The 140,526-nt window shown below is 38.2% G+C and overlaps 6 protein-coding genes across 9 annotated transcripts; 4 read left to right on the top strand and 2 right to left on the bottom strand.

The window, feature by feature from the left end:
• The first annotated feature begins 22,076 nt into the window (after window positions 1-22,076).
• On the top strand, window positions 22,077-32,521 carry LOC121320860 (cell surface A33 antigen-like). The gene is made up of 7 exons (XM_041259579.1): window positions 22,077-22,270; window positions 26,170-26,342; window positions 27,495-27,711; window positions 28,911-29,075; window positions 29,415-29,531; window positions 30,982-31,108; window positions 31,641-32,521. The coding sequence occupies exons 1-7, from the start codon at window positions 22,237-22,239 to the stop codon at window positions 31,831-31,833; spliced, it is 1,026 nt and encodes a 341-aa protein (XP_041115513.1). The 5' UTR covers window positions 22,077-22,236; the 3' UTR covers window positions 31,834-32,521.
• Window positions 32,522-39,346: 6,825 nt separating this feature from the next.
• Window positions 39,347-79,513, top strand: LOC121320858 (immunoglobulin-like domain-containing receptor 2). 3 transcript variants are annotated; one of them, XM_041259575.1, is made up of 10 exons: window positions 39,347-39,452; window positions 44,507-44,833; window positions 47,908-48,027; window positions 64,962-65,018; window positions 67,425-67,571; window positions 68,183-68,344; window positions 71,002-71,115; window positions 71,885-72,089; window positions 74,415-75,126; window positions 77,368-79,513. In XM_041259575.1, exons 1-10 carry the CDS (start codon window positions 39,395-39,397, stop codon window positions 77,401-77,403), a joined length of 1,938 nt encoding a protein of 645 aa, XP_041115509.1. In that variant the 5' UTR covers window positions 39,347-39,394; the 3' UTR covers window positions 77,404-79,513. The 3 variants fall into 3 exon arrangements, with proteins under 3 accessions (XP_041115509.1, XP_041115510.1, XP_041115511.1); XM_041259576.1 differs by lacking the exon at window positions 64,962-65,018; XM_041259577.1 differs by lacking the exon at window positions 71,002-71,115.
• On the bottom strand, window positions 53,044-62,881 carry LOC121320859 (cytochrome P450 2B4-like). The gene is made up of 8 exons (XM_041259578.1): window positions 62,557-62,881; window positions 61,298-61,460; window positions 59,071-59,223; window positions 58,443-58,777; window positions 56,609-56,750; window positions 55,844-56,031; window positions 55,247-55,388; window positions 53,044-54,488 (listed from the first exon to the last, which is right to left on the bottom strand). Exons 1-8 carry the CDS (start codon window positions 62,755-62,757, stop codon window positions 54,289-54,291), a joined length of 1,524 nt encoding a protein of 507 aa, XP_041115512.1. The 5' UTR covers window positions 62,758-62,881; the 3' UTR covers window positions 53,044-54,288.
• Window positions 79,514-84,727: 5,214 nt separating the features above from the next.
• On the top strand, window positions 84,728-98,404 carry LOC121320857 (immunoglobulin-like domain-containing receptor 1). Its single transcript, XM_041259574.1, has 8 exons — window positions 84,728-85,013; window positions 89,244-89,414; window positions 89,901-90,050; window positions 90,641-90,760; window positions 91,987-92,133; window positions 93,306-93,431; window positions 95,628-96,478; window positions 96,642-98,404. The coding sequence occupies exons 1-8, from the start codon at window positions 84,965-84,967 to the stop codon at window positions 96,678-96,680; spliced, it is 1,653 nt and encodes a 550-aa protein (XP_041115508.1). The 5' UTR covers window positions 84,728-84,964; the 3' UTR covers window positions 96,681-98,404.
• A 4,528-nt stretch (window positions 98,405-102,932) lies between these two features.
• Window positions 102,933-121,353, top strand: LOC121320856 (transmembrane protein 39A-like). 2 transcript variants are annotated; one of them, XM_041259572.1, is made up of 9 exons: window positions 102,933-103,022; window positions 107,580-107,773; window positions 111,253-111,475; window positions 113,030-113,113; window positions 113,675-113,829; window positions 114,842-115,169; window positions 116,685-116,872; window positions 118,778-118,898; window positions 119,990-121,353. In XM_041259572.1, the coding sequence occupies exons 2-9, from the start codon at window positions 107,661-107,663 to the stop codon at window positions 120,221-120,223; spliced, it is 1,446 nt and encodes a 481-aa protein (XP_041115506.1). In that variant the 5' UTR covers window positions 102,933-103,022; window positions 107,580-107,660; the 3' UTR covers window positions 120,224-121,353. The 2 variants fall into 2 exon arrangements, with proteins under 2 accessions (XP_041115506.1, XP_041115505.1); XM_041259571.1 differs by having other exon boundaries at window positions 102,968-103,247.
• Window positions 121,354-125,841: 4,488 nt separating this feature from the next.
• LOC121320855 (serine protease 23-like) lies at window positions 125,842-135,786 on the bottom strand. Its single transcript, XM_041259570.1, has 2 exons — window positions 135,381-135,786; window positions 125,842-127,062 (listed from the first exon to the last, which is right to left on the bottom strand). The coding sequence occupies exon 2, from the start codon at window positions 127,047-127,049 to the stop codon at window positions 125,925-125,927; it is 1,125 nt and encodes a 374-aa protein (XP_041115504.1). The 5' UTR covers window positions 127,050-127,062; window positions 135,381-135,786; the 3' UTR covers window positions 125,842-125,924.
• Window positions 135,787-140,526: the final 4,740 nt, after the last annotated feature.

Below are 140,526 nucleotides of genomic sequence, written 5' to 3'. Positions count from 1 at the left end.
CACACACACACATGTGTATATGTATATATATATATATATATATATATATATATATATATATATATATATATATATATATATATATATATATGTGTGTGTGTGTGTTTAGTGATCTTTATACTAGAAAAATCATTATGGAATATATGAGTAATATGCAGTCTTTTTTATTGTCTGTACTGTAAAATGTATTTCCAAGTTTCCAAGTAGATTACTGTGGAATTGGTCATTATTTAAAATCTTATTAATGCACAATAACTGTTTCCTTTTGGATGCAATTCTACATTCAGATCTAATGTGTTTGCATTGCAATGTTTGTTTTTTGCCCAATGTTCATATACCAATAAAATCCCATATTTATTCTGTAATTACAATCCTAGGAAGTTGAATTTTATCTTAAAAAAAGAAAAATACAGTTTTGATGGCAGTAGATAGTAATGCATAAATACAGTCTTCCGAAAGAGCAGGTGGCTGTGTGTATAGTGAGTGAAGAGAGTGGCTCTGATAATGCAGATTTCTAACTGAGTCCCTGGTATGCCAAGGGACTGCAAGGGTACATGTTCACATTGCAAGTCTTAGCTTGCGCAACGTTGGAAAGAACTGGCAAATTGTCAGGAGAGAATTAACTTTATTTGAATTGTCTTTATTGTTTAGACTTGTTTTCCTGTTAAGCTGGTAAGATTACTGTATATCGTGTGTCATTCTAGCTGGCGCAGTATTGTCACGTTTACATTTACTATATCTACACAGTGATGAACTCTGTACATTTTTTCTTCCTCTTCACAAGTGAAAATAGGTGGTGTGAACAGCTGTTCTGAGCAGTGAAGAAGGTATAGCTGCTAGGATGTTAAGACAGTAATAATAATTAAGGCTGTATTTAGTTTTTTCAATTATCACAATTTCCATGAAATGTAGTCATTGCCGTGAAAATCCCTGGTTCTGCAGGAGGTTGTTTCCCTTCTTGGGGCTGAAGTGACCAGAGACCGTCAGTGATTCAGCACTTGCTTGAGCAGCAGCCAGCCGGGTCATGCTTTCACTATGCTTTACTACACTTTGCTGTGCTTTTACTTTTATGGTAAACTTTTTTAAGGGTAGACACACTCTGAAATGTAGCTGCTCATCAAAAATAAACATTCTTGCATTTATTATTGAAAAGTTACCAAATCTTTTTAGTATTGATGCCCATGGCTTACAGTAACACTGAGAGGGCACAGTATATGCAGATCATATGACATCAAGAGCTATGTTTACAAAGACTTCTTATCAAGTCAAAGCAGTAGATGCTCTTCCCAGGATACACCCTGTTGCCAGACACTTTATTTGTTTGTTGAAGCTCATGATTAAAAGCTGTATGATCAGAAAAAAGGGGGTCAGTTTAATTTTAGCTCAAAAACTGTGTCACTTGCTGTGTCACACGCTAGGGACAACTTGCAAATCCTTCACAAACTCACCTGCTGATATTTAACACCCAACCAGGTCCACTTGCTATTGTTGTAAACTTAAATTATAGCCTATCAAAACACAGGTTAAAACAAGACATTTGTGCTATGACAACAACAAGTCAATGTTTTTAAAAGGGACAAGTGGAAGCCAGGGGCAATTTTATACAGGGAGCAGGACAAATAACTTCCTTGAGTTTCTCTGCTAGCCATTGTCATCTTCTAGGAACTCTGTTTAAAAAATAAACCCCACAACTGATATGAATTATGACATTGTCTCATTTGAAGACATGGGAGAGAGTTTTGGCAGCACCGGTCTGATAATATCCAAGTGATATTATTAAATATCTCACCCTTGGCAGGTATTAACTGCCATTATCAGTGGTACAGTATGTTCCAGGGCAGCTGGCTCAACATGAACAGGGATCATTTTCAAAGCCAGAGGGTGTACAGTCATCTTTCAAACATTTTTTGGTACAGGTACAAAAACAATTCTAGCTAAGTGGCAGGTGGCGTGGGAAGGAGGAGTAGTACAAAAGTGTCAGAAGTCTCAAGTCTCATTCTGAATAGGCTGGAACTGACACATATATAACAAAGTAGGAAGGAGAAGCAGTACCTGTGGCAAAGGGTCACTGCAGCAAGTTGTGTTTGGTTTTATAGTGACCTTTTCTCTTTATTGTATATTCAGTGTTTTGGTAAATAAAAGTGCACATCAGAGCACAGCCAGGGGAGCACAGGGATCCCCAATTTCCTCTCAAATTCACCTAATGCCCCCAGCATGCTGATAAGAGAATCTCCAGTAATATTAAAGGAGTGTCACTGGTAACTAATGCTTTCCAATGCATTACAATTCATTTGATCTATTATTATTATTAGCATTAGTAGCTGTATTACTAGCTCCGCACTGTTACGCTGAATACCTTTTGGGTCTTCATAGCTTGTTTTTTCTAATATGTAGACTTTTCAAATGCTTCCTTCTTTATCACTCCCTGTTCTATATGTCAAATGGTTTGGCTACAGTTAAACAGTGACCTGCAGCAATGTGACAGAAATACAATGATTGATTCTTGGTTGTAAATCTCTCTCCCGACCTGTGAGAACGCTAAGCAGCAAGAACAGAGTTCCACAGACGGGCTGATCTGATAGTGTCTGGTATTGAAAAGGGAACATGCAGGACACAGACTATAGAATGAGCTTTCTTTCCAATCATAACAGGAAACAATAAACCCTTATTAAATTTCCATCAGATATAATTAAACATGTGTTCCCCTTACAGGCCTTTTTGGCAAAACTGGAAATGTTACTTTGCTTCGAAAATAGTTCACAGTTCATTTTAAAGAAGTGCTAACTAATGTTTTAAACTCTATGTTTACCTCTAACAAGATGTTCCCTTATCCCTTGTTCTACCATTGAACATAATGAGTTATTTGCTTGGAATGTATTCTTTCATTTGGAAGATGCAGATAGACCACTTCCTGTGTCATCTCTCATTTTCACTCCCATGGTTTAGCTGCAGTCAAATCATATGACCTGCCAATCGGGAAGTGATTTGATGCAAACAGTTAGCTGCATCTCTCTCGGGAGGTGTTTTATTTTCTGGCTATAATTTGACCCACCTAGAAACTTGCTTTCCAACTTTAAATTGGGTTATGGATCTTGGATCTAACTAACTGGGCATTCCATGCAGTAGTGATTTTATTAAGTGAGCTGGGGACCCTAAAACCCATTAGTTTTTCCAAACTCTACAAGAAAGTGTAGTATGGATTTTTAAGCAGGATATATTTTTTGACCCTGATATTTTGTTATATATATAATATATTTATTCTCTTTGCAGCACAGTGTCTTCTGCTTTCTGTATTTGACCTCTGGAGCTTAAATTTTTGTTTTTTGGGTTTTTTTTGTTTTACACCAGCTGTTTTCTACTCCCTAATTGCGTTGTGTGCTTGTGATAAAGTGACTGAGTGGGAGCAGGTGCAGGAGTGATGCAGTGCGTGAAATAAGCAGACAGAGATAATTGTAATCTCGTTTGGAAATGTTTTAATTTGGAGATTTTAGGTCTGGCAACCAAACAATAATTCCCGGGCAATACACACCAATGTGTACAGCTCGGGGTATATAACATGAACAGACAGTCCCAAATAATAAAAAATATCTGCACCTGTAGTACTGTTTGAATTTCATTTTTCAATGTAGGATCATGATGTAATTCTTGATAAAAAGTCTCATCAGACAATTGCCTAATAATCTCTTCTCTATAAAAGTATGTCCTGAACTACAACAGAACCCCCTTTGTCTTCTGATTTAATTACTATATCGTTGCCATTCATGAGTCCCTTCAAAGCCAAAAATTCATCCTTTGAAAGGATTATGTACTTTGTACCCCCTAGAATTATGTCTATATTGATATTTCAGTAATACATCCACATCTCTTTCAACCAGTCAAAAAATGTATTAACATAAGCATTTGTTACTTGCGGTATGAATGTGCTTTTAGATCTAAAAACCGTTGTACTTCATGGTCAGTCTTGACAATCTGCCAATCCAAAATAACTTTTGAGTTTAACATTTCGAAAAAACTTAAGTTTGATTTTCATCATAAAAGGGTCAGTTTTTGTTGTTGGTACAAATATTAGTCCTTTAATTAACACCAAGGATTCATCTTTAGAAATTGTCTTACCAGATAAGTTGTGCACTGAAGTCTCTGTTGAGTGGGTACTTCTTAGTCTTTTTTTTGTGTACCTCCTCGTTTTCCTCTTCCTGTAACTGTTCTGTTATTTTTCAATGTGTGTACCGTAATGGAGCTCTTCTGCGTTCACTCAAGAATAACCACAACAGGATAAATTACAGAAAAAAAGGAGTACTATTGACAGACAAACCTCTGGAATTTATATCAAAAGAAATGTGAACCAGACAGTGCAGAGGATTTCTTGAAACACAAGCATAAGATACAACAATTTCTAGTTACCTCTATCTAGTTCTTTCTTTAGTTTTGTATCATTGTATAATTAGCTTTGATTAAAGTGTCTACATAAAAAATAAAAAAAATAAAAACTTCTATTTCAACACTTTTGATGCCTCCTCTTGGTGGAGGGCATTTCTGGCACTGAGCCTGCACACTAAAGCAAGACATACCTCAATACTGTCAATTTATACCCATCACGCACCAAGAGAAACAGCAGATGGAGGTAGACAAGTGCAAGTATGTAATGCATGCATGAAAAATCTGTGCTGGCTATGAGTGAATGGGTTACGTGGAAGCCTGACGAGTTAGTAATGTTTAACCCTAACTTCCCCTTGCCTTGTGGCAACAGCTATGTCCTCCATTGGCATAATAAACAACACAGAAATTGTTCAGGAATCCAAACCAAACAAGTGTTCAAAAACAACTGTAACTTTCCTAAATGCTCTCTGTGTTTACGTCACTGAAAGGACCTTGGCCATTTGCTATTAGGGGTGTGTAAGGGCCATGGTAATGTTAAAATTGAACTGTCCTTGGGAAAAGAATAATATAGTCTAGCTAATGTATAGATATTTTTGCCTGTGGATGTATGTAAATGTAAAACAGTTGATAAAGTTCTGTGAATACTGCCCTTTCATGTGTGTTTTATTTTTTTATCTCCAACAGAAGCAGAAGTTGATGATCAGTTGAGGATTTCTCAGTGAAAATAGCCTTGGACACATAGTACAGCCTGTGCTGGGATGTGGTTTTAGATGTAGATTAGTGCAGGGACAGGATCAAGGTTCCAGTATATTGCTATACCAGTGTGGCAGGGTGCCCTGCCCTGTGTGTATTTTTGTTTTTTGTGTTTTGTGTGGTGTGTATGTATTGGTGCATGGGGTATAATGTGTGCTATGTATCACAAGTGATTTAAAATGTGTATTTGTATTTAGGCACAGAGATTTCAAGTGCAGATAAAGTATGACTTTGTATATGGGCATGGGGATTACACAAATTAGTTCACATGCTGGGGTTGAAGGTAATGATTAATTAGCAATCGAATCCCAGCACAACTGTATATATAGTTGCACGCATCACTCGGGGTTGGGTGCTCAGAGTGGAGAATAGGAGAGATGAGGAGAAACGAAATTAATAACAATTGCACTCGTGCAGGAAGCATGAGCACGGTACTTGCCAAGTGTCAGTGTTTTGATTATTTTTGTGTAAACCTTTATTTTGCTCGGTGAGCTGTTTTGTGAAAGTATTTAGTTTTGTTTAAACTTTTTATTTATAATAAACTGACGCAACAGTGCATTCATTCGTTACCCCATTGCTGTCTATGTGCCCATCTCTTCCGGGCCTGACGATATAAAGTCCGAATTAGATATAAACTCCTACATAGGAGATACTTTTTATTTTATTTTTTTTAAAATGACACTAGAATGCTTCTGTATAAGCCTTATTTGACAAATTCTAAAACAAAATAGAATGAATGCAATGCATTCTGCAGCATCTCTTTATAAATAGTGACAGTTGTATTATACTGAGGGCTTCTGATTTTCGGTTTTAACCAATAAAACCCGATAAAACACCCCTGATACAAAAAAAAAAAAATGAAATCGGTGGATAGACACCGGAAAACACAGGAAAAAACTGTAGAAATGGTTGACGTTACCCTTCTCCCTTTAAAAAATAAAACCTACTACAAAAATAATAATAAACACATTTCCCAGTGCTGCTGGGCAATTTCCCGCATTCATGTCTTGTATCTATCGTTGATTTGTTCTGAATACTTTAAACTCACCCCAATTACTGAGTGACAGCACAGTCCTACATTTCTATTGGAGATTTCAAACGAAATTACAATCAGATATGTAAAAAAATGCCTACACACAAAAACCCCAGAAGAATGTGCCTGTGACCATAAGGATTTCATTGTGGAAGACAGCAAAGGAAAGAAGGTACAACTTAAGTGTACAAGTACTGTCGAGTTACTACTATACATATTGACAGAAAAAAAAAAAAAAAAACGCTCAAGCATTTTGGAAAGTAACCAAAAACATTAATTTCATACAGTGTATCAAAAACGAAAGCCCAGGAAAAAAGCAATTTATATAAAACTCGAAAATAGCTCAAATTACGCATCAAAAAATGAAATTTATAAAAACCGAAAAACAGAAGCCCTAATTATACTGCATTACTTTAGGTCTAATTATTAATGCGCTATACGGTTTTAACTACTTGCCTGTAACTGTAATGCAGTTTGAACTAAGGATTTTTCTGTCTGTTTAACATTTGTTAAAGTTGGTTAGTCATCACACTCTTAGTTTTGTTAAGGCAGTTTCCAACAGTAATTGCACATCTGTTTAGATTTGCCCAATATGTAACTTGAGGATTGCAAACTGCAAGTTCGATGTCTTTTCACAAAAATAGCGAATTGCAGCAATTATGCATTTGTAAATAATATGAAATAGATAAATACTTCCTGAAGCACACTTTACTCTCCATCCAACTGAAAACTGGCATGTTTTCAAAAGATATTGCATTGGTACGAATGATATTACAAAGAAGATAACATACAATTCTGAAAGGCATGAATAAATACAGTAGTCAGATTCATCCTTTACAAAAATGTTGTGAAATCAGCAGACCAGAAAAGAAGGACACTTAATCAGTTAAGCAAAATTCACAACAGAGGAAAGCCTTTAAACAGCACTGAGGAGCTCAAAGCAAGGCTTTAACAAATCAGTTGTGTTGATTGATGAGCACACACAGCATTATCATAGGTTGATTGATTGATCGACATTGATTTTAGCCTTGGTTAGCATCCCTTGAAACAGCATTCCCTCCTCAGTCTTCTATAGCAGATGTTCCCTATTAGGACATTTGCCTGTTCTGTATTAAGGTCCGGCTTTAGTCTGGTTTCAGTATTTATAAATCATACCCTGCAAATCATATGCTAACTGAACTCAGCCATTCAATACAACCCGCCCCAATACAAGTAAAAAGATATGTCTTAAACAACAGATGCTGGATACTCAAGCAATATCAGCAAAACAAATGATGCAATAGTGAAACATTTACTGTTAATATTTTTTTTTTTTTTAAAGAGCAATGATAACTTTACATAGGTAACTCGCATAATGTTATACCCAACCCGGTATATTGTAAATATGTTTAGAAATCCTTGTATAGTAACACTGCAAATAAAAAATTAGACAAATAAACTACAAAGTCTATGCAAAATGTTATTTTCATATATTTATTTACCTAAAGATGTCTTCTAAATAATGTGCTTTTTATTTGTGCCTGGGTATTAATTTTTGCTTTTGTATGCAATCTTGCCACCAACAAAGATGGAGCATCTATGTGAGGATTTTTTTTTATAGTTTTGAAGCCCAGTTTGTACCATTATATTACTCTGATAGTACTCAGACCATAATGATTTATAAGTGTTTGTACTTTTTTACTTGGCACACCCCTACTGTATATAGACTATGTATAAAGAGACTTCAGAGTCCAGAAAGATTAAATGCAAAGCAACAATGCAGAAACTTTTCAAATGTGTTGCTGTCTTTTTTATTTGTTTATGTCTTATAATTAAATAAAGACTTAGCTTGGCTTTTCAAACCAGTTTCTCTGGTCATACAAAAAATCCATAAGACTCGAGCAACAGTTCTACTAAAAATAATTGCAAATATCATACAGAGGTCATAAATAACAAAGCAGTGGTTTTAGGGTCTGTAAAATGAACCATTGATTTTCTTTGTTTTTCCAGTTGCACTGAGAGGTTATTTATCTTGATTCAATAGATCTGTGCTGAGCAGTATCGCAAGCGGTATGAGAAAGGACACTTGAGATCTCAGTCACTTAGGGATCCTTCAAAATAAAATAGACCAGACAAATTCCTTGAAACAGCTGTACCTTAGTTTTGTTCAGGAATATCATGAGACCCAGACACAATACAGAGAGCAAGGCTGGTTTAGGATATTCAGTTTGTTATCATTTTGGCTGTAAGGATTGCATTTCTGTGTACAAATTGGATTAGCCAAAGTCAATATGTAGTCACGGGAAAAGTCACAAACATGGCTTTGTTTAACAACCTTTGTCTGCAATGTTTAATGTATTTGCTTTAATTAGCGGAAAACGTTGCAACATGTTTGATGTACCTATGGTGAATATACAGGAATGCATTCTCTCCTGACATCTCCTACTGTAGATTCTGTTTCCCAGGTAATGATAGCAGACTGGTTTTCAAGGTCCTTAAGTAATCAAATGTTTTTGTCCTGATTTGCCCAGAAACCCATATATACACCTTACTATGCTAATCTTAGTGCAATAACCATTGCTATGTTTCCCTGATCAGCATTTTCCATTGCTAATCTTCTTGAGGCTAAGCCATATTTGGCTCACAAACTTTTTCTTTTCGAAATTAATTACACAAATGTTTACAAATGCACGTCACTGCTCTTAAAAATACAGCAAGAAAGATGTAATTATAAGATCTAGTGAAAATGAAGTGAGGATTGATCAACTTGTAGCACCTGGCTACCTAGTTGTTTGCCTCGTTTACACTGCCTGGAGGTACAGGTTTTGGCTGCCCACGGTTTCAGTGCCTGGCCAACTTCTGAAATTCTTGCCGTGCGCCAAAGTTCACTGGGAGACAGTGGAATCATATTGTGTTCCTTCTATCTGCAGGTTTTTAAAAGGGGAAAATGTAGTAGGCTCAGAGGTGGCAGTTGAAGGAGTAAGGCACTGTGTGCTTTGTTTGAACTGAACCATGACAGTCACGCCCAATTCAATAGCTATAACTGCATAGCCATATATGGCACATTTAGCATTACATGAACGTGGTTGGGACATATTTGTGCTCATAACTTTGTGTGTTGTATACATTTTAATATTAAATATGCTTATGGCACACTCAAGGATTATATAACAAGTGTGTAAGGACAAAGCCAGTATATTATACTGTTCTATACTATGTAAGTACTGTAGAACAGAACAGTGTATAACTCAGATATTAACATAGATTTGACTTGTTTCCCAGTACAGATTATTGTGCACCCCACTTCTGTTCGATTTCCATGCATCTAGTTATCATTAATCAGCTCGTGGGCTGATATCAGTGCTTTGTCAAAAAATGTGCTAATTATGGAAATATATTTTAATACTAAGTTAATGCTTTATATTGAACAAGTCTATTCAGTGCCACATCACAAATCTGAAGATAATGATTAAACATTAAAGTTTTACTTAAGAATGAATGTCCTCCAATTAATTGATACTCAAGATTTCATAGTTCTTCACCCATCCAACTACAAAATATATATTTTAATTATTTTATCAATATAATGTTATAGTTTTAATTTCTAACACTGGTCTTTGTTTAAATGACAAAAAGATGTAGCCATTCTTATCTTGAATTCCACACTCGTCTCTAATTCTTGGAAATGAAAGAACCACTCATATTCATGGATGTAAAACTGTATTGTAACAGGAAAATGTAAAGTGAACGGCTTCACATGAAAAGTTTAAGTTTAACCCATGTGTGGCAGGGCAGAAGCCATGCTGCTGTAAATAGTGTGTGTGTGGGAATGCAAGGTTGGCAAATACAGAAAAGGTTACATCTGTATAAAAGTGTAGGAGAAATCCTTTGTCTGGTGGAGGAGGTTTGGTTCCTTTTATACATCTGGCCACTCCCTAGTTGGGCAATGGCCACCCCTGTGATTGCTGGCAGGGGCAGATGTAACACCATCCATGTCAACCTTACATTCCCACACACACACTATCTACATCAACAGAGCTTCAGCCTGCCGCATCATGTTTTCACTTTGCAATTGGAAGGGGAGAAAATTCTGGTAGAACTTAGATTACTGGACATGAATAGCCCTGTGTTGTCAGATGTAGGTGGTGCAATGAATAAAAGGAATGCCCAGGCAGTATTTCTCCCAAAAACAGTCTGTGTATTTTAATATTAATAACAAAAGTAATGGTTGGTCCCGCGTCCTCCGTGTACGAAATAGTGCGTGCTCCGTTCCGAGGACCATGGTGCAGTGAAGTGCTCTGGGGTGATTGCTGGCTCGGTAGTCACAGCTCCGGGGTGCTCAATTCTCCTGAGGAACGATGTAACCAGAAGCAGTGATAATGAGGAAAGGATGTTAGATCAGAGGCAAGAGAGAAGACTGCCACGCTGTAGCTCTGAATTTGGTAAATATTACCTTTTCTGTATTTCTGTGACATCCTGTTAAAAAAGTCTTGTTTAACTAAACTGTTGTCATCATCTGATTATTTGGGTCTAATCCACAAATAACACTCACCTAAGTAAGACACAGTTATTAAAATGCCATTACATTTTTTTAATTTTTAATGAATGGAAAAATCATTACAATTACAGCATCAATTACAAACACAGTGGGAACGTAAATAGTTTTTTGTTTTGTTTTAAGAAAGAGATGGCAGCCTATAGATTCCTATGGTAATTACAATATATTTAAATGCATTTTTTTCTTACAGTTTGTTTAATCAAGATCTACTCTCATTTTTCAAATGTCAACAAATTTCAAGTGTATTTTGATAGATTTTTTTTTTCTTGAATAAATAAGTTCTGGACACTGGCATTTGCATTTCTATTGTGCAAGTGAATTACTGTATTATGACTTTTGGTAGGATGGAGATGCTTGTGACTCTAGTATTCTACCATGCTAACAAAACATCCAACTTATGGGTTTGTGATACAGAGTATTTGGTCCAGACCAGATGCCCAGATTGAAGAAGTAACATGAAAAGAGTCCAAATGGAAATGTTCACTGTGACACACAACGAAATGCAGTGGGAATCAAAATAAAACAGAAATAGCCGAGAGAAGAGTGTTTGCGGATCAACATTACAAGTTTTAAACCTACAAAATCCTGGTCCTGGAAACTACCGTACTTTAAATATTGGTAAGACAGATGATTAGTCCCACTGGTACTATTGTGAAATGTTTATACCAACTCATATTCCTATTAACATGTTGTTGTTATTTTCAGATTCAGTTGTTAACTGTCCTGGCAGTATCAAGAATAAAAGGAATGTTCCTGATGAATTATAAAAACTATCGGACAACAGCTGTCAATGTCAGCCTTCTTTTATTTAACACAGCAAAATGTATTCCTTTGTTCCTTTCAACTTGTCATGTAGTTACCATTATGTTAATAACGCTGTAAAAATACATTTCTTGTATGCTGTTTCCATTTTTCTGTGGTAATGTTCCATCTGACTGCATTTTAATGTAAAGCACACTGAAAGGCCCACCAGATTTCAAAGGAGTCTTTGGAGGCCTCTTGACATTTTGGATGTATAATTCAATCCTTCTTTACCCTTGTGGGGTAAACACAGATGTGATGTTGACAACATTGCTCAGGCGGGCAGGACTGTTTTGCAGGAAACAAATTGAAAACCAAGCCACGCTACCAACAGCAGTAGGTCATGGGCGAATATACAAAATGTACAAAACAGAAAACAAAACACTGAAAACAAATCTATGAATAAAAGCTGCCGTCAACACGTCGAGCACTGCTCCGCTGATCAAGGGAGGTCCTGCTGACATACCTCCTACACTTGTGGGGTATAGTTTATCTAAACTAGTGCCTGTTCCAGCAATAATACAAATAATAGCAATGTTAAAAACCCCGACCCCAATTACACACAAAGTGGTCAGTGGTTTTGGGGTCTTACCTTTCCCATTCTGATAAAACTTGGTTTCACCTTTTCTTAGCATAATAATCAAAGCTGAGATTACCAGATTCTGGGGCTACAGAGGAGTGTCTGTCTGTCCACACATCCACCCATTTGTATGTCCTGCTTACAATGTTTGCAGAAATCTGGAGAGCATCTTATCCAATGGTCATTAAACATGGTATTAACATTACTTAGCATAAGTTAATGTGAATTTCAGATTCTGGTGATATTGGGGTGGTGTCTGCCTATCTGACTATCCATCCATAGAGTTGTCCTTGAAATGTCGGCGTATTTCAAATTGAAATGCAAAACATAAGCAGAGAACCTTAAGATCTACAACAAAAGAAGTGGTTCCAGTAATAATATTCAAAAGCCTTGGTTCGCTCTCATTTATAAGCTCTAACAATTGAATCAGGAATGCAGTAGAATATATTAGGATACACTGCTGTTTTGCTTTTGTAATGATTATTCAGTATGCAGTATAAAGGATGTATGAAGATGAGACAAAGTGTTTTTCAAAACAGCAAAAAGCAGTGTTGAGTTTACATAGTATTTGATGTAAAATATTTAAACAAACTTTGAGTATGAAAAATGTCAGCTGCAAGGAAGAGCTGGTTTTGTGTTATTCATACAAGAGTACAAATAAATAAATAAATAAATAAATAGAACTTTGTCCTGACACATGACTGATATTATATTCCACTCATGAACAAATGGGTTTGCTGTAGACAGCAATGAGGCATATTAAAACTTTAAAACTACAATAAATTAAGGGGATTTGAATCTGCTCCAGCTGCAATACAGGTGTATTAAGAGGGTCTAATAATAGGGTATCCAATGGCAACCCACCTACAGATTTTTCCCTTTGCAGTTGGCATAAAAACCCCCTGAGGTACAGTAGCTTTGCAGTTTTCCAATGCTTTTCCCATGGGTACACTTGCCATGTTATTGTAATTTGCTTCCCATGCCTTACTTATAATGATTTAGAATGCGTAACTGTGCTTTACCATGCTTTCACAATATAAGGGAGTGGAAAACAGTGTAGTGGAAAACTAGTGTCCTTGAGGGGGACACAGTGTGTGACATACTGCTTTTATATTCAACGTCTCTCTACATGCTGATTCTGCTGCTGATTGAAATGAATGAGCCTGACATCAACCAGTCAATCCCAGTGGCAGATAGAAATGTACAGTAGTTTAAGGTTCAGGGGAGGTCCTAACACCTGTTGCACAGGAAATTAATTTATAGTGTGGTAACAAGAAAAATGGGTCTCACCAAATCTAAAAAAAAGTCTTGAAATGAAATTAGCATTGGAAATGTCTGGGTTCCAAGGTAAGGAGAGCAATCAAACTGAAAAGACAGCACTGGCCCTTTTTTTATAGTTCTGTGGAGTGTGTTGCCAGTAGTGAATAGCGTCAAAGAGCAAGGATCATCAAATGTAATTTGTATATATGCTTTCTCTATTAGACTGCAATTACTCAAATGTTGTGTCTCATGTCATGTAAAAAGGAACAACCACAATAACTGCAACATGAACATTGTATAAAGGGGCAGTAAAAACACATGCAAATGAAATGGGTGTCAATTGCTCTTTAACATTGAGATCACATTTCGTAAGCAGCAGTATTGACATGAACTACAGTAATGAGATCATTATTCTAATGTGCTTTTCTAAAGAAGAAAAAACAACCTGCTTTTTTATGTAGTTGAATGAAAAGCACTTCATTCAATTGTGTTAATATTGAGATCACTTTACATGGCCGATTTCATGAATCCGGCATTATTATAATGCCTTTTATTCTTACCATTATATTGCTTCAAGTACTGTGTGATAGGTCAGCTCATGCATTATCTACATACAGTAGAGATCTAGGTTAACTGAAGATCATTCTGATAAAATATTATATAAACAACTGAGAAATAAAACTACAGCCTTAACACGAACAGCAAAAGCTGAATATTGTTTAAATTATATAGATACAAATTTAAAAAATCCACATACCTTCTGGCAGGATATTAATACATTATTTAATAGAGGAAAAGGGTTTTCACCTTGTACTTAAACCTGCAAGGAAAAATGGTTACTGACCCAGTGCAGATCTCTAATGCTTTTAACCACTACTTTACAAATCTAAGTGAATACACAAGTAAACTAAAAACTCTTGATTGTGAAACTCTTACTGGCCGCAGTTCTGAATCTTGCTTTAAATTTAAACTGGTAAATCAGAGTGAAGTATATAAACTCTTAATGCAAATTGATGTTTCCAAAAAAGCAGATGCGGATGGATAAAAAAGACCACTCACTACATTAGAGAGCATTGATGCTTTTAAGTATTTAGGGGTTTACATTGACACAACTCTCAAATTTGAAAAACACATTAAAGATGTATTTAGTAAAATTGGTAGGAAGCTTGGAGTATTGTATGGTCAGTGTGACTGTATAAGCTTTACACAAGGTTTAAATTAGACCAAAAACGTTTGTTCCCTATTCTTGATTGTAATGATGTGATCTATAGGACTGTTAGTAAGGAATCACTGAAGAAGACAGGATCTGTAGGTTTGTACTAGAGTGTACTCCACTAGAGTATTACTGCAGCTTGTGTTCTAGATTCAATTTGCTGTCACCTGTTAACAGAAGGAATTGTCACTGGAATCTGATTATTTTTAAAGGGGCACATAACACATTACCAGGTTATTTAAACAGCTTGTTTCTTGCATTTACCTGTAAATACAACCTACCTATATTTCAATATACCATCTGTAAAAAGTGCTGCGGGAAGAAAATCTTCAGCTACAGACTGGAACCTGTTCCCTGGAGGACTTAGATCTGACATCTCTTTTGTAATTAAAAAAACAAAAACTGTTGTTCCAGTACTTAAATAGGCCTTGTGTATGTACTGTGTAAATGTAATGTGTTCTTTGAGTATTGTCTTGTCATGGTGTGTTTTTATTATTTTTATTTTTGAAACCTGTAACCTCCTGCTGTACTAGGACGCCTTTGAAAACAAGCTCATATGGCCTTCCTAGATAAATAATTTTATTATAATAAAATCTGTAAAAATACTCGACCGTATTTTTGTCACTTCTTCACCACCTTCTATTATAAGAGCAAAAAAACTGAAATGGCAGTGGGCCTGACATGTAGCAAGAAGAACAGACCGTCGCTGGACCAACGAGATTCTAGACTGGATCCCAAGAGATATAAAGTGACCAAGAAGAAGACCTCCAGGAAGACGGCAAGAGGAAATTAGGAAACATGCTGGAGCAAAGAGGATGAGGGACGCAGCAGACAGGCTTTTGTGGAAGAATCTTGGGGAGGTCTTCATCCAGCAATTGACTGAAAAAGGCTGAAGATGATTATGATATCTATATATATCTATATATATCTATATATCTATATATATATATATATATCTATCTATATATATATATATATATATATATATATATATATATATATATATATATATATATATATACTAAAACCTGTTCAAAACATCAATCACAATAATTCTTCACAAAGGATTATTGTATGCTCATCAGATTAATGCACTATGCTTTAATTTGAAATCTGCTGCTTGGTGAAAGAGCACAAACTATGGTTTCTTAGTGCCACCTAGTGTTGAGTTATAGAAAGGCTGAATATTAAAGAATAGGTGTGAGGATGCAGGTTTTTAAAGGACATTCCCTACTAAGTGGGATGCATACACAGTGTGAGGCCCCACAGTAATTGGGGTATGACTCTCATTACATCGCAGCTTACGCCATTAAGCCTAAGTAGATATAGCATTCTCCTTTTGTACAGGTAACCAAGAAATTTAGGCTCACGGGAATATAGAACGGCTCAGACCTCTAAGCAAAGGGAATCTGAAATGATTTCCATGAAAAAGGCATTCCAGTTACCGAGGCAGGGCTTTGTAATGAGCATCCAGATACTAACTTCAAAAGGGGTGCAGCAGTAGAGGCACCTGTGTCAGAAAGAAAAGTATCGTCAGCAATAGCTGCTAGGATTTCTTCAGCACGAAAGCAAATGAAGCTTGGTTTCTGTGCTCCAAAGGGGCACCTTTGAACTCACATCCCAGGAGATCTAACATGGTTCCCTTGTTCAGCACCCTGGAGAGCATCTGTGAAGGACACATGGATGTGCAGCTTCAGCACCACTGGTTGGGTGTCTTAGTGGAACAAAACCCAAATGTACAGTATTTTGGTCTTGTGACAGGCTGCCTAACTTTAGATTAAATAGGGAGCTCACAACAAGACAACTGGCTTGGATGTCTCATACTTGCACGTGATGAAACCAACTAGTTGCATTTCAGTGATGGAGATGTGGGTGACAGTATCATGGGTGACACATATGGGACACTTGGAAAACCATTGCTGGGATTGCTATGGATATTCTTCTGTAGCATTAAAACAGTTCCAGATAGTGCTTGGCCCCAATGATTGCACATTGGGTCAAAATCACCACCAGCTTAATGCCTGTGGCCAGACTGAAACACCAAACTGATTTGGGGAACGGAGCAATGACTGGGTGCATTCAAAGAGATCATTGTGTGCAGATTCTGTGCAGAATCTGACCAGTTTAGCCAATGATCTTCTAAGAATGATCTCCGTGAACGCACACATTGGCTAAATAGGTCAGATTCTACACAAAATCTGCCCAGAATTATTTCCGTGAATGCACCCACTCTTCCCCTATGTCAAATACGTTAGCTTCCCGTTTGAAGACCTGGGATGTACCTTTTGTCAGCATTGCTTCCCTGCACTGCCACCTCTGCCAATGTGTGATCACTCTGGGAACCAGTTGCCCTCACCACGCTGTCTCAAAGGCCTGGTTGTTATCTCTCTTTAATTCTCTGAGGCCAGCTGAGTGGTTTACAATATACACACACGACAGTGTCATTTTCAAGCCTGACTCTTGCTTTGTATAGCGTGATCATTATTTTATATTAGGGGCTTTGCCTGTTTATTTTAATTGTCACCAGTGACCCTAAAACCCGTCTTCCCTTGTACAAGCACCTGTTTTGAGTGAAAGGTGTATGTGGCAGAGATGGATGGCTCTTTGATAGAAACAGCTTAATTTATTTGAAGTCTTCCCACTGCTGATGGGAATGAGAATGTAGAGATGGGAGCCCAGATAACAAGATTTAAGTTTCTGCAGGTATCAGGCTTTTAAAGACTGTCACCCACATCTGTAGTGGCTTTGACAGACTCACTGGGAGCAGAAACTGACCCAAGACTGTCACCGCTACTGGAAGCAGGTTGATCTTTGGAACACAAATTGAACATTTGTGAAACTGCAACAAATACTGTAATGACCGTACTATATTTCAAAGAATATAAAGCCATTAGAAATATTAAACAAATTGTTAAAACACACTATTCAGCAGAATTTTTTTTATAATGTACTCTGTATTAGTCTATGAGAATGTTGTAGGAGTCTATGTTCTTGTTTATTCTAGCATAACAGTATAGAAATATTATTAGTGAATGTGTAAGGTCTGAAAAGAGAGCTGCTTGTACCAAAATGTCAGGCCGACCTTCTGAAAGTTTTAACCTTCCCTTATCAGGCAAAAGCATCTTTTTTAATTAGACTCAGAACTTCAAACATCCCTATCCAGCAAGAACAGACTGGCAAACTCTATGGAGCACAGTTAATATGCCGGGAACAATTAAACTAAAAATAGGTTTGTGGTTCTACTATAGTAAGAAAAAAAGTACCTCAATAAATAGAAAACTGTGATATTTTAAAATAAGAAACTTAATATAATAACATGAGATCATGTCCAATTAGTTTTAGAAAATGAGTCACCGGTACTTTTTAAATATATTATTCACTTAAAAGATAAGGGTTGCAAAACAAACCAAATTATTAGATTTAATTGGATCTTCTGACATATTAAATGGAGAAAAATCTCTGTAAAAGCTGAGCTGAGGTAAAACCCCAGTCAAGTATCACTCAACTTGTTAACTACAGGTTGTGTGGTCCATGCTCTGAGGATCTCTGAAAAAGCTGGTTGCTGTTTGGTTGTATTTAGAAGTCTGCCTTGGAAGACAGCTTTTGTTTTTATGTTGTATTCTACAACTACACTTCCATATAGTGGAAGGTAAGAAGAATTTTGAATGTATATCTCAGTTATATTGATGCATTTCTATAAGGTATAGGAATTATATTTTAGCTTTGGAGAGTGATATAGTGTATGTTTTAAGATTTAGTGGTGGACATTTCAACTTTTTGCATGGCTAGCTTAAAGGACTCAGCATATCATAATCATACTTGTTTTGCGTGTGTTGAAGTATTAATGCTGTAAACCGGTAAAAGCACTAGAAACACCCAGCCTGCCTATTAGCAAGGATCCAAAGTGGCCTGCAACCACCCAATCCATTATTAAGCATTTAATAAACGAAGGAGATCTAATACTGCTCTGATTCATTAAAGCTTCAAATTAAATGAGTCTGTGTGATTTTCTTGATTATTTAAAAGTTGTCTGGAAATGTTGCAAGCCCAGTGCACGAACAATCCACTACAGGAGTCAAAACATCTCTGTCCTCCTTAAACATTTCCCCTGAGTTTAAGAGTGTGCTCAGAGCAATAATAGAAGTATGTGCAATCTGACAAAATAAATAAATCATCAGGTATTGTATACACAATGAGGTATAAGACTTCAAAAATGTTGTGCATATTCTCTTTCTGGTTTCATTTATTATACACAAATGAGGTTTGATTTAAAAAAGGCTGGTCTTGAAATGAAAAAATGCTTCTTCACAATGCATGTATATTTACAAAGCTGTTTCTTCCTCAGTAGAACTACATTAAATGGGAATCTATAAACATAGTGACACGCGTGACATTCTTGGTGGACAGATTGGTTCTTTCATTCAGGACACATAGGTTTTTAGTACATAATGTTAACTGCATGCAGGCAGAAAGCAAAACTAGTAATATATGACTTTTCCACTTGGATGACGTTGCTCCGGGAAACAGGTCCACTTGGGATGGTTTTACAAATTGGTGCCTGTGAGTAATGAAAGTAATGTATATCTCCTGAAAATGTATAAAATATAGAAATAAAGAAATATAAAAGTTTATGAAACAGTTTCAGTAAAAATGAAAAAGAGGGTTACGTTTTAGAAATAACTTTGCTTTCGTGTGTACAGTAACTTATGTGACTCGTGGGGTTGGGACAAACCATCCTTCGAGCATTCTGCACACGTTCCAGTTCTAAAACACCACGTTTAGACTTTTTGAGTGATGTTGTTGTTTTGATGATGTGAAATTACTACAGTCAGTTTCATCTGGACACTCTACAAAGCCTCGGTCTCAATGGGTTTATACCTGGCTACAGAATGCAGTTACTGTGGTAAACGTGCATTGCTTTTAAGTTCTACAGTACAATTTAGAACGATACACACAGCAGAAGACATCAAATTGACTCGTGTAACACAGTGTAATTTTAATGTATTTTTATTTTCACGTGCACAATATGGTTTGTCAAACACGGCATAAAGTGATTGTGAATATTTAATTTGTTTGCACGTCCTTGAGTGAATGATCCTTCTGAATTTCAGAGCGTGCTGGAGTCGATTTCTAGTGATTGACAGCTGAACGGGAGTAACATCAGAATCGTTGATTGAATGAATTGAATGAATTTCTGCTTGCAGCTTACTTAAAAACCAACAAATCAGGTTGGAAGAGAGCAGAGAGCAGAAAGAAAAGCACTCCTGTGTCTTGTGTTCGCGGTCTGTCTGTTGTTATGCGAGACATGAGCTACCTTCGGTCTTTAATTTTTTGTTTTTGTAAATCGAACAGGTTGCAGACCACGTGTCGTCGATAACGAGAAAGCACGTTCAGTATTCTATTACCTGACCTTGTTACGTGAGCAAAGGAGTATTCTATGTAACTCTTACAATGTACATTATGAGCTGTAAAGGTTTGGTGTTATAGATAATTATTTGAAATTGTAATCATGCACGAACGATATGCTTGTTCTGCTTTGTACGGTGTAACTGAGGTTCGCACGTTATCTACTGAATAACGTAAAGGAATTTAGAATGTGTTAAAGAACTGGTGGTACTTGAATAAATTATACAATCGACTCGAAAACTATAATAAGAATGAAACTTAACAAAACATACTAGTTTTGAGAGTGCTCTATGTTTTACGTGTAGTCCTTTTTTTGTATATTATGTTACCGGTGTCTGTTTGTTCGTTTGTTTTTAATGAATGTTGTATGTAAACTGACAAGATGACCAGGGTCACATTGATTCAGGAGGGAGGTCGTTTGGGCTATTGTATTCCTGGTGTCCTAAGGTGTGTAATGAGTGCTGCTACCTGTAGAGGCGCGGGAGCTTTTCAATGTACCGTCCTCGGTACAACTTAAAGGGTTTGGTGGCGATTGGCTAGTCATGTAGGCAAAAATCTTAGCCAATGAAATGGCGCCATTAAGGTACGGGGGGACTGGTGGTGCTGTGCTTGGCTGCCTACTTTTTATTATTTAAAATGTCTAAAATGGAGATTATAAAATGCATTCCAAGTAACATTTCAATAATTGGGCTTGTTTGGGGATATGAAAGTCGTGAGAAGCAAGCGACGCACCTGAGTGAACAGTTTTGCAAGTTGAAAACAAAGTCTCTGATAAATATTCCTGTGAAACAGACAACTGCGTTTACTAACGCAACAGCCCGTCCATTTTAACATGTGTCAGAATACTACATGAGCTGAAGAACCAGTTATGCGGTTCACAAGGCACCAACACTTCCATCTTTTCATTCTAACCGCCCCTCATGTACACTTGAATGAAGCCCGGCATTAAGTTATGATTGGAATGCTTTGGAAAGGCTTGTCAGCACAGGCAATTCATTTCTGACAATGTACCTGCCTTACTGAGGAATGGTCGTTAGCTGTCAGCAGTGGCTTAGCAGAGATGTACCACAATTGTTCACTTCAGTTTGAATACAAGCTGTTTTGAGAACCCAGTAGCAGTAGAGGGGTGTGTATAATATTTATATTTGAAAGGATATATAACTGCAGTGTACAAAAGTGAAATTTTACACAGAAGGTTTAAATTATTAGAAAATGGTTTATTTTAATGGTTAATGGTGTTCTGAGACAAGTCCTTCTTCAGCTATGTAGAAAGGAAAGTAAACACAGTGCAGTAATCTTGATATTTTTCAAGATTGCTGTGGTCCATGATTGTCAGAATATAATGTTCATCACAAGAGGACTAATATGTGTCTATGCAGAGGAATTGTAATAATATTGCATTACAGATAATGCTTAGAATTAGCCTGCCTACAATGCAGGCCACAACCAGAACAGCTAAAGCACTTCTACTAACAGTCACTTCTGAAGGGTTTATCTTATGGGATTTTATAGGGTTATTTGACTTAGTATTGTAAATGAAGATAGGTCATAATTCACTTCCCATGTCTTTCAGTCACATTTTATTTGGTTTAAAATAAAACTTTTAAATACAGTTTTCAGGAATGTTATTCTTCTATCAAAACGTTCTTAAAACGTAAAAAATAAACATAAAATTAGGACTGACCAATTTAAGTTTAGAGAGTTGAATAAAGTGCCATGAAAACAATGAATAATGAAATGTAGTTTTGACTACATCTCTCTCCGACTGTATGTCGGTCTTATGTCTTCATGTGTGATTACGTCACGCTTAAAGATCACCCTAAAATCACCAAACTCTATATTAGATTGATTTATCTTAGACAGTCTATTGTAACTCCCAATTAAAAATACATTATTATTATTATTATTATTATTATTTATATTATTATTATTATTATTATTATTATTATTTCTCTAGTAGCGGCTGTTAAAAAAAATAGTTCTATACAGCTGGCGTTTCCCATATGGGCAAGGTAATTGCATGACACAGAAGCGAACTTCGGATATTGTGCAATTGCTTTATGGAGTTTCGTGACGTTCTTGTGCGGCCATCAAACACACAACAAAACGGTGGTTGATAAGAAAAGTGGAAGACAAGTAGCGACAGCTTCGCTTGGATGAGGAGGGCGTCAGACATCTTTTTTTTTTTAAATCGAAAGGAATGTTGCTCTGTTAACACATTTTAAACCATTGTTTTGTGTTTTAATGTTAGCGTTTATAAAGGAAAATAAACGACAATGGCGTTATGTTTTTTGGTCACAATATTTGCAGGTAAGTTGTGGTTTTTTTTATGTCTTAACTTCCTGCATTTTATTCGTGTTCCCCCACCTGAGCCAGGTAGCGGGGGAAAGACTAGCGACACACCCTGTGATGAATACTAAAATAAACTTGTGTAGTACTTGCATAGATGGCTCTGAACAATATCATGGTTGTGGATATAAAAATGGAAAAAAACAAAATAAATGTCTTCAGTTAATCAGTAAAATACTTGCCAAACTAACTGCTTAATTTGTAATCTTCGGAAATCTAATTAATGTATGTGTGTGTGTGTGTGTGTGTGTATATATATATATATATATATATATATATATATATATATATATATATATATATATATGTTATATGAAGAGAGAGTGTTTGAGCTACTCTACAGCTTTGACCAAAAGTTTTACCTCACCCCTTCCAATGAAACCTGCTGAATACTGAATTACATATCGCTTTGTAGTTTTCCATATACTTAACGAAAAACGGACAAAAAAATTAAAAATGTCACATTTCAAAATCCAACACTACTACTAATATGGCTTACAGGTGAGACTACCGATATGATTTTGCAGTTGCATTGATCACGTGACGTTAAATAAAACATCTAAATTATTCATATATATATATGTATAAATTTTAAAATTGTCTCAATCCAAAAAGTCAAGATGATGTAAAACTTTTGTCCTCAGCTGTAGATTCTTGTGAGCTGCCTTAGACACCACAACCTGTAACCTAAGCTGTTTACAAAACCTGGAATAGATCTAGTGGCAAGGCAAGGGAGAATTTCAATTTCTCAAAACTAAAATCCAATAACATCTTTATAAAGTAATTAAAAATGTGTCTTTTATATTAGTCTATTAATGGTACATGAAGGGAGCAGTGAAAAAATCCAGTGTCAAGTAAGCCATTTTGTGACACTGGCATGCTTTTCTAGAGTGCTTTTCATGATGTTTGAAGTACCCTTAAAGGTGTATACTGCTGATCTGGAATGAAGATAGCACTTGAATGATAAAATACTTACACAGCTCAATTTTATGAGTGTGTAGTGTGCTAATATGTAGAACAATGCATGTCAATGGGTAGATTTGGATACTGTTGGTATGCAAATTGAGGACTCTCGGGAGCCCAGTGTTTTATGTTGTGTGTTATGAAGGGATTAGCACACCCATACCTATTGAACCTATTGGTTAAAAATGCTTAAAAAAAAAAAAAAAAAAAAAAAACTTTTCATTGCAAAAGTTTTTTTTTGTGTGTTTTTGTTTTTCAGTTATTTTTTTTTTAATTTCTGAATTTAGCAGCCGGAGACGTGTGTGTGTGTGTGTGTGTATATCATTTGCATGACGTCGGGTGAAAAGCCCGGTTTACTGAAGTAAAAAAAACTAAGCGAATGGAAACCCCAAAAAAATTTTACACAAGATATTTTTCTTCTGTAAATGCCTTGAGTTAAAAAAAAAAAAAAAAAAAAAAAAAAAAAACTTGCATGGAAACCCCATGAATGTGGCAGGTGCCAAAGCGGATATGAGAGTGGCTGTGAAGAAGCCAGTTTGCATGAAAACAGTAAAAGCAGACTGGACATTTCCATCAGTGGATTTAAAGAAATCTGGCATTGTTATTTAAACAGTTGTAGCAACACGTGGGGACATGTAACACTATTTTTTTTCAGAACCTGGCCACTTACTCTTGATGCTGATTTTAAACTCCCCAAGTGGAAAGTAGACCTAGTTCACAAATGTTAACATCTACTAGATATCCTTGTGCATATCATATAGTTTATTCAGGAACAGTGTTAGTGGTCACTTAAGTGTACTTGCTTTCTTAATATCAACATGTATTAACTTAGAACACTTAAGTGAGCACAGACACTCAAGTGTTGTTTGTAAATTAAATTCCATGTTGATTAGTTTGTAAATACAAACTGCCATCACATGCAGCATAATAACATTGATATGTAAATATATGGTATATGCTGATAAAAGCCTTCTGAGATGTCTTATATGGACTTAACCACTTAACCAAAAGCTCTGCATTCAGTAAACATTTCATCATCCTGGGGTGAATGTTTGCTAAAAACAAGGAAAAGCTTAGCAATGGAATATTTTTATTTTGGGATTGTGACTTGCCTGTATGAAATTCTTACTCATAGATGACTTTTGGATACCATAATGGTGCCGCTGTCGTATGGGTCCACCCTTATAAAAGTTTACCATAATAAAAGCAAAGCAATGTCAAGAACAGGGAGGTATGGTATTTTATTATTATAGACCATTCCTCCATACAGAATCTTTCCAGATCCTTGATATCCTTTGGTCTGCGCTTATGGGCTCCCCTCTTCACTTCAAACCACAGGTTTTCAATGGGATTCAAGTCCAGAGACTGAGATGGCCATTGCAAAATGTTGATTTTGTGGTCAATTAACCATTTCTTTGTGTATATTGATGTGTGCTTGGGGTCATTGTCTTGCTGGAAAATCCACTTGCAGCCAAGTTTCAGCCTCCTGGCAGAGGCAACCAGGTTTTTGGCTAAAATGGCCTGGTACTTAATGTTCATAATGTCGCATAATGTCGTTGACCTTAGTAAGGGCCCCAGGACCAGTCGAAGCAAACAGCCCCACCACCACCATATTTTATGGTAGGTTTGAGGTTCTTTTCTGCAGACGCATCCTTCTTTCGATGCCACACCCACCGCCGGTGTGCGTGGCCAGAGAGCTCTATTTTCGTCTCATCTGATCATAGCACCCAGTTCCAATCCCACTGCCAATGCCGTTTAGCAAACTCCAGGCGCTTACATTTGTTGGATGCTCTCAATAAAGCCTTATTTTCTGGCAACCCTTCCAAATAGGCTATTGGCATGGAGGTGACGTCTAATTGTAGATTTGGAGACTTGGTGACCCCAAGATGCAACCAAGTTCTCCAACTGTGCCCCTTGGATTCTTCTTTGCCTCCTGAACCATCTTCCTCACTCTGCTTGGGGGCAAGATGCGTCCTCTACCAGGTAGAATTACCACTGTTCTACTGGTTTTGAACTTAATAATTATTACCCTAATAGTGGTAAGTGGTATATTTAGGTTTTTAGCTATTTTTTTTTTACCCATTGCCTGATTTATGAAGGTCAACAATCATTTGTCTGTTTGTCAGTTCATTTGTGAGTTTTTTGCCTTTGGATTTTACATGTGTGTTACCTCATTTTTATACCCCAGTGAAATGTACTTCCAAGTAGAATGTTAGTGCAGATTTAATTGTGTTTGATTTTATTTATAAGAATCTTTAGGGGTGCCAATAATTGAAACCTATCTTGTTAAAAATAAACATTTTCTCCTGAGCAATTGTATTAGTATAAAAAAATAGTTTTCTCATATTTTTGAGCATAAAATATACCTCATTACCTGTGTATTTTATACAGCCTTTTTTGCTCGTCTTTATCAAGGGTGCCAATAATTTTGGAGGTGCCTGTATGTGTGTGTGTGTGATTTTTATATATGTAATAAAAGAAGACCTGTGGGTAAAGAAAATGGCTTGCTACTAAGAGGTTCCCAATTCAGTCCCTGCTCCCCAACTAACTCACTGTGACCCTAAGCATGTCACTCCTTGTGCTCCGTCCCTCAGATGAGACGTGAAACTGAGGTCCTATTGTAAGTGACTCTGCAGCAGCAATTGTTAATGCAGAGTTCACACCTTAGTCTCTGTAAGTCTATTTGGATAAAAGTTTGCTAAATTACTAATTATATGTTGCACAGTACCGTTATCTTAGTCTTACAAAAAACTTCTGTACTTGTGAATTTCTATACAGACAACTCACTTGTGTCAGTTGGTTGACATCCTACATTTTTGTTTCAGTTATATTTCTCAAAGCATGTCTACCAAAAAAAAAAAAAAAAAAAAATTTTTTTTTTCCTTTTGTCACTCCAGTTTTATCTGCTGCTTTGGCCATATCTGTGAGCATACCTAAAGAAGTCTATGAGGTTGCAAGAGGAGACAATGTGACAATACCATGTAGCTTCAAATCAACTGTGGTTCTGAGCCAGATTAAAGCCATGAGCGTTCATTGGGCTCGACTTGCAAAAAACCCAGAGGATCCAGCGGTACGTCTTTATATGGAGAATATCTTTTCTACTTTTGCTTTTATTTTTTTAATCACATATTAATCTGTTTGTATTGAGCAATAGTCTGAATTTAAGGTAAAACATCTAGGGCTTGATTTCTGAAGTCGAAGGTGTCCTTACGCCCTGAATTAAAAGCCTCTGATTTGACGTTGTTTCTTGTATTAAACTCCAGGTAATGCACTCTGACACTGACAATCAGCAGTAACAAAGTGGTTAGTGAAGGACTGCAACAGGTTTACCTCTGGAGTAACCAAGTCAAGTCAAGAACCTGGCAGAGGCAGTGTCCATACATAGAGGAGGTTTCATTTGTCTCGCTACCAGAAGTAATCCAACAGACACTCAGGAGAAGCTCATATGCTTGCGTTGTTTAACCTTGGACTATAACGATAACACACAAGTCCTGCAATTATGTTCCACTTAATTTCTGAACACATAGCCTATAATATATTAACATGTAAATGCAGCAGAGTACTGATATGCTGGATTTCAGTGTATTCTTTGTAAAAGATGCTGGGCCGCTGAAAGGTAGCAGCTAGTTATGTCAACACCCGTTTAGGTTATTGTGGTGTTCTGTGTTATTGACAAGCATCCGAGCAGCACAGGATCAATCAGTGCTTCATTTGCATAGATTTGTGAGACAGTATAAAGGCTAAATGGGGCTCTGTTTTATTTCAAAACCTTTTTTTCATTCGGTAGTCTACATTTCTTTATTTTAAAGGACATAATTACAAATGCAAGATACTTTATACTTGCCTTTCTTCAACTTGTGCACATGCATATATCATTATTTTATAAAGACAGCACCCCCTACAGACCTCCCATGATTTTTCTTTCTACTTTTATTTTTTCGTAAATCCGCTTTCATTAGTTCAGGACAAACCCCCCAAAACACAGATTTTGAGAAAAGTGATATATGGAGTAACCCTGGATCTCTGTCAATCGAGTCCTTGGAAAGTAATGCTGTGATACATGATTTCAAAATGTTACCCTTCTAGTACATCATTTCTTATGTTGTGCATACTTAACAGTACAAAAATTCCTACTCTGCTGCTGTTGAACATAAAAGCAAACCTGCTTAATGGTCTGCCATGCATCTGTGTACAAATGTTTTGTTTCCTTTTTTTTTTTCAGTCAAAAATACTTGATTATTATTATCCAGCCAATGAGTTGGATATTAATGCAAAGTATGAAGGAAGAGTTGGTTTTGTGTCGAAACCTGAAACGGGTGATGTTTCTATCTACATCAGTAAAGTGACTCTAGAGGACAATGGCTTTGTGGAGTGTGCTGTCAACATTGCAAAAGACAAGGATGGGGTAAACACACGTGCAACAAATCTGCTTGTGTTGGGTAAGTGCATCCCCATTCAGCTGTGCGTATTTCATAAACTATTTCATGTTCTCAGTGGAAACTTCCAGGGCAGAGTGGACTTTTAGAGTTTCAGAATTATATAAACACAGCATGCTAAATGTCTCTGTTATATCAGCACCTAATATTAAGATTTAGGTGGAGGCAGCACTCTTGAGATATTAGCAATGTATTAGCTTGATCTGAACAGATGCCATTTCAATCCTTAATGTATGCAGCTTCAAATTACATTTTATTTTCTGGCCCCTTAATTTGGTTCTTACTGCAATGCCTGAAATACTGTTTTTTTTTAATATGTGAGCACTGAAGGGATTTAGTGAACTGAAACTGTGAATAGAGTTTTCTTTTTATACTGCTGTAAATACAGGTGTGCAGTAGATGGTGCTGCTGTGTACTAAGTTGCAGACTTACGTATGTCTGTGGCTGGCAACCAGAACTGAAGAGAAACTGAACTTGGGCCCAAGCACTTTAAACACAGTATTTGAGTACTTGCAATAAGAGCCACTCGTGATTACAAACCTCACAAAAAGGCAGCAATTCATTTAATTTTAAGCTACTTAAATTTTGAAACGGGTCCCCTCCCTGATGTTTAACAGCAGGAAATGCTCTCCAGAGGCTAGGATGTACTCTTAGATGTTTGTTTATCTAGACATTCGGAATATTGTACGTAATTGATATGCTACTGTGTTCTGTGATTCAATTTGTCAAGTTCCATTGTAGATTCTAGTAAAAAATGGCCATTTCACTTTTGATTTTGCCCATGTCAATGCTGGGGGTTGCTTGCTACTGTCCTAATTTTCATTCTGTTCTTGCTACTTTAAAACGGTAATCAAGGTCGATATTTGTTTTGTTGTTGAACTTCCTCTTTTGATTTTTTTATTTCTACTGGTGTGTTAAGTTTGTTTCCCTCAGTCCTTTTCAAGTTGAACTGTGCCCTGATTTCATTCTGCAATTTGCAAACACTAATGTTTCACATGGCAATTTGGCTGGCAGTTAACTCCTGTGCTGTACACTTCTGATTTTTGATTCTGTCCCTCAAAGGCTCCCAGGAGCCAAAAGCCCCTCCCATTTATTGTATCTGTAATGGAGGACTTCACACACTTACTTGTATACAGATTTCCTGTCGTTCTGTAGTTACAATAAGCCACAGATACAAAAATTGCCAACTTGCTGTTTCACAGTTGCTCCATCAACGCCGCTGTGCTCTTTGGAAGGAAAGGCAGAATATGGGCAGGACATCAGACTGAAATGTGTCTCAGAAGAAGGGTCCCCTCCACCAGTTTACAAGTGGACAAACTATGATGTACAAAACACTCTGAGGCCGGATCCACCAAAATCCAAACAGGGTAGGTGAAGCATTCATGTCAATATGTACAACAGGTTAAGTTTGAATTATAAATGCTTAAAACCTGGATGTGTGTGTTTGTGTGAAAGCTGTAAGGTTAGCATACTGAAGTTAACTGAACTGTACTGACAGAGACACTTATCTATTAGTGCTGATTGCAGTGTTCAACTTGTTTAGACCATTATCTTGGTACTGTGTGGAGATCTGGTTCAACCCTACTGTGCTCGAACCGCTTTAAACACACCACATAAGGGATTAATAAATAAATGTGTTGGTTAAATTAGCATTTGAAGTGGAAAATAATTTTTTGAAAACAATGTTTATGATTTTATCATACTAGAAAATGGAATGATGACCCTGGTGAATGTTTCCATGGACACCTCTGGATTCTTCATTTGCACCTCATCCAATAAAATCCGCTCCGCCTCCTGCAACATTACTGTTGCTGTCATGCCTCGTGAGTAATGGGGTATACGCATGGGGGATTGGAGATGATCAGAAGAAGCTCCTGATTAACTATGCCTCCCAATCTTTTGTCGTATTTAAGACAGATCACGTCAGTGATACCAAAAAAAAAAAAAAAAAAAAACATGCTTTGGGGAGTATTTTACTGAAAGTAACTTGGCTGTTTTCTGAATATCTGTGTCACAGGTTTCAATTACTTTTTTGACTCTAAAATCAGATTAGACTAAACATAGAAAAGCTCACCTTGCTTTGGCTGCAGGAGCCTTTTCTCTACCTTGGTCAGTAGAAAAAGGAATAGTGAGTGTCTTGCAATAGTGTAGTCATCACGTTACTATTGATATTTTCTGTTGTTGCTCTGCCGTTTATTTTTTATTTGAATCTCAGCCCTGTAGCAAAACCAAATAGATTAGATGGAACTTTTTTTTTTTTTTTTTTTTTTTTGGCAAAACACTTTTTCCTACTGCATGGAATATTTATGTTGGAAATTAGCAAACCACAACCTGTGTTAAGAATGCATCCGCAAGGTATGGTAAAGGTCAAACGGCCTTTAAATACTATAACTAAATAATGCTGAGGTGAATTTCTCTAGAAAAAGCTATCCTGGTAAAACTTGTATGAGGAGAACCAATGTTAATTATAAATGAAGACTTGACGATGATGATACTCACACACCACCCACAGCCTTAGGTTTCAAAGCATTGCTGCACGCTTAAGGTCTGGGCAAGTTTTCTGAAAAACACTACCAGTAAGAACTTGTTCATTAGCTGGTTTTGCCGCCACTCCCCCCCCCCCCCCCCCCCCCCCCCCCACACACACACACACACACACACACATTGTCTTGGAGACCCACTGTGAAAAGCAGCTTGTTTATTTTACCTCCTATTCATATTTAACTGTGCAATCTATACACGAGTCATCACAATTTCTTCTCATAATGATGATCAAGCTAGATGAGACTTTCTAGAATGATGCATTTTTTGAGTGTGGGTGTGCAAGTCTACACAAGGTTGTACAAGTTCCAAGCTGTCAGTTTTATACAGTGATATAATGAATGGTGAATATTTTTTATGCATAGATATCAAGAGGTAGAGCACATACAATTTTTTGTTGCTAAAGATTTCTCATGTATTCCAGACTAATGAACATTAGACACGCAGGCACAGCTCCAACATAATAGTATCCATTAAAAGATGTAATGTAAAGACACTAGTGATTTTAACAATGGACTATAACAAGGAAGTAACAAAGTACAGCAGAACACTACTTCCAAACCCTCTGGGAATAGAGAGTGTGTGAAATGTCTGCATTTCTGTGTAAGGAAAAAACCAAAAACAGACCACTCACATGTGACTTGTTTTGCTTTTCCCAAATAATGTGCAGATTGCTTTGGAAAAACAAAAGACAGACAGACAGACAATAAGCATGTTAATGTTGTCTTCCAGCCTCCATGAATATTGGTTTGACTGTCGGGATTATTGGAGGTGGCGTTGCTGCACTCGTTGTCATTGTAATAGCTGTTTACTGTTGCTGCTGCCGTAACACAGAGCCACCTGAGGAATATGAAATGGAGTAAGTACTAACTTTAGATTATAGAGCTGCAAGCAATCGGAACAAGAATATATCATTGAAGGGGGTTATGTTGAAAGAAAAGCAGTTTGCTCCTCTCTGCCTACTGTAGCCTTTGTCAAGGCTTAGAACGTAAAGGTACTGTTCTTGCTTGTGTTCTTTCAGTAATTAATTCATTTTAAATATCTAAAAACATATGAGATTATAAAGTTGCCCAGGCAGAGACGATCACAGGAACTTATTGATTTAATCTAAGTCTTCATCTCATGTCCCATTACATATCCAACAATAAATAACCCATCCACAAGACAATGATAAAAACCATTCTGTCCAGATGTGGGGTTCAACTTTACCATAAGGCACAGTCTGCTCTTCCTATAAAACCTGTACTTGCATAAAAAGGTTTGACAAGATACTTTATTCTGTATTGTTACCAGGACGTCTTGAATTCTGTGTGGGGTCTCAGCTCTTCCTCCCATTTAGTTACCATGTGGTTATTGTACTGTTTGTTAAGCCAATATTCATTTTCTTACAGGGTTCCGGGAGAGGATTATGACCCAAAACCCAAACCCCTTAAGAACACCGAAGAATATTATGATGAAAAGAACGAGTCCCGCCACAACGGAGTCACGTACTACGACGATGATGGTGAGGAAGAGAACGAACGCTCCAGGCCTCCCATGATTCCACCTAACAAGCCAATGCATATGGGCCATACTGATTCTTAAGTGTACTTGCTTGCTGTATTCTTTTTAGAAAGAGACTAAGTATTGGAGAAGGGATCACTTTATTTTGACAGATCGTGGACTACCTAATGTTATCTTAGCTAAGGTAGGGTGTGAATCCAGCGATCTTTTATTGCTTTCCTGTAATTTCCTCTGTTTATTTTTTTATAACGTAGAAATATCGTTTAGCAAAAATAAGTACTGTGGCAAGAATGCAGTCTCATGCATCTACTGTGTATTAGATCCTGCAGTGTGTGTGCGATTGCAGAACTGCCTGTACGCTTAGAAATGTGGTTTCTGCGGGTGTCAAACAGATTGCTTGCTGAAAACACACAATTTTTTTTTTTATACTTTAAAAGATTTTGTATTTGATTAAATGTCATGTTTTGCTTTTATAATCACGTTTAGTTACTATGCTTAACCATGCATTACCAAATGGATTTGCAGATGCTTGCTTTTTTTTTTTTTTTTTTTTTAATATAACCTTAACATGCCCCATAAGTTGGTTTTTGACTCACCTGGCAAGGTGTAGCAGTGGAGACAATTGCATATATATACAATGAATTTATATTTAATACATTTTATAAAATGAAGTTGTCTTTTCAGTAATATGGTAAATAATAAGGGTGTTGTAATTGCATAATAAAACATATTTTAAAACAGGTATTTTCTAAGCGTAATTGTACTTTGTTGTGAAAAGAGGAGACGGTCAGGTTTTTGTAAATAGAAATAGGTAATATAACCATACATACATACCTGCATACATACATACATACATGATGCAAGCTATGTTACATAGCTTTTATTGCTGTGGTCTGAAATCACTGTATAATGATGATACAGATAAGGGCAATTCCCTTTAACTGAGGTAGCTGACTTAAATGGAACATGAGTGTTTAATATGCAGTTACAGGCTCATACTAGGTTGAAGAAAAGATATTGGTTTGCATTCCTTACTTTTCATGTAGTTTGTTACACTTGTAAGGTCATTTCATCCCAGCAATGTCTTCAATGACAAAGTATGTCAGTCTCGGGGAAGCAGCTAATAGGTTAATAGCAGAAACAAAGGTGTCAAATGGGTTGGTTTTACACATGGAGAAATGAGCTAGTTAGTATAATAAACTAATCCAAATAAGTCATGCAAATCGGGGGAAAAAAACATTTAAAATGAACCACCAATACAGTCTTGTCAAAAAGGAATGTACCCAGTCAGCCTGGATTAGGTACTGAATCCTTATAAAGAACCAACAGACTGTCTTGCAGTTTCATTGCTGTCTAGGGAGAGATTGCAGGTAAATAAGTTACTAAATTACATACAATTTAAACAACACTTAAATACACACAGTCATATGAGTAACAATGCATAATTACCTTAAAAATGAAAGGTCTGCTTGTGACTCTCACAACATAGCAGGTTTATTCCATTCAGTATAAGCATAGCTCTATTTGTTTGTGGACAAACAAATAGTTTGTTTAGTTTTTTTGCTTTTTGTAATGGAGTAATTAGATTTTTTAAGAGCACTGATGTTAGTTATTTTAATCTACTTCATTGTACATTCCCTTAACAAGTGATCTGAAATGCCACTGCATTGGTTCAAGGGTCAGCAGTCTATAAAATAAATGAATGAAATCTCAATATTTGTACATTATGTATAATATCAAGTTTTAGATGACCAGCACCATACAAATGCCATGGTGAGAAGATATCTTCTGTTGTCACACAATTAGTCATGTGATGCTACTATTCTCTATTAACCTTCATAGACTTGAAGGTTGAAGTAATGTCTCTATACAACTGCAATGAGAACAATGAAAACAAATAGCTTGTTTTATTTTAAAAGAGCTAATTTTCCCCAGTGCCATATAATCCCAATAATATCTTCCACTTCAGGAATTTCAAAAGATTATGTATTGCAAATCATTACTGCACAAATTGTGTTAAGTTTTTTTTATACGGTCCCCTAACCTGTTTATATCATTTCCAATCTTCCAATTCTTTGTGGTGCTTATTTCAATTTCTCAAATATTGTGTTTTTTAAGTTATTTTGATAAATCGGTGTTAAGGTGCTTTGAGTATGAGGTCCGGAGTGGCTCTTCATTTTTAGTTGACTAGATCTAGAAAGCTAGATCACCCAACATGTCTATGTCAGTAAGCACCAGCGCCATCTAGTGCACAGCAGTGTATTGCCAGCAAAACAAAAGTGGCAGAAAGTGGCGCTGGCTTTTATTGGGATTATATGTCAACGGAGATGTGGAATGTGTATTTTAGGATTTTCATTGGGTGAAAATAGTTCCTTTAAAAGCATGATGAAACATATTACATTGTATTAGCACAGGTTCTTGAGTGTGGACTATACTCTCCATATTGAATTGTGCCATGAAATCTGCTGCTTGCATCCTTTATAATATACAATGGGTCTTATAAACACAGCAGATAAGGGGTTTGAAAATCTCATGTGCTCCACTAACAAAGTAAATACATTCATTAATAAATAACCTTGTGTGTAATTGATGAAGAGATTCAATGCGTTTTCTTTACATGTATTGCCTGTTTGCTTCTGGGAACCAATAGAGGGAGCTGTCTGAATGGTTATAATACATTTTTATAGTAGTCAGACGTGTGTGCTGGGCTAAAAACACGTACAGTGCCAAGAAAAAGTTTGTGAACCCCAGTGATAATTATGGAAATTCCAGTTATACCGTAATAGTCTTCTTGAATCAAAACCAGTCTTTTCTTAAATATCCAGTAGGGTTTATATTAACCAATTCCATGTCTTTTGAAACAAAATGATGTATGAATTAGACAAACAATGAGTAATTAAGATTCAGGGTATATGAAAAAGTAAGTGAACCCCTGGTTTTATCAGCTCATTTAAGGGGATAATTAGAATCAGGTGTTTAAATAATTAGGTAGATCTTCAGGGATGAGTTTGGCAGGCCCCACCCTATATAAAGATCAGAAACTTTGAGTTTGGTCATCACCATACAGGTGTGTGGAAACACGTCATGCCACGATCAAAAGAACTCTCTGAGGACCTCAGAAAAAGTTATTGATGCTCATCAGTCTAAAAAGGGTTACAAAACAATTTCTAAGGATATGGGGCTTCACAAATCCATTGTCAGACAGATAGTCTACAAATGGAGAAAGTTCAAGACCACAGTCACTCTACCCAGGAGCGGTCATCCTACCAAAATCTCTTCAAGAACAAACTGGAAAATCATCAAGGAAGTCACAAAGAACCCCAGAGTAACCTCCAAGGATCTGCAGGTCACGCTTGCCTTGGCTAATGTGAGTGTTCATGACTCAGCTATCAGAAAAATACTGAACAAGAATGGTATTCATGGAAGGATAGCCAGGAGGAAACCACTGCTCTCTGAAAAGAACATTGCTGCCCGTCTGAAGTTCGCCAAAGAGCACATAGATGATCCACAAGACTTCTCGAACAGTGTTATCTGGACAGACTAGTCAAAGGTAGAACTTTTTGGCCTCAATGAGAAAGTTGTTTGGTGAAAACCAAACACTGCGTTCGAACAGAAGAACCTCATCCCAACCATGAAGCGTGGTGGGAATGATGGCTTGGGGCTGCTTTGCTGCCTCAGGACCTGGACGGCTTGCCATCATTAATGCAACCATGAATTCTGCATTGTATCAGAAGGTTCTAGAGGAGAATGTCAGGCCATCCGTCTGTGAGCTGAAGCTGAACCGAAAGTGGGTCATGCAGCAAGACAATGATCCTAAACATACAAGCAGATCTACAAAAGAATGGCTGCAGAAGAAGAAATTCCGTGTTTTAGAATGGCCTAATCAAAGTCCGGACCTAAACCCCATCGAAATGTTGTGGCAGGACCTGAAGCGAGCTGTCCATGCAAGGAAGCCCTCAAATGTCATCAAGTTAAAGCAGTTCTGTAAGGAGGAATGGGCCAAAATTCCTCAAAACCGAAGTGAGATACTAACCAACAGTTATAGGAAACGCTTAGTTGAAGTCATTGCTGCTCAAGGGGTTGCCACCAGTTACTGAATCTAAAGGTTCACATACTTTTTCACACATGGATATTGAATGTTGAATCATTTGTGGATAAATAAATGTTGAAAAAGTATCATGTTTTTGTGTCATTTGTTTATCTTTATCTATTATTAGGACTTAGACAATTTTTGCTTCATAAAGTCAAATGAAGCCTGCTGTATAATGTTATGTTCCTATACCTGACAAAAATTGACATTTTGAGATATAACGTGAAATACTGCACTGTTATTATGGCTTCCAGTAGATTTTACAATATGATTTCATAGTTTCTTTGATTACATGTTGTTAAACAAGATCTAAGTTATGTTGATATAGTTTTATTATTATTTCTCAATCCTAATATGCAAAACCTTTGGCCATAGCTGTATATTGTTTTAAAAAAAGTATTTTTATTTATTTATTTTTAATGGTTTCCCTGGGATACCCATCAATATGGGATACACTGAAGTTTGAAGTGTTACATCAATCAGGCGTTACAATTTAAACATATTGTAATGTTTCAACGTGAAGGAGACCAGAAAGATGATGTTCAAGTTTCCAGTTCACAGTTTAGTTATTGTACAATTGCCGGGTGCCAACTGAACATGCTGTAGCAGCTGGCAGTCCCTTTTAAACTGATCATAGAAGCAGCTGCAATGAATGTTTTACAGGCTTCTCAATGCACTTGGTCGCTGTAGGCCTCGACCACGCAAAACAACTGTGTGCTGAACCAGTCACTTCATTTACTCCCAACACTCTCCTTATGGTGCTTTTAAAGCACCCCTAATCCCACCCCTCCAGACGTCAGCCCACCAGTCCCGACTGCCCTTTTCCTGATAGACTGTCTCTCCATTAACCATTCCCTGTAGCAGGGAGTGTGGTGACGTTTACCTCACAGACTGTCGACGTTACAATATTAATAAACAGTAAACTAAACGCATGGTAAAACTGAAAAAATATCAAGGTACTCTTTTATAAGGGCTTTTATACCAAAACATATTCTGTAGGAATGATCAGTTTAACAGAATAAAATAGTCTGTGATGAGTTTCATGTTGATATTACAAAACAAATACAGAATTATACCTTATGTCTTGTTTTTACAAGCGTTTTGGGTGCAATATAGTCCCCAATATTAACATGAATAATAATAATAAGAAGAAGAAGAAGAAGAAGAATAACAACATGTAAAATATTTGCTGCGTATCCATATAAGCTTGGAGCTCTAAGTGAGTAAAGGAGGCCCTTATCCTTAAGACATATTTATGCAAAAAAAAAAAGATTAAACCCCAAAGATTTGTAACAATAATAAAACATTTTTCTTTATGTTTTCTCTTCATATGTATTTAACCTAAAAAAAGACAAACCACTTAAATAACAAACAAGAATTAATTTCCTTTCACACACCCAAAACTGCATAATCATTTAAACACTTTGTTTTGTTATAATAATTAATTTATTTGTAGTGAAGAATTCTTCCAAGTGTTTTTAGACTGGGGGTAAAGAAATAGGACAATAGTTGGCTGTTAAAAATTAATCTCTTGAGGTAGAATACTGAGGTCAAATGATAACTAGGACAGACAGTTATACAAAGTGTTTATTATTATTATTATTATTATCATTATTATTATTATTATTATTATTATTGTAATATAGAGTGCCTTTCATGCTTTGGCACCTCAGTTAACTTCAACAGTCATTTGGATCCAGGTTTTTTATACAAGATGTCAGTGTTTTTGCTTTTTAAAAGTAGGAAAGTTTTTAATAAAGTACCTTTAAGGGAATGGGGAGGATATGAAGGCTAAAGTTCAACGACTGGGTTAAAAAAAAAAAAAAAAATCTCATTTCTGTTTCTCTCCACAGTCTCTGGCTAAAATCCTATGGCAAATACACACAGTACCACATGTTGGTATGGCAGTTTTAAACTGTTCCACAGGACCGCTAAACCACAAGAAGTCAGCAGCTATTCAGTGATGAGTGCTCTGTGAGTGGATGAAAGAGAGCTGGTCTGGTAATTAAAACAAACATGGGCTTGCTATTTAAACAAATAAACAGGAGACATGTTCACAATCCATGCGATATCAGCAGTATTGGTTTCTAATTAATGCAGATTTGTTTTACATTTTATAACGTGTTTTGAATTAGATGTACCCTTACTATAGTTTGTATATTCTTTTCGTTAAGCTTATTTTGTTTTAGATATTAGCCCTATTGACCCTTATTAAGCCTTGTGCTCCTGACAATTCATTTTTGTAGTTCTAAGATGTTCTAAATTAAAGTTTTAAGGAAGTTGTAATTTAAAAAAAAATTGAATGAAATAATAACACTGTGTAACAAATTTTTTTATTTTTTTTTGTTCCTGGGTAGTAAGTGTTATTTCCTAATTGCTTATGCCTCAAAAGTATAGAAAATGGCTGTTATTCCCCACAAACTTTGCTTTTGTGACCAGGACAGTGATATTTCAAAATATCACTATTTCCAATGGGAAAACGGGCAAATGTGTGTCTTTTCGTTCACATAAAGTCAGAAAAAAACAACACATGAATCCAAATTAACATGTATTTATACTAAAGTAATACAAAGATGACTACAAAAGATTTAGAAGTGAGTAGTTTTTCGAGATTCTTCTAAATCTTTTGTAGTCATTTTAATTTTAATTTGGATTCATATGCTGTTTTTTTCTGACTTTATGTGAACAAAAAGACACACATTTTCCCATTTTCCCATTGGAAATAGTGATATTTTGAAATATCACTGTCCTGGTCACAAAAACAAAGTTTGTGGGGAATAATAGCCATTTTCTATACTTTTGAGGCATAAGCAATTAGAAATAACACTTACTACCCAGGAACAAAAATTGTGCTACATAGTGTAATGAACTGTTAAATGAGACACGTATTTATACATGTCTGAAAATATGTATTTCCCTTTAATTGTAATTACTTTAAATATTTGTAACGGTAGCACCACAAAATATGCATTGTAGTTAGTTCATCCCTTCATTTAAACAACGGAAAAGAGATAACCCGTTTAAATAACATCATTGTTAAGTTATTTACACACACACACACACACACACACACACACACACACACACACACACACACACACACACACACACACACACACACACACACACACACACACACACACACACACACACACACAACCACCCCATCTGTATAATGATGTAAACTTTTCTCATTTGCACAAAACAGCTTCACAATGTAGGACATGTGATGGAAAATACCACAAAAATACATAGGGGTGTCTGTGTTACATACATGCTTATGTTTTATTCTCAAGTTCTTTTTTGGTTTAAAAACTAATCAAATTATAAAAAAATGGGCTTAAATATTATGTAAAGGAGTTAAATTATATTCCAAGGTTCCATATAGCACTGTATATAGCATGTCCTCACGCCGCTCCCATCCTTCGATAAAGTGGTGCATTCCTTTCTAAAACTGGATTGACAGTTTTGGTTTATTCCCGAAGAAGAGAGGAGAGAGGAGAACAGTTAAGCGAGGGAAATGATTTCCCATTCTTGATCAGTGCGGACGTTATGGGCTGGAAAATGGGAATATTACTCGCCTGGTGGCTTGCTTTTCTATACTTGACAGGTAGGTCGTTATTGCGTCGGTTTTCTTGTACAGATTGCACATATTTGGTTTAGTTGTTATTATGTGTGTATTATGTATAAATATAGCTAATGTTGTTTTGTGTTGCGTTATACGTAATTGTATTTGTTTTGATTAAGTTCATGTTCGTGGCTATTTTGTGTTCACCTGTTTCATCTTTTCAACAGCGTGTGGTGGTCTTTTGGAGTTTTTTGCTTGCGGGGTTCAGTGATTAATAATGATTCAGCCTAAAGTTTGAACACTTGCACTGTAGGCTAATGACTGTTTACGGAATTTAACGAAACGAGGTGAAACAAAACTGAAGTAGAACTGTATTATGTGCATTGTTATTATTATGATAGTTAAGAGCAAATAACGTCAGTATTCATTTGAATAACCTGTTGCGGTCGTGAAACAGCATTCATTTCTGCAGTCAGAAGTAGGTTGACAAAGGATCCGTTAAGTTTTGCACAGCCTTGTATTTGTGTGAAGTGGGGGAAATATTTTATAATGGAAGCGTCATTCCTCATTTTTAATTCCACAATAATGTAGTTTTTGCGCGCAAATTTAAAATGCAATCTTTTTTTTCAAAGACTCAAACCATTCCAGAATCCGTCGATCTGCTTAGAAGTGATCATTGGGTCCGGGAGAGGAAAATGTGTTTAACCATGCTATCAGTTATATATGCCCATAATTACATAACGCTATATGCCTAATGCTAGTTTTTTTTTTCCTTCCATAAAGGCATTTAACACTAACAAAAACAGTTTCTAAACAAATAATTGTTCTAAATTATGTAATTCCAGAAGTAATCTCAAATGATTTATCGCGCCCAGTGGCCGAAGTCTTTCCAATGTTTACACAGAACTCGGAGTTTTAATATAGCAAACGAACTAAAACAGACGTATCAAAAGTGTGAATACAGCGCAACAACAGTGAAGTTAATGTACAGTGTCAATGTTACTTCAAAGTATTGTGTACATTTTACCACTATAGCTCAACAAGAGGGCAACATTTTCAATAACAGCCAATCAAATTTGATAGTAGTGTCACATAATGATAAGGCGCGACCAAAACACCAGACACAGTGTATAATGATGCGTTCTGATTCCTGCATTCCATCCAGTTAGTTATATGTAGTCTATAGCTACGCAATAGTGTGTGAATAACAATAAGAGAATATTAATGTCCACGATTACAGTAACATATTTAATCTGTGAATACAATTCTACATTAATAAAATATACGTGTAGCGTATTTTTTAAAAATGTTTTATTTTAAATTAATTTGCCGTGTATGGCGTTATGGAGGATAATTTGTGACAAAATTAAAAAAAAAAAAAATACATAAATAAAAAATAGATTTATTTTGTTGATTTGTTTATTGATTTATTTCGTTATTTATGTATTTATTTATTTAGTTTGTTTATAATGGAATTAGTACAATTTTACATCGTAGTCTTCCTTCGCAGGATGTTTACGTCTCCTGACAAAAATTTACATTTGATTGGTTTGCATTACGTTGTTGTGACCTCGTCAAACTGCAAGGCAACACGCGGGCAACACAAAATGTGTTCCTCTTGTTGTAGTTGACAAATGTAGCCCGTGTGACACAGTTTACAGAGACGCTTAATAGGAAACGCAGGCAAATCAGGTTTGGTGCAACAAGCATAAACACCGACATGCTTGTGGAGTTAACAAGATTAAATAACAATTTCGGGACATCCTTTGTCTAGACAACGAACAGTAACACTTGCACGTTTTTTTCTTCTTCAACAAGTGCACCCTTAATTTTATCCATAAAGCAACCGCTTAAATAGTTTTTTAAAGCAGTAAGAAGTTCGCAAATGTAAGGCCTCTTAACTGCTTTTTTTTTTTGTTAAATTTAAAATTGCAATATTTTAATACTGTACTTTGTCTTGTCATTTTTAGCATTAACTTTAAAAATATATTTACTTAAAAGTGATTGTGCCAGAGAAGCATTGTTGTGTCCCTATTGATTCTTCAGACCTATTTAAAAAAAAGAAATGCAGCAGATGCTAAGATTTCTCATCTCTACGGGTGTTGTAAACGAATATACCAATGCCAGTATATACTTTGTGGAAAGGATAGTATCAAAAAGTCGAGTCAAAAGGGTAAATGTCACTGATTTGCTAGAGGCAACAGTCACTTTGCATAGAGCTTTTACTGTAACTGTCAGTACCTCAAGCCATCAATAGGGTTAGGCTTCCTAAAAAATTGTGTGCACTTGCTTCAGGATCAAGCTTAGTCTTTTAAAAAAACAATTGTAACGCTTTGTACAAGTCATTGATGTCAAAGCTGGTTTCAAGTCTGTCGGTTTTGTAAAAGGATGGTGTGAAACTCTAATAAGAAAATCTGAAAAGCTGTAGTGTAATAAGCAGAGCACGCTTGTGAGCTCTACAGTTCTTGTTTAAATTTCAAATAGCTGAACCCAGCTGTCATGCTCCAAGGAGTCCTGCATTTCTAATCTCATTAGCAAGGAGGAGCCTCCACTGCCTTCATCTCGCTTGAATGGGTCCCACAGACAGAGGGTGCACTGCCACCAGGACCCCAGTGGGGCGGGACAATCGCAGAACAATGTAGATTTAACTGAGGGACAAAGAGATCCTCAGCTTTGGCCTCAATCAGCTAGCAGTGGAAATCTCAAGTGAAGGAATCACCAGGCTTCTGGTCTCAAGCCAACCTCCTTGTGCCAGGACTTGGTTGTTTGTAAAGACATTTTGTGTTTTAAAAAAGGAACCTGGTTAGAACGGTATTTTAAGTCTTTCAGTTTAGAAAGAAGCTTAAACAAGATAATAACAATCAGAAACTATTGATATACGGCTAGAAAAATACTGCAGTCAAGGTACACAAACCCTTTGATCTGTGTTTTAAACCTCAAAACAACTGGTTGTGATTCCTGATGTGCTTGTTACCTCAATGGCTGGTCATACAGTAGATTTCATTTTATAAAGATGAAAAAATGCTTGGACTATTATATCAGTGACCTAAAAAAGCTGAGCCGTGCCTGCTGTGAAGGGTTACTAGCCTGTGAACCTTTGTATTTAGTTTATGGGTTCCTCCCCCATCTTGTAGAAATGCTAACCAAACTCCCTATTAGTTATGTACCAGCTGTGTGCTAAATGTATCTGAAGTTTTGTTCATAATGATATAGTACAATACAGCATTTAAAAAAAAAAAAGAAAAAAAAATCAGACATGTCATTTGTCGTTTAAACTTTTGTTTTAACACTAGAACGACCATGATCGGTCTATTTGGCCGGCGTATTTAAAAACAACATAAATATTATAATGAAAGGACACACAATTGAATATAAGTCGTAGTTTTATTCAGGAACGTCATACTAAAACATCTACACAACCAAAACATTGCAAATAAACGGATATTTGAACAGAAATGTGTTTATATACAGACATATTACATAAAGCTCAACCTCAAAAAACGGTAAAGAAATGAAACAAACAAATATTTGAAAATAAATGTGTGTATCTATAGGTATAATGTTTTTTTTGCTACTGGGTTTGCTTTACTCAAAGGTTATGGCACAGGGGGTGATAAAAGTAAATCCTTGGAGAACGTTGACCACATTTTAATTAAATTTGCAAATCAACTTGCTTTCAAAACAGCTCATGGCTGTGCAAAAACAGCTCAGCAAGAGGGCTTGAAACAGCTAGATGTATAAAAAAACAAGATGTGGTGAGAGCTAGGCAGAAGAAGTGGCTTGAGAAAGGGAATGTTACTGAAGGTTGTGCGCGTGAACCAATTGCAGGATTCAGAAAAGCCTTTGCTACAGTACGTCCACTTACACATCCTTATGTGATTCATCTCAGCTGGAGATGCAATGTGCTAGGCAGGATGAAAATAGTGACACATCAGGGCTAGCTTTGCTTTAAGTGAACTCTGTTGATAATATAAGGCAGATGTTGCCATCTGTAATAATGGTCTAAACAAAGCCAGAATGTCCTGTTCCATACATTGAAGGAGCACAGTTTCCATGTCACTAGCATAGTGTATCATTAGCTTTAGCTGTAGACCTAAAGAGAGTCCATCTCAAACCCTTGCGCTCCCGAAGACGCTGCTAGGTTGTTGGCATGGTGCCGTTGAGTTTACAGGTGTGCTGTACGCTTTAAAAGAGTCATTTGAATGTTTGGCACAGGGTGCTATCCAGGCATATGATTGCATTTTCGATTCAATTTTGGAGTTTTTTCCCTCAGAAGTTTCACATCTTGTTAAATTGTGCAACAGAAGATGTGTGCTCTGCTTAGTGTCTTGTATCAACTAGCAGCCAGCAGCCAGCACCCCTCCATCAGGAGTTCATTAGGCTGTCACTGCACTGTGTGTTTAGTTTTCTTTAAAAGTGTTTGATACCCTTTCATCTCCAGGGCAGCAGAGAATGGCAGTTGATGATAAACAAGTGCAAAGTAAATTTCAGGAGTGATTCATTACCAGAGAATAGGGTGCTTCATTAAAGCCAGTCTTTGATATAGAAATGTCTTAAAAGTCATTTTGGGAGAATGCACTTTGAACTGTATTGTAAGGCATTCTGATGATGTGTGAATTTTTTGTATTGTCCTCAGAGTATCAATGGTGAGGTTTCTTGCTGATCTGAGTGGATGTTTTTCTAAACTGTGTAAAGTTAATGCTAGTTCAAGACCGAGGCAAGCGTCTGAGTAAGGACCTCTTTGCAATGTATAGTGTGCCAGCAGTGGCTTTGAAGAAGTTTAATAACCCTGTTACCATCTCTCCATATATTCTTGTGAAGATTGATGTGACTGAATTGAAAGGTCCTGAAATAAACCTGTAAATTTAAGTCCAGTTCGTGTGGTTTCCAACTTTAATTAATATTGGGGAAAATCTCTCAAACTACACACAATTAAAAAAAAAAAAAATGTAAAACACACAACAGCAGCACCCTGCTTTTCATTTCACTGTCAAGGGTTTATCTGTCATTCTCAAAGGAGGATCACATTATTATTATTGTTGTTGTTGTTGTTGTTGTTGTTATTATTATGGTGTTTTATTCATTATTTTTTATAGGGTGGTCTGAAGGTGTCCAGGTGACGGTTCCTGAGCAGAAGAAGTTTGCGATGTTGTTCCAGTCCGTGGTTCTTCGCTGTCAGTTTTCCACCTCCTCCAGTCAGCAGCCCGTGGTGCAGTGGTGGTACAAGTCCTACTGCCACGACCGCACCAGGGAGGCATTCAGCTTCACAGACTCTGTCACCCACCAGATCCCAGACCAGGGCTCCACTTCCCACCTGGATTGCATGGACAGCAGCAGAACAGTCAGGCCTGTGGCGTCTCGCCAGGGAATTACTTTCACACTGGGGGAGAGTTACAAGGGAAGAGACATCACCATTACCAACAGTAAGACCATTCTGAGATCTTTCTTTATGTTATTGTAACAATAACCAGCAGTTGGGAAAGTCAGTTAAGAAGTTCTCCCATACAGATTTCCAAGAGCAGCTAAGTTTAGTTTGTACAGTACAAACATGCAATAATGTATTGTTGTTTGTTTTCGGTTTATTTATTTATTTTTTTACCAGGAATTTCTGTGGTGCCCATAGCAGGTAAATAAATAAGAAAAGCCGACACAAATCCGTTGTTTCTTACACATTAAGAAGGAGCTCCAGTTTACAGGAGGAATGTGTGAAAGGACTTGCCTATCTAAAACCAGGCAGTACAAGGACAGTTCTTCAAAGAAAAGAAAAAAAAACAAAAAAACAACATGATCGTTGTGCAAAAAAAGCACCGCTTACAGTAATTGTGTCACGCTGACAAACCACCTAATTCATCTGTGGGTTCTCAGTGGGAGTGCTTCCCTGAGTTTACGCTGAATTGCACATCTTTAAGTCACATCTCCAGGATGGCTTACTCACCGATCCTCTCTCAGATACAACAGGATATGCTGGATATGGCTTCCTGCATACAGTATAAAGCAATTCCTGTCTGTGCTAAAAAACTAAATATGGAAAATTACAGAGAAGTGCAGCAGTAACAGACAGAGATTCTCAAAGTTATTTACTCCAAATCGTCATTAGCACAGTCTTTCTTCTGAAAGGAGAGACACCAATTATGATTCTAAAACAGGAAAAAACTTAAGACTGCTTACCAGCCCCTAAATTAAAAGGCGATGTCTTCGGTTTCTTGTTTGGGATCTTTACTGGCTTTAACTTTGTTCAATTTACCAGTAAAAAAGAAACATATGCTACAGTTGGACTGTTAATTTGGCTAATATATTTCTTGTTTTGGGCTTTAGAAGGCTTTTAAAGAGCGTATCCAATTAATTTCACAGCAGCCTGTTAACCGTTACCTAATGCAAGGGGCCAGCTCATCCTTGAATACATTGGATCAGAAACAGGATCAGAAACTTGCCCGTGTGATGCACATTTGTATTATTTAAGTCACCACAGAAATGGCAATATTACATTTTCTTCATGTTTATGTATGTATGAAAATAAGTCAGTATAGGGAAACCAAGTCTTGTAAAACTGCTTGGACTGCACTGACCTGTGTGATGGGGACCAAGCACACAAGGACATTTTGACTGCATGTGCTCAGGGTTTTCATTCGCTGCAATGAAACATTTTAAACTTATTTGTGTAGTTTTTTGCCTCACACAGTTTGACATTTTAGGTGTGTCTGTCTGCCTTGACGAAGTACCAAGAATCCAGTTTTCTGATTATACACAGCAGGGGGTGACTGTTACAGTAAAAATCTGAGTTGCTGTGTGGGGGGTGGGACAGAAAACTGTAATGTACAATCAGATCCCCAGCTGCAAAAATGTGTCTGGCCTGGTGTTATTAATTACCCGTTCATATACACCACAAAAGCATATAGTATATGCAAACATGTATGAATATATAAAAATGTATATCAAATTGTAAAAATACACAACCTCCATTTCTCTCTTGCCTTTGATACAGCCTTAGAAAATGATGTAATCAGTTGTCGTAATGTTCTATCTGTATTAAAACTACAATTCTGTTTATATACAGATTTACATGTCCTTTGTTTGCTTATTAGGATTAATTTCTCTTGTGTTTTCTTTTTCTGCCCAAGGAGACAGAATGTAATTTATGAACCATACATAGCAGCCCTGCAGTACTATACAGCCTGGAATCTTCAACATGTCAGCTTTGGTCTGCTAGCAACATGTCAATTTTCACTTATAATACTGTAATACTCAAAATAAACATCTAGACTTCTGTGACATCTTTCTTAATGTCTCTGTCAAATACAATTCAACTTTAATATTGAATGTTGTCAGCATACAAAAAAGACTAATGGTGGTTATGGTAAATAAACTTTACACATTGTGATAAGCTCTGATAAACCAACACAATAATTTAAGGTCAGTTATTAAATAAATAAGGTTCGGGTCATACCACTGTACGTCTCAAATTTTTATTTATCGTTAATCTGCAATTCCAATTAAAATGAAAATTAGCTTAGTTGCTTTGCTATTTCCTTTGGGATTATGGGTTTTAATTGTATTTCCTATTCAGATAATCAGGACACCCCCACTGGAATTTTCTATAGAAAAGTCTGGTTTGTCCTAAGAAACTGATACTATTGCAGCATAACTACAGTTTGAAAGATCTATGCTGAGGAGTTAACGTCGTTAGACTTCTTTAGAGCTGCTGACTTTAGCCCTTTCAGTCTGTGCTTTTGATTTGCAAGGGCTTGGAAGTGGGTGGATAGAGCTAGGTTGTGTTAAGGATATCCTATAAAAGTACATTGTGAAGGGGACCGGCTTTATGTTTGTTAACCGGCTGCAAGGAGTTGTGTGAGATAAGGTGCGTGTGGTAGATGCATTCCACAGCTGGAAGCATTCCCTATTGTGAAATCCATTTCCTGTTCTGTAAATAGTGTTGTTGGTACACGCATAACATTAGATTGGAATTAAAAGAAAAAGAAAAAAGCCTTCCTTATACTGATGTAAGAATATCTTAAAGTACTATAATTCGTATATGGGAATGGGGTGTCAGCCAGAAAAATGGTTGTACTCTTAAGCATACGGGATTGGAGTGTCATCAGCCAATCAGGATGCAAGAAATTACCAAGATTTTAAATATCAGTATTTTACTTATAAATGTCCCTGCTTAGACATTCTAAGACATTACAGGAGTTTGGGGCCATCACAAAAGGCGTTGCAGTGCCAGCAAAACCAGATAACCCTTCATTCACCCCCACCAATTATAGGCCACAAGCTGGATTCTGTTGGCCCTAAGGTTGGTAAGGCAGGTTGGTAGGGATCCACGTCAGTCTGCTGGGAGCAAAGTGAAGTGAGTTCTAGTGGTCTTCGCCTACTGTTACGTGCCTGTTGACATGCTGGTAGGGAGCTTCGCAGAGAGATCATGGGTGAGACTGCAGAACAGACAGTGTTTAGAAGATGAAATCTAACCACTGTGTAATATGTGATTGGTTTTCTATTCCAGATGCCGATCTCCGAATCGGAGAGCTTCAGTGGGGGGACAGTGGGGTGTACTACTGCAAGGTGGTTACTTCTGATGACATAATGGGACAGAATGAGGACAGAATGGAGCTCTTAGTGTTGGGTGAGTAATAAAGAAGTTAAGAGACTAATCACTTAATTATATACTAAACTGTATACAGAATGAGATCAGTTTTATTGTCGCCCTGTTTTTACCATTTTTTTAAATGGAAAAGCCTGTGACCCGTTTTCTGTAAACGCAAAGCCAGCAATGCAGTCACTTGCAACGTCGCCCCTTTCTATTTTCCTGGTGATGTAGCCGAGCTTGTGCTAACGTGTGGCACGGAGTAAGCTCATTTATCCCATGACCAGGCACTAGCACAGTGATCGAGAGGCGAACCCACTACTTTAAAGGTGTTCAGGTGTTCTACTTTAAAGGTGCAGCCGCAGTAAAAGATATGTCTTCAAACTGTTAATAAATGGCAAAAGACAAAAATGTACTGTGAAGGAGTGTACATATTCATGCCAAATATAAATCACTTAGTCTTCAATTAAGATCCATTTGGTGAATGACAGTGAGCTGTGGTGTTGTGCTTTTGTTCTTGTATCATAATAAAAAAAGGTACATATCTCTATTACAATACGATATATCAAGTAAAGAAAGTATTATGATTCATTGATACACGTTTAATCGATACACCCATAGTTTGGAGTCAGCTCTGTTTCTTGGCTGTGAAAGCAAGCTATATATTTAATAGATATTTTAATAGATGTATATTTAAATGTGGCTAGTATGTCTACATTTTAAGTTTTCACATAAAGTATTGCTGGCAAGGGTTTCTTACAATTGTAACAAGCTTTAAACTGTGACAATTTCCACAGTTCAGACCTCAGCTACCAGCGCTGTCATGGCAACAGCCTTGTACAGAGCTAGGCCTTTGATCCTTCATAAGCAGCTCTTTTGTTCTGCTTTCTGCTCTTCAGTAAGCTTGAAGCCAATAAAAAGAGAACATGAATGAATTCATTGGGTCTGCATACTCCTTCAGTAAATTGAAGGCTGTTGTATATGTTTTGTTTGTTATATTTTAAAAAGTTCACACTGAAGGACTATTGCACAAAAAAGAAGGTGAAAATGCAGGCTTCCAATTAGTAGACCATGCTGTTGTCATGGGAACCACAAGACTATGGGAGGAACTGTACGAAACAAGTGTTGTCCTTGAAACTGTAGTGTGCTATAAAATTAAGGAACAGTGCAGACACGTGATTCGTTTTGGACACAAGCCTGTTAAATGAATAGATCAAATGATAATATCAAAGTACTACTTTTTTATTTTTTTATTAAAGCAGTCAAAGAAAAATTAAATTTTTGTCCTGTTTATGTTGCCAGTTAAATGTAGCTTGGATGCAATTTCTTACTTATTGAAGGGACTAACACACATATCTGGTGTGAAATGAACATGGGAAAACCATTTGCAACAGTTGCACTGCATTGTGAAGTGTAAAAACTGAGACTTCCTTTCACTGTGATTATTAGCACTGTCAGATTCCACATACTTCTTTTATGCTGTGAGCACACTCTTAAACTGACGGGGGACATCTAAGGAGGACACAGATGTCTATAACTGGATTGTTCGTGCACTGGCTTACAATATGTCCAGACAACTGCAAATCACACAAACCCATTTGGGTTTGAAGTTTTAACAAATCAGAGCAGTATTAGTACTCCTTTCGGGTTTCTTAAATGCTTAAAAATGGATCGAGCGGTTAGAGACCACGTCGGATCCCAGCTGATAGTCAACCTGGGTGATCCAGTGCCTTTACAAATTTAACAGCGGGGGCTTAGGTCGGCCAGGGTGTCCTCGGCTCACCGTGCACCAGCGACCCATGGTCTGGCCGAGCTTAGCTCATTGCACAGATGTTTTCTGGTTAGCATGACCCCAATCTGAAAACACAGGGTTATACAGGCCTTACAAATAATTTCTTCTACTGTTATACTAGAAAAAGGAATATAAAATAATTTTAACATAACTGTAGGTTAATGCAGAGTATATTATAACATTATCCTGAACAATTTTAGCAATTTGTTTACAACATCCAGTTCATGTCAAGCAGATCAGCTCTTCCACCAATATTCAAATTCCCTTTCTGGACATCACAGGTGTGGGTGACAGTAAATGTGTGTAATGGCTATTATTAATCACATTCTTAACTCTTCTGAATTCTTCAGATTTCAGAGCAAGAATGCTTTTTTCTTCTATAAAGTAATCTGAGACAGACTAGGCTAGATGCAGCAATCAGAACGAAGGTTTCAGGAAGCTGCTGTTAGTATAGAAGGCCAGCGGAACACAGTACTGTATTTTTAGGGGTGAAACTTGACATTGATCTCTCAGGGTTCAATCAATCAATATGACATTCTTTGATGTACTTTTGTTTTCTGCTGTATTGCCCATTGTTTAAGTAGCAGCTTGTTGAGTGTTTAGTGGATTAGAAGGTTGATTTCATTGTGGACAGAAAGCTATTTTAGGGGTATTGTTTTGTTTTTGCAGCATTTGGACAAATTCCCATGTGAAACATTTAAAACCATCTAAAAACAAAACACACAGAGTGTTTAAGAGGGCTTCAAATATATAACTTAGTTGTTTGCTTCTAGTTTTACTGCTTTAAAAAAAATAGGGGTTAATTAAGAAATGCTGCAGTAAATGCTTTGAACATATGTCTCACTGTCCCAGAATTTGTTGAAGAGTGGTTTAGCTTTTTATAGAGCTATGTCTAACTATGTTACAAAATAAGCAAGCAACGGGAAGAAGATCTGAATCACATTTACTAATGTACTGTACTTTTCCTGTGTTAATGTGATTAAGTTAAATCATGACAAAAAGATGGGCTGGGCAGCCAGATGTACAGATACAAGTTCTTTATATAAGTGATAGACAGCAGTTAAAAAAAAAAAAAAAAAAAAGCTTTGATGATGGATTTTATGCTCAGTTGTTTGGCCTTTAGTTGTTTACATTATGTATGTAAATAACATAACGGCACTGCGTAAACCCCGTAGAAGTTACAGGTAAATATGTAATCTTAAAAAACTAATATAGTTTGGTTCAGAAGAACAAAACACTCCAGTGAAGCCAGCTTTCAGAGCAGGAAACATCCTCCCAGTCCTGAGCTCCCCTAAGTGTGTGTTTCACAAGCCCGGAGGCTGGAGGGTGGGACTGGGGTGGTCAGTTCTTAGCAGTCTGCGTGGTATCCAGATAAGGCTGATTTCAACACAAAACATATTAACTCACCACCTTCTCTCAAAACATGCATGTTTGTCTCAGTTTTACAGAAACAAAATTTAAATACATGGGGGACTTTAACTGTGATAAAGGAACAGTAAATCAATCTGTAATTAAAAACACTCAATCAAGATTAAAAGGCAAAACATGAGTCAAGCAGACAAACACTGACAAAGTTTTAACTTTAAATTTTCTTACAGATTTGTTTCCATATACATAACTATTTTTGGATACTATGAAGTAAAACATTTTGTTAAGTTGTTAGGTTCTAGTTTTGTAAAATTAACAGATGTTTTTACTTCTTTCAAAAATAGGAGTTAATTAAAACCTGGAATAAACTAGAAAGCATGGCTCTGTTCGTATGGGATAACCACACCATGGCAGCGTTCAACATTAACCATGACCCGGTAGCCCGGGGCCGGTAGAGAGCACAGTTTGGCCACCAACTAAGCAACCAGTAAGCCAAAAGGAAAGCTCTGGAATCAGTAAATCATAAAGAATGTATTTATGAAAAAAATGAAGATGAACATTTTGAGTGGAGGCTTCATTATGACAGAAGGAAAAAAACATAACATTTTGCCTTGTTTGGCGTCCGTTTCCCAGACTTTCAGATAAAACAGCAGCTTTATTTGTTGTGAATTCAACATTTCGTTTACATGATATCCAGTCTCACAGTAAGATGTCCCGATGGATACCCAGATACGCAATCAAACTGTCTAACTTTTTGATTTGGGATCTGATGTGTTCAGGTCAAAAATGCCATTCACAATCTTTCCAGCACTCAGCAAGATTGGCACATGGGAGAGGCCACACAAGCGACAACGCTCCATATTAGATTGCTATTATTTTGTATTATGAATATTGTTTTAATAGTGTTTATTATTAGGATTAGGGGTGGGAATTTCGAATAGTTTCCTATTGGAATACACAGAGTGCAACCTTTTTGTGTATTCGATTACCCGAACTCTGGTCCCTTACGCTACCAAGAGTAAAAGGCAAATGCGTGAGCACAAACAGACAGCATAACAGTGTAAGCCGGTAAAGTTTAGCCGGGTTCACAAAGTGTTCAAACAATCTCCAAGACGAGATTTCTTCGCTCTGTACCCTATTTCCTTAGGCACAAGTTTTTTCTTTTGTTTACTGAATTACATACAGAACTCAATAAGCAGCAATGTCACAGCACGAATCTCTTCCAACCACCAAATAATAATTTTTGCTGTAGTGTATTCAGAATAAAATAACACCTATCATATAGCAACCTAAATATTCTACATGTGTTTAATTCTAACAAATAATATGTATAACATAATCTTAGTTTAAATATTGTAACCTGGCCAAAATAGAAAATACCTTCCAACATTACAATAGTTTAACATTACTAATTACAACGAGCCATCAAGTACTGACATCAGATGAATCGAATTCAAGTTACTTTGTTTATTCAATAACCTGTAATTAATTCAAAACAAGGATACCTGGTTGTACTTTTAATGGTCAGTGCAAATGTTGCCGTTACTTCATCCATTCACAGAAAGTCAACAGTAGATGTTTTAAATTGAACTGCAGTCCAGAGTTAAAACAAACTCCTTTCCAACTCCACGTATCTTGCCTTTTCTTATAGTCACTGCGTGGTTGTGATTAACATTTCATATGTCTTTATATTCACCATAACGTTAAATTACCTTTCTAATTTCAATGTTACCCAAGTTTGGATTACCGTACTTTTAGCACTTGCTATATACATGTTTAATGGCTGAAGTAATATATATTGAAAGGCTTCGTTTAGCCACTTTCTTTTGAGACATGGGCTCTCTGGTTACCATACACTGTTAGAAACATACTGAAAATAAAAACCATTGTGAAAACATATATATATATATTGGGTCAGATAAAAAATACATAACTTAGCATTACTGAGACCAACTTTGTTTTCTTTATAAAGCTACAATACTGTAGCAGGTGCACAGTAATATTAAATTAAAACAAAACTGCCTTAAATGATATCAGACAGTGGAAACTAGGAGACTTGGCAAGTATGCTTTCATTCATGCCATCCTCGCTTTTGAAAGCATTTGCTGAAGAAGTATGTCAGGGGGAGGATGTTTTGGTCTAGGTGGTAATAGTGATAATGTGAGAGTAACACCAGAATTGTCAAGGCAGTAACAGAGCCAAACAACATGAATCATTCCGGATGGTTCTTACCCTTGGAAACCAACCGAGGAAAGACGTTACAAACGGGACAGAGAAACGATAAACATCCTATTTTAACCTTGTTCATCTTAACAATGGAAGCAGTTATTATGTGAAGAAGGAGAGGGACGTGCTGTACAGTATTTACTCTCTTTTCCCTGACATTCCTAAATGTCTTTCCCGGTCTTACTAAAACTTGGGAGATAATCTATTTTATCCCCATTGCCCATGTTAGAGAAACGACTACAGTGAAAGGAATGGTCTCAAACTCTACACTGTAGGCCTACTGTATAGAACAGTTTAACTGCACGGAATCTCTATTTTGTTATCCAAAATAAACGGTTATTATAATTCTCACTGCTTACAGTTGAACTATAGGTACACAAACACTTATTTGCTGAAATGACACTAATTTAGAAGAGAAACACTTTAATTTGATACAGTTTCTAAAAGTGGGAAACTTTAGAGCTACATTATCAGTTTACTTTGGTTAGATCCATACAATAGTGAGATTCATGATAAGGAATTTGCCTTGAAGATGCTGATATGCTGTAACCTGTAGCCATGTCCTTTTATTTGTATTTTTATTTTTTTACGAAACATTGGAATGTCCTTTTGCTCAGTGACCCCCGATTCACTCCACAAGCTCTAGCAGAGGGCAACGTTCTGATTTTAGTTTTAGTAAAAGCAGTGGCAGTACCGCAGCTACAGTCATTGCACTGCAGGGTACACACTGTAACTTAACATTTTCAACCAAAACACATGTATTCCTTTTGAAACACCAGCAGACTTTCATTTTCAAACTTATTTTTGTATAATTATATATATATTCCCTCCAGAAAGATGAGTTTCCCCACCCTTGATTTACACATTAATCTGCATTCTGATGAGTAGTACCACCTGTCCAACCCCAAAGTGTTTCACTTGGCTTGGCCCGCCCTGTCCCGGCTCTGACAGATCAGCTGGAATGGTAAGGGGGTTCGGACCAGACCAAACGAGCCAGCTAGATCGGGGGTGCCAGCACCATCAGGCCAGATAAACTCCAGCCGCTGCAGCAGAACGCTAAAGTAGACAAAGAGTTCCAAGCGAGCCAGTTGCTCCCCTGGACACACACGTAACCCTGGAACAAGCAGAAACACGACTGAGAAACACTGCAGAGGAACAGGAGAGGAGACAATTCCTTACCCTCACCCCTCTCTGTGAAGAAGTAAATAGTGTGTGTGTGGGAATGGAAGGCTGGCAGGGATGAGGTTAAATCTCTCCCTATCAGCAATCACAGGTATGGCCATTCCCCAATTAGGTAGTTGAGTGCTAACTGAGGAGTGGCCAGATATATAAAGAAAGGAGCAAAATCCTTTCTTTGAAGGAGGATTTTGGGTTGAGTGTTTATGCTGTGATTCTTTGTACTGGTTTGTAACGTAGTAGTGCAAGCTAATGCCCAGCCTGCATGTAGTTATTCTTTAGTTTAAACAGTTTATTTTGGCCCTAGTGCTCTGTTTGTTTTGTGTATTTGTTAATAAATGTGTGCACTTGCACTTAAACTGCAGCTTTCTGTCTCTGGGTCTCTTTCCTGCCGGTAACCAGCTTGGGCCGTTTTGCTGTCCTGTTACAGTTGTCTACCCTCTATCCTAAGTCTGTCTCCACCTAATTTCCAAATGAATGTCTTCTGGTCCTGGTTTCTGTGATTTTGAGTTTTGAACATAAAGAACCATTAAAAGAAACTTGTAAAATTGTAATGTTTTAGCACATCATAAAGTAATGGGGGCCTTTTTAATTGGTTACAGAAAAAAATGTTCAAGTTGGAATGGGTTTAATCCTAAAATTTAGGGAAATAACAGAATCCAACATCTGTAGAGTGGGGGTGAGGGTGATGGATACCTGTGCCAAAGGGTATGAAGCTCTCACGCTTGCAGAGATGGCCCTGGTCATCCAGGAAGTTCTCAGGGTTAAACTGATCAGGGAACTTCCAGTAGTCCTTGTCACTCAGCACGGAGGACAGGTTGCAAAATACCTGGGTCCCCTGCGGCAGAAAAAAATCTATTGATTAAAATCACAGTGATCTGGGGGTCTGTGGTAAAGGCACAGGTGAGTCATACAATCAGGGGAGTGGGGGCTCCAGTGTGTCTCATCTGGCTGGCTCTGGTGCTCCCTGCGGTTTCGGGAAGGACTCTCTCCTTGTTGTGCGAAGGCGGCCCCTAAGGGCACCTGGTTAGATCGGGTGGACACCTGCAGGGCTGGCCTTTATTGCAAGGTCTGGTAGCTTGCATCCTCTGTGGAGCTCCTGGGTGTAAAGAACCAACTGGCTTGGGCATTGGAGGGAATGTAATTGGACATTCTAAATTAGGGAGAAAATTGGTGGTAAAGTAATAAAGGCAGTTCAGTCTCTGTGGTGCAGGCCTGTCCTGAACTGGAGGTAGCACCCTTTCTCTTACTTAGGGAGGGAGCAGTTCAGTCACAGTGCCTCAAGCATCTTACCTTTGGCAGGGTGTATCCACGGAGCTTTGTATCTTTTGTCACTTGTCTGGGCATGCCCATGGGGGCAATGTTTCCCACTCGCTGGATCTCGCGGATTGTGGCCTCCACGTATGGCAGCCTGTCCTTGTCGTTTAAGGACGGTGGCCGGTCATACCCAACCTCACGCACTATCTCCTGGTGGCACCTCTCTGTAAGGAGTGGTAAAAAAAAAAACCCTTACAACAATTTACCCCAATTAAATTTGCAAGGTTCAGTTTACTATGCTTTTCCATGTCACTTCTAACCACGGTTCACTAAACTACAGCATGCTTTCGTCCATGTGATTTGTCCCCATTCGTGGAAAGTCCTTTGCTGTGCTTTCCTACAGTTTGTAGAACAGTAAATAATAAAAGAAAGCTCAATGCCACTTATGAAAGTATACCATAGTACATCTGCACAGTCATTTGCAGGTTCCCCATGCTTTTTCCACCATTATACTAGGTATTTTTTAAATACATTACCATATCTCTCTGGGCTTTACATTGCTTACCTATGCTTTACCATGCTGTCACTGTGCTTTATTACACTCTGCTGTGCTTTTACTGTATGAGACTTTTAAAAACGAAGGAAAAACATTATTATTCAACTTAAAATGTATAAAAACAAACAAAAAAAGATGGATGTGCACAGCTTGTATGTTTTGTACATTTGCAAGATGAAGCTACACGCCAGTGCTTTAAATACAGCAATAAAGCAAGTAAAATGGAATTGAATTGACGTTTGTACCTTGCACCTCTGGATACTGAGACATGTAGAGCAGCCCCCACTTTAGCGTTGTGGCGGTCGTGTCAGTCCCCGCCAGGAACAAATCTGCAATGGTCATGAAGAGATTCTCTTCGAAGAACGTCGACTCGGGATCTGACTTTTGCTGTGAAAAAAACCCCAAAAAAACAAAACTCAGTTTTGACTAGGGGTGTGCTGTTACTCGTTACTAGGTATTCAATAAGTTGATTCATTAGCATTCTGATTTCAAAACCAGAAATGCTGTCCTTCTCTCATCTTTACAACAGAGAACCAGTTTTAATGCAAAAGACTTCTGGTCGAAATGTTTGCCACTGAATTTCAAGGATGGCATTAAGACTCACCTTGCATAGCAGTTAGATCCATCCAGCAGTTTACTAGGAGTCTAATAAGACACACCTGAGCTTGTTATCTACACACTGTAACTAATCAAGCTCATAATAAAACCTGGAATGGGTGAAACTGCTATGCAATAGGAGTTATTTCCTGCCCCGAATTTACAAAACTTGGACAGACCCCTAGCAGTGGTAGGCAGGGATGAAAGTAAGACTCCTATTGCATAGCAGTTTCACTCAGTCCAAGTTTTACTACAAGCTTGATTAGCCACAGTGTGTAGGTAACAAGCTCAGTTGTCTTATTAAACTCATAGTAAAACCAGGAGTGGATCAAACTGCTATGCAACAGTCTTATGTCCATCCCTGATGTACTGCATGCATAGTGTTCCGCGTTACCAGTTTTATTCCGAACTTTACCAAAAAATTACAGGATTTTTTTTTTTTTTAACTGTTTTTACTGATTTATACCCAATTTTTGTCTATTATTCAATATTATCCCAATACTATTTTCTAGGAAATAAACAATATTTTGATTCAAATGCTGTTTTATTTTGACTCCGACATTGTATCCTAGGATACAGCAGATGTTTAGACGTCAGAGGATCAAATAATATTCAACTGTGGTTCTCCGTCACTTCACAAACATATTATCACCTGATTATCTAGGCCAGTCAGAGTCTGATTGTGGTAATTGCTGGGCGTAGTAACGACAGAAAAAATGGCAGAAGTGAGTCAGGTGAGGCAGAGGACGCATAGCGCTGCAAATACTGCTGCATTGAGGTACATGTTCACACTGACAGTAAAAGAACATACTGCAAAGTAAGTGACATAGTAAACTAAAACAATAAAGTGAACTGAGAGACAAGCAAGCCATTTATACAGCTTTTACGCTTTAATAAAAAGAGAGCACAGAATGACTGTGTTAATGAGTTTGTCAGAGCTCTGTACTTTGCTGGACAGCCACTGTTTATTGCAGAGGTGTGTACTGGTGACAGTACTGTGTCCATCAGCTAAAACACTGCCTAACGCCCACAATCTTAATCATACATATTTGACAGAAATGGTAATGCTTTAGTTCGCTTGCACCACCCAGTTTTGTCAATTTTATTTTATTTTTGTAATTTCACGGCTAATGAAACTGGTTGTTTTGTGCTGATGTTATGTTCATATCTTCTGTTGATACTGTTTTGTTTTCGTCAGCACAGATTGCCCAAACGTTCGCAATGTACCAGTTAACTTGAGAAAATGTGGCTTCGACTTGCACTGATTGTGCTTTATCAGAGGAATATTAAACCTAATCAGAAACCAGCACTGTTACACTTCATGTAAAGTGTGTACACTGAGATTATTTTACCTGTTTCCCTATTTTAATATATGTCAGATAAACTCTGAAAAATTCCCGGAAAATTTTTAAAGATAAAAACCGAAAACGTGGAACACTATGCATGCAACACTTGGGGCAAGGTGCTGGGGGGCCCGCTCACCTTGTCCATCTCCAGGATATAAGCGTCAAGGAAATCCCGGAGGTTTTCCGGATCGAAGGTCTCTTTGTGCTCCCGGTACAATTTCCCGATGAATGCCATGACCTCGTTTGAGTTCCTGCGGATCTGCTGGTGTGGTCCAGGGAGGTGCTTGATGAACGGCGCGAGGTTGAAGACCTGTGCAGTCAAAGAGCCCACAAGCTGAAAGTTCCTATTTATGATGTCAAGCAGGTGCCTGAAATCCTCGTCGTCGTACTTGAACCGGCTCCCGAACACCACCGAGCAAATGATGTTGGACACAGCGTTGTTGATGGTGAAGTGGGTGTTGACAGGCTTCCCTGGGGGGGTTGGAAATAAGACTTACGTTGCACAGCAGTTTGATGAATTCCTGGTTTTACTACGTGTTTAAGAGGACACACCTGAGCATGTTACCTATACACTGCAGCTAATCAAGCTTGTACAAAAACCTGGAATGGGTGAAACTACTACGCAATAGGAGTCCAATAACTCTGGACTAGCTTTGTTAGGGGACATAGGATAACCTTGCTTTCTAGCATGGTAAAACTTCAAAAATACAGTGGTAAACTTTTATAAGGGATGGGACACACTGTTAAATACTGAAAGAACCCACCTCCTTGCATCTCCAATTCTTGCACCAGGAACAGCGCCTCTTCGGAAACGCGCTCTTCCAGAGATTTCTTCCCCAAGCCGAAATTGCGGAGGGTCGCGAGGGAAAACCGTCTCTGCTGCTTCCAGGACACGCCATAGGGAGCCGTCACTATGCCTGTCAGGAGAGGAGCTATATCTAGAACAAGGGTGTCCGATCATGGTCCTGGAGGGCCAGCTCACTCCAGGGTTAACAGGTAAAATGAGAGAATGAACTACAATAAGGTCTGGATGGAGGTTTATTTGGTTCATTTTAAACCAACTTTAGACACCCCTGATCTTGAAATGCTGAAAGAAACAGAATAAACTCAATAACAGATGTTTCGACTAAGAAGCCTTTCTAAAGTTACTTTTATTATGTTCCTTTTAGTATTTAAATATCTGCATGAGGTATCTTCAAAGCCCCACATATATGAAGGACTTAATTCAGCCAGCAAATACAAAATACAGGTACATTAATAATTGCTTTGAGTCCCTTATGCACAATGACATCCAGTCTGAGTTCAAGTTCAGAATCCATCTTTAGCCAAAAGAAAATCCACAATTGAACAGAGATCAGAATTAAATAGCAAACAGTCAGTGTCTGTCTGTGTAAATACCTCACTCAACCACCAAACTGTGAAGGAGGAAGAAAAATGAACCCTCCTTTGAGCTTTTTGTATCGAGGTGCTCGTTTAACCCAGATGAAAAAAACAATTGAGCCTTTTGTATCAAGGTGCTCGTTTAAGCCCAGTAAAAAAGTAATTGTCCAAGCACAAATGCCTGTTTGTAATCCCGCGTCCCCATGAAGAAAACAAGCACAGTAGGTAAACAAAGCCAGCACAAGTGTGAGTATGAAAAGGGCTTTGATCTCGCCCAGCTTTCTGAAACCTGTCCCCAGCCACAACTGAGAAAACTGAACTCCAGACAAACCAATCCCCAGCATAGCAATGAAGAGAACTTATTCTGAAATCCCACTGGCTTTCAGACTCGAGCTGCCCCGATGTCCACAATGGCATTTAACTGAAGATTTCTGAAAACTCAAAACGATCACTAACTCAGTGTAACACAGGTCTTGAATGTATAAATATGGACTGCAAATAGTCTGATCTCAAGAAAACAATAAAATGAACTGGAGATAATTTTCACTTAAACTGTTTTTATTTTCAGAGTTTGGTTGTGCAGCGGTAGCTTAGACCCCGTTCACAGTACTGGGCTGGCTCAGGGCCGCTGCATATTTAGGTCTGCAATCCGGTTCACGTTTGCGGTTTAAGGCGCCTTTTGCGTGTTCACATACAGTAAGTGACTGAAAAGACGTGGCAAATTGCTTGTTGGGAAGGATCAACAACAAACCTAAACGTATGATGCAAATACCGGAATGCACTTAGGAAGTGGATAGCATGATGGGAAGAGTTGAAAGTAAACATTGTGTATCTTGCAACATTGATTATGCTCTTCCTATTTCATACAAATCAGACAGAGGGTTAAAGACAATGGAAGGACAGCCTGCACTCAGAATAGAAGAGCTACCGGATATACAGTAATCCTTGATTTGTAGCAGATGTTTCTTATTAATATTTTTTTCAATACAGACCAGTATCAATTGTATGGTGTATATTAAAAGAAAAAAAAACTATATTATTGACTATTTTGACTTTGTTAAAAGAAATGATCGGCATTTTAATGTAAAGGCACACACTTCTGTAGCTGTGTACATCGTTGTTTGCAAAATAAACTGGCTGAATATGCAAGGTCGCCAGCACCATTACTGATCATTATTGACAGCCACAATCCTGCACTTTTTATATTTATTGCTTCGTTACTAAATAACAGGAAGAAAAAGTCATTGTGACAAATTAAGCTTAATTATGAATGCACTGCCGCTCGTATATTATGTGAAAGAAACAACCTGAACGTTAACCATCTAGATTTTTTTTAATTTAATATTTTTATAATTAAAGTTGTATGGTTTAGAAATAATTAACATTCAACATTGAGCCACTACCATAATGGGAGCATCTACTGAGCTACGTAACCAAACTGGTAATGTGATACAAAAAGGCGGCCCCTAAGTGCAGCAGGCTTCATGCTGCTTGTGCCTGGAGGAGAGTTTGATTCAAATAATTGAATAATCGGCTCTTGCAATACTGCTTGAACACGAATTCTGAACTGCTACAGTAAATAAAAAAATTAAATCTATTTCTGGTTTTTACCCAGTCCGTGAATGATCCAGTCAAACACAGGAATAGTGGGTCGCCCCGCAAACGCCACACCAGCGTGCACGAGCGCCTCGTTGATCACCCTGAATCCGCTGAGGACCACCGTGGGTGTTCGGCCAATGTAGACAAGGCTGATGTCACCGTACTTCTCCCGCATCTGCAAATAAAAATTAAAAAAGCAATTTAAAAAGAATGCTAGCTGTAGAGCACACAGCAATGTGTCATATATTGATGTGATAAAGGCACTGCCCTGTCATGACACAAGGCAATAATGGAACTCCTGAGTCAAACTAGCACAGGACCACAGCCAGGCTAAATTGGTTCAGTTAGACAACTTAACTGAAGGACGCATGGTATAGAATAAGCTTACCTCATGTTACATCCGATTAGTTCAGAGAGGGATACAACGTGGGGAAAGCTTGTGTCTCCTGCCAAAACTACCTTTAGTGAATGTAAACAAAGCCGTAAGCCGAAAAGGCCCACTTGCTGATTTCAATGTGAATTATATGTCACCTCCCCAGTGAGTGTAGATGAATTTTACTTTGCTGAAGAGATGTAACTTGTCAGTACTGTTTTCTAGGTTGTTTTTGTGCCAGTGATGTTACAACTTAGCCATGATGTGCCAATGTGTTAGGTTCATTTAAAGGGTTAAGAATTATGCAAGTGCAATGTATTCTAACACTGTATAGTCTTGTTAACTTTAAATAAGTGAAGCACATTTCTTATGAAAATGCGCATGCAGTAGATTCCTGATAATTGCATATCCAGTGTGCCTTACGTGTTATGCATTTAACCAGAATATACAATTAAGGAACATATATGTATAGTTTCATAAGAAATATGCTTAACAATTGTATGCATTTATAAGGTATCCAATTAAATGTACCTGTAATACACTGTATATGTTACTGATAATGGCATTAAACCTTTAGGCACACGGTCTTTGTAATTAACAATTAACCGGCACTGTATTTTTTACAATGTTTACCATACTTTGTCTGCTCTTTACACTGTTGTACTTTGACCGTGTTAAACTTTTTTTTTTTTTTTTTTTTAATTAATTAAATCTTTAGTTGATCCTTTGTGATAATATATATATATATATATATATATATATATATATATATATATATATATATATATATATATATATATATATATATATATACACACACACACACACACAAATGCAAGGTCTCATATGTAATCTTCGATTATGCTAGAGAGATATTTATATAGTGTTTATACGTTACCTGCGCAAATGTTTTAATCGGCTCCCGGGCTAGCAGCAGCGAGTTTCCGATGAAAGGCAAAGGCGTGGGACCAGGCGGTTTTCTGTACCGCGGAAATTTGATCCTGAGAATTTCGAAAATTAACAAAAACACCGCTCCAAAAATCAAGGCTGAGGCGACTATCTGAAGAGGGGAACTGAGGATATCTGCCACTCTCTCCATTTTGCTGTGTAGTGTACCGAAATCGCAGTGGTGATCTTTGACTCAATGAGAAATACATACGAGGTGAAACAAGTTAGAACCAAGACAAGGCACCCTTCACCCACTCGTTCTCCAGTCTAACTGGTTCTCAAACAGGAGTTTCTTGGCTTTGGAAAGGGATAGTTTCATTAAAGCGATAACAATTTACAGCCATGGCCAAAAGTTTTGCATCACCCAATATGATTAACTAAATTTGCTTCATAAACTCGAATGAAACGTGCTAAATAATGTTACGTTAACATTGAATTACAAACCCAATTGTATTTTCCAAATACTTCACGAAAAACTGACAATTGAAAAATGTGACATTTTGAAATCTAACATGAAATGCCTTACAAGCTTGCGGTAGATTTGTGTGATATAATTGTATAGTTGTGTTTGCTTACGTAAATTTAAGAAATAAATTATGTTTGTATATAAAAAAATAAATAAATTGATGCTCAATCCTAAAGTTTTAGGTGATGCAAAACTTTTGGCCATAGCTGTAGGCTGGTTGGTTTTGAAGGTGCAGTTTGCACTGTAGCATAGATTATTATTATTTTTCCCCCAACGTTTTATATGTTAAATCCTGCATCGTGCAATATAATGAAGTGTGTGTGTGCGTGTGACTGCTGCACAGCCACTGCACTTTCCCTGTCCAATTTGTGGCCACTTTTAACTACACGCTATAACCATGTCTATTGTATTATTACAAGTGTTTTCTATAATTTTTCATACTTTTCATTTAGTATAGTAGCCTATATGAAAAATATATTCTGGAACTATGAATGCGATTGTGTTCGTAATTAACGAGTGTTGTATGTTACAAACCAGGACTTTTTTAAGGTTTAGGGGTGAGCTTGTGTTTGGGGTATAGAATAAAGCTGTGGTCAATAATGAAAGACCTTTTAACTCATTTTTTCACTGTAGAGCAAGTACACAGCAACATGTTGATAGATAAGGGCTATACATTGCTGTTCGCATCTGTTATTTTGAATATTCCCGAGTTATCTAAATGTCATACTGTCAGTATATGACTGACTCGCTCAGTGTTCCACAGCAGCAGCACAAGGTTGTCATTATATTTGATCAAGGGTGAGCTCTTCTTTGCTGCGGAAACTTGTTACTCAGTGGCAGTTTCTCACATACAGTAATTGTATTGCTGGATAAACACTGTTTAGAAATGTTCAGCCAGTCAGCAAATAAGTGAGACTATGAAAAAGACTTCTAGTCGAAACGTTTGCCGTTGAATTTCTGTTTCTTTTAGTATTTCTAAACCCTTCCAGGCCTTACTAATACTAAAATGCAGTGTTGACAGTGTTCTAGAACCCCTAACCCCAACCATGTTCTAGAACCCCCACTCCCCCAAACCCAACAGTGTTTTAGACCCCCACTCCCCCAACCCCAACCCCAACAGTGTTCTAGAACCCCCACTCCACCCAAACCCAACAGTATTCTAGAACCCCTAATTCCCCTTACCCTTATTTGGACTTTTCCTTCACCCATAACTATTAAACGCTCAATAGTGCCGAATTTCAGAATACAAAAAGGCACTTCAATTAATAACAAACATTTCAACTAGAAGTTTGTTTTAGTTTTCCTTCCTCCCCCGCCTCCATTATTAGGCAGGGTGCTCTGAAACATGACTTCTTGTCTGGTGAGACGATTGTTGTACGCAAACAGTTTTTTGATTGAGAAAATTGAGTGGGATGCTATGGGCACTATCTCAAGCAAGGACTGTGTAGATAACGCCCAGTTCATGAAATGCACAACTTTGCTATTATAGATTTGTAATGTGCTCTACTGCTTGTAAGGTAGCTTTTATGAAAGGTTTTTGTGTTCACAAATTAATCACAACCTCCACTTTGTGAAACTGATACACAATTCAAGAGTATTTCAGAAGTAATTCATGCTTACTTCAAATGTTGTTGAAGATACAGTTATCATTAAGGTGGTTTCTGAATTTTGATTTTTTTTTTTACTTGCCGGTGAGGAGGAAGCAGATCTGAGGCAGTTGAGCTGCATTTTGTGTACTTCATCCACTTATTTTAATACATTTATTGAACAAGACGAATAGCAACTTGTGAAACTTTTACAGTACACAAGATTTTTCTCTCATGCTTGCATTGGACCAAGAACCTGCCTCACTTTCCTGTACTTTGTCTTTTCCTTTCTTCTCTTTCTAGGTAAGACAGGGCTGCTTGATGATCTCTTGCCCAATTTTGATGTGAAGATTATGCCAGGTACCAGTAACTTTCACCAGTCGTTCAGCTGTCTGTCTGTCCGCTCTTCCAAAATGTTGCCGTTAAGATGCACTTTTGGTTTTTTGGGGGGTTTTTTTGTAGTTTTTTTTTTTTTTTTTTTTTTTTTTAAATCAGATTTAACGGCAGTGGGTTCCTAGTTTTGAGCAATATTTGTAAACAAATACTGTTTGAATTTTAATGGCACAGCGTTGCATTGGGAGCAGCTGTGGATTGGACCAGCTCTTGCTTCACCTTTTTGAATTATAAAAGTATCACCTGGGTCGATCATTCTCCAGAATCGATTTAAGTACACTTGCAGTGCTTGCTTGTAGTTATACATTTTCAGATCTTTTACTGTTTTCTACTTTCTTAATTGTGTACAAATGGTCAAATTATTCTATGGGGTTATAATCAAGACTTAAAAGAACATTTTCTGATAACCAATTAGCTTGAATGTTGTTCTGCAACCACAATGTAGATATACATCCTGTATAGCAGGTATCGGCTCGCGTTCCACACACTCAAATAATGAAGGATTTGCAAGAAAGTTTCTATGCTAATGAAAGGTGGGAAAAGGTGTTTCCCCTTATAGCACTGTACTAGGGTTTTAGTAGCATTCTCATGGTTTGAGCAACTTGCTGTATTTGTATTACTATTTCATTTATTTCTTAGCAAGCCACTTAAAATACGGAATGTAACTTAAATGTATTGTGGAGTTATCCACAAAACAAAATGCTACATGTTTAAAAAAAAAAAAAACGTATTGCTCTTCACATACTGTAGGATTTTAAAACAGAAGTACTGTCTATATTTTGGATTGTATATTAAAAATACAACAGCAGTTGATAGGAAGAAAACAACTAGCATGATGCATATCCTTTCAGTGGAAAAGGTTGAATTAGGTGCCTCTTAGTATTGAAATTATGACTCACTTATTTGTGTGTTAGTGCTTGGTTTATAAAAATAGAAATGTTTAGTCTGCTCATAACAATAGTATGTCTCTGTTCAGGGACTTCATACTAAAATGTACCCAGGGAAGTATTCACCCCTACTGGTTTTGAAAGACAAATGCTGCTGTATACCGTGGAACTTATCACCATTTTCTTAATGCTATTCCATAGCTGAGCTTTATCCCATCAGGGTAGTTCTCCCACTGGGGTCTAACTAACACAGTATAAAGGATATGATGTGAACTAATAGAGCTCATAAGTAAACAGGCATTTGAAAGTCCGGCTCAAACGATTGAACAAACTCTACTGTTAATTATGCTGCACCGTCAGTGATTGGTCTTACTGAGACAAACACAGACCTGCAGCAATTAGAAATGAATTATGAACATACCCAAAGGACTGACCCATTTGTGATTCTGTGATAAACTAAAGTCTACCCTAAAGCAGTACAGGCTTACAGGACAGGAGCTGTTAAAGAGCCTGCTCTGTAGCCAGTGTGAATCTCAGCTGCCTTGACTTTCCTATTACTGCCATAGTGGTTTGTGCTTGTTTATTGTTCTAAACGCAGTGTTATTTTTACACTGCGGTTGCTGACAGTACTTCCAAGCCCCAGCTGTCTGCTATATTATCTGCAGTTTTTCGAAATAATGTCATAATGCTGGAAGTAGTGGGAGCAGGCATGTGTGTTATTACGAGTATCTGAATATTTATTTTTATAAGGTGTAGCCTCAAATAATTCCTCTGGTGTCAAGCAAAGGGTTACACCTGAAGCTCAGTCAAACAGTGAAAACATAGTGAAAATGTGCCAGGTCTGAAGTGGAGCTTAGATGTGTTCCAGTTAATTGAACTTCATTAAAGAGAACACTATGGTGGGATATATGTTTTGTGCTCAGTAGAGCATTATGAATTATATAACTGGTTTACAGAAATCCACTGGATAATTACTGGAAGGGATATTTGCTGGCCAGCAGTGATAAATACATGGAAGTAATAACTGTCACAGGCAAGGGCATGGATGGTAGCAGATTTAAAACATAAATCCCCACATTGTTTTACATGGGATCAAAGGCCCTTCTCAATTAAACTTCAGCCTCTATAGCATGGCAGACAGCACAGCCACTCAGTATGGGTCTGAGGAGGGTGAGGTTTGAATTGGCTGATATTCTGTAGCAAACAACAGTAATATACAGTTCTTTTATGTATAAACTTTGTATGTATCGTCCCTGATGGTCCCTATATTTGTGTGTGTGTATAGTCCCTGATGGTCCCTGTATGTGTGTGTGTGTGTGTGTGTGTGTGTGTGTGTGTGTGTGTGTAGTTCCTGATGGTCCCTAAATATATATGTGTGTGTGTGTGTGTGTGTGTGTGTATAGTTCCTGATGGTCCCTATATATATGTGTGTGTGTGTGTGTGTATAGTCCCTGATGGTCCCTATATTTCTGTGTATGTTTTCCAGAGTGGGTGTTTGTGGGTGTGGTGATCTTGGGAGCCTTCACGTTCATTCTGTTTCTGGGTATCTGCTGGTGCCAGTGTTGTCCTCACAGCTGCTGCTGCTATGTGCAGTGTCCCTGCTGCCCCGAGTCATGCTGCTGCCCACGACACTGTGAGTACACTGCGGGAATCTCGTCCTCATTCTTACCACGCTGTCACATGACTGTGTCAAAGCTAGAACAGACCCGCCTCTTCCATTTAACATCTAACACAGTCTCATCCTGGTTGAATCAGATATTGCTAGGAAGGAAAAGTGCTCTCAGTAGAGATAGTATTGGGCTATATTGCACATAACTTTAAATATTCAATCAAAACATACAGGACTTGTGTGTTGATTTTCACAAAGATAGAGAATTGGGCTAAAATATTCCCTGTCACTTTAGAATGGGAGAATACCGTTTATGGCACATAAATATATATATATATATATATATATATATATATATATATATATATATATATATATATATATATATATATATAATTATTACAACAAAATTCAACTTGCTTTGGCAGGATAATTCTGATCTAAATTCTAGTATTGTAAGTTATTTTTTCCTTTAGAAAATCCAAAGAAATCAATATAGTAAAACGAGCAAATATTTTATGGGACCTGTATGATTATGGTACAGAAGGTCTTTAGGTACGTTTTTCAATATTTTATTTGTTAGACCCATCCCTGTTTTGTAACTTGCTGATGTTTTTCTTCTGTGTTGTTGTTAGTGTATGAAGCTGGGAAAGCAGTGAAGACATGTGCCTCCCCTCATATTGCACCAGTCTACCCTCCCTACTATGTGCCTAATGTCCCCATGGCTGCCATTGGACCTCCAGCAATGATGGTTCCAGAGACACAGCCTCCAGTAATGGAGAACAGTGTCGCAGGGGGTAGGTACAGGAATGTCTGAATGTATTCTTTCATTTTCTATCCCAATAGGAAGTACATTCAAACATACATTTTGTAAGGAATTATGTTTCATTCACATTGAAATTGAAGAACATAACTTCAGAACATATAAGGCAGCATCTGTGTTAGAGGTAAGCTAATTCTTTGTTAATAAACCTTGGTAAACTTGCAACCTGGTTGATCTCAATCTTCACAAGCTGGTGGGAAAATCAAAGGTTATCTCATGCTGGTGAATAGGACTTTAGCTGGGAATTAATTTCCACAGACATTGACATTGAAGGTTGGCTAAATTAGGTTCTGATTTAGTGAAGTCAGGGTCTTTAAAACATGTTCTATTTCACATGTTCAAAGCGTTTTAAGAAAACTTGAGATGTCTAAACCTTCCATTGAACAAAAATTAATGTAGCAAAATTGCTTACTTTATCTAAAATCATTTGCCATGCTTTAAATAGAAAATATCACAATAAAAATACCTTTTTCTTTACATTCTGCTAAATAATTGCTTATTACATTTGAACATGTTGTATAAGGCAGTGCAAAACTAATTCTGACAAATTCAAAGTAATGTTTCAAAATCAAAAACTGCAGATGCCATGGTGGGATAAGCTGGGCATTCATAAAATGTCCTCTCCCTGTACAGGTGTTACTTTGATTTTAAACACCCACAAGACTTCCCAAACGTCCTGTTTCAGGAGCACTCCTTCAAAGACCTTGTATCCAAGACAAACCAATCCCCACCCTACATTGTGTGTTGCATTCTTGTGTGAGGCCCTCCTCAACTGTGAACCACATGTGCATAAATACAACAAACTAGTTTAAAATGCTCTTGTATGACCATTGTCTTTAACTTAAATTAGAAGAAAAAAGGTTCCACCAGACCTATAGACCTGATGGCTCCACTGCAAAACAGCAGGTGGCCTATCAACCACAGGGGTCACTGGTGTGCAGTGAGCCATGGATTCCACTGCTGACCTAAGCCCTCCCTACCTAGTCATGGTCATCAGTGACATAGCCTGGATTTGAACCTGAGATCTCCAGGCTATGGGATGTGTCCTGCACTCCAAGCAGAGAGCCTTTACTGGATGCGCCACACAGAAGCCCCATATACTGTATTGACATTGATGAGAAAGCCTGCTTTCACATCTAACAGCTCAACTACAATAGTGCAGTGAGACTCATCGTGTGCATATTAGATCCTTCAATTATTCTTTAACTGGGTGTTCTATAACTCACATCCAGATGATTCGTGCTGGGGATGTGGCTTTTTCTACTGTAGCAGCATGTACAGCAAAAGGACTTTGTGATTCTCTTTAGATCAGAGGCTGATTAGCTGAAACAGAACTTTGCCCTTGTGAGCAACAGTCAGTGCATTCTGCTGCTTGACTGGAATTTGAAGAATGTGTGTACGGCATGCAGGGGGATCTTGTGTTCCGTTTAGAATGTAGGTTGTACGTTTTCAGGGAGTATACTAGTCACCACTGTCTGTCGTTTTATAAGTAGTACAGTAGATAATACTTAATTGTATTGGTAACAAGTAAATGGACATTTAATGAGTAATATCTAGTCAGCCTAAAGGATGCCTGCAGCAAGGGAAAGGCCTGAAATGCAATATGAATATTTTTTGTACATATCTTTTACATTTATGAATTAGAGAAAACTATTATTCTATATCTATTTTTGAATCGTGTCAAAAGTGCTATATCATTTGTCAGAATGACATGTAGTCCTCCTAAATGCCTAAATGACGTTTTTTACAGAAAAGGTGTTAAAACGGCATGAACATCAATGAATTTGATCTGACCAGTGCATATAGAAAACAGTACAGGGCTTGAGAGAAAACTGAATATGACAGATGTGTCGGGTCTAAAGGGAAACCCAGGCTACAGCAGGCCCTGCAGGTGCTACAGCTTCTTGTGTTGCTGTCTTGACTCATTACTTCTGGGGTTCCAGGAAAAACAGATTGCTGTATTCATCAAGATTCCCATTATCATGTACTGCGTCAGAGCCTGTTGCAAGGAAACAGCAATGCCATAATACGGCTTTATTTAAAAACTTAATGCAAGCTTTTATTGGTCTGCTGTATTAATGTATTAACTGGATTAATGTAGGCTACTGAACTCAAACTAGAAATGGTAACTACTGATTGCTATTGAAATAACACATTAATTGTCAGCACTGCAGTGCTTTGAAACAGCACCAACTGGTGGGCTTCTGCATAAGTACTTCTACAGAGCAATGTGGAACCTGACGGTTTACCAGGGAAATTTATCACAAATTACAGATGACTTGCTTACATTGAAAAATAGTAACCCCAGAACATGCATTATATTAGGTAGTCCATGGTAACAGGAACCACTGAAACTGGGGGAGGAACATGCCTATTGTGGTGATATATAATAAATGTTGGTAATTGAAAAGTGGTTATGTCCATATAAAATCATTCCACGCCATCCCAACCATGAATTCGTTTTGAACACTTATTTTGAAGTGTGGCTGCCTTAATTCAGTAGCTCACAGAAGCCTGGGTTGTGTTGTGCAGCGTTCTGTAACCTAACTTATGGGAGTCAGAACAACCCCTTTAAATGGGGAAGACTTTTTTTTTATCACATGTCTGCATTGTTTATTGTTCTGTCCCCAGTTCGCAGTGGCTACCGAATCCAGGCCAATAAGGAACAGGACTGTATGAAGGTTCTGTACTACGTAGAAAAGGAGCTTGCTCAGTTTGATCCAGCCAAGAGAACGTATGAGAAATGTAAGGCACACTTTGACTTGGCTTTCAAGATATTCATCAACACGAGCATGTGAAATGATCTGACTCCATGGGTTAGTGATTTACAAGAACTCGAGGAAAAAATAGTCTACTTGAAATCTAACTGTAAAACTATCTGTAAATGCATGCCAGTCATGTACTGTTTGTAAGTGCTTCTGAAATCAGTGAAGGCTTACAAGTCAAGCATTGTAAAGTGTTGATTGCTGTATGTGGCGCTGGTGCATTAGGGCACTGATGCCATGAGTGTCAAACCTGAATAGGTTTCCACATTAGTTTTTTTAGTTTTTTTAGAGCAAGAACCACTTCATTGCCTGTAAAGGAAGAAATCAAACACTAGTATATAAAAAAGCACCCTGCAGCTATGTAGCTTCCATTCATTGTAAATCAATAGCATGCTGCAAACTACATCTTGTTAAAACATAACATGAACCAAGAGATGCGCAGAACTTCAAGTCAGTACATTGTCACTAACATGAGGCTGACCTTGCTTCGTAACAAACGATACACCACTTCTCCTGCCTGTGACTGTGTAATGTTTTTCTTGTTTCAACTTTTGATAAGACATACTGTATATGGAATACGCTGTTATCCATTAAAATATCCATTAACATAGTTTAGAAGGTTCATCCGCTTTAACTTTTTTTAAATGGATACACGCCAAGCTCAGACCTACCGCACACCTTAACGTGGGCCAGTTTGTCCCACTGTACCTAACGGATGGCTGTGTGCTGTATGCCTCGTGTCTCGACAGCCAGCACCATGTCGGAGCTGAGCTCTCTTCACGAAGGAGACGCCGATTTCCGTCAGTCCTGCCGGCGGGTTCAGAAAAAGGCTGTTCCACCAATCGGTGACCAAGATGACGACCCTGCCTTCACCTCCACTGCAGCCGCCCACGTGAGGAAGTCAGCCCGGCACCCCCAGCGCATGAACAGGTCTGAAGAGCAGTACCACAGCAGGTAGCATTCACCTTTCATTCCTACTCACCTGGATTTAAGTACTGCTTATGCTGGACTCCACAGTCCACAGCTAGCGGCTAACCGCTTTAGTCGTTGTAGATGATTTAACCTCTTACAGGTCCACACCTTTAACTAATTCCACATGGTTTGTAAAACCGCAAGGCAGGGCTGGGTCTTCATGAGAACTTTACCAGATGACAAGTGATCTTGTCTGGATATCTACAATGTTATACAGTGTAGGGGTGTCTGAATGCCTAGGGAGAGCACTGCACTTCATTTTCATATCTTTGAATTGTGCGATGTGCCATTTTGGGCTATGTAGGTATTCACTAGAGAGGGAAGGGAAGAAGCAAGTAGTGATTATGGTAAAGGGGTAAAGTTTGAATTAGACCACCCCTTTTTAACCTGGTGGAGTTACAAACAGTTACACCCTACCATGAGGACCTGGTGTTATATAATAGTCTTCTTGGATCCTCTTTTTGTCATCGTCAGCAATGAGGATGTGCAAAAGAAATCATACTTGCTTCCACTGGGAGTTCCAGTACAAAACAGCACCACCTCCTACACCAACATTTCTAACTGTGGTTTCCAAAACCTCTGAGAGACACAGTTAAATCTCTAATAGTTACAGTTTGATATGCATTAATAAGAATAATGTGCAAATAAAATACATACACATTGTCGAGTAACTTAGTGATACCAAAATACAAAAAAAAACCCACATATTTGCAAAACATGAGAATAGTTAGCTAAACACATAGTTTCCCAAGACGTTAGGCTCTCAGCTATATTTAATCACAGTAGATTCTCATTATTAAAACCTCTTTATCACCACTCTCACTGCCTTACTCACAGAACAGTCTTTTACATACAGTGGAGCAGTGGGACTTCACAGGTTAAACTGAATTCCAAATGCCCCAGGTGCTACATTGGTGAGTTATGCAGTACAGTAGTTCATTCCAAAACAAATGGCTTTCTTCTGGAATATGTCCTTCTTTGTATTGTTCCAAAACAGAAATTGCTTCACTGTATGCAGAAATAATTCAACAGCAGCTTTTAAGAGCCTTTTTTCATAGGATGCCCCCATTGATGATAGAAGGTTACATACAGTATTATTGGCATACAATGTATTATTAATAAGCTATGTGGGAGTGCTGGACACTTATAAGAAATATGCATATCCACAACTCTTAAGGCACTGAAGGAGGACTGGGTATTGCAGGCCTGTTCTTCACTGATAAAATGTTTGTCCCACACGGGCCCATGGTTAATTAAAATAGTAATTATGATTGTGGATAATAGCAGATTAGAAATAATGAAAGTGAAAGTGAGGTGGTAGATAAACATGCCAATTTAGACAGATAGCATTTTGATATATATAGAAACTTTAAGTTGAGTAAAGGCAAGTGTACTTTACTGAAGAGGAATATGATAGGAATGTAAGTAGTTATTGTGTGTGTGTGTGTGTGTCTGTGTGTGCATGTGCGCTGCATGCGTGTGTGTATCTGTGTGTAATATTAAGTACTGTACACCACACAGTCAGTGGTGCACTTGAAACACGTCCACTGAGCATATCACTTCATTACTGAAAATGCTTCATTGGCTTTAGCACTCACTTCAAAATACTAAGGCTAATCACAAAATCATTCACAGAGAAGCTCTTTCTTATCTTTGTAATTTGGTGCCTGTATACACACCCTCGTGCTCTGTGGGTGCGGTCCATTAACCCTGTCCAAAATCCACCTGAAAGCTAGGTGAAAGGCTTCTCTTACTTGTGATACACTTTACCTATAGGAGTCTGTTTTGTATGGGATTGTATGATGTCAGAGTATAGGACTGCTGTTTCTCAAGTAGACCATGATAGTTACATCAAATAAGCAGTTTAACCTACAATAAAGCTGGTATAACCTATAGTTACTGGCCAAAGAACTAAAAGTAACTAAAAGTGGAAAATAAATTCTGCCATATATGTAAATGTTGTCATGTGTCAAAACAGTAATTGGAAGATGCACTGCCTTGCACTGGTTCTAAACAACCAAGTTATCAAAATATGAAGCATTAGTTCAATATGTGGACCACAATGCTACAGGCTGCACGCAGGCTTACAGTACCTGAGGGAAGAATAAGCAGGCAATTTTATTAGAATTTTGAGTATGAAAATTAGGGATTTTATATATATATATATATATATATATATATATATATATATATATATATAGTCTTAATAAAAATTATTTAATGTTGAACCGTGTTTAAAAAAGAAGCCTGTCTAAACATTGGCGTGGAACATGGAGAATGACGAGTACTGTTTTATTCCTGTAATAGCAGGTGGAACCCCAGATCTGAGCACCTTCAGAGAAGAATGTTCCCAGCCAGCGGACGCACAGGGTCTCTAGATGAGCTGGAGGAGTTTGCAGAATCCTACCATCAAAAAGGGAGGCGCTTTGAGTACAGGGAGCCGGAGCCGGATTACAGACTGGACTGCGAGACCAAGGAACACTATCCACCCCCCTTCAGAGACCAGCACCATTACCGTGACGACAAGCCAGCCAGAATTGACCGGCACCAGCACCAGGAGTCCTTCCCTGATGAGTACTACAGCAAGCGAGACCGGAGTCGGGAGGGCTTTTACGAGTCGGACAGAGGGCACCCGTACAGCCCTCCTTCTCCCAAGAGGAGAGACCTCAGCGACTGTTACCCGCCTCGATACCCTACTACCAACAGGGCCTATGACAACACATACCTAACAAGCGTTCTGGAGAAGAAAGCCAGGGTCAGACCTCCGGAGGAGAGCTTCAGCTGTGAGACTCCTTGTAAATCCAGCTCCAAAAAGAGCAGTGACATTCATTACAACCGATCTGCCAGTTACAGGCGTGAAGAGGAAGATTCTCTGCCACCTTACTCGGAGAGAGATGCCGAGCGGCACAGGCCACTGGAGTCCTTGGCAAGGCCTTTTTCGTACACAAGGGACGGTACACATGAGATCAGCATGCATGCCGCGCATCAGAGGAGGGAAAGGGAGAAGCTCAGGAAGACGGTGAGTTACTTGTAGGTTTGCAAAGGCGAATAGGAAGGTGTACACCTCATCGGGTAAATATAAGTACCCCTCCGTGAGGTAACTGAATACTCAGTTGTAAAATGATATGTTGTGTTATTAGCTTGACTTCTTGTTTATTGTAGCACATTTAATATACAAAAAAGATAATTGCCATCCAATAAAATAGAGCTTGCAAAGATAGGCAATTTAGTTTTAATTTACACTGAACAAAAATATAAACGCAACATGTAATGTTGGTCCCATGTTTCATGAGCTGAAATAAAAGATCCCAGAAATTTTCCATATACACAAAAAGCTTATTTCTCTCAAATTTTGTCCACAAATTTGTTTACATCCCTGTTAGTGAGCATTTCTCCTTTGCCAAGATAATCCATCCACCTGACAGGTGTGACATATCAAGAAGCTGATTAAACAGCATGATTATTACACATGTGCACCTTGTGCTGGGGACAATAAAAGGCCACTCTAAAATGTGTAGTTTTGTTACACAACACAATGCCACAGATGTCTCAAGTTTTGAGGGAGCGTGCAATTGGTATGCTGACTGCAGGAATGTCCACCAGAGCTGTTGCCAGAGAATTGAATGTTCATTTCTCTACCATAAGCCACCTCCAACGTGGTTTTAGAGAATTTGGTAGTACGTCCAACCAGCCTCACAACTGGAGACTACGTGTAACCACGCCAGCCCGGGACTTCCACATCTGGCTTCTTCACCTGTGGGATCGTCTGAGACCAGCCACCCGGACCGCTGATGAAAGTGTGGGTTTGCACAACCAAAGAATTTCTGCACAAACTGTCAGAAACCGTCTCAGGGAAGCTCATCTGCGTGCTCGTCGTCCTCACCAGGTTCTTGGCCTGACTGCAGTTCGCCGTCGTAATCGACTTCAGTGGGCAAATGCTTACCTTCGATGGCCACTGGCACACTGGAGAAGTGTGCTTTTCACCAATTAATCCGTTTCAACTGTACCGGGCAGATGGCAGACAGCTCGTATGGCGTCGTGTGGCCGAGCGGTTTGCTGATGTCAACGTTGTGAACAGAGTGCCCCATGGTGGCGGTGGGGTTATGGTATGGGCAGGCATAAGCTATGGACAACGAGCACAATTGCAATTTGAATGCACAGAGATACCTTGACGAGATCCTGAGGCCCAATGTCCCAGTTCTTCCATGGCCTGCATACTCACCAGACATGTCACCCATTGAGCATGTTTGGGATGCTCTGGATCGACGTGTACGACAGCGTGTTCCAGTTCCTGCCAATATCCAGCAACTTCGCACAGCCATTGAAGAGGAGTGGGACAACATTCCACAGGCCACAATCAACAGCCTGATCAACTCTATGCGAAGGAGATGTGTCGCGCTGCATGAGGCAAATGGTGGTCACACCAGATACTGACTGGTTTTCTGATCCACACCCCTACCTTTTTTTTTGTTTTTAAGGTATCTGTGACCAACATCTGTATTCCCAGTCATGTGAAATCCATAGATTAGGGCCGAATGAATTTATTTCAATTGACTGATTTCCTTCTATGAACTGTAACTCAATAAAATCTTTGAAATTGTTGCATGTTGCGTTTATATTTTTGTTCAGTATAGTAGTGAATGAGTGAGAGTATAATTACAGTGCTCCCTCGCTATAAGGCTCTCGGTTATAATGCGCCTCGGATATAACACTCCTACAACATGTAAAAAATATAGCATTGATTACATGGTGCTTTATGCATGGTTAATTCACGAAAAGTTACATATTTGCTTCACTATAATTGCATTACAGAGAGGAAGTTGTTTTATTATGTGTCCTGTGGCACCCCCACCCCCTCCCCCTTTTATAACGCTCTTCCCCCGAGACCCGCGTTATAGCGAGGGAGCACTGTATATTAATTATATTGAGACTAATACAATACTGTCATGCGGAGGAATAAAATGTGAAATATATTTTTAATTTGTGGACCTTTTAAGTTTAATTTGGCAATATGTATACATGATAACTCACCGGAGTGTTTTTGAATATTAATCAAGAGATATTTAATCTGGTGTACAATACAGTTGACTGCACATTTCTAATTCTCTGATAATGCCATAGGTTGTATGGTTTATTTTTTATAGCCTGAACTAGGTGAGCTCTTGATTTTGCTGTGTAGCTTTGTTTGGTAGTCATGTGCATGTGCATGTGATGTTTTGAAAAGCTCTTTATTTAACCTTGAGTTTTTGGTGTTTTACAGAACACTCTACCCAGCAGAGATTCCCTTATAGTGTGAAACTGAAAAAGAAGATGAATCATTTTTTTTTCAAAGGAGAAGGGAACACCAGTCCAGTGGTACTCTTAGATTTCACTCTCCTAGGGTTGTTTGATGGAGATGCAAGTACCACATGTATTAGAAGCAGGCCCTTGTGTGCTGACCCACTGGATACCTACAGATTACAGTCCAGGATTGATACAGAGGAGCCAGGATTGGAACTCCACCTCAGTACTGTCAATGTCACAGTGTTCTTAGAACATTCATCTGTGAGTCACTGTGCAGTTTTCAGACTTTCAAACTTACAAAGCAACATCAGTGTTCCTCACTATTTCTACCGTGCTACTTGAAGAAGTCCGAAGCCGAAACATTATAGCTAATTATAAAATAGCGAGTTTTCAGGTTATCAGTTACTTTTTCTTCTTTTTAGATTTTTATTTTAAAGTTGTATGATTGTCTACAATGTGGAAAGGTGCTATGTGGAAAAAAATCAGAACCCGGAGCCAGACTGCCACTATTAATTGTATATCTGCTGTGTGTATGAAGCAACAGTCTGACTATGGGGGTGCAATATTATTTTCAAGATGTATTAAACAGGTGTATTTTAAAGACAGATATACTCAGCTAATAAACAGGTCCATCACCCAATAGCTCCACTCACAAGTTCACTTGCTGTACCAGTGCAGTGTCTGGGTGACTTAATATCCATGGTTAGTGTTTTAAAAAGCGGTATTTCAAAATGATGATCTGTTGATCAGCTTCCAGTAAGGGCCTCAAGTGACAGATTAGGGCCCTTTGTCCTTGTATAAAGTTACAGGTGACAGGGAGGTACAGTTGCACTGAAAGATTCATCGACTTGGGCAAGATTCAGATTCAGACTGCCTGGCTCTACTGACTAAAAGGAAAATTTCTGTCAGAAGGATATAATCACAGAAGTTAATGGTGTGCTGATACATGTCTAAATATCCAGTGTTTTAGATATAGGGAGAGTGAGCCTAACTGCTTTATAATGTCTGTTGAGTTTGATAACATGTGGTGTGAGGAACAAAATAGTGAAACTCTAAACCAAGATTACAAGACAGGGTCTTCCCGTCTCAAGCCAAATATTTTCCACATGGTACCTTCTTTTTATTATGTGTATAGCAAGTAATACTTCATTACACAGCCATTATATAGCTGCCTTGAATTGCAAAACAACAGGGAACTCACATGTTGTACTGTCTGTGTTCTTTTCTTAGTAAAAGTGACCATGGGAAGAGCAGTTACATCCAGCTACTGGATCAGCCATTTGACTGCAGTGACCACACTTGCCTTTCAGTGGCGCACGTATTCACTTTAGCCTTATTCTTACATTACAAAGAACATAAATATAAATCTTCTTGATCAGAATTGCAATTTGGTAACTCAGAATTTGCATTCCATGACACACACTCCAGCCTGCCTAAGTGAATTCTAGGGTGTATGTGTAGTTTGATTGAGGTGTAAGTGGATGGAGACCACGTTACCAGCTCTAGGTATGTAGTAAGAGTGCCATTCCACTGTATATTGCACTACACAGTGTACATGTTGTATATGAGCAACACACATGGGTAAACTCTTGTTGCAAATTATATATTTGTGTACATCAGATACAGATTTCTGTACCTACACAATATGTGCAGGTAGTTCAGTTAGCAACACACCAATGTAATGTTTGTCATACTCAAGATTACTTATCCACATAAACCACAAAACGGCAAGCAGTTATTAGTTTAACTTAAGATAGAGTGCTTTATCTGCACTCTTTAAGATAAGAAAAACATTTACAAATAACCTGTTAAACATAATTTAAAGGCTGTTATATGATGTATTTTCTCATACTGGCTTTTTAAAGATAATTGGTCCCTCTTTCATTGTGCTGAGAAAGTTGTGGTTCTTGGTTTTTCACATTCATTCAGGATGTGAAATCATTCAAACACTGTAGAGAAACTGCTGTATCTGGCTGCCTTAGCTGTTGGCAGCAACACACAGCAACTTCGTCTTCATCAGGCGACACTAATAATAAAACCATGAGAAGGGAGGTTTTTTTTTTACTATAAATTTAGTGGTCGCCAATTGATTTTTACCCTGTTCTTCTCCCACTTTGAAATAGCCAATTGTATTATTTTAGGCTAGGGTCACCGCTACCACCCCCGTGCTGACTCGGGAGCGGCGAAGACGAACACGTGCTGTCATCCGAAACGTGAGCCGTCAGCCGACCACTTCTTTTCACTCTGCCGGCCCGCCATGCAGCCACCTCAGAGCTACAGCATCGGAGGACAATGCAGCTCTGGACAGCTTACAGGCAAGCCCGCAGGCCAGTCTACAGGGTGAGCTGAGGACACCCTGGCCGATCTAAACCCTCCCCACCCGGGGGTGACACTCGGCCAATTGTGCGCCGCCAAATGGGAACTCTAGGTTTGGCAAAGCATATTAAAAAACATGACAAACCATGGTAAACTATAGAAACTGCATAGTATTAGCCATGCGTAAAACTGCAAAATGACTGCAAATTTATCCTGGTAAACTTGTATAATGATTTTGATTGTGTTTTGTAGATGACAGTGAATGACTGGCAGAAGTAGACTAGATGTACTTTCTCTGAAAGACCTGTGTATGATTTAGTCTTCAGCAAGGGAACACCAATCTTAACACTAGAAAACATCAGGCATACTAATGTTTCTTTATTAGAGTATCAAGTACATAGTATTGTAAATGGCTGACCAAGCTACGTACCATTACCTCCGTATTGTTTCTCATTGTGGAACATATTTCACCAGACACTCAGGATTTCCTCTTTGACAGGCCTCGATAAACACATTTCGAAATTACAAGCTGACGCTTTCTAGTTGTTTTTGTGTTTGAAGACAGGTGATTGATTCTGCCCGAGAGAGAACCTTAACATTGAAGCTTTATGACATTTGTGAGTAGCTGAAAAAAGTGTGTGAAATATAGTATTAATATCACCTAGCTTCCCATCCCAGTGCAATCAAAGAAGGTGTCACGTGTGTTTCATTATGCTTACTCAGTGCACAAAGTGGTTACAATATGTGGCTTGTGTGACAGTCAGCTAAGGCAGCTCTGTGTAGGAACCAGGCACCATCCTTGTCTTTTGGTGAGTGTCCAATCTAGATCTTTTTCACAGTAACAGTTTTTTTTTTTTTTTTTAACTACTAAGTTTCTGTTGTGTGAATCTCTTACCACAGCTGTACACATAACCTTGATATGTAAGGCTGTAATTGTTAACAAATATACATTATTTATACGTTAAAGAAGGGCCACATTTATTTTTACCCCAAAATGTATTTTATACCATTTTTATGTGAATTAAAAATACTGCTGTTACTGTTATAAACCTGGTAAACAAACAACCCAGAAGATTTGTTTAGTTTGTCTAAGTGTACCTACATTGTTTGCAATTAGTTTTGTAATGTTTTATTTGTCTGTTCATTACGGTGTATATAAAAAGACTTATTCAAAGGCAATAGGAAAGAAAGATTTTGGTAAGAATGATCCATCTGACAAAGAAAGTCTGGTCTAACAGTATTATTATACCTGCAGAGAGTACACACACGTATAGCACACTTTACAATGAGAGTGTCACTTATCCCATTGTGATGAAACTTTGACATCCTTTAGCACAAGTTAGTGACAGAATCTGGGAATGTGGAGAAATGGCTCAATTTGACATGTTTACAGGTACAGAAGGTGGGTGTAGTCATGGTGATCTACATGGTATGGATACTGGTGGTTCTGGTTTTGTATTTACAAACCTTGGCAGTGGGGATGTGTGCAAAAAGATGGCTACCGTGTAGAAGGAAGTTATTTGCAAAGAGTTGATAAAAGCCATCTGCAGATAGCAGGGATGGAAATAAGACTCCCATTACAAAGCAGTTTTGATCTGTTCCTGGTTTTACCATGAGTTTAATGAGACTCACCTGAGCTTTTTACCTAAACACTGGCTAATCAAGCTTGTACAGTATTAAAACCTGGAATGGGCAAAACTGCTATGCAATAAGTCATATTTCCATCCCTGAGATAAAGTAGTATTGTAGAAAGACATCACAGTAAACTCAGGGGAAATGGACTGTCTGTGAACCAAAGACGAGGTGGGGATTTACTTGTGGGTTCAGGGGGGACTTTGGTGCAAAAGGTGAGACATTTGATTAGTTTCATAACACTGAGATTTTTCCCAACTCGGAGGAAACCAGGGGACATGTTTTCAAAGTGTGAATCTTTTCAGCATTTGTTTCTCATTTTGTAAAATTCTTTCAAAAATAGGAGTCACCTTTTAGACTGGTATAAATGTTTTCAAAATGTGTCCCACAAGTTTATTGTCTTTGTGCGATTTTTGTCATATATTGCTTAACCTGAACACTCTTACTTTCTACAGCATTTTGATCAGATCTATCACTATCTTGTTTTATGTATTTTTTTATTTGTGTGAAATAAAATAAAAAATGTCATTTTATTATATATATTTTTTTATTATATTATGACTTTTATATTCCAAATATTGTGTCTTTTAACACCTTCTGTAGATTCATTTTGGTCATCTGACACGGAATGAAAGAATAGTCTTTATTTTCTAAACAATTGTGTCTAAATGCTAAAAAGAAAATCCTTCCTAACATTGTACATTGCAGAATAACATTTGAACAGTGAACCAAATTATTATTATTGTTATTATTATTATTTGTTGTGTGAAATTAATAAGAATTTACCTTAGTAAATACATGAAGCTCTTGACTGAGATAACAAGACAAGAGCCTTGCTGTTTCAGTAAATCTAATTAAAGATCTAATTAATCACCTCTATTTGGGTACCAGTTATGGTTTCAAGGGGAGAACCCCTCAAAGCCAGGTCTGTAAGCTGAACAAAACCCCCTCCCAAAACTTACCTCCCATTTGTATTCATATGTTCAGATGGAAATATCAAGTTCTGTTTTAGAATACTGGGTGAATTAGAGCAGTCCAAGAACAGTTTAATCAGCTACTCCAATGCAGTTGTGTGATATGAAGGGTAACTCTGGTGTCAGAGGACACTTGCTTGGTGTTTAGCAAAGCTCCAGACCGAAACTTCAATACCAGGAAGCTGTTGGCCTGAGAATTAAGCTGGTGTTTCTGCCTCAGCACTGTAGTTATGTAAGCATAACAGGATTTAAATAGGTCAGCCTCCTTCTTCAGAGGAGGAGACTGACTGATCTATTACAGTAATTCATACCAGTAACTCTTATCTAATAGCTGATTAGATAAAGAATGTTAATATGAGGTTCAATCCAGTATACAAACAGGTAGGTTAAAACTGGACTGTTCTAAGAAAGCTCTGCTTGCAAATGTTAAAATGTCAAAGAGCTATTACAACAAGCAGAAATACAAAGAGAAACCATGCTTTTGTAGAGGCATTCAGAGTTGTCACTATAGTTAAGAGTTAGTACCTTGTGATTTTAAGTCATAAATATTTTGAAAACGTTAATGTCCAATGGTAATCATAGTGCGTTTTCAACTTCAACTGAAGTAAGAATATGTAAAAGCTAAAAAAGTCACATTTAACTAAAATTTAACTAACTCAAGTGAACGTCTGTATGGTTTTATTAATCTAGTCTGCGTAAATTAGTGAAGGTGAAGCCATACTTAAATTTTACTAGGTCTGAAAATACCATTCCTGAATGTAATGCATCTCATGTTTCTATAGTTAACAACACAATAACAAAAAATACAGGCAAGGTCAGGGAGCCCAAGCCCAATTCCAGGCCTCATGCTGTAATATGTGAACCCTCTAAATCTCCTCTCAAAGACTTTTTTAATGCATCCCTTTAAGAATGAAGACATCGTCTCTCAGGACAGTGTTCTCAGGCACTCTCCCACAGGATAACAGAAGCCCTCCGCTGTTCCTGTGTGAGCAAAAGACGATAAAAGGTCAACTCCTGCCTTCAAATGGTAATTAACTGGGGCCCCATCCGTTGTCTTTTTTGAGGCTGTTGCCTGACAGCTCCCTCTACGGACTAAACCCCCCGGCCAAATAAAAAATAAAAATAACAAAACAATAAAATGATAGAACAGATACAGACTTGTCATGGTTCAATTCAGAAATGAAAGTTTCAGCCTTCTGTACCCTCATCAGTGCAGTCATTGTTTGTTTTACAGTTTGCTTGCATCACCCAAATAGTTTTAGCTGCTCAAGAACGCATGCTTCTTTCTGCCTGCCACTTAGCAGAGGCCCCACGTTTCATCAGCTGGAATGCTGGCCCTGTCTATTTGCAGCAGGTGTCCCCCCCCCTTTCTCGAGAAAATGTTGGACAATGTTCAGTCTGACCTAAATGATTACAATTACAGTTTGAAGCAATAAAAAAACAAAAAACATTGGTTAATTTAAAATGATACAATTTGCAATTTCAATTGAGAACCCATCAATAGTGGAGTGTACAAACAATCATATGTTGATAATGACAAACTTCAGTTTTCTACATCAAAAAAAGTTGAATCCTGTTTCTACATTCATATGCTTATTCAGACTGTAGTCTTGTGCTGTGCACTGAGGCAGTGAACCAGCTGAGATTCACCTTAAATGAATCTTACATGTTGCTGGTTGTACAATGACTGTTTTGCAAGTTTTAATGTAAATCTGTGAGTCACTTGGGTGGTCTGCTTAGTCACTGTAAGCATTCAAGACTTTTACTAATGGTACTTCAGCAGCAGTAAGATTACTTGTTATATCTACACCGCATGTTGTCATGTCATTTCACAAAATTTTCATTAGTTTCCTGAACTTTCACTGCTACAATATGGGAGTCACTGGGCAGCTTGTGTTAGCCCCTCTCACCTGCCTGTTAGAGATGACAAAGTAAAGTGTGTCGGGTGATTGATCAATAAGCTGAGTTAGTGACACCAAGTGGTCACCTGACAAAGATACGAGTTGAATTTATCAATGGTAGTACATTTAAATATATTTATGGACTTTGTTATTTCAGCGTTTTTTCCAACTCCGAGAAACATGGGGACAAATGCTATGTTATTTATGTATGTATTTATTGCAAATCCTGGTAAGTTATTTGATACATAAACCACATCTGCAGCGTAATGGTTGTCAGGGTAAACCATTTTACCTCAATTTTAATATCGTAACGTGGAAATACAGTATAAACCGACTTTTTGAAGTTTAAATCCAAACGTCTAACGACTGAACAACATGTATTTATGTTCCGAGTCATTTTCCAGGGAACGGACAGCCTGCGCGCTTGAAGGTCACGTGACTCACCTGTATCGGGGAGGGGTGATACAACAAGCGCACAGGAGGGGGAGGGCATATTTTATTGTGAAGAGAAGTCTTAAGGGAAACTACTGAAACCGGTTTTTTGGAAAACATGATGCCACCATTCGTATACAGATCTTAACAGGTGCAAAGTAAAAACACAAAATTAACGAACATAAGTGTTGACAAAAAAAGATAAAATCGATTTTGGAAACGCGTCGATCTTTAATTACAATGTGATTATTAAAAAATAAAAATAAAATAAACTGAATCTGATAAATACGGTAATCTTTGGGACTGAGAGTCAAACACAATGAAGGAACTGATACTGGCTGGGTTTCTGCTTGGCTGCCTTTCAACAGGTAAGTTTAAAACCAACATTTCGATTTACTATCACACATAACGTCGATACAACATACTGAATCGATTTAAATGCTTACACAATTATCTTTTACCTTTTTAACCAACAAAGTCATTCAAAAGTTGACTATCGGTGTTCTGGGGAAATGGCGCATGCGCTTAGGATTAAGGACCGACTGGTGAAACTGGTGTTGTTGACGCAACAACAACAAAACAGTATTAGGGCCATTACTGTGCTATTCATGTTATTTATTGGAATGCAGGGGGGTATGTTTCATTGTGTGCTTGTATTATTTCTGTTATTATTGTTAATAATATTATTAATAATGTGTTTGTATTGATAGTGTATTTGGGTAACAGCAGAACCTGGGGGTGGTGGTTCAGCTGCCGTTATTAATAAGTGCTCAGTAATTTACATTCGAGAATTAAGTGTTGGGAAGTGACCATTGGTGTCTTTTTGTTTTGGTTTTGCGGACCATTGCAGGGCACTGAAACCGTAAAAAATGGACAGTAAAATTGTCTTGGTGTGGTGTAGTTTTTTACACAGTGACGGCGGCCAGTAAATCTGTTCTACAAAGTTTTGTCAATCCTATAATTATAACTACATTTGTACTGTAGTAGGCCTACGCTGTTAAATCAAATGTTGTCAAACGGTCACCTCATAACGTCGTTGTTAACCCTAATGCCCAGTGTCCAATATAAATCCAATAAATTGAGAAAATATTAATTAAATATGGTAACATACCCAGGGTAATAAAGGGTTAATTTATTTTTAGATTATGATTGTCTAGAGCAGGGGCCTCCAACCCAGGTCCTGGAGAGCTACTATGGCTGGTGGTTTTCATTTCAACCAATCTGTTACTTAATTGAACCAATTATTGGCTTAATTAGTCAAGATTAACAGGTGTTTCAGATCTTTAGCCACTGATGATGTAAAGACACCTATAAAACCTGCTGGATAGGGGCTGTCCAGGACCAGGGTTGGAGACCCCTGGTCTAGAGCAGTGATTGTCAACCCCGGTCCTCGGGGGGACCCCTGTGTCTTCTGGTTTTCATTCCAGCTGAGCTCTGTTACTTGCCTAAACCCTTAATCGAACTAATAATTAGCTTAATTAGACCTTTTTAATTGTTTTCAGCTCCTACAAAGTTGCAGATTTCAAGGTATTTGTAACATTTTAGACAAGTTGAAATCTCCAACTGTTTAAGAGCATAAAACAAGTTAAAAGGGCTAAATAAGCTAATTATTAGTTCAATTAAGGGTTTAGTTAAGTAATTGAGAGCTTAGTTGGAATAAAAACCGGAAGACACAGGAGTCCCCAGGACCGAAGTTGAAAACCACTGATCTAGAGAATCCTATACAATGCTTAGAGCAGTGGTTCCAAACCCTGGTCTTGGGGACCCCGTGTGTCTGCTGGTTTTCAACTTCCATACCTGTATTTCCATGTGCTGTAAAACAAATCCTGCTTATGTTCTGTTTGGAATGCATGTGCTGGAGCAAAGGGTTCCAGTTATATGTATTGTGTGCATGTAAAAGAAGAGCTGTGCAACTTGTCTGAAGATAATAAAAATACCTTTAGCCTATTTTGCTCAGTTGTGATAAACGTAAGCTGTACAAACAAATATAATTTTGGGGGAAATACATGAAGAACCCCCCCCCCCCCCAATATGTTTCTTCTTTTCCACGATCCTGATCTTTCATTTTGTTTTTATTGGCATGCCGGGGGAGGCATGTTACTGATTAACATGTATTTGTCCAATCAAAACTAGCATGTTGGTGAGGAGCGATCAGTAACATGCAATGGCAGATCCCTAGCTGTGCACTGTTTAAAATGTTACACACACAGATGCCTTAGTATTGCCCTGGATTCTGATATTCTGATTCAGTCGAATGTGCTAAAGTATGTCAAGACCAAGCTTATTAGCATTAGTTGTGCAAAAGTGTGGGACAGTGCCAGTGCTAGAATTTACTGAGTCCAGGTGCAAGACTGTGAATTGGACACCCCCACCCACCAAAAAAAAAAAAAAAAAAATGCACAGCACAACCAAAGACAATCTTTTGAAAGTAAATACAATAGGTCAAAATCTCTTTTTTTTACGCGATTTTAGTTAATATCAAAACATATTAACAGATTAAAATAAATCCCAAAACGCATTAATCATAGGTATCAGTTATTTTAAATTAATGTTATCAAGTACAAAACAAAGGTTAGTATGAAAATGTTTCTATTAAAAAAAAAAAAAAAAAAGGTAGTTACAACTCAAGTGAAAACATCATTTTATGAACACACAACAAATTAGTATACCAAAAGCATGTCATTATTTATTCATGTATATATTTATTTTTTTAAATACATTTTTATCATCCCTTAGTTAAGTTGGAATTTCATGAGGTGTACACATTCAGACACGTTCAGCCTGTTCGATGTGGAAATGGGACAGGTTTTAGTCTTTTCGCTAAATCATTTAGTTCTATATCGGTTGTAGCATCGTGGCTGACAGCGATTTGGGGATGCAGTTTGTGCTTTTTTTTTTTTTTTAGACAGAAGGTTCCAAGCAGTAGTTATATGTAATAAACTATAACATTAATATTATGGTTAAATATATAAAAAATCTCGCTATATAGTGAAGAAGAAAAGTAAATTAAAAGTGTTACTGGGGGAATCGCAGAGCTTTCAGCTGGAAACAAAAACTAGTTTTCATCGTTTTGAACAAGAAGAAATCGTAATAGTTCATTACCATACTTCATTTTGTGAAGTAAAAGTGACTATAGCTTTAGTATAAACTGTGGGGTATGTGCAAGACGAGGCTCACACAAAGACACTGTGTAGTACACAAAGTATGTTCTTCCAGACTTTGAGAATCCACATACTGTTCAATTTTTAAAAGGGTAGGGAATGTATGTAATCAAGTTCGTAGCCGTGTTTGAAGAATATGTAGGACTTGGACTGCCCCAACATTTCAGTATTACGGTAGTTTCTTTTTTCAGCTGGATTTATTGATCTGCCAGTATTTCTGGTTTGACCAGTACACACGGGTAGGACAGGAAGTCATACATGCCATCAGTTCCTTCAAATTGGTGGGATAGTCACGTTTTCTCAGTAGGTGTCCATCGTCCTGACGTTCAGAAGCAAAATCCTGATATTTCTCCTGCTATCACACAGCTCTCTTGCGAATGTTGTTTCTTTGTTAAGAAGCAGAGAAATAGTGGTGGTTATTTTGACTTGCTGTGCACTGACAATATTGTTTACTGTTTACAGGAACAGTTAGTAACAAAACATCAATCAGACCCAGTCACATTGGAGAAGTATATAGTGTAGCTTCACCTCTGCAGGTCCAATACGATTGGATGTGTAGAATGTAAGTAAAGGTGAGGGAGCCAATGAGAGATTTACTCTGTATATTCAGTAAAAACAACTTCTTGTTGGCTTTCCAAACTATTGTACAGAAGTCCAGTTTTATGGTTGGGAGTTAAATGTGCCCACCTGCTTGTTTTGATTTGAAAATTATTTTTTCAAGTCAAATTTTACAAACAAGCATAATGCATAGCATGTAGGGCAACAGTAGGCAGTCAAAATGATAGCAATACAACATGACAAGTCCACTGTTAGGATACAGGAGTGGAAATTAGACTCCTATGGCATAGCAGTTTGGTCCGTTCATGGTTATACTATGAGTTTAATAAGACCTGAGCTTGTTACCTATGCACTGTGGATGATCAAGCTCCTAGTAAAAATTGGAATGGGTAAAACAACTATGCATTAGGTGTCTTATTTCAATCCCTGGGGGACTTGACCATCGCTCAAGTCTTAGATATGGATGAGCCTGGTAATCGAGCCCCCTACCATTGACTAGATCAAGTGTTGATGACTGCCCTGCCCTGTCCTGTCTGACTGTCTGTCAACTTTATTGTGGGCCTTGCACAAGTCGGGGGGGGGGGTTGGGTGTTCACAACGTGTCCTGTATTTTAAGGCTGCTGATTTAACAGGCTTAAAGCTGATTTAACATTTTACAAAATGACCCGCAACCTGGAGAATTTTAAAATGAAATGGTGTATTAACTCTTTGTGAGGGTGATGAATTAAGGGTTAATTTGTCTAAAATGTGTAGTGTTGATATTGATTAATCCTGCTCCTTTTGTTTTTTATGGCAATGTCGTTGTTTATATTTTATATAATTGATTTATTAAAGAGCTTTTAAAAAGTCGTCTCTCTTTCTTGCTTGCTCCTCCTCCAGGATGTGTTGCTATCCTGGTGACTGTGCCTGAGACAGAGCGCTACACTTCACTCTTTGCCACGGTTAGACTAAGATGTGACTACTCCACCTCCAGCAACCTTCAGGATGTTTTAGTCACCTGGCGTTACAAGTCATTTTGCAAGGACCCCATCCTTGACTACTATTCTGCAGGTAAGGAATGAAAGCCGTCTGCAGTCCGTTTGGGTGCAGGAAGAGTGGGTGAAACAGACCTGCGTATACTGATGCAATGCAAGAATACAAGAAATGTTGATTGGAAAAAGCAATACCTACTGGTCAGAAGCAAAGAATGCACAAAACACTATTCTCTATGGCTTGCCTATTTAAGATGCAGCTCACTTGCTTTAGAAATTTTAATTTTCACTTTGAATCAGTGTAAAGCTGTGTGTTTTTTTTTTTTCCTAAAAAAAACAAAAACACAGATAACCATTAAAAATAAAATAAACCTGAGCCTTGAATTTATGTACTGGTTTGCACATTATAAATTGTGTATGAAAAGTCAACCAGTCGTACTTTTAGGATTTGTACAAATTTCCAATATGTCTTGCTCAGCAAAACCAAAAATAGCAGCATATTTAAAAACAGCACAAAACACATAGGTATTTGTGATTGCTAATGTAAATGTATTATATTTTCCAGGGTATCAGGCATCCTTGCAGTTGGGCCAGGACCCTGTAAATGATTGCTCGGACAGCATGCGAGAGGTGAGAACAGTGATCCAGAAACGAGGGGGGAATGAGCCTGTTCTGGGAACCGAATACAGGCAGCGGAAGATCACCATTCAAGACAGTAAGTGTTTGAAACACCTGATATGTAAACACAGTCCCAAGACCACTAATAACATTGCTCTAGATACCACCTGTCCTACCGCTTCAGCCATAGAGGAAGACACTTTTCCAGCTGCTTTAAAGTTAGTCTTCCTAAATCCTGCTCAGCTTTATACTAAAATACAAATCTTGGGTAATGATTTGCTGCATTCCTTTCTAGATTTAACAGTAAATAAGGCTGATCAATGACCAATCACTGTTTAGTCAATCATGTATTGTCAATTTAAAAAAAGAAGCATGTATATGAATTTAGCATAAAATATTGTACAGTATAATAAAAACCTATGGAAGATTACAAGGTCTAGGTTTGAGGCTGTAGTTAATTTAAATTGAAAACCCTAAGTCCATGCAAAATGTATGTTCAGCTTCATAGGGACTTGATAGGAGTTATTAATGCCATTGTGCCTTGTTGATGTGTGGCTACTCGTATTCAGCGTATTGGGGTTTGTTGTGACTCAGTATGGAGTCTTGAGAATGGAAGGAGGGTTAACATGGAAGGCTTGAAGCTGTATTTCATGGAATGCTTGTTGCTGTATTTCTCTTCTTTCCCAGAGGCTGACCTGGTGATTAGTGAAGTGATGTGGTGGGATCATGGGGTCTATTTTTGTTCCATTGAAGCATCAGGCGACACCACAGGAGACTCTGATAAGGAGATCAAACTGGTGGTTTACAGTAAGTAACTGGAGAAATGTCTTTTACCTGTTTTACTGTCAGACAGTATAATTTTAATGGTAACTGGTGGGGGATTAGGGGAGTGTGGCAAAGTGGCTGCTGATAGTGAACAGGTGTACAGCAGGTGCGGTGCTGGTGCAATAATCCAAAGAAACCAACTGACAACAAAGTACGGGTGAAATGGTTTGTTTATTTGTTTATAATCCAAGGGTCTGATGACCAGACAGTAAATAATAACGAGCTTGCAATACACAGCCATGTGTACTGCACAGTATTGAGAAAGGATTGCAGTCCCGTAGGTAATACGCACAGTACTTAAACACACACAATTAGACACACACACGATCACCAGCCCAAAGTGAGTGCTCTCAGTGCTTGTGGTGCAGTACAATACAATACATGCTTTACTTGTGAACGACCGTCATAACAATGTTAATCGTGACTGAAGTGCAGTGTTGATCCGGTTTGTGCTGGCCCCTGGCGACAGCTCCGGATATGTGTTTAGCCGTCTAGTGGTATAATCAGAAAACACAGACAGTTACTAAACAGACACGGACAAACAAACAAAAAACTAAATTTCCAATACGCTTTCTCTGTTTCTCTCACGGTCCTTCCAGTTTCTCACCAAAAACCAAGCGAAGGAAAAGATTAGCGTTTCTCTGGCCCCTTTTATGCTACCCTGCATGACCCCTTGGTAAACTATTGCAGCTGCGTCTATTGCTTGCAGCTGCTACCTCGTTTACCTTCCAGGTCAATATGTTCCTTCCAGGCTGACCTACTTCCCGACCCCTGAAACGAACTGTCAGGCCAGCCGGTCCAGAGGCCTCCTTTCGCTATTTAGTACCCTCACAGGTCGAGATGGAGATTTACAACCAGTACTCATTGTATTCCTGTCACAGGGAGTCAAAGCTGTTTTTTTTTTTTTTTTTTTTTTTTAAATAAATTCTAGTCCCCTGATATTAAATGCGTTGATTAGAAACAAGAGTAAACTAAAGTAATAAATTCCCAGAGCCTTGAGACAGTGTACACTAAAGTTGTATACTGATTCCAAGTTTCTGTTAAGGCTACTGTTAGAAGGAAAGTGAATAGGTGGGGCCTTGATATCTACTGTACAGGAGGAGAATCTTTGTGGTTGCAAAATGTATTTGGCAAGCTAACCCATTCCTATCATTTCTCATGTCACCTTGATCACTCTGTCCTCCTCCTCCTCTGATCTTCTCTTCTAGACTGGCTGGTCGTGATCTTCATCATCCTGGGCATCCTGCTTGTGATCCTGCTGCTCGGGGTTTGCTGGTGCCAGTGCTGCCCACACCGCTGCTGCTGTTACGTGCGCTGTGCCTGCTGCCCTACCAGGTGCTGCTGCCCGGAGAAGGGTAAGGAGAAGGCTGAAGAATGCAGAATGCATTGTGTTTTTGTACTGTCAATATATCCTAAAACTTTTGGGATTCAGACTTTATATAATTAATGTTTAGATATCTGTAATACAGTAAATGATACCACGTAGTTGTTAAACACAGAATTAGTTGTGTTGTACTTGAATAGCTATTTCAACTTTTAATTGCATTTTGATGAGCGGCTCATTGGATAACTGACTGGATATAAAATAAAAAAACACTATATAAGATATAAGCAGCCACAATGTTGTTTGTTTACTTTTCACCAATGACCTATATTGTAATGACCTTGTCTTTTTAGTATCTGTGTATACAATAGTGTGCACATTTATTGGAACAGCCCACTGCTTCTGTTGTGTTGATTTGTTGTGCATATGAATTCAAACCACTGGAACTGAAAATACTGGAAGTGTGTCAAAATAGGCAAATGAGTGATTGTCTAATTTTAATTAATGACTTTAATAATGCATACATGCAATTAATTTAAAAATAGTAAGAGAAAAAGAACACATAGCCTAATTAAAGCACGGAGTGGTTTAACATTTTCTCTATATCACTGGACATTCTGATTTACTGACTGCAGATTTAAATTCTCACACCCTGAAGTTTTCATGGAGGTATATAAAGAATATCAATGACAAATCTTGCACACGACTGTGCGATGCAACTTCCCATCTTAAACAACATCATTCTACCTGGCTATTTCTACCATGCTGTCTGAAGAACCAGAAGCCAACACATTGTAGCTAATTACTAAAATAGTGAGTTTTCAGTTTATCAATTACATTTCTTCTTCATGAAGTATTTCTAGTGATTGATGAGGATCCTGATTCTCCTTGGATCTCAAGGTGTTTGGTGTTTTTGAATTCTCCCTGTGTGTGTGTGTGTGTGTGTGACATTTATATATATATATATATATATATATATATATATATATATATATATAATGTCACACACACACACACACAAAATTACACACGTTTATTTTGTTAATTCATGTAGGGTAAACAAAGTGATTTTACACTTTAAAAATTTTATGTAAAACATTTGCTAATTTTTTTTTTTTTTTTGTGTGTTATGCCTCTTGACATGTGGTAATACATTCTCAATACCTGCATGTATTAATGTATCCATCTCTGTGTTCTTTTCAGCTGTGATGCGCTACAAGATGATAAAAGAAGCACAAAAGGCTCTTATGCCCTGGGCAATGGGACAACCTATTTATGCACCGGTGGGTTCTGGATCTTCAGCCTACCAGTCAAACCCACAGCTTAGAGGTACAATACAGCACTGCCTTACAGTGAAAGACGGCTTCTTATTTTTTCATCTTGTATGTTGTGCATCTTCAGTGCATTTGTTACATGGTGAACATGCATAAAATATCTTCAATGTTTCTGCTTTTTGTTTAGTCCATGCACCTCCATACTTCAAGTGAACTTTTCACACTCAGTCATAATATATTCAAGCTCACCTGGTAAAAGCAGGGCGAGTCATACAGTCAGGTGAGTCCAGGTTTGTGTCGTGGCTGTGCAGTCACCAGACTTCGCTAGGGATTCCAAAGGGAATGTCCCATTGGCTCTGGCGCTTCCGTGGGTTAGGGAGGCAGGGATTTTTTCTTCTCATCGCACTACAGCACACCCTACTGGCCAAGCACCGTGTGAGCTCAGGTGGACACTTGCAGGACTGGCCTTTGTCCTCCCAGAGGCCAGTAGCTCGCTGACATCCGCTGTCAAGTTTCCGAGTGTGAAAGAGGACACTGGCTTGGTTGTGGGGTCGGAGGACGCCCACTGAACCTTCAGTTCTGAGCGGTGAGGGGGTCTGAGCTGGGTGGGAAACCGCTGCGGTGAGGGGGTCTGAGCTGGGTGGGAAACCGCTGCGGTGAGGGGGTCTGAGCTGGGTGGGAAACCGCTGCGGTGAGGGGGTCTGAGCTGGGTGGGAAACCGCTGCGGTGAGGGGGTCTGAGCTGGGTGGGAAACCGCTGCGGTGAGGGGGTCTGAGCTGGGTGGGAAACCGCTGCGGTGAGGGGGTCTGAGCTGGGTGGGAAACCGCTGCGGTGAGGGGGTCTGAGCTGGGTGGGGAACCGCTGCGGTGAGGGGGTCTGAGCTGGGTGGGGAACCGCTGTGGTGAGGGGGTCTGAGCGGTGTGGGTAACCGATGTGGAGAAGGGGTCTGAGCTGGGTGGGGAAACGCTGCGGTGAGGGGGTCTGAGCTGGGTGGGAAACCGCTGTGGTGAGGGGGTCTGAGCTGGGTGGGAAACCGCCGTGGTGAGGGGGTCTGAGCTGGGTGGGGAACCGCTGTGGTGAGGGGGTCTGAGCTGGGTGGGGAACCGGTGGTGAGGGGGTCTGAGCTGGGTGGGGAAACGCTGCGGTGAGGGGGTCTGAGCTGGGAGGGGAACTGCTGTGGTGAGGGGGTCTGAGCGCCGCTGTGGAGAAGGGGTCTGAGCTGGGTGGGGAAACGCTGCGGTGAGGGGGTCTGAGCTGGGTAGGAGCTGTGGTGAGGGGGTCTGAGCTGGGTGGGAAACCGCTGTGGTGAGGGGGTCTGAGCTGGGTGGGGAACCGCTGCGGTGAGGGGGTCTGAGCTGGGTGGGGAACCGCTGTGGTGAGGGGGTCTGAGCTGGGTGGGGAACCGCTGCGGTGAGGGGGTCTGAGCTGGGTGGGGAACCGCTGTGGTGAGGGGGTCTGAGCGGTGTGGGTAACCGATGTGGAGAAGGGGTCTGAGCTGGGTGGGGAAACGCTGCGGTGAGGGGGTCTGAGCTGGGTAGGAAACCGCTGTGGTGAGGGGGTCTGAGCTGGGTGGGAAACCGCTGTGGTGAGGGGGTCTGAGCTGGGTGGGGAACCGCTGTGGTGAGGGGGTCTGAGCGGTGTGGGTAACCGCTGTGGAGAAGAGGTCTGAGCTGGGTGGGGAAACGCTGCGGTGAGGGGGTCTGAGCTGTGAGGGGAACTGCTGCGGTGAGTACTACTATAACAAACTTGGTAATAAAACTAGCATTTACAACATTATGATAAAGATTCCTCATTGGAGCATGTGTCTAATTGACTTTTAGTTATGTTTTGCTGGACTTCTTGCTGCCAGTAGATGGGAGTAAAGCAAAGCAAAGCAATACAGCCTACAGTACTGACAACCTAGATATTTTTAGCAAGTTCAGTGGTTGTAAAAAACATTAAAGTAAATCAAACATAAAAGCATATTGTGTTTACAGTTTAAAAACACGAGTCACTTTAAATCGTATCTTTCTGCTTTTTAGATCGATCTGAGTTGAATAATATTACGGCTGAATGTAAAGTAAAATAACTTTTTACAGTCATATTGGTTTGAAAAATGTAATCTGAGCCCTGAAGCCCCAGTGGATTAGCTATATGCTGATTTTCACTCAGTAAAGATATAAAATCCATATCTGTCTAAGCAACAGTATTGCTTTTCTGATGAGTATTTTCTGTTTCACTTTGTTATTGATGATTATTTGCTTTATTTTAGACTATTCCTTCAAGCAGAACATCCCAATGATGCCGCTGCCTCCCCCGACAGTTCAACACCCTGCCAATAACTCTGTCCTGGACTACATTGAGAATCAGATGAGGACCCTGGACTCAAACCACCCATTGCAGCAGCTGCCACCGCCGCAGCACCGCGGATCAAACAACATCCCGTTCCGGGGAGGCCCGCCCAGCATTCTGTCATCACTGAACGACATTGAGGTGCGTGAGATTGATAGGCGTGTTATCCACCTGCCGCCCATCGTTGAGGGCCTGTCCCGTGACAACTCGTTGCAGGGCAACAGGGGTTACTATTCAGGAAGCGATAGGGGTGCCAGAGGACCCCGCAACCAGGGAGGATCCAGATCCAGTCAGGACTCCAGCCTTCTCAACCGGCAACAGCCCCAGGACGCCAGGAGGAGGAGAGACGATGTACAGAGCAACAGACGGAGCCCCAGGAGGGATTTCTCCCCTCCCCGCCGGCAAGACTTGCGCAGCTACAGCGACGAGTCTGAATACGATGGCCACAGGAGACCTGCCACAGGGAGGAGGGGACGGGGTGACACTGGAGGCAGTGGTGGCAGCAGGAATGCGGGCCGTCAGAGATCGAGGAGCAGGGACGATCTCTTTAATGAACCACGGCACCCACGGCGCAGGGAGAGGAGCATTTCCCCGCCAGGCAGGAGCTCCTGGAGCTCTGACGAAGACCTCGGCAGGAGGGGAGGCAACAACAGGAGTCGCAACAGAGATCGGGAAAGAGACTGGCCGGAAAAGCCTCCTAGCTACAGCTCGGTAGATATCCTGCAAGGGAGAGCCAACAACCGCTCACACCGCAACAATGAAGTATATTCAGTAAGTACTGCAAATGTTCATGTTAAAACAGTAAATAAATTGAGGTGGGGAAGCTTTATATGGGGATTTTAAAATCCAATGAGATTACAATTTACAGCATAGGAAATTACACAGAAAAAATCCATCTGTTTTTTCTTCATAATTTTTCTTTTCTTTGTTGCAGTTAAAAAGTTCCCGGAGTGGAAGAAGTGTGGTGATATGAAGCAAGACACCTTTTTTTTTTTTTTTTTTTTTAGCATTTCTGTAAATAGTCTTTTTTTTTTTTTTAGTTGAACCATTACATATTTTTTTGTTTCGTATCTTAGTGTGTTTGTGATAAGATGCTTATTGTAGTGCTGCACTGAGTAGTAGTATTCGTTTAGTGAGATGAAGATCTCCACAGGTGAGGTGTTGATTGGCCTACTTTAGCATTCCAAGTGAAACAAGGGAAGAAACAGCTGCTTGTGTTTGTGTGGATTGCTGTTTTCCACAGAGTCCAAGAAAAACAGCAATCCTTGGAATGGTGAACTAGCCCTATCAATGCCACTGACCCTCACCTGATTGTCAGCACCTGATTTCTGTGGAGAGTAATAATCCAGTAATCGGTTCAACAGCATTAGCTTATTGTTCATTTTGTTTCTGCCCAAATGATGTCTGTATATGAAAACGTGGCCTGTTGAGAAATACCACTAGTGACTCTGTGGACAGGACCTTGTTTAATCTTCATCAACCATATATAATTCCAGCAAAGGGCATGCTGATGAGCCTGAGCCTAGATCCTGGGGATTGGATTTCCACATCACAAAACCGCTGAAGGTGCTGGGTATCACGTTTATGTATGGAGTCTATATAAATAACTGCAGGGGTGTTGACTCATGGTGCTGGAGGACTATTCCACTCCATGTTTAACGGGTAAAATGATAAAATTAACTTCTTCAGGGCCTGGATGGAGGTTTAATTAAACAATTTAAAACAGAGTTGGAACAAGGACCAGGAGTGGAAGGGTCAACTTTGAACACCTCTGAATAACTGGATGGACATGGAAGCTGGACTGCCACAATGGCTTCCCTTTTCTGTACCTACTGTGTTGACACATGGAGTTCAGTCTGTCGTGCTGTCCTGACACAGTAATTGCAATATATTACAATCACTGCATTAATGTGAATTATAAAATGCACTGCTACAGAGCATCATAGGAGGAGAGGACTGCATTTCCACTAGTTAGGAGCCGTGGTTTTTAAACAGCTGTGTGAATTAACAGGTACAGGATCATTGCATCTTGCTTGCATGTATCATTTGGTAAATGTTTTAATAGTGGTGAAAATAATGTTGTTTTTACAAGCTGAGTTAATTGGTAGTTTGGCAAATTATCTAAATGGTTTTACAGACTTTTTTCATCCAGTTTGCTTTTTGTGGCGTAGTTATTGTTGATTTACATTTAGCTAAGAATTATTTTTATAACTATTATTAGTACCATCGACTTAAGTTTCTCACATGTACTTTTCTTGTCCGTATTAATTTGTATCATTTTCAGTTTCGGTCATCACATCTTGGTGAGATCTGGTTCACCCCAGTGTAACCATCAATAAGAAATACCAAGTGGAACAAATGTGGAATTTTTTTACATCCACTTTGGGCAAGGGTGTAACTGGTTACACTCTGGTGAGCCCGGTGTACTTACAGGTTTTTCTATAATGAGGACACTCACAAAAAATCACACAAAGTGAATGTAAACAACACACAGATTACATTAATTAAAATAACTACCAAGTTGCTACTTAGGGAGGGGAGGGATAAAGCAAAATGTAAGAATTTGAGATTTGGAATATAAAACATGGAAATGGGCACAGATTAAATCATGTGTTTGTGGTGTTTCTGGAATTCTGTATGCAGTGGATTTGAATTCACTATTGTAAGCTTTAAACAAATACGGGGGGGGGGGGGGGGGGGGGGGGGGGGGGGGGGGGGGACTAACAACTCAAACAATTAAAGATAGAACTTGTGAGGTTATTATTGATTTACCAAACAATGTATATATTTCAGAACGTTATTCAGGGCTGGAATTCTCTTATCAGGGGAAACATGACATGCATAACATGGGCATCTAACATATTGTTTGTGCAGTGCAATGTTGAACCTCTCTTCATGCCTGTCACTCACTCTGTCCAGTTTGATTTGACACTGTAATTGTGTAAGGATTTCTTTGTTTTAAATATTTGGTTTAACTTTCACACTCTTTGTATTTCTTGTGTTATTAACAAGGTGTTGATTATCTGTTTACATGTTGCTCTCCTCATTGCTTTATTCCCTATCCAGGAATTTAAATGGGAAGTTAAACTTCATGTATTTAGTACAGTTTGCATTGTTTTGCCTGTGTTTTAAACTATGCCTTTTCTAAAGTAGTTATTGTATTCAAATGAATATTATGTTTACCCCACAGTGTCTGGACTTCAGCTTAATTCACTGCTAATGCAGAGTCTGGATTGCCCAGTCTTTTGGTTACCTCATTTTAGGCAATCTGATGCTGTGTTGTTTTGACTGTTAGCTATTGAAGTCCCAGTATCCTGTGACATTTTGGAAAGCGAAAATGAAAGACCAAGAGGCGGGCGGGGCATGATCACTATGCAACGTAATTTATAACCACTTTTTATTACTTTTCAAATGATGATTATGTTGCCGTGTTTGTGATGTATCTATCCACTGTGAGTACTATGTCTTAACACACACATGGGGGATATATTTATTCCACGTTGACGATGTATAGCCTCAGATCATATATATATATATATGGTGTGTGTATGCACATACTGTTTCACAATTTACCAACATCTGTGCACAGATAATTGAGATTATATTGCACATACTATGGATAAAGGTCATAGAGACCTATTATGCAACTATTATATATTTTTTATGTAATACAAATACTGTTTTATGAAGGTAGCTTTAAAACCAATAGATTTGGCTGTTCAGTTTCAGTTCACTTTTATGAGACTCATAAACATGTTAATCCAAATACTGTACATGCACTGCAATCGACATATCTGGTTGTAATGAGTGACCCCTACTGGCCAAATAGCCACATTGTATGTGTGCATAAAATACATGACTACAAACCCCACCACAGGGTTTAGCAAAACTGTAGAATGTCTGCCTCTAGTGTCGAGGGTGAATGGCCCAAATCCAAACTGAGAAGAAAATAAAAATATAATAAATAAACAAAAAAAATTACACGGTTATCTGGTAGGTATCAACATTTTATTATAACGTTTAAATTGGCACCACCACCAACGATGGCCACCAAGTCTGAGCTTGAATGCAACTTCCCTTCATTTTAAAGCAGATTCTTATCGTTATGAACCTGTGGTTGTGAACTTATCTTGAGGATGTAGAATACAATGATATCTTTCCTATGATGCAAATTAAAGTAATTGCAAAAACGATCTTATTTTAAGCTGTTATTTCCATAGGAGCGAAGAGTAAATGCTATCTGCTAAGATGCATCAGCCTGTACCAATCTGCAACAAGAATGCATTCTTTCCTAAGACTAAGGGGCTGGATATACACCCATATTGCGGCCAAAATCTGCGTTTTGCGTGCACCAGCCGTATGTAAAGAAAGGTTTTCACCTGCTGTTCTGCACCCAATATCAAATTAGCACTTTGCCATAATTAATCCATTTAAATGATATTCAAATGTATTCAAATGAAGAAAAGCCATGGAATTGCATGGAGAGCTGGAATACTAAGCAGGCACAAACATAATGTAAATGATTTTGTACTTGGTCAATTTCTAACCTTGCAAAAATATTGTACGTCTTACAAGCTGTAAACGATTGCAGAAGTGAGTAATTAAGAGCACACACCTGCAGAGCCCTATCAGCCTCAGAGATTATATCCTGAAAACCATTGAGACAGACATTGAACTGCTCATGCTATTCAGGAAGAAATTGCAGTATAAAACATTCATTGAACTAAAATACAGCATTTTGTTCCACAAAACTCTGGGTCATTGAAATATTATTCGTCATTCTAAACAAAATACAACTGGCTTTTTATGAGACTGCTCTTGTAGATTACTTTTTTTTAAATTTAAATAAGTCAACAACAGTCTAGAACAGTGATATGAAATATAAACTATTTTATGAAAATAAACAGGGTTTAACAACAATATTCTTTAACTCACAGGTCAGGCTTTGAACAGAGGCCAACAATTCCAGTATTATAGACCCTTGTCTTTCAGTGCTTGTGAATTAGTGCTCATGCTCTAGGTGGCAGATAATGTCACTGGCTACAGTCAAGCATGGTGTTGGTTGGCATTAGAGCTTTCTATTCTGAACAACCCCTGCGATTCAGTCCAGCATCTCCTTCAAGCAGACACTTCCATTGTGCTTCATTGACAATGGGTTTGTGATGCAGACTAACAGTGACAGGGTGCTAAATCAGTGGGATTTGAAATGCATTGGAACAATAGTAAAACTGTTATAGAAATACAACACTCACACTGTATAGGGAAACATAAAAAAGTACTAACCTCTTATTTCAGGCAATTGAGCAATCCATTAGACTAGCATTTATCTAGTTCACAGTGGGGTATCAGTTTATCTGAATGACTTTTCTGTGCTAAACAGGCTTCTGACTTCTGTCCTCGCACTGCAGGAAATACTGAATAAGCCACAGGTGCATAGCAAACCACATTATGTCAATTTGAATATTTATAAAATGTTGTTTTTATCATCATTGCCATCATCATGGACAATCTCCTTTGTAACTCTGACCCATAGAGCACCATTTGTTGCTGCCACTGTATCTTCTATATCACCAGGAAGAAAAAAAACCATAGATTTCTGTTGTCACATTTTATTGTCACAAGCCCGTAGTGTGTGGAAAAGACATCACATTACAATTTAGATGATAACATAATAATTCTAGCAATGGGCAATACCACTGCAGCTGTGCCTGTGCCCTTCTTACCCTGCAGTACAGAACAATTGGTTTGCTATTGATGATTTGGTAAGGGTCATATCACTTTTTTGGTATTTTCCATAGAGGAAAGGAAGATGTGCATGAACTGGCACTAATAGTTATGTGTTCGCCAATTAGCAAGGCATTGTTTTGTATGTATTTCAGACTGTTTATAACATGAAAGGGTATAAATACACAGAAAATTACTACTGCTACCACTACCTAAACAATTCAGTCAACAAAGACTTTCAAATCTTCAAAGAAAAACCAAAATAATTACCTGTGAATGAAAAATAAAAATAAAAACATCACCAATATGACTGTCTTACATTACCTTGACAGACTACAGAATAAAATACATTTATTTATTGCATTGTGTTAGTTTTGGATGGAGTTTACCAATCAATGCTGCAAAATGCTTTCTTTCAATTAATGGGAATTTTGCAACACTATTGTCAATTTTAACAATTTTCTCTAAGGTCTCGGTATTGGATGATCATTTGAAAGCCGAGTCGATTACTGTAGCAAATTGTCCACGATACATAAAGATGCTTTCTGTGGGCCAGATATACTAAGCTTTTGCAGCCCCTAACCAAAAAATAAGTTAACTTAAAACCTGTTTTTAGGGAGATGCCTAAATCAAACCTGGTCTTTTTACACTATTGGCAAATTGCCAACTCCATAGTAGATACGTGATGTGAGCAGCTTTCCTTCCCACTGTATAAAACTGTCTGAGGAGACAAGGCAGCAAGACAGGACAGTCTAACTAATCTAACCTCCAGATGGTAAAACCAGATCAAGGGGTTTTACCATTTTTTAATGTCAGCTAGCAATTTATTTAGCTTTATGTAATCTGGAATGTTCATTTTTAAATTGACTAAAATTGTATGTGCTTAATTTAAATACAATGCTGGTCTTCAATATTTAGTGCTGCCACATTTTGTTCAATGCATTTCAGATTCAAACTTGCCAAACTGACCAATTGTATTCATTTTTCCACAGTGTAAGTTAAAGTAAAAAACAATAGCATAATTGATTGCTACCCCCAACAATGACTCTGTAAACTGTAGAGGGTGTGGTCACTTTGAAACAACCACATAATAATATAATAATAATAATAATAATAATAATAATAATAATAATAATAATAATAATAAACATTAATGCACATGTAATTGGAATAATACAGCCACGCTACATATACCTGTTGGCCATCTTTGATAACTCTAATAGAAACTCACTGCATGCAACATACAAATGCATCAAAATTAGTAACACAATGCAGTAATTACTGACTAATGTGTTTGGTACCTTACACCTTTGTATGCCTATCTAAGTACTGTAGGTCTGCTTGCTGTGAAATGCGTAGAGGACGCCTGTCTATGTACAGTTTAGGGACTTTCCGATCACGGGGGGAATCTGCGAGCTCAATTCAGTTGATCAAAATTTCGCCTGCTTTCTCTCTGCTCAGCTCTTCGTTTCAGCACTGCGAATGCGCCAGGATCTGCGTCGCAGGCCTGATGACTCTGCCGAAAGGCGGTTCTGGTTTGCCACGTCTCTCTGTGGCAGCGGCAGGTCTGAAGTGAGGTAACAAGGCATGGGTGCGTTCTGTTCAAAATACTCCAAAATAAATAAATAGGGGAACTCTTTTCAAAGCACCGCGTCCGTAAATAAGTATTTATTTCATAAAATAACTGAACACAAAGAACGAACAGTAGTGAATTAAATGCTCCTTTCATTTGTGGACGTGTAGAGTTTCAAACCACAACCAGTTTTTACACACAGCAGATGTTTGAGCGTCAACTCCAACCACTGCACATCTATGTGTGAGTAAAAGATCTTCCTTTTGTATTATTATATACTCTTATCTACAAACTTGATTTATTTTCCAGTGAAACTTTTCAGTCTTAAGAAAAGTTGTGTGTTGCATTTCCTCGTGTGGTGTTTCCTGTGTTTAGCATATGGCGCGGATTACATTGGCATTTAGTTATAAAAGCATTAACAACGCAGGTCATTTAACATACTGTTTTAATGTGTACTGTATAAACAATAATACACTACAAAATAAGTAACTGTCAGCGTCCATTTGACAATTTGAGTCGTATTTATGTATTTGTATCTAGGCAGTAACTCTGTTAGTACAGTTTACTACCCCTACCAGTCGAAATGAAACAGCAATTTTGTTGTGCATGAAAAGACGATTTTTAAAAATAAATTCATTCTTAACAACGTACAGTCCAATTAAACTGCTTACCTGTATTAGAAATAGACTTTCTTTAATAAAAACTCACTACTGTATTGAAAAAACAACTGCCAACGCTTACCAAATCCAACCATATCAATTTGTATTAAAAGTGACAGTCCAAGGAAATTCAGCACAAAATATAGTGCACCAGACCAGTAACTGTCTAGTTATTTGCACAGTTATGTACTTCCTGACATAGTGAAAAATTATTATTATTATTATTATTATTATTGTAGTAGTAGTCTGAGTATGTTTTTGATTAGACCTTTAAAAAGATGGGTTGGTGATAGCCAATACATAATTGCTCAGATCTTTGGTTCTACCTATATATCAGTAACTTCGTTTCTTTTCTGTCTTTCAGTGACGCACTGCATTGTTTGCTAGGATCTGATTTGGCAGACAGTCATGTTGTACTGGATACTAATAAAATGTATTACAGTACATTAATAAACACCGAAAGCCCACACTGTGTAGGCTGAACAAAGCTATGACGTTATGCCTATGCCAGCGGCCATAAAGGCTGGACAGATTTTAAAAGTCAATTCATATATTTTATAAACAAAGCTCTGATGGTATTGTACCAAACAATAAAACAAGCTCAAAACACATTGGCCAGCTGATCTGACTCATTTAGACAGATTATACATTAATTTATGAACCCAAAATAAGATTTTATTTATTGGTTTTAGTATATTTTTATATTAAAGGCATTAATTACGCTGTTGTACTGTACCAGCCTCCTGCAGTTACTATATATCTATATCTATATATATATATATATATATATATATATATAAATACCTACTGCATACACAAGAAAGAAAAACAGCACAACAACAATACAGATAACAATAGTCATTATCAATAACTCTTGTTTACAGTTGAAGAACGATCAAAAGTCAGTGGCAGTTTCCTTTATTAAGAACTGTGTGAAGCTGGTAATAACTGTTACAGATTGTTTTGCTGTAGGTGGTGCATAAAACTGGTAGCAAAATTTACTACAGAACTTTATGGTGTGCTACTCCGTACTGCTCCTAGCTGGTTCAAATTTTGTTTCGTGGCTGGTTACTGATGTCTGTTTAAAACGGTATTTTTAATTAAGTTTTGGTATTTTCTCAATATTTTTCTATTAACAGACGCCTGATTACATGGTCAGTGCAGCGTATAGAGCCTGTTTACAGTAAGCTCAACACTTAAAACATCAGGAGGGCAATATCGAACAGTATGATACTGCAGGACAGGGCAGTGTTTCTGTGTGGGTGCGTGTCAGGGTTGTTACATTTATTGCTTAAATTCTGTTGTGCTGTTTTTGTGGTATTTGGCCTGTTAACCAAATTAAAATGATTCGGCAGGTGCTTCTCAACATCAGAGATGATTTTTATTTACTTTTTAAAAACATTTCAGAATTTAATATATCATATTTTATACAGGATACATTAAAACCTCACCCGGTTTTAAAGAGACAAGTGTGGGCAACTCTAGTACTGGACCACATACAAAACTTTTTGGACACCAAGTTCTGATAAATCTTCTGAATTTCTCTGATAGGTTTGGAGTATGCTGTACCTTCACATGTTTTGTTTGTTTTTTTTTCTCATTGAAACATCTTCAGCCAACAGTAAAGCATGGACGTTCTTTTTTTTTTTTTTATGGTCCAGGTTTTTTATTTTAAGAAAGAGACTTTGCCAACCAGCTGGTGTGGTCTCTGTTACCCCCTGTTGAAAGAGGGGCAGAAAACTTAAGGATCTTTATATTCAAAGACAGTACTAGTAAAATTGCTGTTGCTTTCTGATACGAGATGATACCCATTGCAGTAGATAAGTCTTACTCCAGTGGGCTAACAGCTATGAAGGAAGTGTCCTATAACAAGTTTGAAACACGCCAGTCCCAAAATGGGAATTTTAGCAAAAGTTTATAAAGTAGAAAGACATTTTATAGTCTGATCTATAAATTCCTCCTAAATCCTCAGTGTACTGCAACTAAATATTAATCTTGAGATTAACGTGTCAAAAAAGTAAGCTTTATTAATTTTGTGCTGGCTGACCTAACTTATGCTGAATTTTAAATATATCAAAGAAAGTTGTTCTTAAAAAGTTGTATTTTGTTCTATATGCTCTATATTAGACTATGATAATTCTTTGGTTAGGCACTTCCCTTTTTGTAGCAATTCACACTATTTTCTTTGGTGCCAACTGTACACATTCCAGTTTGGCTTAAATGAATGTCAGAGTCTGTTACCATAGCGAGCTGCTTGCATGATATGAATCCGATGTAGGCAGTATATTGTTCTGCTGTGTATCCAAAACAATTCCCATACACCGACCACAATTCTTGCTGTCTAATATCAGTCGACATAAAATAATTATTAAAATTAAATATATGTTTGGCTCAGGTTGTTTGATTAGGACATGAAAACATTAGACTATTAGCCAGAGGCAGTTAGCTGCATTGTTAGATTGTGCTTGAAATGCAGAACATTGAGTGAGCTTCTTTCTGCTCTTTGCAGTCTTACAGGTGGTGTCCAGTGAAGCTTGATTGTTTCAGTTCCACATTGTTTTGAAATCTGGTCTTACCAATGATACAGACCGCTTTCTTTTCAGAGGATTCTCTCAATGGAGTCCCATTGCATTTCACTGGGATCTCTAAATGAAGTCCCATTGCATTTCACTGCCACATTGTTTTAATCTCTGAAGATATCAGAGATACAGAGATTTTTCACATGTCCGTTTCACTTCCTGTTTAAAAACTGTTAAGGCATTCCCCTGACTTTATGCCCCTGAGGATACATTGTTATTTCCACAAAACTCCCACAGATGCAAGTATTTTATAAAATGAGAATGGGCTTACATAAATACCCCTAAGATTCCTAAAAATGTGTCTGTAATTGCTTTCAAGACAGTTGTATTTGTAAAGAAATAGCTGGGACATACACAGAAAATAACCTGCCAGTATTTAATTTCCAGTCTGAAAATGCGGTTTCATTTTGAGTGCCTGTACAATATTGTACACAGAATTAACATAGTCTTCGTATGACCTTTGCCTGGTGCCTGAAGTTGCTTTTACTGCTGAACAGTGAAACCGGACTAGGATATCTCTAACGGCCATGGATTATTTATCCCCAGTTGCATTATTATTATTGAAAGATAGCTTAAGCTGCTGTATGATTGTGTTAATAATTAACGTACCTCTAATAAGTGTGTACACACAATAAAGCAAAGCCTTGCATGGCTTAACAAACATATCTGGGGATCCATCAAACTGGTTGAGAGGTACAGTATCAAAGAAAGCTTGCATCTGACTGGATGACATTTAAGATCCCACAGAGTCTACAGTATGGGGTATTAATTCTGATGGTTCTGATACATTTTTCCCACAAAAGCCTTTTACTCCTACCTTAACATGATTCTTTTGAAATACAGGCTACTGTAAACACTCACCTGTATAATTGAGCTCTGCTTGTAACTGAAGTGAAGGATTTATACACCTTTAAAAAAATTATTATTATTATAATGGAAAACAAATACCCAGAAGTTATTAAAGATACAGTGTACATGAATACCTAGCCTTTGACTTCATAAGAAAAGCTCTGAAAGTGGAATTCGCACATTATTGCGCACGACTGTTGTAGTTAGGGAATTCCTCAAAAGCACGGTGGTACAGTACAGGGAAGATGAATCTCACAAGTAGTGCAATAGAAAAAATGCTTGCTAAACTCTGGTCCGGTCTCTCTGCAGTGTGTTACAGTAGTTTTTTTTCAGTCTTCCAGCTTTATATGCCGAGAACACTGGCAGATCTCAAGCGAGATTTAGTACCATGTTAACAACAGTTTCTATCCGGATGGAAAATTATGACCATAGACAGACTAAGACGGTCTTTAAAAGTGTTCGTGACTTGATGCGTTTTTGGTTTCCAGAGGTCAGGCAGCACTGGGATCAGCACTGAGTTCTCGGGGTGGCCCATCCCGGTGTCTCCTCAATCAGATCGGTTGCTTGCCATGCCTGGTGGAAGGCGGGGTCCGAGCAGGCAGCAGCTGAGCAGGTCAGCATTGCCTTCTCTTCAGACCCTGGTTGGAGGAAGCTGCAGCAACGGGACAGGCCTCAGGAACAGGTAAGAGATCTTTCAGAGAGTATAAGAACATAAGAAAGTTTACAAACAAGAGGAGGCCATCTTGCTCGCTTTGGTTAATAGTCCCATTCAGACACCATTATGCCATACATTCAGATATGCCGGACACAATATGTATCCCCCAATAATATCGAGTTAAGTGTGTTGCTAGGTCACTGAATTGCATGATCCAAAAAAAGGCACTGAAAAAAACAAAAAACGTGTGTAACACTGACACCACAGACAGGATGAAAATAAACTAACTGCGATCTATCGGTAGGAAAAGGGTGAGAAGCTTTCAGAAATACTGGTGGACTCAAGTGGTTAGAACACAAGATGTGGACTATCATTACAATTCTGAATTTGTAGTCTTTAATTGCTTTTTGCAAAGAAAATGACTCATACCAACAGAAAACACAGGTAGCAGGTAGGATATGTGTTTTATTTGCATACACTGTACGTTTTCTATGTACATTAAAAAAATGATTTGTGTGAAGTGTGTGCAGTATATGTAGGGTACTGTATACTATCATAGCGTGTCAGTGTGGCACAGAGTTATCTTTGCAATAGGTCTTATAGCAGTCTGCAAGTTAAGTGAAGATACAGTGTGCTTTCTAGACTGGTGTACATATCTGCAGGGATGTGTTTAATATAACACATGAATGGTACTGTTATTTAAAATAAATTGAGCACTCTAATAGCCTTTTCACACTTGCACACCCGAGCCGAGCCGGAACAAGGCTGTGCCCACCCAGCGTGGCTTGGGTGTGTACGCACTACTGTTCAAAGTAGAAGCTGCTCTGTGGAACATGACGTCAAATTCAGAGGACAGAGGCGCACAGAGGAGTGGTGTGGATTTGTTTTGAGAATGGATCCCGAGGTTGTGGTTCTCTTCTTGTTTGCATTTGCTTTTCACATGCTGCTGAATGCAAATATAAACCAAATAATTTAATTTCATATTAGATTAGTAGTACTACTACTACGACTACTAATAACAATAATAATAATAATAATAATAATAATAATAACTTTAAAAAGTTACTGATAGTATTTGAAAAATGCCAGTAAACACTTCAGAAAAATAGATTTAAAGTAAGCATGTTAAAAACTAAATCTAAATGTAACATATTTAAAGATATTTTTCTTTACAACTTGTTTTTATACATGCAATGTTAATATATGGTATTTTTTTAAAATGACCATATTGAATGTGATTTTCAGATACTTTGCTCATTTGCAATAGATGTAACTTATTTATTTATTTCCTGTTAAGGACTGGTTTATAAAGGAAACACAAAACAATATGTGCAATTACTGATCACTATTCATTAGAAAATAATATATGGAATACAATTAATGAAATAGCAGTAGATCTTGCAATTAACACACAAACACAAGCTTTTTTGTCTCTGTTTTATATACATGTCAGCGTTTAAATTTAAAGGAGAAATACTTTTTATTTTTTTTGCAGTCTGACCTGTTTTTGTTGTTGTGATCTTTAATTTTTTTGCAGTCCTGTTTTATTTATTTTTATTTTTTCACAACACTCTTTTGCGCTGTGGTTTAGTCCCATATTTCTCAATTTCTGTGAAATCTTTTGGTAGACTTTGTTGTTTCGGACAGTACGATTTAAACCCACCCCCAGCCTTGCTCAGCACCGAGCCAGTACCAGATATATATATATATATATATATATATATATATATATATATATATATATATATATATATATATATATATATATATATATATATATAAATAAACTGCTGGGCAAAACTGTTAGACATGTTGCATTTTTGTACTCTAATGCATTATGAGCATCAATGCCTCCGTTAGTGTTTTCTGCTATTATAATAATCTTGACTTGCATAAGGAATGAAAAGCATTGAGTGGAACAGCTCACATCACTCGATTTTCAAGGTGTGGTATCTGAAGCATAATCATGAAGTATAGAGAAACATCTGTAATTGACAGACCCAAAAAGCTGTCTAACAAGGATGAGCAATACTTGAAGATAATATCCTTAAGGAATAGAAAGAAGACAAGCGTTGAATTGACAACAGAACTGGCAGAAGGCACAGGTGGTGTTGTCCATCCATCAGCTTCTTACACAAGTTTGATTAAACTAGTTATTGAGAGAATCTGAACCTGGGGGTGTAAAGAGGCACCTGTACTCGTCTGTCATTGAAGTGTTTGAGGGTGAATTAACTGCGCTGTCAGTCTGTGTAAAATTAACCAACAGCATGTCTACTCACTTAGTGTCTTAGAGTTACGCAATATTCTACAGCCTATCCCTATATATACTGACTAAATATTTTTCTGTATTTCAATTACTTGGGAAATAATGGCAAGAAGTACATCCCTAATTTTGTGCTCATATCTTCAGAAGTTGTAAAGCCAAAAGCTCAACACCTTTGTCAGTAAATAGATTTTTACTTCGACTGTTAGTTGACTGCTGTATGTAAGTTCTTATTCTTCTGTATGCAAATCTTTAAAAAATAAATACAACCAGTATACTCTAGTTGCAATAAAAATATCTATTTCCAAGAGTTCACAGAACTCAGACATCCAACGAGTTGGACTAGTTTACCATGATCTGAAAATTGTGAAGACAATCTTTTGAAGACAATAGCCTAAACGTGATGGTGAAGCCTTTAAAAAAAAAAAAAAAGTTTCATTCCTGAGTTGCGGTTGTCTTTCTTATACTCATCAGTTAACACAATAAAAGCTTGATAAATGACAAGTGTGCCAGTATGGTATCCGTGTGTACATAGTCAGCCTTAAGCAATGTTCATGTATGTCTGAACATGGCTAGAACTGTTTTTATGACGAGAGCATTTCAGGAAACAGGTTTGTTTTAGAAACCTGGCGTCATTAAATACAATCTGTATAATATTCAAATCAAACATTGAAGATAGTTGTGTTTTTTTTTCCCTGCTAGATTGATACAGTATCTAAGTATCATTTTTTTTTTTACCTAGTTAATACCATCAAGCCGACAGTTTAGGAATTCAATTAGACTGATGTATTGTGGTTAAGAAATAAACTCGGTCTATTAGACTTTTTCAATAAGATAACATATAGGAAATAGCTATGGGACGCTTCTCTGTGTAACTGGCTTTTTAATTTGTCTGGTCGCACTGTGAAACATGTCTCCATTGAAATAAACATGTTTTACAGCCCCTTCATTTACAAACCCTAAGGTTCGTACTGAACAAACGTCTTTGGCAGTAACATGTCCATTGGCAAAATGTAAAATACAGCCACGGTCAAAAGTACCAGGTATTCCTATGTTTATAGTATTTTGATTAGTATAAATATGGATTAATTACTGAACAGTTGTACAAACACTGGGTCCCACTGACATGACTTTTGAAAAACCCTGTACATGAGAAGGAGGAGAAAAAAACAGCAGTGATAATTATATTGTATGTAGGGCCGTAGCATGGAAATGTAACCTTGATTCTCACTTTGTGTTTCAGGAACAGTACTTCTGTCGGTCTGTCGGCCCCACCAATCACCGCCCTCATCACCCCTGAGCCTGTCCGCCACCGTCGTGTCCCTGAGCTCCCCCTGGACGGGAGCCTGCTCTTCGAGTTCCTGTTCTTCACTTACCTGTTGATTGCCCTCTTCGTCCAGTACATAAACATCTACAAAACTGTCTGGTGGTACCCTTACAGCCACGCCGCAGCCTCTACCTCACTGGTAATAATCTATGATTTCGCACAGCCGTAAATCATATGTTTAAATCATTACTGGTCAGTTGCAACCAGCAAGTTAGAATGGTTTAATTGTGATTTGACCCTGCTAATTTGGACCATCAGTTGTACTGCATGTCTGTTTTCACTTCAGTGTACCTGAAGTAGTGTAGTCGAATTATGGGTTGTACAGTGTACACTTGTGTGCGTGTTTGTGTATATAAACAATATTCTAAAATCATTCTTAATTAAACAGTAGAACTCTGATTAGAGAGTATTGCTGATGGTAACTGACCATGCTGGGACAGACCAGATCACTTGCCAAGGTAATGCCCTCTAATCTGAATGTTATTGTTATTAGAAACCAGCCCTTTTATTGCTGTTTTAAACATTGACCTTTTCTGTCTTGATGTTTGTCTTCAGATTGTTGCTAGACATTATATCTGCATTAATATGTTTTGCATTATGCTGAAATCCTTGCTACTGCTATACAGGATAATAGGATGATGAATGTCTGTATGGGATGGAATATCAGCACCTTTTTCTATAAAGCGTAAGATAGCACATATGTTTTAGATACATTCTTCGAAAACTAAACAACTGATAGCCATAGCCTAATATTAAAAAATGAGAATTGCAATACCTACTGATCTGCCCACTAGCATTCTTTAGTCTCCTGTATTTTGACCTTTGCAAATTCTAAATTCTTATAGATTCTGCTGTGTGATATGTTTATTAGCTGTAGAAAATATATATATATAATATATATATATATATATATATATATATATATATATATATATATATATATATATATATATATATATAAATTCAGTAAGCTACAGTTTTTGGTAGCTACAGATCCATTACCCTAAGTAGCTGTGCAAGCAGCAGGAACCTCGGAAATCCGTCTGATTGCTTGAATTTGAGTGGGGGCATGTTTTGCACCACGGTGTTCAGTTGAAAAACTACTATAGGCAAAATATTGCACTGGCCTTGAACTTGATTAACAATCTTTCATAATCAATTAATGATACATCCTTATATACTGCTGTCACTTTCCAATCACTCGTTTTCCGTATATCCATTTTACTTAATGTTTGCAAACCATTCTGTCACTTAATCGCAAGATGTGTAGATCTTGTTATTAAATAAAAGCAGAGAGTGAGAGCTATAATATTGACAGCCTGCTGCAAATAAAGCTAGATTTCACTGAATTGTAATCGTGGTATTGTATGGATTTAATTAAACTTAATGAGTTATTCGCAAATACAGAGAAACAGATGGTGCCATTAAACAATCACGTTTGTTTGATTTTATAACGAAGACCTTTTAACATACTGTAAATAAAATCAACAAAGCAAGCTATTAACATTAGTATGAACACATATTGAAGTCTTGCATCGTCGTTGAACAAGTGGTGTATTGCATAATTGTAATACTACGTCATTTTTGAAAAACATCTCCTTTTCGATATGCTAGTTTTGTATATTGAAAATGTTTTTGGTGAAACAGTACTATTGCAGTAATAATCTGTTACTTATGCCCTGCATTCTTCCAGAATTTCCACCTGATTGATTACCACCTGGCAACCTTCATTACAGTCATGTTAGCCCGAAGATTAGTATGGACAATGATTTCAGAGGTAATATTTTTTAATATAGTTTAACCTTTTTTAATATATGTATTTACAAACACAATTTATAAAGCCACACTTATTGATTAGATATTGGTTATTGCTGTGTTCATGAAATACCAAAAAAGTAATATAGAATTTTTGTGGACAAAAACTATATGCTTTAGTTTAGCAAAAAGCCACTTTAAAAACCCTTAAAGTCCTTGTCACTGTCTCTCAGCTTGTAGATGTCACTGAACTTAACATTTAAAAAACTAAATGTCAGTTTGTGGTTTTCTAAATATGTTTTCACAATGAGGATAGTATGCAAAAAGAGTAATTTTGATTCCTGCTTGGACAAGAATTCAGTTCACAGCTTTGATCTTTAATTTTAAAATATTATTCAATTTTATGTAAATACAGCAATAAAGAACAACACACACCTCTCTGAGACCCTCCCTAGTGTGAAATATGGTCCTATTTTATTTATTGCTGTAGCAGTATTTATTTGAGGCTTGCCAGTCCATCTTTTAAAGATTTATAATTGTTTGAGCAATTATTTTATTATTATAATTATTATTATTTTCTTAGGCCACCCAAACAGGACCAACATCAATGGTACGCTACACAGTGTTGATTGCAGCACGGTGCATTCTTCTCACTGTGTGTGGCTGGGTGCTGTGCTGGACGCTAGTCAACCTCTTCAGAAATCATTCAGTGCTCAACCTGCTCTTTCTTGGGTACCCGTAAGTGAATGTGGTCTTTTGTATTATTCCCCTAACCCTATATGGTGTTTTCATGGTAGGGTATTGAAATTACTAACGGATATATTCTTCCAATCAGTGTTCAATGCCAAGGGATTGAGGTAAGGCACCAGATTCAGCAGCAAACAAATCACAGGGCCTGAAGTGTCTCCTGCTTGCCCTTCACTTTAGACAGCAGAGATCAGTGCTGGGGAGAGAGACATTTCAACAGAAATCTTACCAGTGGATCATTCGGCGCCAATCCAGCAGAGCTGCGATCGCAAAGTACCCAGGGGCTTGGCGTTCACTCCATCATAGGATGATGATGCCCAACATCACAGTGAGGCAGTGTTTTTTTGCGATATGGAGTTCTCACTGAACCCTTGAAAATGCATTTGCTGAAAAAGGCAGGTTTAAACGGTCTAAAGCAAGGGCCCATAGCTTAGCAATGACATGGTTTAGTGTGATACTACATAAAAACTTTGTAAAGAATGTCAGCCTCCTGCAGCACAGTGGACCAATGTAAGTTATGAGGCTGAATTAGGAAATGGGTGTAACTTCACAGAAAATGTAAAGTCACAGAAAATCACAGAGGTATAATTCTGCAATTCAGACATGATGGTTTACAGAGATTGTTGATGCAAGTTACGCTCATTACAACCTCATACTGTAAATGTGTCTATTGTACTGCTGGAGATTGAGGTGGCTGTTATTGTAGAATTATTCTACCCATGGTTTGTTAAATCGTGCATCTATTAACAGGTTATTATTATTAAGCACATTTGCACTTGACGAGTTCAGTAAAAATGTTGCAGCTGGGTAACTAGTTTTTTTGGGATTATAGTATGATTAACTTTTGTTGCATTGCAAGGTGGTGACTGTGTAGATTTGCAGATTTGGAATAAAATAGCCCATTTGCTCTGTAAACAAATATTTCAATTTAAATTTATGAATTGAGGAACGGCTATGGTCGGATATATTTTTTTGGTTCAACTTTTTTTCCGTTTTCCCACAGATTTGGTGTGTACGTGCCGTTGTGCTGCTTCCACCAGGAGAGTCGGTCGCAGCCGCTCCCGACAGACTGCGGTTACCTGGACCAGGAGCAGCTTGATGGCCCTTTGATTAAATCCAAGGACTTCCTGACGCTCCTGAGGGAGAATTTAAAAGAACAGTTTAATAACCCCACGTCCATCCCGGTGCATTCCTGCGCCCTGTCGCCGGATCTGATTCGAAACGAGGTGGAGTGCCTCAAATCAGACTTCAACAAGAGAATTAAAGAAGTGCTTTTTAACTCCCTCTTCAGTGCCTATTATGTAGCCTTCCTGCCTCTCTGTTTTGTAAAAGTAAGTCGTTTTCTGTTTGCTACGATAGACATGGGTTAATATTGATTTTTGGAGTACTAATCCCAAACATTGTTTAACCAATAATACAGAATATCTCAGTTGAATTACATTTGAAATGATTATATCAGAGTAGCACCTGGCCCACTTGAGTGACTGAACTGTAAGCATCTCTCATACCCTTTCTGATACTCATTCAAACAGAGCGTTCTCCACAGCAAAAGCAAGTCAGATTTTTAAAATAATTCTTTTCAGGAGCCTTCAGTTAGAAAGAGAAACACTGAATGTCAAGCCTAATGCAGTATTAACCTGTCATCTGCCGATACTAAATATAATTATATAAACACATTATACAATATGTTATTTGAAAACATTTCAGTAATTACAATTAACATGATTACCAATAAAATGAGGTATGTTCATAACAGACGCATACTGTGCTTAGTGTTAGTACGACATTAAAAAAATGAGCTCACATGTATGCCTGTCACCAGGAACATTCGTTCAATGGAGTGGATGATAAATGTTTTTAGTAAGTGTGGTCCTCTCTTGATCTAAAAGGATCTAAATACTGGTCATTTTTAGACCAATTGAATAGACCCTGATGACTGACCCGGACAATAATTTTGCATGGCAAGGAATCAGTTTTATTGAACAGCACCTAAGCTATATTATACAGTATAGCTCAGATCTTCCCTGGGTATTTATATAACTAATTATGGGAAGTAAAAAACAGTTCTGAGAAGACGGACTGTGACTAGTCTTTTACTTTTACTTATCTGCACAGGACTACCTCGCTATAGAGCTTTTTAATTGTTTTTGTTGTTTTTCAGCACATGCAAAGCTTCCACGAGAGTAGGCGCAGTCAAATATGTTATAAACCTTTTGGTTAATTACAGAATTATTAAGTACACAATTATTTATTTATTTTTGGCAGGCTTTAAGGGTTGGGTAAAAAGCCCAATATTGAGTAAAGTCCATCTATTTTCAGGAACTAGTGCATGAATATGAAAAAGGATGAGTTGTGATGCTTGCCTATACTATGACACTATTTTGCTGTGTAGTGTGTTTAGCAAAAGAAAAAAGAACAGTGTTTATTGCTGTATCTAGCAGATTTTCTATGGGTATATACTGCTGGGCTTGTGACACAGATCCCATTCTTTAGCAGTCATGAACAGAGTGTTCTTTGAGTCATGATGCAAATGGTATCAAACACACTTCTTCAGTAGTCAACTGCAATTGAAAGTCTGCCTATCTTGTACAACAGCCACTGTATAGTGACTGCATGAAACCCTCCTTTTACAGCAAGACCCGGATGCATCTGGTGCCGCAAGAGAAACAGGATTTCTCGAACTGAGTTTTCAATTAAAAGTAAGAAGCATGTAATGCAGGGTTGACAAGGCTGGTGATCTGCAGCCTTTTCCCCATTTCATCCAAATTCACAGTGCACTCCCGGGTCATGTAGCTGCCTGTTAACTGTGTGTGGTGGTAAAGAATTGTTCTCTCTTGTCTTTGCAGAGTACACAGTACTATGATATGCGGTGGTCATGTGAGCACCTCATCATGGTCTGGATAAATGCCTTTGTCATGTTAATGAGTCAGTTGCTGCCTCCAAAATACTGTAATTTGTTGCACAGATCCGCAGCACATCTTGGCAAATGGCAGAAACTAGAACATGGCTCTTACAGCAATGCTCCACAACACATGTAAGTTCCCTCCAACCTTTCAACCCTTCCTAACACACTGAACTGGTTATTAGTAGAGGCAGTCCAAATCTGCGGGAAAATATGCAAAAAAAAAACCTTCAGAAATTAAGTAGATCTCTGTGGATTGTCCCACGGAGCATCTTATTTGTTTAGAATTTGTATTAAAAATGGCTTATAAAAATGTAAATTAAGTAAACGTAATCATAACAAACACTGTATGTGTTAAGTACTTCCAATTTAATATATCAAGCACTGTTGTCAGAAAAACCTCTAGAAACCTTCAAACAAAAACATCACATGAGACTTCTTATTGGGCCACATTTTCAAAACCTTAACTCTAATTAACTTCTACTTTTGGAAGGAGACAAAACTAGAACCGAACATCTAAGCTATATATTTCAGGTCACTTTTTATACAGGTATCGTTGCGGAATAGTACTGGAACGTCTGTCCAGACTGGAGTTCTTATCAGTGTCGTACCAATATAACTGTATCAGTATGAAACTCAAAAAAGAGCAGGTTTCGTACTGGAACGTCTGTCCAGACTGGAGTTCTTATCAGTGTCGTACCAATATAACTGTATCAGTAAGAAACTCAAAAAAGAGCAGGTTTCGTACCGGTACTGTTTTGATACAACTCGGAACAGTTTAAGTGTGGACAAGTAAACTGACACAGTATCAATACAGTTAAGTCAATATTAAGAAGCACGCGCACATCTTGCTTTACAGTTTAAATACCTTAAACAGCTTCACCAAAAAATGTCAAAATCAGTGACACAATAATCTCCACAAAATGAGTGAGGTAAAGCGTGCTGCAGAGCAGTGCCACGCTAAAATAAAATGCCTTGTGAGGGAATATAAAAAAGCAAAAAAAAAAACAACAAAAAAAAAAAAAAGAAAACAAAAAAGCAAGGCAATGTTTTCAAGGTGGAAAAACAAGCAGGAGTAAGAAAGCTGTTCAAGCAGGATGATAATATAATGATTGAACACCAAAACAAAATACTGTACATGGACAGGACAGCAAAACATGCTGTATTACATCGTACTGGTACAAGTGTGAACAGGGCTTTAATGATAATTATGATGACGATGTAGCTGCAGAGAATGGCGAATCTGTGGAAGACTGCGAATTCTGTGAGGAATTCCTTTATCTACCAATTTGGCCTGCCTCTAGTTATAAGGCTGTATGACTGTCATTAAGCCCCTGTATGCACAAATAATGGGCAGTCCCAGTGTTTTGAGTTGCATGCAGAGTATAATGAAAACTAACATGAGGGTTTTAAACTCTGTGGAGCTGTCATTCCGCTGCTGGTGATAATATCTCATAAACCGTTTAAGATGCTAAATTCGTAGTTTCAGTGTTACGGAGATTTCCTGAGGAACATGATCCTTTTGGCAGTCATTTTACTAAGCTTCTGCCTCCATGCCGCAATGGCAACGCCTCTTCTGTCTGAGACCATCTGAGGAAGAGTTCTGTAAATACTGTGTGCTTAATGTAAATGTGACCATGGCAATGACCTCACACCTGAAATGGCTGCTACTGTATACTGAGGTCATGTAATGTATGTGTTTCTGGCATATATTGTTTTAATATGTGGTACAGCTGTAGTCTTGTGATTTGTTCCATTGCCCGTGTTGCCCTTTATCAATGAGGAAGGCCACTTGATTTTTCAAATAACTCCCTTTATTGGTGTTGTCCAATGAATGTGTCATTAAGTTAGTGATTAGCTGTTAGTTTTAAGTGATCCGTTGCATACTTTCTGTCTTGCGGTATACCTCAATATCTCTTGAGGAAGTCCTTTCTTCTTGCTGTAGTTTGTGTTATTTTGTACCACATTTGCTTGTAAAATGAGAGAAATCCAGATATATGTTTGTGCTATGGTTGAGGGTTGTTTTTACTGTTGCAGCTGGTCAGAAAGTACAATATGGCCACAAGGTGTGCTGGTGCGACACAATCGGTGTTTATACAAAGCTGTGGGACCTTATAATGTTGCAGTGCCTTCAGATGTATCCCACGCCAGATTTTATGTAAGTATATCTGTTTTGAGTAAAACAGCAATTTCACACACACACACACACAAACTATTTAATCATATTTGGCCAGGATTTCACTGAACATTTACATTTTTATGAATGGTGGGAAGAGGGAGGGGCCCACAAAACTTCAATGTCAAAATAAGCCTCACGTTAGGTTTTGCACTGGAGTGAATGATAAACGAGCTTGGCATACTCTGTAACATGATCAGCCAGTATTAATACATGGATTGTGTTTGTGAACCTTGATTGAATCTTCTGAATCATTCTAAAATAGCTTTAATAAAACTTTATGAAGATCTATCAGGATATAGAATCTAGACTGATTCCCTCTTGCAGTGCTGTTGATTCACTTGGTCTTGTTGGAGATTTTTAGAAAGCGGAACAGGCGTGGGACAGGCACAGTAAAATGTTTGTTTTGCTACCGCCCATCACTTTTCTTTGTAACTGTTTTGAAGTGGTAGAATACTGAGAAAGCAGGTGGTGTTTGGTCTGTTTACGGTTACAGGTTTGAATTTGTACTCCTCCCTTATCAAACGTGTGGCAGCCGAGAGAAATAAACCACCCAATACAGGTCCGTAAAATGGCTTATTAGTCTAACTAGGCGTAAAGCCATGGAGTACAAAAGTCATATTTCTAAACGGTGATGTGCATTCTTTTGACATTTTTTTTTAATGCATGTGATGTTGCTGCCCTCTGGTGGCCAGTAATAATTTAAAAACTAAAGCCCATGAAAAAAAATTGCAATTTTTGGGCAAATACTAAACAATATTGGTTTTAGCTACTTTGTGAAAAATGCTTGAAAATGTTACATGAGCTTTACATACAGAGGCTATTGTAGCAGTAAGTGAAAGACAGTGCAACTTTTCTGTAGAATGTTGGTGTAATAACTTCTTGAAGGTGTTAATGGTCGTCTTTAAGTGTGTGCCTTAACTGGTTTCTCCTACCATTTGACATACAGCATTGAAACCACATTGAGTCTGTCTGGTATGACATCATAGGTTTCAGTGCGCTCCAGTTTGAGCAGAGTCGAAATTATCAGGTTATGAGTCCAGTCTAACACCATTTTTCTTTTTCTGTTGCAGTTTTTATTTCACAAACCCTTAAGGATCCTGAACCTTCTGATTCTGATCGAAGGCAGCGTGGTGCTTTACCAGCTCTACTCTTTGTTGCGGTCCGAAAAATGGAACCACACTCTTTCTTTGGCTTTAATTCTTTTTTGTAATTATTATGTTTTATTTAAACTGCTTAGGGACAGAATAGTCCTGGGAAAAGCATACTCTTATCCTTTGAACAGCTTTGGAATTAAGTCTCATTAAACATACATGAGTTTGAGTGGGGTGGAGGGGAGAGAGAAAGGGAGTGAGACCAGAAAAAAAAAAAATTTGATACGGTTCTATTTTTCATGCAGTGTTTATCTATTTAAAGATATTTTATATTTTGTATACTGTTTCAAGAGTTCCACTTCTTTGCATTTGCAAGGTGTTATCATTATTTTTGAACACTTGCCATCACTTTTGCCATCTCAGAACATACACTTTGCTCAACCTTTTTAAATGATGAAAGTAATTTAATGAAGTGCCAAGACTGTCACAGCCGGACGCCATGCTGTAGCAATGATTGGGAGGAAACAATCAATAAATGGAACTGATTTGCGTGTTGAATAACATGATGTAATAATGGAATGTGTGTGTATACATACATGATTCATATACACCTCCTGGCCTCTCTATTAGGATATGCATCTAATATTGGGCTGGGCCCGTTTGTCCTGATCACAGCCTTACACAATGTGGCATAGGTTCCACAAGGTGCTGGAAGGTATTTAATCTATTCAAACATTTATATTTCACACAAGTGGTGCATGAGTAGCTGAATACATGTTTTAAGTTCATCCCAACCATGCTCAACTGAGTTGACATCCAAGGATTGTGTACACAATTCTGGCACAGCGAGTCGTGCGTTATTTTCTTTGATCGTTATTCGTCTTGCCTTGCAGAGTAATATAATGTAGGGGCCTGGGGTGTAACAGGAGAACATGCACCAAACCAAGGCAACCAATATGGGGCACTTAAATATGAACTATTATGCATGACTTCATAAAGGGAATTATGAAAGATCTAAAGGGGAGGGACAGCAGCATGCAACAGCAAGTACTCAAACATTGAAAAATGTGAATTTCAAGATTTTTTTAAATTTTGCTTCAATTTTCAGTGTCAAAAAAAACCCATATCAGAAATTGTAACTGCAGATGCAGGCGTATGTTTTAAGGCTTTACCATGGAAATATTACATTCACCACATAATTGTATCTTTTTCTATTCTTAGTGAATGTCAAAGGTGGGTTTTGTGATTTGTGCAGTGTTGCTTTTTTAAAACAAGGAAAAAAAACAACAATCCTTTATATCTTGCATGAGGAGGTTAACTTCTAAATAAAGCAGTTTCACAAATGTTTTTGTCCGTCACTCGTTACAGTATTTAACACAAACCCTGGATTATCTCTTTAACAGAATGACTCAAAGTAGGTCATGCTCTTCCTGGTGATTAGTACTGAAAAAAACATATACTAGGAACAGTACTGTAGTAGAAATTTCTAATTGCCGACTGTTTTTCAAAGCAATGAGATTCATTTAATAACAGGGAATCCATTGGCAGTTTGTGGAAAAGAATGACGTGTATGGAAGCATTTATGTGGAGGCGTTGAGGTGTGGGGTATGCACTTAGCTGTCTGCTGACATCTCTGTTTTTCCATAAACTCAAGATTAATTTAAACCAACCACACATACACTGCCATATAGTTTGCCTGATCTATTTATGTCTCTTTGGTATTTAAGGGACCTTCCTTGACAACATGTTTTTATTCTGTGAAATTCTGTCAACCTGAAGTTTACAAACACAAAAGAATAAATGCGTATTGAAGTTTGTGCCCGCTGTCTTTACAGATAATGAGATTTATTTCCTGTTGCTTCTTAACCAGAGTAATCAGAGAAATGTAAAGAAAAACACATCAATTGATCAGATCGCATTGATTTATAATAATAATAATAATAATAATAATAATAAAAATCTATTAGAATCGGTACAGTTCTTACCCTAAGGGCAGTAGGACCAGTATTGAATTTTAACCCCTATATATATAGACACACACACACACACACACACAGTGCCTATAGAAAGTCTACACCCCCTTTCAAAACTTTCACCATTTCTTGCCTTATAGCCTTTTTTCATTTATCTCCACATCCTACCCCACAACTTCCAAGTGAAAAAAATATTCTAGAAATTTGCAGAAAATGAATTAAAAATAAAAACTGAAATAGCTTGGTTGGATAAGTGTCCACCCCCTTGTAACAGCAATCCTAAATTAACTCAGGTGTAACGAATCGCCTTCAAAATCACACACCAAGTTAAGTGGCCGCCACTGGTGTTAAATTGTAGTGATTCACATGATTTCAGGATAAATTCAGCAGTTCCTGTAGGTTCCCTCTGCTGGGTAATGCATTTCAAAGCAAAGACCCAACCATGCGCACCGAAGAGCTTTCAAAAGAACTCTTGGACAAAGTTGTTGAAAGGCACAGATCAGGGGATGGGTATAAAAAAATATCAAATGCCTTGAAAATCCCATGGAACACGGTCAAGACGATTATTAAGAAGTGGAAGGTGTATGGCACCACCTAGATCAGGCCATTTCTCCAAACTGGATGACCGAGCAAGGAGACTGATCAGAGAGGCTACCAAGAGGGCAATGGCAACTTTGCAAGAGCTACAAGCTTTTATGGCCAAGACTGGGCAAAGTGTGCATGTGACAACAATATCCCAAGCACTCCACAAATCAGGCCTGTATTTTACTCAAGAAAACCCACCCTGAATCCCGTTTGAAGTATGCAGAAAAACACTCAGGAGATTCTGTAGCCATGTGGCAAAAAGTTTTGTGGTCTGATGAAACTAAAATGCAACTTTTTGGCCTAAATGCAAAGTTATGTTTGGCGCAAACCTACTGTGAAGCATGGTGGTGGCAGCATTATGTTATGGGGATGTTTCTCATCGGCAGGGACTGGGGCACTTGTCAGGATAGAAGGGAAAATAAATGGAGCAAAGTAAAGTCCTTGAGGAAAACCTGCTGACCTCTGCAAGAAAGCTGAAACTGGGACAGAAGTTCGCTTTTCAGCATGACAACGACCCAAAGCACACAGCCAAAGCTACTCTGGAGTGGCAAAGGAACAAAAAGGTAAATGTCCTTTAGTGGCCCAGTCAGAGCCCCAACCTAAATCCAATCCAAAATTTGTGGCATTACTTGAAGATTGCTGTCCATCAACGCACCTCGAGGAACCTAATGAGCTTGAACAGTTTTGTAAAGAAGAATGGTAAAATATTGCCAAATCTAGGTGTGCAAAGTTGGTAGAGACCTATTGCAACCACGTGCTTCCACCAAGTATTAACTCGGGATTGGAGACTTATCCAATTATGATCTTTCAGTTTTGTATTTTTAATATATAATCTTTTTCTCAATAATTTTTTTTTTCCCTTAACAGTGTGGAATATGGTGTGTAGATAAGTGGAAAAAAATCCTCATTTAAATGCATGAAACTGAGGCACTGACACAACAAAATGTGAAAAAAGTACAAGGGGGTGTAAACTTTCTATAGGCACTGTGTGTGTGTGTGTGTGTGTGTGTGTGTGTGTGTATATATATATATATATATATATATATATATATATATATATATATATATTGTAAGGTACCAGGGAGGGGGTTAAAATCCTTCCCTGCTAAAAACCTTGTGAGAATGCACATTTGGGTGTTATGGGGTTTAATTGTAATTGTTTTAATGATTTAGTTAATCCTCGGCACCTGATCGTAATTATAAATTAGAGACAGGTGCAGGGTATTTGGGGAGGTAGCCAGACTGATCGGGGCGGCTGAGTGAAGAGCCCGACTGCGTGTGTGTCCAGTCGTATTGAAGAGAGTGCTGAGAGAAGCCCGTTTTGGTGTTTGTCAGGTAAACGGCTTAGCCGTCCTGTGGTTTAGTGAGGAACCAGTCTATGTTTAGTCAGAGCTCCAAGAGGGAGCTAGGCGTTTGTTTTGTTTTCATTTCTGTGTTTATTAAAAAGTGCGCGTCAGCGCCGTAAAAAATCAATTTTTGTGTCCTGGGTCTATCTTAAAGGGGCAACGAACTCCGTGAGTGCGAGGATCGTTTACATTATATATAAAGAAGTTTAGTGATCCAGCAAAACTCAAGTGATCTTGTTGACTGTCTGTTACAATCCAAATTTCCCTGTCTCTCTCACTGTCTTTCTCTATCAAAGTATTATGTAGAAACAGCACAGGAAAGGTCCCTCTGCACTTCCGAAAGGTGGTTAGTAAACTAGTCCTCAAACTTGCTGACTACAGGTAGTGTGTGTTACTTCTTTGCACCAATCCTTGTGGAGTGGAATGCAGTATGAAGAAATGTAATGTTTTGCGGCATGGAATTCCACCAGTCAGAAGCCATGAGGGTAGCACATGAGAGAATGGAATCATCCAAAAGGAACTGGTGGTTGTTTTTGTGTGAATGTAGCGACAGGCAAAGCAAGACAGACATTCCAACAAGACAAAGCCACAAATCAGTCTGAATTTCTGGATACGCAATTTCTCAGACTGCTGGAGGTGCAGCCACAGTTGGTTCTCCTAACCCCTTTCATTGAGCTTTTATCGTGTCTACACTAGGCAGTGAAATAATTCTATAAACTGCACTTTTATTCAAAACTAAATTAAAACAAGCTTCTATTCAAATCTTTGTTTAAACATTTTGCAACTACTTATGTACAAATCATAGTTGATTCAATTTTTTTTTTTTTTTTTTGTTTCATATATAGCATGTTAATGTTTTTTACGAAGCCGACAAACAGTATCCTCAAATCTCCATTACATCGTGGCTCATTTTAAAAAAACAACTTTTGTATTACTGGATTACCTACTGCATCTCATCAGACCAAACAGAACTAAAAATAAGATGATTAAAAAACTGCTACTTTTAACTATTAGCAATATTTTGTCATTTGTACATTAGGAGACACTAAAAATGACACACGTTCTTGTTGCTAGAAAAAGGATCACTCTAATGAGAACTGTCTGAAACTTAATTAAAGTCATGATACATGACTGGAGGGTACAGAAATACTGTCATTTAAAATAAGCGACAGGAATTCATGTAAACGTGTGTCTGTGTACTGTATATAAGGCCTTATCCTTTTCAGATTAATTTATGCATAACATTCTTAAAAAGCCACTATATAGCACCCTAAACTTGAAAAACAAGGTGATCAAGCAAATGGCCAAAGGGAAACAAAACTGTCCTTTCCAGATCTCGGATGTCCATGTCCTGTTATTGTGCCACTCAAACACCATGGGAACTGTCTAAACATTCTGTTGAATGGCTGCTTGGAAGTGTGATAAGTTGCTTTAACTTGGCATTTTAGAAACAGAAAAGGACACCTACAAGCCAACCACAGCCCCTTTGCTTTGTTTGCTGTCTGCCTATAATATATAACTGTAATACAATCTGAAGCAGAGTTCTGGAATGGAGGGGTTCAGGTATTTTTTAGGGAAGTATACCTTCCTTTTCTTTTAGTTTTTTATTTTTAAAAGTGCTATTTTGTTTTAGTGTTTACGTCTGTACAGCTATGGCCAAATGTTTTTCATCACCCTATAGAATTAACTAGAAGTTGAATGAAACCTGCTGAAAAATATAACGTTAACATATTGAATTACATACCACTTTGTAGTTTCCGTATATACTTCATGAAAACTGACAATTGAAAAATGTAACATGAAATGCTGTACTACTATTACGGTTTTTGGTAGTTTTTTTGCGATACCATTTTGTAGTTTCTTTGATTACATGATGTTAAATAAAATATCTAAATTATGTTTGTTTATATATATGTAATTTTAATTATGTCTCAATCCTAAAATTCTAGGTAATGCAAAACATTTGGCCATAGCTGTATTTATGTATTTGTTTCAATTATGTACGTAATTTTATCCATCCCGGCAGTCCGCGTAATTGCCCTTTATCCAGTAACAGATCTGTGCGTATTTCAGGGGGGTGATGCGAACTGCCACGTTGAAATCCTGCGGCATGCCGTCACGCTCCACCCACTGGTGCCCTGAGAAGATGCCAATAATTCTGCGCTCCCAGCGTCGGTGCTCCCTCTTCCACATGCGCACATAGACACCGGAGCCGCTTGCCCCGGGCTGGGCATCGCATTGTTGATACAGGAGGTTGTAGGTTTCTTCCCGTACCTCACAAAAACGGTAGACCAGATTCCCCCGGCGGTCATTATCGTAGCCTGAGAAATGGATCCTCCCTGCGGGCAGCTGTTTAGCCATTGGACTCACTCCGATCTTCATGTAGCGTCGCTTGTGGGGCTTTTTGAGCTCAAGCAAGGCATAGTCGTAATCCATGCCGATGTCGTTGGCATTTCCCTTGATCCACCCCTTGGGGACGTGGGTGCGCTTCACCCGAATCCACTGGAACTTCATCTTCTCAGGGAGGTGGGACCTTGTCTGGTTGCTGCTTTCCTCTTTCTGCTTTGGCTTCAGGAAGCCCACCTTCAGCTTCTTGGCCCCCTTGACATAGCTCTTCCCATCGTGAATGCAGTGGGCAGCTGTCAGGACATGCCTGTCTGCCACCAGAGTCCCTGTGCAACCTGTCGAGACCTTAACAGAGGTGGAGAACGGGTAGTTTAACAAGAAGTCCTTTCCAAAAATGCTAAATCTGCTGTCATAGCCGTATATTTGCCTCTTAGCCCTTGACCTCCCTTTGGTTCCCTGGGTCCTAGCCAGCTCTGCCATGTTCAGGCCGTAGATGCCAACGTTGGTCTGGGTCAAGCTCCCGTTGAAGTACAGAGTCTCATAAGAGAGGAGCTCCTTCAGCTCCTCGTAGCTGGGCATTGATGCTCTCTTGTGACATTCAGGGCCGCATGGAGATGTTACTTCAAGCTTGGCCTCGGCAGTGAACTCTGGGGCATCTAAATCTTCGGTCAGCTGAGGCAATACCAGTGGCACTTTAGACACTGGCCACATGGGTTTCCAGATGGGATGATAGAGCAAAGCGCCTCTCACGGCACACAGGAGGATGAGAAGAGTCGGCAAAGAGTCCATGCTGGGAGATAACCTGTTGAAAGAGTACATTTTAGTTACAGGGCCTGGCGGAAGATTGAATAGAAAAAGATGTATAATGCAACTAACATGTTATCGTGCCAGTGTGCTAGCTGGTATAAAGCCCTGCTTTCGGACAGTTTTACTGTGTGATGAACCTACGAGGGAGTTAACCCACATCCCAGGGGTCACACCACACGTTTGTGGTTCAGTTAGGATTTTCAATCCTTTTGGATTCATTTGTATAGATAATTTTTCTTTACAAATTGGTATTTAGGTGTGCAGGTAGACAAAAAAGTGGCTGATAGTAGAGCTTCATAGCAGACCGGAAAAATATTTAAGTTAACATTGGCATATAAGTTGTAATGTGCCTTTTAAATTTGTTGAAAAAAAAAAAACAAACAAACAATATAATATAATATATAATGGCAACTTGGTTTCTCTTAGCCCAGAACAGGTTGTGAAAAAAAAAAACTTAACTCCCAATACTGTGTAATACCAAGGCAAGAGAATGTTTAATAGGTCAAGATGTAAAAAAAAAAACACAAACAAACATTTCTCACTTATGTGAGAAGCTCCTGGAAGCTTAACACAATACAGAATATTTCCCAAAATCACTTACTATTCCAGCAGGTGGCATCAGTAAGCTTATTTATTCTTTGTAGAATTCTGGCTGATGCCTTTAATGAAACACTCCCTAATTTATATATTTCTATCTTCAGAGAAAACAAAGATTCAATCAGTTTGTTTAAAATAGGCGTTAGCTGCAAAACCCAATTTTGGCAAGATGGCTTGCGAGTGATTTCAGACCAGGTAGGAGGCACACACAAGCATGCACGCACGCACGCACGCACGCACACAGCACTGAGATGTGAACGAAGGGCTGATGCGCAGTTTATTATAAATAATAGATTTAAGCAAAACACTGAACAAACAACACGGCATGATGGCCAAAATAGGCAAACAACAGTCATGGAACAGAACAAGTATCGTGCTGGTGTAAAACCAGCACAGGTAGCAATTGCTTTCTAGATGTATTCTTTTTGTCTCTTGTTCTGCCTCTGAACACACTAACCCCATTCAGCCAAAGCTGCTTGTTTTTATGTTGTGGCAGAGGGATTAACTGGCTATCAGTTACCTAGTTTATCCCTCTGTCACATTCGGCACAGGGTTTCTCATACGTGTGGGCAACAGCTAGTTTGTCTCACTCGCTGTTGACCACGCATTCTCATGATTTTATCTGGATGGGGCATTTTAACCCCACCCAGGCTGTAAAACAAGTTTGGAAAAATATGCTAAACAATACAGCTGCGCTGTATAAATAAAACATTTAAAAATGGTCAGAAAGTATCATTTACTCACAAAATATGACCTAAAAATTCCCCCCATGCTGCCAACTATATAGAGCTTAATGGAAAGCTTAAATGGGCTGAATAGATGCAGCCCATTTAAATACTTGAAGAGCAGACAGGAAATTATCTTAATTGTGCGTTATTTTTATAAGGAGCTGGTTAAAGGGACCTAGTTTACTGTACAGTGTATTACAAGCAACACACGCCCAGGCACTTAACAAAAAGATATCTTCCAATACTTATCTGAACACCTGCATTGCTTGCTTAACAAAAAAAGTCTGATATTGAGTTCACATGCATATCTACCCAAACCTCAAACCTTAGCAGACAGGAACTTGCATGCTACAACCACACAACCACACCTTGTCTTGTGTAAAGCAGCCCAGATACAACAACATGGATCTGCCAAGTGTCCAGCTGTGTTCTATGCTGCTCGTTAGCCACAAATTTGTCTTTCGAGGGAAGCGGTCCACATGGTGAGACACTGCCTAGAGCTATTGTATCAAGCAGTCTTGGTCTGAACTCATTTTCAAAGCTTGAGCTTGTCTGCAGTCCATTTCATGACGCACAGCAATGTTCACAGAGTTTGAACTCATGTTATTACATTTTTAAAGACTGTTTTGATTATTCACAAAACTGTTTCAACTAGACTGTTAATTTAATTGTTGTTAAACAGGGCCCATAGCCACTGTTCTTATATCAGAGAAAGCTGCTATTTCACACTGCCAGTGCTTTCACATGCTTCCCCTGTGCTGTAGCTGTGTGGCTGAATGCACTAGCTATTCTGCTGGCAGTGTGGTTGACTGCACCAGCTATTCTGCTGGCAGTGTGGCTGACTGCACTGGCGATTATACTGCTGAGACCAGGGAGCTGGGGTCTCCAACTCTTGCACAAGGGCCAAATGCTAGGTGAGATTTAGGAGACTTCATCTAGTCGGATAGAAGAAATGTTTAGAAGTTTTCTATACATTTTTCCATTGAGATGATCTCTTGTTTTCCATTTCCTTCTTTTTGTCATAAATATGAAACGTCAGCCAGTGGAAACGTGGCAGCCTTTCTATGATTGTGAATTGTTCTCAAGTTTATATAGAAGTGTTCATAAATGGGCATTCCATCACACATGAAAACCTGCATGTCTCTGTGAACAAAGCCTTTAATTAAAACAAATACTCCAGGAATTCCTTGCAGTCTAAAGGTTAACCTTGTTATAATGAGTACCTTGTTACACTACAAGGGGAAGCTCGGATCCCAAGGTCAGCCTCAGAATGAGGCTAAAGCGTACAAAACTTGCAAACAAAGAGGTCCAAACATGTGGCAATATGATCATTCTCCATCCAACCTGTTCACGGTGATCTATACATTACAGAACACGTCTCACTGAAAACAAGTCAGAATCTGATCCTTCTTGTGTCCTTAAGCTATTGTAATTGACCCTACAAACCTAGTATTCATCATGCTGTCATGCAACCTTTTACAGGCTAAATTAAGCAGGGCAGGCATCTTTAAGTAAAACTACTGCACTCATCCATAAAAACCCAGTCGTTAGTTTGCCTTCACTGATTAGCCGGACTCAAACTATAAACTTTCCTTTCTACTGAATATTGCTAAGGAATCTTGTTGATGTACTAGAGAGGAACCTGCTTTGTTCCATTGTAAAAGACGGCACCTGGGCCATTGATAGTGTAACTGTAGCCCAGAGGGGAAGGTTTTCTCTGCAAACCCAGATGCAGCCAGGTATTCACTGGATGTATTCCATGAAAGCAATGACTGACTAACCTTGCTTAGACCTGGTGTGGCTCACTCTGCAAGCACATGTAAGTCACATGACCTCCTTTGTGTTGCACACTAGAAACCTACTCCTGCTGTGCCTGGGATGTAGCCTGTGAAGTTGAGGGCAGGCGAGAATGATTAATTAAGTAAAGTGGAAGGAACAGTTAGATAAGATACCTTGTGGGAGAGTTTCTCAGGTCCTCGTGTCCTTAAAGACTGACATTATGATGTTCTTAAGCTTCACACGCCCTAAAGGTTATCATGTATTACTGCAATAGTTCAAGCCATAGTGGGTGTGTTACAGGTCATTGCTGATTCGAAATCTTTATAACTGCTTGAGCAAACAGACATTGCTATTTTGTAAACCGGTTAACACAATGCTGCCATTTCAAACTCATAAGCAAGTTTGGAAATGCATGGTATAAAGCTGCACAATTACAAATATACCATGGTGTATCTTTATATGACTCTCTTGTTACATCAAACTCATATTTTTATGTCAATAAAGGCTTCCTTCAATAAAGTTGGTTTTATAAATGTGTTTTGGCATGTGCATTTTATTAAATCAATCTTTCCAACTGCAGTAAACATTCTGCAAGGTGGCTTGGGTTTTCTATTGCCCCATGCTGTGCTGTACAGTAATTATTAACAGTAATGTTAAGTATCTGTCTGACCATGCATTGCAATACCAAAGAGGCACTGTCCCCTTTGGTGACATCTACTTAGAAAGGCACTTTGCACAGGTCATTGCAGTCAATTACTATTCTCTTGTTGAACTGTTTTCATATGATCAGACACGTTCAAAGGCCCTGCATTTTTTATGGCTCATTTCAACAGCACACTATTGCAACACACCATACAGGGGTTTTGGTAACTAAAGTTGGTGCTGCACACACTGCGATACTGACGACAAATCTGCACACTCTGAGATACTAACTGAAGACAAATCTGCACACTCTGACATACTAACTGAAGACAAATCTGCACACACTAAGATACTGATGACAAGCACTAGGATGAAAGATTAGAAATGTTTTGTTTTTTTTAAACGAAAATTTCCCTTTATCATGCTTGTACTTGTATATTTTGTAAAATATTCCTTTTGTAAAAATTATAAGCACGAGACCTTTTATATATATAGTATATATATATATAATATATATATATATATATTAACATTTATCTGAATGTGCTCTTTCAGTTCTCTTCAACAGAAAGGTGTTTCAGTTCAAGGGGATGTGAATAAATCAATTTGAAAAATGAAACCTGAAATAAAGCAGGTAAAAAGGTCAGGAAGGACAACTGTATGCAACAAATTCTGAAAGCCTGGAACCTTCTCTACAATATAACAGCCTCCTCAGTACTATACCCTCTCTGTAACACAGCCCATCCCACTTTCACAAACTAGTCTGTGTCCCCGTCAGATTTAAAAAGGCTCATCCAGGAGTCTGAAAACACAGCGTCCATTAGGCCATTAGGAGTTTTTACATCTTTATCTGCCCCACCGTTTTCAAGACATTGAATTAACTGAACCTGATTCATAACTAGCTTAGCTACTCCAGTTAACCCTTTATATACCATTGATTCAAACACAATGCATGACATCTTGAGCCCTCTTAACACAGTGCTGTAGTGTCTATCATGAGCAGTATTGTGGCAGAGTGTCCAACCCCTTTATGTTTATTAAGTGTTTTATGTTGGTGTTTATGTATAAAATACACAGGCTATAAATATGGGTTGCGAGCACAAGTGTTTAAAATGTATATTTTGTATTTAGGCACAAGGATTGCACAGCACTTCACGTGCAAGTAAAATAATATGTGAGCAAGGGGAATTGTACTTTTATTAATTCACGTGCAGTTGTACCGAGACTCCAGTTGAATGACTGATTAGCAATCGAGTCTCGGTATAGCTGCATAAAAGCTGCATGTTTTCTCTCACTCGGGGTTGTGTGTTCATGAGTGAAGAACGGGAGAGAGAAGGAGTTTTTTTGGGGGTTTTGAGAACAATTGTTACAGCGTGCTGGAAGTGCCAGCACGGTACTTGTTTGTCTGTTCGTTTACTGTCTTGTTTAGTGTTGTCCGTTTTGTTTAGCTTTTTATTTTGGCCTCAAGTGCCATGTCCTGTTTTGTGTGTTTTGTTTAAACCTTTTTGTTTGTTATTATTTACAATAAGACTCACCTCCATTCATCAGTGGTTGGAGTCTATTTCTGGTCTGACGTCACCTCTACAAAGCCATTCTGTTCACAAGTATATACAGATAATCCATTGTAACTGCTGAGTTTTAATTTTTATTTGAAATTGTTCATATTTCCCCCTAACCAATCTTGCAAGGGCGCCAGGTCAACGCAACTCTCCCTGTAGGATCCCTCTAATAAATCTATTATTTTAACAATGAATCTGAGGCAACACAGAACACATCTGAAGAAACATTAATTAGAAGTAATTCATTTAAAAAGCAAAGACCAAGAAATACTCTGTGAAAATAATTCATTTGCACAGGCAAGTTTCATATCTGTGTCTGTGATGCCACCATATTACCATGGACCAATGCAATGGTGGAGTGCAACAGTGGACCTCTCTCTTTCATTGTGCATGTCCACTTCAGGTCTATGCCCTATATAGGCTGGGATCTGGTCAGGTTTATCACATAGGGTCCTAACTGGATTGACCAGGAACTGGGCAGGCAAAGTGAGGTGTGCATTCGGATCAATGAACTGCTATGATATTAAGAGAGGTTTGCTTCCAGATTGGTTAAGTGCTATGCTATTTAGAGAGGTTTGCTTCCAGATCAATTAACTGCTATGATATTTAGAGAGGTGTGCCTCCAGATCAATGAACAGCTATGATATTTAGAGAGGTTTGCTTCCAGATCAGTTAATTATGATATTTAGACTCAAGTTCCTTTGGCCTATGGTTTGTACTTGAATGATGTCACTGGGCACACACTCTGTTTGAGGCTTTGAAAGATTAATGAACTCTGATGTAATAGGAGACTGTTAACATCTTGTAGACTTCATTCCTGGCATATCCAGGCTGTTAAAACTACAAGAGCTGGCCCAACTTGCTATGGGTGACCACTGATGTGCATCCTACTCTAATAGAAATAGTCAATAAATAAAGTGACACCCTGTTGAGTAGTGGCAACAGCATCACTTTTCTGTCTAAGGGCTGTTTCCAAATGCCTTAGTGAACAATAAATATAGCAAAGTGATTAAAGGTTGCCAAAAGCTCTTGTTTTAGTCTTAATCTCAATTATTCATAAACTAATAAACACCTCCACACTGCCCCTACACATGTTTCCCAAATCAGACAGTGTAAATGTGTTTCCCTGGGTGAAGTGTAAAGGGCAGCTCTTAACATGAGCCTTAGTTTTCAACCTATAATTTGGGGAGTTGTTACCAGTTGGATAGGTTTACAAAACAAAACCAACCCAATTGAACTTCTGTGTATGTAACTGTTAGAATAATGTGCTACTGGGCACTATTAATACTGTACATTACTTCACACACTTTGGGACCTATTCACTTTAAAGTTTTTTAAATCTTTTTTTCAACAGAGTTAAACCTAACACATCTAACAATCGAGGTATCTTACTTTTCCAAGTTAGTTTCGACCACAATGAATATCTGACCTACTTTGACTGCTAGCTGATAGATGGAGCTCAGTTGGCAGGTGCATTTGATTCCAAGACTTCACAAATTTCCGTCCTCAACTCCCCTAAAGGAAATGGTCACCTCTCCGCTAATAAAACCCCTTGCAGATTCACCATGTGGATCACTCCATCCTGGCGGCTCATATGTTGCTACATCCGGGAGACATTTCACAGAGTTCAGGGGTGTGGAGCTGGGTGCAGCTGGGCTAAAGCCTCTGCATCAAAGATTTACTGTACGTGTTGGTATTGTAATTATAGACCAGTATTAAACAAGCAAGCTAGCATCCCAGTTAAGACTCAGAATCAGCCCTCATGCATTGCTAATGTAATATACAATTACAGCATTCTGTGTCTGCTCACATATAGTATTTATATGCATGACATTTGAGTCACTGGGAATTAAACTTGATGTGGGTAACTGAATACCATGGAGTTGACCACCAAGCTAATGAACACCAATAAATGTTAAGGCAATTTTAGAAGGGGGAACTTGAGAACTCTAATGAAAAAAAAAAAAAATCAACAGAAACTAAAAACCGTTAAACATTGACAAATTATTTCAATTAAAAAGATTCAACAGTAAAACTCACCGTTTAAAATTCAATAGACTAGTAATATGGGGCTTGTAAATAATTACATTGCAAATACTGTCAGTTCATATAATTCCATTTGCATATAATAATAATATAGCTTTATTTTTGTATAGCGCCTTTCATAGTGGACCAACATCACAAAGCACTTTACAGAGGTAGGCTGTGAACAGTGCATTATATGCAGTCACTTACAAGAGGACATTGTGAAACAAATATTGTAAACAGGAATTGACCATTAGAGTATGAGGGTTTTCTTATTGACCATCACAGTATGAGGGTTTTCTTATTGACCATCACAGTATGAGGGTTTTCTTATTGACCATCACAGTATGAGGGTTTTCTTATTGACCATCACACTATGAGGGTTTTCTTATTGACCATCACACTATGAGGGTTTTCTTAGTTGCAGAGCAATCATTGAATTGCGATGACACATTTCCTATTTTACAGTATACCGATATGAACAAATTTAACGATTTACTGTGCGCTCACAGTATCCTCACAGTATAATCGGTCGGGGGAAGAAAATCCGCTAATCCACCGTTGCTTATTCTCTAATGCTAATGTACACTTGAAATACGGGTTTGTTTCTCATACCGCTAAGAATAATCAAAAACGTTAATTTTAAACTTGAACAGCACGTATTCATACGGAGTTTAATTTTACGATAACCTGTTTGTTGAATAAGAAAATAATATTGCATTTAATAATGCATTCTACAAGTAGTGCGTTATGATTAGTTTGCAATTTGTGTGTATCAACTATTATATAAAACATTAAAACTTTACTTTATCAAAACCACTGCGCATTATGAAATCTCGATTAGTGAAGCATCATGAAAAGTAGCTCTCTGTCTATGAACAATTATGTACAGCACATTCCTCTCACCGATCCGCCGTCTGTATACAGTTTGTATACAGTCTAGTCAATTTGTTTGTGGTGCTAGAAACACTCACTGTGCTTACCTGTTCACAGTCACAAAACGTTGCAACGGGGCAGCGGCTCTCCTTCACTCCGAGAGGTAAACTGGCAGGTGGAAAGGGCGAAAAGCCCCTACTTTTGCATTAGTGAAAAACCAACTGCGAAGCGCACTTGCTGAGCGACTGAGCCGCGAGAACAAATCCTGAGGTTTTTAAACCTTAAGGAAATCCTGTCTTCCCACCTTTTCCAAGATTCATTTCCTTATATTCTTCACTTTTTAATCACAAGAACAGGAGCTGTAAGACAGGAGAACAGCGAGAGAGAGAGAGAGAGATAGAGAGAGAGAGAGAGAGAGAGAGAGAGAGAGAGAGAGAGAGAGGGGGAGAGAGGGAGAGAGAGGGAGATTTCAAACCATGCAAGATGCCTCCAGTGAGAAATCACTGAATGATGACGGGTCCCCTCCGAGCAGAAACTTTTTCAAAGTTTAGCCACCTCTGCTTCTGTCCACGTGATCAGAACCCACCCGTAGTCCGCTGTGCGCTTCACAGCACACTAGTTTTGCATTTTACTGTTTTTTTACACAGCCCTAGTAATACAAAAGCTTATTGGACTTGAGAAGCATAAACCTGTACATTGATGATTTCCTAAAAAAAAAAATCGAATACAAATAACTGCAGAAAAAGTATTGGAAAACATGGTAAAACTGCTAAATTACTGTGCAGATGTTAAACTTGTATAACATATTTCCGCACAGAGTTAAATTATATTTTATCATACAGATACCAAATACTAAACCATTTATAGTGTAAAGGAATGTGCAAAACATTTGTATACCCAGACTGCCCCTGAGACTTTAAAAATAGTGTGGAGCTACAGTGAGGGGAGGACTAGAGATACTGTAAATAAATAATGACAAATAAAATAACAATAGTTATTGCCTTAAGAAGATACCTGACAAAGAAGGTAAGGGTTTGTCCTATTCCAATAAGAAAATAGTATCAATATGTTATTAACGAATTATGTAGGGCAGCTGGCTCTTTGAGCTAATATATATATATATATATATATATATATATATATATATATATATATATATATATATATATATATATTTTTTTTTTTTTACTTAAACTGCACAATTCTAAGACCAGCTACGAGTTAAGAGACTCTTCACTTTTATAAATGGTTCAGCCTTGCCATTCCAGCATGGGGCACATTCTCAGTTTACACACAGCTAGTGACCTAAATATGACAGTGTACCTGTGCACCATACAAAAGATAACATGTGAGATATATTTGTTGCTTTATACAGTATTTCAAGGGATTATTCCAGGTTTTCTTACACTAATCTGGAGCTAATTTGAGCCAGCACTAATTTGATTCTACATGTTCCTTCCTACCATTTGCTATGTTTTTACCTTGGTATAGCAGTAGTTGTTAAGCTATTACATGTAATTTCTTCTTCTGTTTTTCCTCCATAAGATGGAGAAGCTATTGGTAACTGCTCGGACTTGTTGAAAGCAACTGCCTTCAGTTATTTTTTATTAAAGGTTGTATTTAATCAGGATGTGGATCATTCTTGTGAAATGAACTTCGTTTGTCAGTTAATTAGTAAATAATATATCTAGGCTGTGTAATAGCTACTGTGCTAATTTTCATCTATTTTAACCCTTTATCCATTGCCATTGACTTTGGGGACCTGATCAAACACGTCATACACTTGCCTGAAAATTTCATACAGTGGAAAATATAGGCACAGCTGTCAAGAAGTTAATCAATAACTTGTTTAAAGCAGTTTTTGACTTTTCTTTGCTGCTAAGCAGCTGCAAACAATTGTTTTTGTGAAGGGCGTCATCAAAATGGGTGAGCCAAATATTTATAATCAGTAACTCAGATCTAATTATCTATGAAGTTTCATATGATTGTGTTCATGTCATGTGTTCCTATAAAGTAAACAACTATCTCTTAACATTAACTCATCATCCATGGCTGCAAAAATGGGACCATTACTGTATGGTAGCGCTGGGCATTAAACTGCACTTCTCACAAGGAACATCTGCAATGTCAAACACAATGAAGGAACACAAAACAACCATTGACAAGCTACATTTATAATTCAGAAAACAATGTTAGGATGAATTGCTTGATACCTGTGGGACATACTCATGTAACTTTATAAGGCAGGCCCACACCATGCATTCTTCCCATACAGCAATGGTTCTGTGCTAAGGGACAATGATAAGCATGCAGCAAAGGAATGAGACTCTGTATTGTAATAGAGTGGTGACACTCTAATACCTTAATATACTAATGTTATCATAATAACAGTATGAACAAATATACACTGGTCATCTACTGCAGTACCATGCATACCAGTACCAGTGTGTTCCTGTATAGGACTGTGTGGAAGCCTTACTGGTGCACGGGTCTGTGGGGAATATTGGGTGGCAGGGAGGGAGTTAAATTCCTTCCTGCAAAAACACGTGGGAAACTCGTGGGAAGCCACAGGTGTGTAAAAAGGGTGATCACAGGTGAGTGTGGAACAGTGATGGTGAAGGTCAGGTGAGTGTGGAACAGTGATGGTGAAGGTATGGTGAGTGTGGAACAGTGATGGTGAAGGTCAGGTGAGTGTGGAACAGTGATGGTGAAGGTCAGGTGAGTGTGGAACAGTGATGGTGAAGGTATGGTGAGTGTGGAACAGCGATGGTGAAGGTCAGGTGAGTGTGGAACAGTGATGGTGAAGGTCAGGTGAGTGTGGAATAGTGATGGTGAAGGTCAGGGGAGTGTGGAACAGTGATGGTGAAGGTCAGGGGAGTGTGGAACAGTGATGGTGAAGGTATGGTGAGTGTGGAACAGCGATGGTGAAGGTATGGTGAGTGTGGAACAGCGATGGTGAAGGTCAGGTGAGTGTGGAACAGTGATGGTGAAGGTCAGGTGAGTGTGGAATAGTGATGGTGAAGGTCAGGGGAGTGTGGAATAGTGATGGTGAAGGTCAGGGGAGTGTGGAACAGTGATGGTGAAGGTATGGTGAGTGTGGAACAGCGATGGTGAAGGTCAGGTGAGTGTGGAACAGTGATGGTGAAGGTCAGGTGAGTGTGGAACAGCAATGGTGAAGGTCAGGTGAGTGTGGAACAGTGATGGTGAAGGTCAGGTGAGTGTGGAACAGTGATGGTGAAGGTACGGTGAGTGTGGAACAGCGATGGTGAAGGTCAGGTGAGTGTGGAACAGTGATGGTGAAGGTCAGGTGAGTGTGGAATAGTGATGGTGAAGGTATGGTGTGGTACGGTGTGTTTGTTTTGTTATTTTTGTGGTTGTAAATCACTGCTAATGCTACCAGGTCACAGACTGCAATATGTTTTTCAAATCCACTGTGTTGTCATTGCTGGTATTAGTATTAATAGGAGGACACTGGGTGGCCTGAGGTGTTACACAAAATACTAAACGTTCTCATGACTTGTATCTCTTTTTATTCATGCACAAATAGAAATTAACTATTTCCCTTTTCAGGCTACCATAGTTGTCCATTTTCTGGCTATTTTTAGAGTGGCAAGCAAAGCGTTATGCCCCTTTTCATTCTAAATTGCCAGGGGGTTTGTCATCAGTAAAGGCTTTGAGAATCCAGCCCATTATTTCTAAAATTAAACTTGTACTGTATGGTTCAGCAGGCAGCTAGTAATAAATACACTAAGAGAACATTTACACCACTGTTCCAATAGGGGGTGCTATTTGGTAACATGCCTTCCTCTTGCAAAATGATATGCACCTGATTTTTTGTTCATTTGTAATTAGTAGTATAAACTTTGTTATGTAGATCAATTGCAGTTGTTTCAGTAACTAGTGGACCCTTATCTTTAACAGGCTCCCAAACCATTATTCATTATTTTATTTCATTTTGAATGCTAGGTGTAGATCAAGTCCCTCTGCAGAACTGAAATGCACATTCATTTAATCACAAGAAAGTAGAAGATTTCTGCTTGGGAACATTGCCCTGCTTCCTGGGCCACAGAACCTCACTATCTGTCTTGGGTACAAGACGTCCAAATGTGATGTGAAACCCAGAATTAGGGCTGTCTTTGGAGGCTCACAGTGGCATGACTGCAACATGTGTGGTCTGAACTTCAGAACCCTATTAAATGGTGGCTGCAGAGTGGCAGGGGTCACACTGAGATACTGTATGGAGGATGGAATGAACCAACACTGTGACTGACTCTTCCAGTAGCCTACTATGCAATACATCACCATTCCTTCATCCATCTTCATCCTGAGAATCCTGAAAAAAAAACTCTAGTAGAAATAACAGCTTTTGGAAGGTTTCTGTGACCTTTAGAAGCAAACAAGTAATAAAGTAAATGAAAGAATGTTTCTGTTCTGAAGAATATTGTTCTGTTACTGGAGAGTCTGCCATTAGCCACCTACCATTGCAATCTATAACCTTGCTCAACACATTCCAGTAGACAAAACTTTATTTTTCTGAAATTATTGATCAGTCTTACTTTACTGAGGACATTTTAATGACTGTCCTATTGCTGTCCTTTAACCTGCACTCTTAACCTGGTGATTGAGAACTCAGACGCTCAGAAGGCAGGTTCAGTAAAAGTGTTTCATTTTTAAGCAGGGCTTTTGATTTTAGCTTTTAAAAAGCACAGAAATTTATATGAAAAATTAACACTGAAAACAACACAGAACAGAAACCCTATTTATGAGCATGTATATTGTATTGGGAATTTAGGGTTAAGCAAAACACATTTCAGAGATGACATTTTGATCCCATGGTTTCACTTCAGAATAATATATTTGTTCTTGCAAGTTTTATTAAGTCATGTCACTCGGGTGTTGGTTCAAAAGAGTCTACCATGGTAAAAGCCTAGCAAAGTTTAGAAAAAATTGAGTGTATTATTATTATTATTATTATTATTATTATTATTATTATTATTAGGTGTCTGTGATAAAGACTACAACCATAGAGTGCAATTCAAAATGGTGTATAGTCCTAATATAAAACAACAATTACTTTGGAAATGTATCACGGTCAATGTTTATTGGGGTTTGTATGAATGCTATGATTATAAAGATGCTTTCAGCTGATGCCTGTTAAAAGAATCCAGTATATACTAGTACAGTCATCCATCTTTGTTTTCTCAGATGGCTCTGTGGGTTAAGTAACCTCAGCTCACTGGAAACAAACACCCT

Source organism: Polyodon spathula, chromosome 9 (assembly GCF_017654505.1).
Source record: "Polyodon spathula isolate WHYD16114869_AA chromosome 9, ASM1765450v1, whole genome shotgun sequence".
NCBI classification, from domain to species: domain Eukaryota; kingdom Metazoa; phylum Chordata; class Actinopteri; order Acipenseriformes; family Polyodontidae; genus Polyodon; species Polyodon spathula.
This window is presented reverse-complemented; position numbering and strand designations above follow the sequence as displayed.

What these genes read in the sequence shown, in the direction of transcription:
- LOC121320860 (XM_041259579.1), top strand. Translation starts at nt 22,237, where the DNA reads ATGGCGTTATGTTTTTTGGTCACAATATTTGCAG. An exon ending in TTTGGTCACAATATTTGCAG is followed by an intron (nt 22,271 to 26,169) that starts GTAAGTTGTGGT and finishes TTGTCACTCCAG; the next exon opens with TTTTATCTGCTGCTTTGGCC. An exon ending in AAAACCCAGAGGATCCAGCG is followed by an intron (nt 26,343 to 27,494) that starts GTACGTCTTTAT and finishes TTTTTTTTTCAG; the next exon opens with TCAAAAATACTTGATTATTA.
- LOC121320858 (XM_041259575.1), top strand. Translation starts at nt 39,395, where the DNA reads ATGGGCTGGAAAATGGGAATATTACTCGCCTGGTGGCTTGCTTTTCTA. An exon ending in AGACATCACCATTACCAACA is followed by an intron (nt 44,834 to 47,907) that starts GTAAGACCATTC and finishes TTTCTATTCCAG; the next exon opens with ATGCCGATCTCCGAATCGGA. An exon ending in ATGCTGCTGCCCACGACACT is followed by an intron (nt 67,572 to 68,182) that starts GTGAGTACACTG and finishes TGTTGTTGTTAG; the next exon opens with TGTATGAAGCTGGGAAAGCA.
- LOC121320859 (XM_041259578.1), bottom strand. Translation starts at nt 62,757, where the DNA reads ATGGAGAGAGTGGCAGATATCCTCAGTTCCCCTCTTCAGATAGTCGCC. An exon ending in CTGGATCATTCACGGACTGG is followed by an intron (nt 59,224 to 61,297) that starts GTAAAAACCAGA and finishes CTCTCCTGACAG; the next exon opens with GCATAGTGACGGCTCCCTAT. An exon ending in CTTCATACCCTTTGGCACAG is followed by an intron (nt 54,489 to 55,246) that starts GTATCCATCACC and finishes TGCTTGTTCCAG; the next exon opens with GGTTACGTGTGTGTCCAGGG.
- LOC121320857 (XM_041259574.1), top strand. Translation starts at nt 84,965, where the DNA reads ATGAAGGAACTGATACTGGCTGGGTTTCTGCTTGGCTGCCTTTCAACA. An exon ending in GTCAAACCCACAGCTTAGAG is followed by an intron (nt 93,432 to 95,627) that starts GTACAATACAGC and finishes GCTTTATTTTAG; the next exon opens with ACTATTCCTTCAAGCAGAAC. An exon ending in GCAACAATGAAGTATATTCA is followed by an intron (nt 96,479 to 96,641) that starts GTAAGTACTGCA and finishes TCTTTGTTGCAG; the next exon opens with TTAAAAAGTTCCCGGAGTGG.
- LOC121320856 (XM_041259572.1), top strand. Translation starts at nt 107,661, where the DNA reads ATGCCTGGTGGAAGGCGGGGTCCGAGCAGGCAGCAGCTGAGCAGGTCA. An exon ending in TGCCTCTCTGTTTTGTAAAA is followed by an intron (nt 115,170 to 116,684) that starts GTAAGTCGTTTT and finishes TTGTCTTTGCAG; the next exon opens with AGTACACAGTACTATGATAT. An exon ending in AGCAATGCTCCACAACACAT is followed by an intron (nt 116,873 to 118,777) that starts GTAAGTTCCCTC and finishes TTACTGTTGCAG; the next exon opens with CTGGTCAGAAAGTACAATAT.
- LOC121320855 (XM_041259570.1), bottom strand. Translation starts at nt 127,049, where the DNA reads ATGGACTCTTTGCCGACTCTTCTCATCCTCCTGTGTGCCGTGAGAGGC.